This window comes from Balaenoptera ricei, chromosome 1, assembly GCF_028023285.1.
Source record: "Balaenoptera ricei isolate mBalRic1 chromosome 1, mBalRic1.hap2, whole genome shotgun sequence".
Taxonomy (NCBI): domain Eukaryota; kingdom Metazoa; phylum Chordata; class Mammalia; order Artiodactyla; family Balaenopteridae; genus Balaenoptera; species Balaenoptera ricei.
The window spans coordinates 14,125,570-14,267,997 of NC_082639.1; the positions used below are offsets into that span (position 1 = coordinate 14,125,570).

At 51.9% G+C, this 142,428-nt stretch overlaps 1 protein-coding gene across 1 annotated transcript; it reads left to right on the forward strand.

Annotated features, from left to right (window-relative positions):
- Positions 1 to 241: 241 nt before the first annotated feature.
- On the forward strand, positions 242 to 98,650 carry PAX7 (paired box 7). Its single transcript, XM_059895226.1, has 9 exons — positions 242 to 400; positions 2,922 to 3,157; positions 3,728 to 3,857; positions 4,881 to 5,009; positions 52,639 to 52,838; positions 60,106 to 60,271; positions 61,719 to 61,921; positions 90,831 to 91,077; positions 98,211 to 98,650. The coding sequence occupies exons 1-9, from the start codon at positions 316 to 318 to the stop codon at positions 98,324 to 98,326; spliced, it is 1,512 nt and encodes a 503-aa protein (XP_059751209.1). The 5' UTR covers positions 242 to 315; the 3' UTR covers positions 98,327 to 98,650.
- Positions 98,651 to 142,428: the final 43,778 nt, after the last annotated feature.

The window sequence follows — 142,428 nt, forward strand, 5'->3', positions numbered from 1 at the left end:
AACTTCTGGCCCAGCGGAGCGGGCAGAGGAGGCCTTGGGGTTGGTGTGTTTGTTTGTTTGAACTTCGTTGTCGCCACCTTCCCTCCCCCCCCCACCCCCCCCAACCTCCGCCCCTACCTCACCCCCCTCCCCAGCTTCTGGACGCGAGCGACCGCAGCCGGGGGTGGGGGGATGGGGGTAGGGAGTGTTTGCGGAGGGGAGGGGGAAGAGGTTTAAAAAAAAAAAGAAGGAAAGAAAGAGATCGCAGCAGGGGTAAAGGGAGCGGACGGGAAGCGATTTTCGCCGACTCTGGATTCGTCCCCGGCGTGCGCAAGAATGGCGGCCCTTCCCGGCACTGTACCGAGGATGATGCGGCCGGCTCCCGGGCAGAACTATCCCCGCACGGGATTTCCTCTGGAAGGTAAGAGCGTCTGGACTTGCCTCGCTTCCCTCCTCCGCCAGGACCTCGAGGTCCTTGGAGAGGTGGCGATCTTCACGGGGTGGTGGCGGCGCCAGCGGCAGCAGGGGAGTCCCCTTCCCTTCTGGATCCAAGTCCGGGCGCCGGACCCAGGAAGTTTCTGGGACCGACACTTGTCCGTTTTCGCGTGGGTTTCACCCACCGGCGGCCTCAGCTTCACAGGTCCAGGATTCTGGCCTTTACCCGCGGGGCTGAACTCCTAGTAGATTTCGGCTCCTAGTCAATTTCAAGTCCTAGTGAGTTTCAACTCTGTCCACTATTTTTGGATACTTTCCACCTAATACTTTCTCGGCTCTCTGCGTTCGCCAGCTACGTGCTTTCTACTCTTGTTTTGAATTGTTCTTTTCACCTCTGGGATGGTCTTCCAGCCCCTTCTATTTCGAAATACCAACAATGTGTGATATTTTATGCCTAAACTAGGACTCTGCTTTTGGGTCTGGAAACAAACTAATTTGAAACAATAAATAGTAACGATTTTCCCCCAAAAGTTTCCACTCGGGCTTCCGAACTCTGGAAATCTCTCGGGGGAGACCTCAAGACGGCGAAAGGGCAGGGAAATGTCCAGACGAGGGAAAAGTGTTAGTTTTGTAGTGTGTCCTCCCTAAATATCCAGCATCCGGGGTGAGCAGAAGGGACAGGTGGTGAACCGGCTCCGGGCTCTAGCAAGGGCTGGGAGCGCACCTTTCCTGCGTTTTTGTTTTGTTTTCTTTGTAAACTAATAGAAGGCCTTCAACCTGTCAACTGAGGGATCACTTGGCTTCTGGGGGTAGGTAGCCCAGGATGTCAGAAGTGGTTAGAGAGAGGTGCGACTTTTATTTTTTAATTACTCTTCTTATAATTATATGAGCCCCTTGTGCGTGAAGAAGGAGAGAGAAGGCAAGGAGGGGATGGATGGACAGGCAGCCTGAGATCTGGGGAGGGGGGGGTCCCTACAGCAGCTAAACGGCGCGGGTCCCTGAATTAGATAGAGGCGAGGAGAGTGGCTCCGTGATCAAGTGCGCGCGAGCAACCCCGCAGGCGGGAGAGCGCACAAGCCCGGGGATTTGCCGTAGCACTCTCCTGTAGCGAATGCAAGTAAAACAGGCGGCCGAAGACGCGCAGCGGATTAGGACAATATTTGCCCAACATGACGGAGAATACTGAGGAGAGCCGAGTGCCGGTCGCTAAAGAGGCTCTTGAATATAAAGTTGTGCGCTGGAGAGCTCTCCAGCGCTAATGGCATATCCCGCCACGGAGACCGAGTGACTCTGACTTGGCGACGCACGATTTCTGATTAAATCCGAGGGTGGCTTCAGACACCTACTTTTACGAAGAGGGGTGTGGGGACCGGCAGAGCCAGGGAGGAGGCGGTAGGAACAGCTCAGCAACGGAGCCTCTTCTCGCCTCCTCCCTTCCAATTATACTGTCAGCTCCCTCCACTCGGGCGGCTGTGAAATCGTTCTAATCTGCCAGATCTCCGCAGCCGCCGAGTCCCCAAATTGGGGGGATCGAGGCCGGATTAGTGCACCGGGTGTCCTCCAACCTCCTGGGAGGAAACTGTGGACTTTGCATTAAAGCTTCCCAGGCGTTCTCCCCTCGCTAGCACACATCAGGCGAGTCTGTCTTCCTGGTTCCCAAAGTCACCCACACCCAGGGACTCTGGCCCATCTGTGCACCAGCCTCTCTGAACCTGCAGGGACAGTTCATGGGTTTTTGAGGCCAAATGAGTATTTGATTAGAAGCTTGCCGACAATGGGGCATGTCCCCAAATCATCCCAAAACGAAATTCGAACTCTGAGAGGGGTTGGAAGGAAGGAGAGTCCTTCAAGGGACAGCCAGGTGCCCCCAGAAGTAGCAGCCAACGGCATTCTGTTGCTGGTCCCTCTGCTGTGCCTTGGCTGTTCAGTTATGGGTAGGACAATTCTGCTGCCCAAGCCAGGGCTGTAACTACTAGTAATCAACCAACCCCTTCTGGGCCCCAATAAAATGGATCAGACTTGACCACTTAGAGCATGGAACTGACCAGATGGGCCACATCTCACCCATTATCGGCTTCTATAAAAGGCAAGTGGACCTGCCGCCCAAGCTGTGAACCATTGGTCCCAGAGTCCCCAGGCTCCGCCAGTCTCCAGGCTCTGCCCTCTCACCTCTGTCTCTCTCCCTCTCCTTCTCAGAGGCATTCAGATCCCCCAGGTGTGTCCACATTCCCCATAGTGTGGCAGGACTGGGGACACACAGCATCTGTGGGGACTCTTGCAGCCAACCCTGACCCCTCTCTCCATCTCTGCCAGACCTTCCCTTGGCTTCATGACAGTTTTTTTCCTGACCTCTGAACTGCCACAGCTTCAAATGTGGGGAACTGAGATCTGCTTTCAGGGGTCTTGGGGCTCAAACAAAACTGGAGTCAAAAGGGCTATACTCAGTGTCTCCTCCCCATCCTCACCCTGTGCCTCTCTTTTTCCTCATCTCCCCCTTCCTTCTCCAGTGTCCACCCCACTTGGCCAAGGCCGGGTCAATCAGCTTGGTGGGGTCTTCATCAACGGGCGACCCCTTCCTAACCACATCCGCCACAAGATAGTAGAGATGGCCCACCATGGCATCCGGCCCTGTGTCATCTCCCGCCAGCTGCGCGTCTCCCATGGCTGCGTCTCCAAGATTCTCTGCCGCTACCAGGAGACCGGGTCCATCCGGCCTGGGGCCATTGGCGGCAGCAAACCCAGAGTGAGTGTCTTTGCTGCAGAGCTGGCAGCCAGCTTTCCCGTGGTTGGGGTATCCTGGCTGTAGCCCCTCTCTCTACCCTGTGTCATCCAGTAGCACCGGGGAGGGGGTCTATATGCTTCCTATGGGAAGGACAGTGGAAGAGGGTCCCCACCCCCAGACATCCTCCATTATTTGAATTTCTCAGGGATGGGGATAACTGATGTCCAGATTGCCTGAGAGGCCAATGAGTCATTCCTGTGCTGTCCCTACATCTGCCCAGACCCCCTATCACCATCCCGGACCAGGGGAAATCTTTCCCCAGTCTTGCCTGGAATAGTGAGGGGGGACCCCAGTCCTAATTAGGTTTCTATTTTATTACCTATCACTACCCTATTCCACATGCCCCAATCCCGGCCGCCTTCCTGGGAGCCAGTAACAGGTTTCTTGAAAGGATAAAGCCAATCTCAGAATGGAGGCATGGTGACCAGAGCCACCAGCCTGGCCTGGGGCTCTTGGGAGGTTGATATTAAAAGTATCTCCCTCCCCCTACCCCATCTTTCCACTCCTACTCTCCCACCTCCACCTCTGAAGCAGGTGGCGACTCCGGATGTGGAGAAAAAGATAGAGGAGTACAAGAGGGAAAACCCAGGCATGTTCAGCTGGGAGATCCGAGACCGGCTGCTGAAGGACGGGCACTGTGACCGCAGCACTGTGCCCTCAGGTGAGAAGGCAGCTGAGCCAGCAGAACTTGCCCGCAGTCTGGCCAGGGCTCAGGTCGTGTGGGGCTGGAGGTGGGAGAGGAGGGGGGATGATGGATGACAGGGAACTCAGAGAAAAGTGAGAAGGAAAAGAACCAGAGCGCAAAGAGGGTGAGGGCACAGGAGGGAATCAGAACTGAAAGGAAGATGGGAAGAGGGAAGAAGGAAAGAAAAGAAGTTAGGAAAGGAGGAGAGAGGAGGAGAAGGAAGAAAGAGAGGGAGAAGGACAGGAGGGAGGAAGGAAGGGAGGAAGGGAGAGAGGAAGGAAGGAAGGGAGGGAGGGAGGGAAGGGGGAGGGAAATGGGGAAAAAATTATCCTATAAAGTTGGGTGGTAAGGGAAGCTCCCTTGGCGCCTTCTCAGAGAAGTGGCCTAGAGAGATGAGTCTGTCCTAGGAGGGTAGATTGGAGGGTAGATTGTGATCTCCCTGGATCTCTTTCTCCAAGTCACCATTTCTATTCTGTTGCTGCCACCAGCCACCAGTGGGTCCCAAATGTGGAGGCCCTGAATCTTGCTGCCTGTGTGGGAGAAAGTGGCCCCAGGTGTCTGTGTGTGTACCTGAGCATTCAAGTGTGCAGGGCTGGGATGCACGCCTGAGTGTGGGGACTACAGCATCGGGGGCTGGAGGGCCTCCAGGGAGGTCCTGGGGAGGTGGGTGTGGGTGTGAGTGCATCTAGGGTACGTGACAGTGGAAAGCACAAGTGTGTGCAAGGATGTGATAGGAATGCACTAGGTGGGCTCCTCTGCCACCGCCTTGCCACCGTGTGAGTGCCCCAGGTGTGAGTCTCTACGTGAGTGACTGTACTTGTGCCTCCCAGTAGGTGTAAATGTTCAACGGCGGGAGGGGGGGGGAATGGGTGCAAATCCTCCTGAGTGTATTTAGGGGGAAAATGGGCTCCGCTACTTCTCCCAGGGCCCCAGGCGGCCCCGCTCCGCGGCCCCAACGACTTATACTCGCTCTTTTGCCTTTGAATTTCTGAGGTTTAGTGAGTTCGATTAGCCGCGTGCTCAGAATCAAGTTCGGGAAGAAGGAGGAGGACGACGAAGCGGACAAGAAGGAGGACGACGGCGAGAAGAAAGCCAAGCACAGCATCGACGGCATCTTGGGCGACAAAGGTAGGGAGCCGTCCTGGGGCCGGCGACGCCCGAGCCCGCGTCGCCCCGCTCACCAGGGTGCGGGCCAGTGGTGGCGCCTCCGCCACCCGGGCTGGCGGCCAGATCTTTAGCGGGAGGGATCGCAGCCCCCGGAGCAGCCGGGAGCCTCTCGGTGTGTGTGGAGAGCGCCCCCTCGGTGCGCCCCCAGGCCGGCTTGGGTGCGGAGCCCGCGACTCAGTTGCGCGGCGGAGCGGGGTCCAGGCGACCTCTGCGTCCCCGGGGAACCCGGCGGCGGGTCAGGGCTCCGGGCGCCGCAGACTGCGCACTCCGGCGAAGACTCCGGGTCGTGTGTCCTCCGGGGCTGGCGTTTTGGCTGCTAGTGCCGGTGTCGGTGTCGATCTATTATTTATAGGAAACTTGGGCAAGGGGGCGGGGGGCGAGCAAAGAGGAGCCGGCCCCGCGGCTCCCTAAATGAATTTGTTAAGCAGACCCGCACACGCTCTCTAAACGGTCCCTTGAAACCCCGCCTGACAGTTGACTGACCGCTGCAATCAATAAAAATTAGCGAGGGCCGCGTGGGCCGCTGCCTAATTCTCCGTCCTGTGATGACAGGGCTGAACCGAGACAGCGCGGAGGTAGCGGGGGAGAGGGCAGAAGGGTGCACTTTTTTGGTGCTTTCGTCTTGGGCACGCGCAGGCGGGGCCCGGAGTTGAGGCCGAGTTCTCAGATGCCCAGGGTCGGAGGATCCCAGTACGGGAGAGAGATTCAGGCTCCACATGCCCTCTTCCCGCTTTTAGCGTGGTTGCCGAGCGGGTCTGGAGTCTGAGCCCCGCTTTTTCTGGAGATGAACTAGGGAAGGCATTTATCTTTCAAGCGCCTGCGCGCCCAGGAAAGGGGACTGTGCTTTTGTTTATTGACGGGGTAAGTTTCAAGAGAAGGGAAAGTCCTTCCTCATTACCACTCCCCTCGCAGGTCTCTTTGAGACTTGGTAAGTGTGCTTCAAGGGGGGACGTGGGTAAAGAAAGAAAAACGGAAGACCCAAAGTCACATAGACTGACGGGAAGAGAAGCTAAGCCTCCAAATACACGCGCAGGGAGGCAGCAGGCAGACAGGAAAGGCAGTGGCCACTATAACCTGAAAAAAAAAATGGTGGATTTGGAAAAGGTGGGGGAGTGTTCCGAACCCTGAAACTTGTAAAAGAGCACAGTTTTCTTTGAGTTTCCTTCCAGGGGTTTCTCCTCTCCTCGCCTCCCTGGAACTCCTAGCCTAGGTCTCCCTCCAGCTTTCAGTAGTCTCTCCCAACCTTGAAGATGAACTTCACAGACAAAGCCCGCTTCCAAAGACAACTCCCAGCGAGGCCCAGCCCTCGCAGGCCTGGTCTGAGGGGGAAGGATGGTGGGGGGGTACGGGCAGCCCGGTGTGGGAGCAGTCTGGAGCTGGGGAAGAAGCGGGCTATTGACATTCAGGGCCCCAAGTGGAGCCCAGTCCCACCGGGGACAAAAGGGCAGGGAAGAAAGTGAGCAAGCTGTGCCTGGCACCCCGCTGTGCGGGCCTGCCGGAGGGCCTCGGGGCTGCAGCGGGAGGCGGCCTGGGGCTTCCAAGTAAGCCCCTGGCTCGGCTGAGGCAGCCTAGAGCCCGGGGATCCCTGGCAGGGTGGGGGGGATACCCACTCCTTATTTCAGTTCAGATTGGAAAGGGACTTAGTTGAACTTCTTTTTCTTGGGTGGGGGGGGGAGAGAACTTGAATAATCTTTCCCTGTGAAATACAGCGCAGCAGACACAGCTTCTGAGAGGTACCCCAGGAGAAGCGAAGGAAGTTTGGTTTTATTTGGAGAGACTGTGTGTGTGTGTGTGTGTGTGTGTGTGTGTGTGTGGCAGGGGTATGTCCAATTCAGTCTGTAAGGAAGCACAATAGATAAATTTCTTCTGAGGAAGAAGGAAAGGGAAGGGAAGAGAAGGGAAGGGATGGGAAGGGAAGTAAAGGAAAGGAAAAGGGTAGCAAGTTCGGTTTGGAAAACCCTTTGGCTCAAAGGAATCCAGGGGTTTCCGGTGCTGATCTGGGCTTATAAAACCAGCAGAAAGGCAACTTCGCTGGATAGAGGTTTTCCCTGCAGTAGAACCAGGAACTTCCAAGTCTCCAAGGGTTTAACGAGGAGGCTGGAGGTTCCAGATGGGAAGGCTGAAAGTACTGGCGCTGAGTCTGGAGAGGAGTTGCAGAAATGAAATGAAAGCGGTGGGCCTGATGTCCAGAAAGCCCCGTGGTTTTTGAGTGACAGTGGGCATGTTGGGCCCTGTAACTGGGAGCTGGATGGCAGTGTAAGCGCATGTCTCTCGGTGTGGCGGTTTGCCCACGGGCCTTTGGATCGGAGCCGTGGATTCTGTGTGGATATGCAGTATGATTGTAGATGGGTGTGATGGGCACTATGACAAGGGGGGATGAGAGAGGGTTGTCTTTCCATCTGTGGGCAAATGGTATCAGCTCCGGATTTGAGTACCTTGGCCAGTGGCTGGCATCTCGGTGAACCACCCAGCTGGAAACGCTCATCTCTCTCCCAGGCCCTGGATGTCAGTTTCACGGCCAAGTTAAAGGTGAAAAGACCTCCCAACCTCCACCCGAGTGGGCCAGATGGGGAGAGGCAGAGATACCCTTGGGCAGAGCAGGGGGAGGGGTGCACACCCACAAACTTTGTTTTGGCTTCTTGCTCCTGACAAATGCCTTCTCCGGGGGTTGCCTCTCTCAAGGCGGGGAGCCGCCGAAGAAGGGGTTTAAGAGCTCTCCTCTTTAAGCGCTAAAGAGAGATCCCTCCCTGAGTCCGTTTTTTCCTATCGTCCGCTTGGCATTTAATAATGTTAAGACTTATTAGAGCTGGTAATGAAAACTGGGACTGCTGAATAGGAAACTGTGTTGGAGAGGGGTGTAATAGCTTCCAGGCATGGTAAGAAACTATTTATCCGCAATCAGTCCTCACTCTCAGAGTTTGAAGCACAAACGTTAAGTTGAAGGGTTTTAAAGCAGATTAAATTGAGCTTTTATTTCTGTGCACTTTCATCTCTGAGCAGCTCACTCCTGCTCCCCTTGGGCTGATATTCATGAGGCTGTTCATATTTTTTTTTTTTTTTTTTTTGCTCTTATCCTTGTTAAGACTGAGTTATTAGGATTGTTGGTTGTGAGAATTCTCAGACCGCTTTGGATAGGGGCTCCGGCCATGCTCTGCACACCTGGAAAGGTTCCTTGCCCTCATCCACTTGGACTCTCTCCTCCTCACCCCTTCTCGGAGGATCAGGGGAGAGATAGGCAGGGACTCGACTGGTAAAGGATTTGAGGAGGGATGGGGAAAGAAAAAGATCTTCCCAACCTGAGTCCAGGGAGACTCTTGTGGGAAATTTGATAGGGGTTTGGAAAGAGTCAAACCATTCCTCCGTGGGAGCTGAGGGAGTGAGTGTGAAGAAATAAGCAATAATTTAGAAAAGCAGCAACAACAGTAAAAGAGTAAGAGCATCAATGCCTCTTGCATCTGACAAGGCTCCAGTTTAGGCTGAAACTGACCAGATCAGACCACGTTGGTCTCTAGGGTAGAAGCCCAGCCAGGTCACAATTAATATGAAATAAGGTGGAAATTCACAAGATGAAAAAGAAGAGTGTGCATTTTCGGGAGGGGTGGAGTGGCGACGTCAAAGTCCATCCGGGAATATGCTGACTTCCCGCTCTGAAAGACCATCTGAGGTGGAGGCCAAGGGTGTGCGTGCGTGAAAGGCAGATTTGTATTTCTTTGCATTTTCCCTTAATTTGTTTTTAAAGCAGCAAACTTACAGGTGTGGAGTGAGAAATGACGGAGAAGGATCGGATAGGAGGGGAGAGCCCGAAGTGTCGGTTTTAGACACTTGTAAAAGGAGGTGGGAAACAATTTAATTTGGCAGAGCTGCGATAGCTGCTAATGCGGTTTTCGGTCGTTTGCTACACTGGAGGAAGCTGTTTTGATTGTGTGTACAAGGACCTGCCAAATTTAATTAGGCTCCGGGGGAGCGAATGAATGGGGGAAGGGGGGCACGGCTCCCCTCAGCCCACACCGTTTTTTCGGTTTCACACCTGGAAGGGGCATTGTTTACTGGCTGGGCGAGAACGGGAGAGGGGAGGGGAGGGGCCTCCAGGGAGAGGGGCCTTGGAAGAGGGAGCGAGGGAGGGGTCGAAGATAGTCCATTTATCAAGAAACAATCTGCATTGATTTATACCAACAAGTTCCCTCCTCTGTAAATGTGTGTTTACAGAAAGGTAATTGACACTCCACCAAATCAAAGGATTACCCCGGGTTGGCAATCTAATCAAACAGAGTCCAGGCGGGATTTGAGGCTGTTCAGAGTGGGATCAGCTTCGCATAATGGGGGCTCGGAGGAAGATGGGAGGGTGTCAGGCAATTCCCCGGCTTTAGGCAGAGCTCGGCGGTGGATATTCAGTGAGACCAGAGGGGGAGAGGGAGGGGGTGAGGGCTCCGCCGCGCCGGGGTGGTGGGGGGATGGGGTGAGCGCAGAGGAGGGGTGCGGGGGTCTGAGGCAGATATCCCGGGGGAGGGGGCTCCGGGCGAGGGGGCGAACCCACACTGGGCTGACAAGACTCCCCCTTTCTTTCCTCCATCCCCCCAACCGAAGAAGAGAGAGAGGGTGGAGGGAGCTGGGACTAACGAAGAACAACAATGAGATAAGTATTACAAAGGCGAACACTGGCGCGCGCGCGCTCGCAGCCCCAGAACCCGCGGTAAATAAACAAAGTCGGCAAACTGTTAGCCAGATAAACTCGTGCCTAAATCGAGTGTGACGGGCAAGGAGAGAAGAGACAGAAGGAGAGAAGGTTGGAGGGGGAATGAACGAACATAATCTAATAGAAGACATTTAGAAAACAAACTTTAAACAAGGGAGAACAGGCGAGCGGAGGGTAATTATCCGCCCCAGAGAGCGAGGGACGCCTTCGGAGGGCTGCGGGTGGGGTCTCGGAGACCGGAGCCGCGGAAGAGCTGCGCGTTAGGGAGGGGGGATGCCTTTGGGACTCCGCGGGGGACCAGGAGAGGGTGTCCGGGGCGCGCAAAGGAAGGACTCAGCTCCCAGATTGAGGTTCCCGCGCAGCCCCAGTCTCCCAAACGCATTTCTAAACAGGGTGGGGCCCCCCGCTGCGAGGGCACGCGGGTTCTCTGTTCACCTCCGGGCACGCACTGGCGCACACCGGCTGTTTCCAGGCGTCTAAAAGACTCGTGTGCACGGCACAGCCGTTAAAGGAATTAGATATTTACCAGTTTGAAATAAGCCTGGCTAAGAAGAGAGAAGAGAGAGGGACATTGAAAAGATGAGGCTGGGGGAAGACTTCAAACGAATTCATCATTTGGAATGGTGGAGGGGAGATTTACCAGACAGTATTGGGAAGTTATTTAGATATTAATAACACATTTTCCTGAGGCGCGACCACGGCAGCCATCTGCGCTGCTCTCCGAGCTATTTGGCTGGGTGAAATATGGGCGTCTCAAATGTTGGGAAGAGATAACGCAATCAGGCTAACCCTGGTCCTAAGACGGCATCGCAGCGTTAAACCCGGATTAACCTCCCCCCTCCTACCCCCGCGGCCCCCTCCCCTGTCACAGCTCTCCAAATTTTTCAGTGGAATTTACATGGAAGGATTTAAAAGCACATATAACAGTAGCCTTAAAGCAGTATGGTGATTATTTGGGCTTTTTTTTTTTTTTTTTTGAAGAATGTCTTTCTGAAAATGATAGTTGTCACACACTACATTTTATATAAATAATCTACACAAACATATATTTTTTTTAATATAGGGAAAGAGGACTGAGCAAATGAGATTTCCTTCTAGGTTGCTTCTTTGGAGTTTCTGTTTACCATCATCAGCAAAGTTGATGAGGCTTCATTCCTAATGGGCACCTAAGGATATAAATATGAAACGTCCAAGACCCCTGGCTCTGTCCTGGAAGCGCATAGTCTAAAGCCAGATAGAACTCACACCACATAATAGACAGTGCCAGGTGAAGGGGAGCCTTCCTGCTACCAAGAAGAACACAGAAGAGACACCCCAAAGGGGAGGTTCTCCAGGGGCTTTGGGGCCTTGAAGGCCATGACTAAGGGGGGCACATTCCAGGAATTCCAGAAAAATAGCTCGTCTCCCTCTCCCACTCCAGACTAATGAGGTAATTAGGAAACCCAGTTGGGGATGGGGATGAGAGGGAGTGGAAGGTTGGGACACCCACCCCCCCAGTTTTTGCTGTCGTTGGCCTTTCTTCTCCTTTCCCCCTTCCCCCAACTCTGGCTGAAAGAGGAAAGGTGGAAATGGGGTCAGCGCTTTCTGACCTGCTCTGGAGCGATTGGCCCCGGCTGGGGTCGGGCGGGGGAGGGAGGGAACTTGCCTTCCCAAATCGAATCAAGGCAGAACGGTGACCTAAGGGGGAAACTTCCCCATTAGTAGATAGATCTCTCCAGAACTTCAAACAAAGTGGGGGGAAGGGAGAGGCGAGGCAGGGAGGGAGTCTGGAGAGACCGCAGGGGGAACTAGGAGCAGGCAAAGGGGAGGGGCCTGAAGAAGGAAGAGAAGGGGTCGAGGGCAAAGGGGAGGTGAGGGCCAAAGGAAGGGGTATAGGGAAGGGGATGCCAAAGAGGGTGGGCTGCACTTGGAACTTCAGCCCCGGGGGAGAGGAAAAGCATCGCGAGCCGCAGCAGCCTCTAGAGGGATGAGGGGAAGTTGTGTGCACCCCAAGTCCCGCTCCAAAGAGGCCCCGAGGGCAGGCCAGGGCGCCTTGGGCCCTCGTGCCCAGCCCTCTATTCGGCAGCTGAGTGAGCGCGGGTTGCCAGGGGCCGGGGAGCCCTGCGAGCCTGCTGAGAATGAATTGGTTCGACTTTCTGAGACTGCGGGTCAGCTCGTGAACCTTTCCAAGATTCGGTTGCCCGGGCTCTGGAGGTGTGCTGGGCCCGAGCCCGGGTCGAGAGCAAGGGCAGGGATGGGCAGAGGCCTGGGAGACCCAGAACCACAGAGGAGGGACGAGAGGAGTCAGAAAGGAGGAGGAGAGCTTCAGGAGAGAGAGAGCGCGCGTGCACGAGAAAATTCAGAGAAAGACCCAGTGCGGGACGGGAGAACCTTGCCTAGAGCGTTTGAGGACGCTGAGAAACGCGCGGGGGCCGAGGGAGGCGCAGAGCAGCAGGAAGAAAGACAAAGAGACGCAGAGGCATCGAAAGGCTGGCCTGGGACGGGGAGATCAGGAGAGACCTCGGGACCTAGAGACGGCCCGCGGGAGAGCGCGGGCGGAGAGGGCGAGCGCGCAGAGCCGGGTGGCGGCGGGAGGCGGGCGAGCCGCTGTCGTCCTTTTGATCCTCCGCTGCTTCCCCTTATCAGAAGCGCTTTCGGTGACACCGTCACAAAGGCAGTTCATCATATTACAGCGCGGCCGGACGGCTCGCTGCGATCCCGCCGCTTAATTAGAGGAGAGCCAGTCGGGCCGGCGGGACGGGCGGGAGGCCGACCCCGAGGCGGGGGCCCCGGGTCCGCGCTCCGACCGGGGTGCTGGAAAGGGGCCGGCCCGTGAGCCTGGCCCCGTCGGGACTAGCGGCGAGAGGGGCGGGGAACCCTTATTCAGAGCGCCGCTAAATAAATATCCTAGTCCGGGGTTCACTGCCCGGAGAGTGAGGCTCACCGCCTTCCGGCTTTTAGCAGCCGCCCCTTCTAAGTTCCCAGTTTGGGGAAGGGGTGGCGCGCAGGCCACCGTCGCCACTCCCCAGCTTCGGGACGCTGCAGACTGGAGGGTAAGAGTGAGGTTACAACACTGGAGGAGCTGAGGGCTTCATGCTGCTCTTGATCCAGTTCCCGGCTGAGTGTTCGATCCCTGCCTCTGATGGCCTGCTCTCCCGATCTCCAGCTGAGCCCAACAGGACGAATCCGGGAGGGGCGAAGTGCACTGCGCTGGGCCCAGGAAGTATACCATCCGTCCTGTCCCCAACTCTCTTAGCCCCTCTGGGTCTCAGTTTCCTTCCATGAAAAACCAGAAAATTGCACTAAGACAAAGATTCTTATCCTTTTGGGGGAACCTGGACCCCTTTGAGAATGGGATAAAACCTAAGAAATTGGCTATTCACAGAGGTTCATACAGGAGGAATTTTACAGACCGTACAAAGGGGTGTGTGGGCTTCTAGAGGCCACACCCCGTTAAGAACTTCACGTATACATGTTTTCTGGTTACTCTGGTATCCTTGAGGGAGCGTCCAAGTCCAGGAGCAGGAACCCAAGCCCAGGAGGGGGAGATGGATGGTGGATGGGGTGGGGTGGGATGGGGGAAGAGGTGAGGCTGAGAGCCTGATCTCTGTCTGGCCCTTGCTGCTTCCTTCTCTTTCCAAGACAGAGACAGTGAATCCCACCCTCCCATCCCCATTTGGTTGTTGGAGGGGTCCTTTATGAGGTTGCTATATGCAGAGATAAGCACAAATGCTGTGCTCCCCTTTTGTATGTCTGAAAGAAAGAGATGGAGAGAGAAAAGAAAAGGAAAAAGAAGAAGAAGAAGAAAAAAAAGACATTTTCTCAGGGGGTCAGTTTATTCATTCATCCTATAAAAATATTGTTGAGCACCTACTATGTGCCGGGCATTGTGTTAAGTGCCCAGGAATACCTGAGACATCAAGAAGGTGCCTGCCTTCGTGGAGTTCTGAGCCAGGTGGTGGAGACAGAAAATAAACAGGCTGTGCTTCAGGGCATGTGTTTGTGTGAGTGTTGACCCTTTATGTCTCCCTGTGCGCCTGCCTCCTTGCCAGACTACCTGTGTGTGTCTGGGTGTTTGTGAATTGGGGGAGGAGAAAATGAAGTGTCCGAGTGTGTGTGTTTGGGTAACTCTCCGGGTGAGCACAACAGCAGGATGTGTTTGGGGGCCCTTGCCGAGTTTGGCAGGCAGCCTCCAACCTGATCTCGGGAATCTCAGGCGTCCACCAGGGCCTCGAAGCGCCGCGGGTTCCAGCGGGAGGAGGAGGGAAGAGCAGCCCGGCCGCGGGGCTCCGGAGCCTCTGGCCTTCACTGCGCTCTTTGTCTGACCAAAGATCAAAGAGGCCCCGGGATCGGACAGAAAAGGGGGTGGGGCGTCCGCACGAGAAGTAGCTTGGAGAACCGCCCCCTGAACTTTTCTGGGGTCCTTTCCGTGGGACCCAGACCCGACAGAGCCCCAGACGAGAGGGCGGCCACCTTTCCTCGGGCCCCTCTCCACGGTCGCGCGGGGTGACAGGTGAAGAAGATGTTATTATGGCTTCGAGTTCGAATTCAGACCGCGGGTTTCTAGGTGACCGAGGAAGGTGAAGAGAGGGCAACATTCCGCCGAGGTTTTGTGGGGTGGACATGTGTTTGCCTGGTGTGTTGTTTATACTTTTGCGTGGAGATGGGATCAAACCTTCCTGTTCCCTGGAAACTTGTCCAGGAAGTCCGCACCGAATTTATCTGGGCTGTGTAGACAAGAGCATCAGATTGAAGCTCGAGTTTCTCTGTAGAGCGACAACTTTGGGGTTGGGAGGGGTCGGGGGAGTCTTAAGGAACCTTCTGGAACTCTCTCATTCCCAGTGAAAGGCTGCAGAAGCGCCTCTATCTCCCGGAGCTCTCTTGTATCCCGGAGTTGTAACCACGGATACAACTGACAACGCTGGTCCAGCCGCAGGGCCAGAACCTGACCCCCGAATTTGCACTAAGTCCCACCCCTGCCCCGCCCCACCCCGCCCTTGCGATCCTCATCTTTACAGTTTATCTCCACGTCTGGACTTCTTGAGCTCGGATCCACCCTTCGGAGGGTTAAAAAGTACGACAGAAAAAAAGAAATTGCAATGTACGCGTGTGGGAGAAGGGGCGCAGCTAGGAAAAACCCTCTTCTGCTGCTGCTTGTTGCCCCACACACACCCCCTCTGTACCCCTTCCTCTCCAGCTGCCTGCAAATGCCAAAATTCAGAATCTCTGCCCTCTCCCTCCCATCTTTGGCGGTGGGAGAAGATTCTGAATTATTGCGCCGGCATTTCTGGGATTTACTGGAGGTGTTGAGAGTGAACCCTAAGAAAAGAGGCTCTGGGACTTTCTTTAATAAGTGGGGCTAAACTTCCCTCCCTCAGGGGGTCGAATCGTGTTCGGGTTGGGACGTTCCTTTCGATGGCCTGTACAGGCAGGCGACAAAAAGAGGTTTAGCTGGTGCACTCCGAGCTGTGCGCCGTGGGCGATTAACGCGATCAATGCCCCTTGGCGTCTCCCCCCAAAAAAAACCAAAAACAAAAAACAAAACCCCCTTTCCCCTTCTGGCTGCGTGGTGGGTTTGAATCCCGGGAGCCCATCTTCTAGTGTGGAGCCTTGCATCAGTGCCGGAGCCTCAGTTTCCCGATCTGATTAGTGGGGATAAGAGCCTCTCCCCACCTCCCAGGGCGGGAGGAAATCAGGGCCTGGAGAAGCTCTTTGGAAACTGGTCAGCGGGTCCGAGGAGGGGGGAGAGGGAAGCTCCGAGAGTTTCTCCTCCACCGGGGCCGCCCCCTCCTCTCAACGCCCTCCCGGCACTGTCCCCGCTCGCGCCTCAATGGACACTTTAGAAATACAAACAACTTTAGAAATAAAGTAACCAAACCCCCGAAAGGGGCTTTGAAGGGGCGAATGCCTGGTGGCGCTTTACTATGGTGTGGGCCGAGGCCCCGGCCTAATCCCGCTTTCATTTTCACCGACGGCCGCGGGGGAAGCGCTCCCGGCCTCCCGGCCCCTCAGGAGGCTGATTAGGCCACAAAGAGACCCCATTATCCCGAGAAGAAAACCGGGGGGCGGCGCGGGGCGGGGGAGCGGGGGGAGCGGCCCGCCCGCGCCCGGGCTATTGACTTAGTGGATGAAGTCAAGAGCGGGCACGCTGGGAGCCCGGGAGGGGGAGGGGGAGGGGACAGGGACGGGGAGGGGGTGGGGTGGGGGCCGGCCCCGCGCGGGAAGAGGCGGGGAGACCGAACAAAACAGGACGCACAAAACCCCACAACAAAACCGAGCCCCGGGCCAGGGGAAGCCAGACCCCGGTGGGCTGCTGAGCCTCTGCTGCGTCAGCTGCCCCCGGCGGCCCCCGGAGATGGGAGTGTCGCAAAAGAGCCTGGAGTCGCTGGCTTTCTTGGGAGGGGGTGGTGGAGGAAGCGAGAAAGGTGTCTGTCGCAAAGTGCTGCGTGGCTAGGGCACGCGCCTCTGGCTCTCAGGCCTTGCTTTCCTCCTCCTGAACCCGTGGAGTTGGGTCCAGAGACCTCCAAAAGTCACCCCCAGCTGCGTCCACCTGCGGGCCTGTGATCAGTGAGATTTGGTGGGCAGAGGCCACCCCTGTGAGATGCTCTAGAGGTGGTACCTGAGTGGGAGGTGGGAAGGGGGAAGAATGAAGGAGAAGGGGAAGTTCTGGAGCCTGAAAGATCTGGGTAACTTTGAGTGAGGTCCCCTGAGAGCCTCAGTGTTCCCATCTGCAAAACTGTCCCATGGATGACAACTTCACAGTGCATTGGGAAGGGTCAACAATATAATTACATAAAACACAGGACCGATTGGGAGACTGAATAAATATTCCTCCGCAATCCCTTCCACCTCCTCTTCTCCAAGGCCTCTTTCAATCTAGAACCCACCCCACTATGGCTTCAGAAATAATAGGGGCTGGAAATCTATAAGTGATCACCATATCTGGACTGGGGTGGGGCAGGGGGGCGTGAGGGCAGGTGCTCAGCCGGTGCCAATGAATAGTGTTCTTCCTTAACGAAAAGAAATCAGCGGGCCCTGTGGGCAGCTCCTCATTCAACAGAGGCCAAGGGAAGAAGGCAGAAACAGAGCCCAACAGACTTGTTAGGTGTGTGGAGGTGTGGAGGGACTTTCCTCACCTAATGAGTTCTGCCCCACCCTCACTCCCAGATAAAGGCTGGGCAGCTTTGGCAGGTAGGGTGGGAAGGTGGGCACCATGTGCTTATTGAGGACATGGTGGAAGCATCCTCCAGGTGTAAAGGAGGCAGGTGTGGGTATGTGACACAGGCCCCCAATCACATCCCGTCCCCAATCATAGTCGCCCCTTTCCCAAATAGGCTAGGTCCAGGCCCTGACCCAAATGACTTGGAAACGCTTTGAAGGCTGTTCATCCGTTCATCTCACAAGTATTTATGAAACCCTTCTTTCTGTGAGCTCTTCTGGGGATGATACCACCAGAGCCTCAGTGTGGATTCCTCAAGGCTGAGTGAAGGAGTTAGGACTTATTCTAAGGGCAGTGAGGAGCCAAGGCAGGGAAGCGATGGACTGAGCAGAGAATGTACTGGAAGGTGTGGAGAGACCAGCTAGAAGGTTAATGAGAGAGAGAGAGAGATACAGAGGGGATGGAGAGCAGAGGATGAGTGGAGAGATTTTAGAAGAGGGCGGGCAGCCCCAGCCTGAGATGGAGAGGAAGGGAGAGAAGCAGCTGTTTCCAGATTTTTCCACCTGATGCCCAGGTGTACTGAGCCCGTGGCTGGCTAGGTCAATTAAAGGGATCTTGGGATTCCTCTCTACGCTGAGATCCCAAAGGGTAAGACAGAGTTGTATAGGCCTTAGAGGTCATCGGGTCATTTTACAGATTGAAAAGCTGAGGTCCAGAGGGCGTGGCCTGAGTGAGCCCAAAGGAGGGAGAAGTAACCCCAGTCTGCTGGCAGTTGCACTGGTAAAGGAGAAAAATAAGCTGGTGGAAGTCTTGTTTCTAGGAATTCGAAGGCTTTGGGGTGAGGGCGAATACAACCCTTTCTCGTCTCTACAGTATGTCATTCTTTGTGTGTAATATGATACACGCTTTCAAGTCCCATTTCAGAGGGGAAAACTGAGGCACAGAGAAATTAGCCCAAGGAGGAAGGGAGAGGGGCGTTCTTCCCTAATAGGGTCTGCAGGACCCTGATGCCTTTACCCTAAGAAGCCTGAAGGGCACAGATCCAGCTGTGCTTCTTGCCCCATCTGAACAATGCAGCCCCCAGCACCCTCCCCATCCTTCAGGAACCCTAGATCCTCAGGCCCCAGGGAGACTATAACTTAAGTCAGTACCCCCCACTGCCACCCATGAGCACCCACTGGGATCTTGGGACTTGACAGATGCTGAAGATTTGGTCCTCTGAGGGTCTCTTCATCTTCCTGAGAAGAGTCCTTGTAGCAGCAAGAGAAAATAAAGCCCCAAGGAAAAGTAACCACAGTGTCTTGACTAGGGTTAGAATTCAGATCCTCCCATGAAGAGGCCCTGGCTTCAACACAACTGCTGTGTAACTCTGGACACAATTTCTCTGGTCTTTGCTCTGTTGTCTGAACAACGGCAAGATGCAATCAGCCTAGTGGTTTTCAAACTGTGTTCCATGGAGCCTTGGGGTTCCAAACAAGAGCTTCAGAGGTGATGTGGCCCGTGAGGATCCTTCAGGCTCTGATGCTCTGGGCATGACTGCGTTGGAGGGGAAGAAGTCAAAATCAGCGTTGTTTCCCATTGATAGAGGAAACTCTGCTGAGACGGGGCTTTGTCCTAGGGAGGAGCTGAGACTACTATCCTCAACTACTCTGGAGGGGAGGAGGGACCAGCTCTGTTTATGCCTGGAATCAGAGCCCCGGGGCTGTGGTTATTGGTCTTCAGAGATAAGCTGATATTGCTTATCTGGTGACAAATGGTTCCCCTCCTCTTCCATTCCCCTGATTAGAGAACTTTCTCTCCTGGCTGGGAGGTCTCTCTGGGAGAACAGGCAGAGCTGAGCTGGTCTCCAGACAGTGGGCTTTACCTCTTGAGTCCCTGACCAACTTGCTGCTGGGCCAGGGGGAGGCAGTTGCCCTCTCTGCGCTTGATTGGGGTACTGGTGGTGTGGCTGGGTTGCGGCAGCATCTTGGCTTGGTCCTGGAAGGAGGATTCAATGCAGGGTGGGGGAGATGGAAAGACCTGTGAGCCAGGACGGCAGAAGGGTGTGCCCCAGAGTCACCCAGGTGTTTTTGCCAAGCCTACGCACCTGGGCACTTTCTTGATTTGGGACATCTGAGGGAAGTGGCTTTTGGGTAAGCTGCCCAGGTCACTCTGATGGCCACCCCACCTGAGAGCCACTGTCTAGTGCAACGCCCTGTTTATAGATGGAGAAATTGAGGCCCAGAGAAGGGAAGAGACTTGTTCCTTGTTGCACAGCAAATCGAGAACAGGGTCAGAACAGGGACCCAATCTCCACACTGTTAGACCAGGCACCATGAATGGAACATCTTCCAAAGTCTCTGGGTCCCTCACCTTTTATTAGTGTCACCTGTCCCTATTGAGGGTGTAATCTGCCAGGGCACCATGCTAGGAACCATGGGGCTGACAGGGAAGGCCCCCTGCCTGTCCTGCGGTCCCCAACTCCTGCCCACACCATAGGGATGGCCTTCAGAACGCACTTTCATCTCAGCTCTGGGCCCTCAGCCCTTACATCCAAAGGCAGCCGCTGCTGGGCCACAAAAGGAACACTGGACATGGAATCAGTGAGACCCAGGTGCTGCCTCCCTGCTGTGTCCCCTGAGCAAGTTACTTCACATCTTTGAGCCTTAGTTTTCCCATCCATCCAATGGACATTAAAAATTACAGAAGGAGCAAAGGAGTTAAAACACAGAAAAGATGGCTGGCACATAGGGAGAATGTGATTAACATGAGATAAAAGACCTGAAAGTAATTTGTGTGCCATAGGGGATCCATAAAGTTTGCTGAGAGTTTCCCAAGCCAAACACACATTGTTTTATCAGGGGCTCTAAAATATATTTGCATATATTTTTTCATATGAATTTGAAAGATACATTATAAAAGTAATATATACTTGTAAAATTTCAAATCAGAAAAAAAGTATATAAAATAAAAACTGAGAATCCTCTCCTTCCCCAGAGATAATCTTGTTGAAATTGGGGGTATAGTTGTCTCATATATATATCTAGATTATATCAGTATCCATCTCTCCATCCATCTAGATACAGATATATATTTAAAGGAAAGTGGCGTCATGTCAACTTAACCCAGGCACTATAGAGGCTTCAGGGGTGACCATGGAGCCCCAGAATTGAATTCTCAGTCGTGGGTATGTGTATGTATGTATGCATTTCCCTAGGGAGGAGTCCTTAGTTTTCCTGGATCTCCTAGGGCTCAGGGTCCTCAAAAAGTTAAGCATCCCGAGTTAGGAGATTTGCAGGTGTCTGTCCTCTCTGAGATGGGGCAGGCAGAAGTCCCCCCTCCCCCTAGGCCCCTCAGTGCCTCCCCCGCCTCCCCTTCATGCACCTGCCTGGGCTTCCGGCCTCCTCTGCTTCAAAGCGGCAGGCTGGGCTTTACCTGACTCACCTCGGAGAAAGGCAGCCTGGCTTGAAAGGGGGAAGTGGCATTTCAGGCACTTAATTAGACCCAGGACAAGAATGGAGGCTGGCTCTCAGGTCAGGCCAAGGGGGATTGTTGGGGGGATTAACACCCAGGTAAACCCATCAAGGCTCACCGGCCCCTTGGCAGCAGGCAGCAGAAAAGCTGGGCCAGCAGCCTGGAATCACATTCCCCGGGGGGGGGGCAGGGAGGAGAAGGAGGGCCCCTCCACCAGCAACCTCCACCATCCTCCTTCCCGTCCCCCACCACCAGAGCCCCAGGAGGGTGGAGCTGGAACTACCACTTTATTCCCACAGTGATGTACTGAGCACCCACTATGTGCCAGGCATTGCTCCATGGGCTGGGAGAACAGCCTGGAACGCACAAGGCCCTGGTCTCCCGGGGCTGGCACCTGGGGGAAGGGAGGCAATGAACATGTCCTCAAGTAAGGAAATACTTTCAGAAGGTGGACAAGGGTTTGAAGAAGATAAAGCAGAGTGCTAATAGAAAGTGGCTGACCAGGGAAGTGATGGTAGGTGGGTTATCAGGGAGGCCTGCCTGGAGGAGGTGATATTTGACCTGAGACCTGGATGGCAGGAAAGAGGCAGCCATTTATTGAGTATCTACTTAGGAGAATAGCCCACCGAGAGCTGACTGTGGGTCAGGTATTGGGTTAAGCCCTTTACAGGAATGAATGCATGAAATCCTCCCAAGAGCACCTTGAAGGAGGGATTATTAAGATGCTCATTTATAGATACAGAAATTGAGGCACAAGGAGGTGCTCAGCTCTTTGGGCACAAACAGGCAGGGATGTCTCATTGGAAGATTGGATGCCTGTGCTCTCAGCCCGTCCACCTCTTGACACTGTGTCAGGTGTCTCATCTCACCTAACCCCCAGCCCTGCCCCGTGGGTATTTGTTATCCCAATTTTGCAGTTGAAAGCAGAGCTCAGAGAGGTTTGCTCAATTCCCTAGAGCCACAAAGCCAGCAAATGGCAGACACAGAAATAGAATCCGGGCACCACAAACTCTTCCTGCCATGATGCACCAACTTTTCGCAGGCATCTGACTTTGGAATGCCCTCCACTGACTCACAGGGTCCTGTGTCCCTGGGGAGTGGCTTCCCCTGTCTCTAGAGCAAAGGGCTTGTCATTAACAGAAGATTCAGCAAGAAGAGGGCTTGATGATTTTTTTTAATGGGGTACCGTGCCCACATTTCTGATTTGCATTTGGGATTATGAACTGAGAAATCCCCAGTGGCCTTGGGAGTGTGTTGGAAGGTAGATGTTGGGATTGCTGTTAAGGGAGTGTTTTTTTCTTGTGTGTATTTTGTACTGTGTACACTGTGTACTGTGTACAGTGTACTGTGTTTACATGGTTGCTGATGGATCGTATTTTGGGAGTCATGGCAGAGGTAGAGTGGGTCCTGGTTAGATTGGGTGGGGGGCTTTGTCTTGGGTTACTGGTATGTGTGCGTATGTCCTTGTGATATGAAGTGTAAGGACCGAGTGCGAACGTGTTCAGGGCTGTGTGGTTGTGTAGATATGGGTGTGCGTCTGCTGGCGCTGTGAGGTGGATGGCCCTGGGTGTTTATGTACTCGTGGGGCTACATCATTTCCACCGTGTGCGGGCGCAGGTCAGTGCGTTTCTCTGTGGTCTAAATGCACTTGCCCCCATTTTACAGACAGCAACCGAGGCTTAGGGAGCCCAAGTCATCTGCCTGAAGTCACCTAGCTAGTAAGTGGCTGAGCCAGGAAGGAAAACCAGGGCCGCCTTGAGTTCCAGCCTCTTTCCTCTGCTCCCCAGGAAGGGTTTAAGTGACAACATAAAGGTTCACATGCCAGCGAGCCTAGATGCTGCCTTCTATCCCGGGGCCTGGCGGATGGACGTGTGTGTGGTCACATGCGTGTCCCCCTCCTCACTCTGGCGTCTCAGCCTCTGCCCATTCTCTGGGCCCCCAGCCCAGCCCTGTTGCACGCAGGGCCTTTCTTTCCTGAGACTGCAAAAACGCCAAAGATTAACACCCGCAGCTGGCTGTAGCACTGAACAATGGCAAGACCTAGGAAGTGAAGAAATCACCAGAGAGGCACCACTGCCGCTGTCCAGAGAGGCGGTTCACAGCGTCTGCCCACTTGACATGGAGTGACCCATCCCCCCCTCCCCTCCCTCCTCTCCCCGCTCCCCTCCCCCCCACTCCCCCACCCCCCCACCCGGCCCAACGCCATGCTCCCAGCTGGAAAGGGAAAACAGTCTGTAAAGAAATTCTCACTGGAAAGAACACTTCTCACAAGTTCACCGACTTAGACCAGAGATTAGGGGAAAGTTAAAGAAGGGGAGGGGCATCTCCTCCCAGAGGGAAATATCCAATAAATAATCACATGTGGGAGAGAGGGAGAGAGAGAGAGAGCTGGGTGAGGGCGGGGCGGGGTGGGTCTGGAATCCCAGCTGGATGCTGTGACCCAGCCTGGGATGTGTCAGCTCCAACTCTGTTCTCCTTAACGGACGACAAAACACAGTATAATAAAGCAAAACCAACGCACAGGGATGCAAAGCCTTTCTCCTTCCTGAATCTCCACTCACCCACTTCTTCTTGGCGAGCAATGAGGGTGACAGATGCCCCCTGAGAATTTCAGGGGCTACTGGGGCTAGTGGAGGGGGGGAAAAAAACCATTGGATGGGCTGGAAGTTAGCATGTACTAATTTGCAAGGCTGTGATAATTCGAGATGAACAGATCATGGTCATTTCTAGCTGGGAGGCAGCTCTGGAAAACAAACTCGGGATGGTGGAGGACGTACTGTGTGTTGGGGGCAATAGCCCCCTTTAGGCCCACAACGCTGAGAACATCACAGGCTTTATTAAACCCATTTTACGGATGAGGGAACTGAGGGTCAGAGAGGTGAAGTCACTTGCCCAAGATCAGATCTAGAAAAAGAGGTAGAAGGAGTTTGGATGCCAGCCTCTCTGGCTTTGGGTCCAGGACTCAGGTCAGCGACCCCTGTGGCTCAGGAGGGGCCAATCAAAGGGAGAATTAATCTTGCTTTGCACGTGACTATCATGACACAGTGACATCAGAAGCACATATGTATTCCTTTCCTTTTGGCATAATTATAATTTAATTTTAACTCTGCTGTTTCATCTGCAGCTGGTCAGGTTTGTGCAAGCTCCTTCCCAATTCATCTCCGCACCACAAAAAAAGAAACAATACTATTTTAAAGGACGACGAAAGTCCCTTCTAGCAGCCAGAAGCCGGTCTCCCTGGATTCCGGTTTGCACGGTCAGACACAAGGGCTGCGCCCTGTCCCAGCCCATGACTGGGAAGCTTAGAAATGCAGGTGGTGCGTCCCCTCCTCAGATGAAGCCACTTAATTACCACGCAATCAATATGCAAACAAGTGCCAAACTGGGTTTGAATCACATTTCTCATTGGGGACGCAGTGCGGGAGGAGAGTCCAGCAGAAGGGGGGCCCACCGGGGTGGGCTGGCAGGGAGGGGGGCTGCGGGATGAAGACAGGGGCTTTGACTGGGACCCAGGCACCCGTGGACCGCTCCGAGGCCCCCGGAGCCCCCAGTGTCTGGCATGGGGCCCTGCTCCCATTGAGGGGGCCGGGGTCCATGGCTCAAGGCTGCAGTCGGCGGGAGGGTTTCCAGGCCTGTCAGCTGAAGTCTGGCGGCCTCCACTAATTCATTTGACTCGGAAATCTCAGTTTGACCAGGTCCCCCCTCCCCTCTTTAAAACAAACTCATTAAACTTGTCAACACTCATTAGGCCTGTAAAACATTGAACTAGAGCCACTGGGGAGACTTGGAGGGTTTGTGTGTATGTGTGTGTGTGTGTGTGTGTGTGTGTGTGTGTGTGTATGTGTGTGTCTGGGAGCCTGCACTGCAAAGCTGAACCAGGACCTGGGAGACCCACTTCCAGGCTTGTTGGGGTGGAAGTCAGATTCGTTTGTTCATCTGCTTCCCTGCTCCTGCGTTTGCCTTTCATCGAAAGCAGAGCAGCGTAGGGACCAAGGCGGAGCCCCAGAGTCAGAACAGACTTGAGTTCGAATCTGCCTTTGCCCATCTGGCTGTCTGACAGTTCCTTCTCCTCTGTGCCTCAGTCACCCCATCTGTATTATGGGTGTTATCATAATAGGACCCATATCACTGGGCTCTTGGGAAAACAGTGTCCATAAAGTCTTATGACAATGTCCGGCACATTTTAAAAGCACGACTTCTGTGGCTATTACGACTTAATAATACCTTAAAATGTAAGAGGCAGCTTAGTTTAGAACTTGAAAACATGGATTTGATAAGACTTGAGTTTGGACCTCAGCTTCCTGTTATGGGACTCAGGATCAGGGATCATTTCTCTGAGCCTTGGTTTCCCCAAGTAAATGAGAAAAAGTGAGGAAAAAAATGTGTGTTAGAAAATAGGATAGTGGTGAGAAGTGAGTTAACACATATAGAGTCAAAACTAGTACAGTGTCTGGCACGGTAGGAATATTAGGAATATCCTTTCTTCCTTGCCCACCCCCAATTCAACCCACTCCCCCCACCTCACCATGCAGCGTGGAATGGGGGGGGATTTCTAGGTCTTACTCCTTTGGGGAGGAGCATGGGGGGTACTTCCTACAACCTAAAGCAGAGCTTTTTAGGGGGCTGGGGCTGGGGATTGAAACCGCAGGAGGAAAAACTGCTTAGAGGAGAAAAAGCTGCCCACCCACCTCACCCCGCCACCCCCTTGACTGAAAAAACACCACCTCCAGTTTTTAAAAACTGCCTGATGGGCAGGAAACCAAGTGACCCCAGATCTAACACAGAACCTGGACGGAAGGCTCCTGCCTGCTGCCCTTCTAAGCCACACTTTCCTTATAAGAAATTTCTTCTCTCACCCCGACGCCCTACCAGCAACGAACTCAGCCTTTCTTGCCTCCACCAAGGGGACCCAGGGCCAGCGGCCCAGAGACACTCAGATGGAGGCGGACCTGGGGCCCCATGAATAGCGGTTTTGTCTGGGCTCCCATCTAGGATTTGTGGCTGTAGTTGTGATGTGTTCTTTTTCCCTTTAAAGTGGGGTGTCTGCGGGCTTTCTCCTTTTCTCTCTCTTTCCCATTTCCCTTCTTATTGAGAATGCCTCCTTAAAAAAAAAAAAAAAAAAGCCACGCCAGCCTTCTGCTATTTTTCTTCTCTCTCTGAAAATGAGAACATCAGCTATTGAAGCGGATTGATGAACTCTTCCCAAAAGTTTATTAAGAGAAGGTTAGACAAAGGCCCCAAGGCCTGCGGGCAACTGAGCAGTCAGTATATATACTGGGCCCTTTTGTCCCCCCAGGGCCGACGCATGAATACCCCTCAATGGCCCTCTTTAGAGTGACAAGATCAAGCCAGACAACGGCTTGTTAAAAGGAACTGTTTCTCTTTCCCCGGCCCAGAGCTCCGTCCCCGCTTCTCCTGCATTAATGTACATCTGCAGCAGGAGAAATAATCGGCTGGAATTCTGTCGGTTTTGTGTGGGTTTTTCTTTTTTCCTAAGTACACCCTTTCTCCTCCTCTTCCCTGCCCCCACCTGCCCCTCCTCCCCCAACCTTCCAGCCCCTCCCCCCAGCCATATGTTGCCCAGCACAGCCTGCTGGAGTCTTCGAGGGACCCCAGGGTGGGTGTTTCTGGAGAAGAGCGAGAGACCGGGGTCTCTTCCTGTCTGTCCCCATCATCCTAACCACTTTTATTGAGCACTTACTATGTCCCGGTGGCTGGAGGGGGGATGGATGTGTGCCATCACTCAGGTGGGCTTTAATGTCGATGATGGTGTTATTTCCCCCAAGTTGTGGACGGGAAAGTGAGGCAAGAGAGAAGGAAGAATCCAGCTGGGATGCACTCCAGGCCTGACTGATGCTTAGGGCCTTGCCCTGTTTTTCAGGGGCTGCATTCAGGACAGGGGTTGAAGCCCAAAGCAAATCTTAGTCCCAGTGAGACGGCAGCGGGCTTGTGAAAAGGAGGCTATAGCTCAGCTCAGAGAGAATCCGTGTGTTTTGAGAGGGCAGTTGTCTGGAAGAGGCCCGAGCCCCAGGACACAGGGCTGTGGGAGAAGACCTGGCGGGGGTGCTGGGCTGGAAGTGGCCTCGGGAGAATCCTTTCCTGATTATCACTCAGATAAGCCACTGTAAGGGAAAAATTCCAGATTCCCTCTAACTAGGTTGGGGAGTGTGTATGTGTGTATGTGCTTGTGTATGGGTCTGGCTGTGTGTGCGTGTGTGTATATATGCGGGTACACGTGTGCAGTAGTGTGTGCGGCCTTGTGCGTATGTGTGTGTGTGTATGTATGCGGGTACACGTGTGCAGTAGTGTGTGCGGCCTTGTGCGTATGTGTGTGTGCGTGTGTGTATGTATGCGGGTACACGTGTGCAGTAGTGTGTGCGGCCTTGTGCGTATGTGTGTGTGCGTGTGTGTATGTATGCGGGTACACGTGTGCAGTAGTGTGTGTGCCCTTGTGCGTATGTGTGTGTGCGTGTGTATGTGTGTGTGTCCCGCAGACTCACTGTCCTAGTGGGTTTCGTTCCATGCTTCTGTCTCCTGTGCCAGGTTAGAACTTTCTTGGACGACAAGGACTGGTTAACTGTGTGTTATTCTGTTTTGATCCCGTCTGGTCGGTACGATGCTGTAGACAGAGTAAGTGCTTAATACATGCTTCCTAAATCTGGAACTTTCCTGAGACACGGGAGCAGTCGGAGGGGAAAGGGGCAGCCAGGCCTCTGCTGAGGGTGAGGCCAGCCCCTCCCTCTCCTCCCCCTCCTCTTCTCCTCCTCCCTCTCTCCGCATCCCACACCTGTCTTAATTTGGGTACTGAGAGGCCTGAAAAGGGAGCATCCCTTATGATCATAGGCCAGAGAATTGGACCTGGATTATTTGCCTTTTCCTTCTGAACAGCTTCCCTTGTAGCAATGCCAGCGAGGGTGTTTGCAGTCATCTTCCCCGGTGGTGTTTCCCTGGAGAAAGGGATAGACAGGGGAAGGCAAGGGGGCTTAGGCAAGTAGCAGGTGGAAGGAAAACACTGTTGCCTGGGAGCTCGGAGCCTGGCCTCTGCATCAGGCCTTCCCTCCCTGGTGGGGCGACAGACTGCCCTGGCTTGCCTGGGACTGTCCTGGTTTTAGCACTGAGAGTCCCATATTCCCAGGAAACCCTCAGTCCTAGGCACATTGGGACAGCTGCTCACCCTACTCCCTGGGGTGCAGGGGACAAGTCTCTTTGGCCTTGAGGCTCAGATATGTCACCATCAAGTAGGGTTATCTCAGCCTCATCCCAGCTTTGAGAAGGGGCTGGGTGGGAAGAGAAGAGGGACCGCAAAGGGACTTGGACAAGCATGGAGAGCTGTGTGCTCGTGAGGCTGTATCTAGAGGGTGCTTCCTGGGCCTGAGCCCTTGTGCTGGGTGGCTGAGGGGGGTCCTAGGTGCGTGGAAGTGGAGCTTGGGGCTAGAGCCTGTGGGGGAGCCCCTTCCCGGGGAGGGGCCCCCCGGGTGGGCCTGACTCCCATTTGGTGATTTGGCCCTTAGCTTTAGACTGCGTTCCAGCCCGGGCTCTGCCACTTGCCACCTGGGTGGTTTCAGCCGATTCATCCCCTGGCCTGTGAAAGGGAGGTGAGAACCCCTCAAATCCCAATCTGCTCAGAACAAAGCAGGCCTCCAACGAATGTTAACTCCTCCCTTCACTTCTGCTCTGCTCGTCCCCCCAGACCCCTTATTTTTTTCTGGCTTAAGGACAGAATTAGAGGGAAGAAAACGGGAAATCCAGATGCCGAATCTATCCAGAGACCAAAGCGGGGTGGGGTTGAGTGAGGCATAGCGGGGGTGGGGTGGGGAAGTGGTTGAAGTATCATCACATTTAAGAAATCTGCCTCTCCTCCCTTCCCCGCCCCCCAAGATAAGAGTCACTATTTCATGGATGGTTCAAGTCAAACTTCCACCAAAGAAGGGCCATGACCCCCTGACCCCTGTAACCTGTATTTAGCACGTTCAAAAGTCCCTACTAGCCCCAGAGAGCTGACCTGGGCTGGGACCCAGGCAACGGGGCAGGCAGGGCTATAAACAAGCACGGCTCCTTGGGCTCAGGAATCCTGAGTGAAAAAACAGAAGGGAGCTCAGAGGTGGGGCGGGACCCAGGCTGTGAGCACGTGGCCGAGGAGAGGGTGTGTGGGGATGGAGAGGGTGAGGGTGGAGGGGTGGGAGGATAATCGGGAGGTGGAGAGAGTTAGGGAAGAAGCAGTGGGCAGCCAAATCCCCAAATGAGAAGGTATTTCTTCTCTCTGACCCTCAGTTTTCTCACCTGTAAAATGGAGCTAAAAATATTGTCCTCATAGGGTTTTTGTAAGGATTCGGTGAAATAGTGTGGGTGAAAGGAGCTTGCATGAGCCTGGAACACAATAGGGGCTCAAGAGTGCTAGAAGGGAAAGATGAAAAGAAAAATGTGATAAAGCAGGAGCACAGAATGGGGGTGGGGGATGATTGAGGATTGAAATTGTTGACACTCGGTTGTCAGTCCATCAATTAGTCTTTGTTGAGCTCTGACTAAATGCCAGGCGCTGGGCTGAAGCAGGGAACAACATGGGAACATCCGTGCCCTCAGGGGCCCCTTGTTTGGCGTGGGGGACAGACAGACATACAAATATGCCCCCCCCCCCCACATTCAGTGTGAGAGGTGCTTGGGGTGGGGCACAGGGGCCGTGAGAGATTCAGGCTTTGAGTTTCATGAGGTGGAAATGAACTTATTGGCAAAGCAGAAATAGAGTCACGGATGTAGAGAACAAACTTACGGTTACCAAGGGGGGAAGGGGGGAGGGACAAATTGGGAGATTGGGATTGACATATATACAATACTGTGATAAAATAGATAACTAATGAGAACCTGCTGTTTAGCACAGGGAACCCTACTCAATGATCTATGGTGACCTAAATGGGAAGGAAATCTTAAAAAGAGGGGATATATGTATACATATAACTGATTCACTTTGCTGTACAGCAAAAACTAATGCAACATTGTAAAGCAACTATACTCCAATAAAAATTAATTTTAAAAAACGGTAGAATAAGAAAACAAAAGGTGGAAATGAATTTGTTTTTATTTTTTCACATTTCCTGTGCATCTTTCCGAAACTTTCTGAGCCTCAGTCTTCTCATCTGTAAAACAGGGTGAATGACACCCAAAGTACAGTGTTGGAAAAAGCCAAGTGCCTGGTGCCAGGCCTGCACACAGTGGGTCCTCAGGGTGCAGGTGCAGAGGTGGGCCTGGAGCCCAAGCTGCCTTCCAGCTGCACACAGGAGCCAGGGCTCCCGCTCCCGTGGCCGGGCCAGCCTTTGAAGCTCAGTGCAGCTCCTTATTACCGCAATTAATTACCCAGGACAATGGGGCTCAGCCCTGCCCTCTGCCCGCGCCTTCCAGTAGCAGGGGGTAGGCGGAGGGCTCCGGGAGGGGGTGTTAAGCGGCTGCCTGTTTGTTTATGGGCACAGGAAGCTTTATTGGTTTTACACTCCAGCCTGTTTTGAAATCAAAGGACGTTTCCAGGGAGGGGGTAGAAACCAGCCTCCCGGAGCCCAGAGAGTGGTGTTATTTATTTTTTGGTCCCCGGTGGAGTACAGCCTGGTCTCGGCCTGCACCGATGTCCTCAGAGGCTGCTCTGGGGCTGGACAACAGGGGTGGGTGCTTTGCCAGGGACAGGTTGGGCACTCAAGGGCCAGGGGGGCAGCCTTTCTTCCATGAGCTGCTGGCAGGCTGGGGAGGACGCTGAGTCAGGCGTGGGGGGGCAGGAGCCTTGGCTTCCCAGAGCCTGAAGTAAGCACTTCTGAATCGTGTGACCGGGGCCCTGGCCAAGTCATTCATTCTCTCTGAGCTTCAGTGATCTTGTCCTCAAAGCAGACCTAAATATGATGACCCCGCCCCAGCACCCTTGTAGGATGCGCTAAGTGATGCTCAGTGACGTGAAAAAATTAGGTAATCTTTATGAAGTCGTGGAGTTTATAGTGACTTCTTTGTTCTTTCTTTAGTTCATTCATTCATTCACTTATTCTCTTGCCCTGTAAGAGAGGCTACAGCTGCAAAATACACTTCGTTTATTTCGACGAAGTGGGCAGTATGCACTGTTCTAGGCTTAAACAGTTTGGGTGTCAAGACAATGTCAAACATCATTTTCTGGAGACTGGTACAAGAAGCTGCTTCCTCTGTGATACCTCACGAGCCATGGGCTTTGTCAGTTGTTTTGTCACTGTTGATCTGACAAGTGAGAACTGATGTGCTTTTGGCCCTGTGCCTGTCATTCTCACCTGTTAACTCCAGGAGCCATTGCGGCCCCTATTTTACAGATGGTTAAGACTGAGGACCAGAGAAGTAGACTGTTCCTTCAAGCCCCTTGCTAGAATGTAGCTGAGCTGGAATTTGAATTTGGGTTTTCTGATTCTAAGTCCTCTGGAATATTCTGGGGTGTGCGGAGGAGTTGGTCCCATCCTAAAACACAACTGTCGAGTTCAGAGGACAGACTCCAGATAAGAATTGCCTGGCCCCATGGCGAAAGATAAGGAGTGCTGACATTCTCCCGACAGGCCAGGAACTGTTACGAGACTTTAACATGGCCTTGAAGTTAAGGCCGGCTGGTACCAGCCCATCCAAGATGGCTCACTAATACCACAGCCTTCCCTTCTCCCTCTTATTAAGAGAGAGCAGAGAGAAAAAAAGATGTCAACCCACATCTCATCCATTGGCATTAAGAACGTGGGATCCTGGGGCCACAATTCCTTTTCCCATCTAGGATCGTGAAACTCACAGCTCCCCCAGATCCTTGCACTAAGACTGCGATTTGGAGCTGAAAGAAGCTTCTCCTGCATCAGATCCATCTCATATATCAGCTCTGGAAACATCTAGTCTGACCCTCTCACTTTCACAGATGGAGGGGCAAAGGCCCCAGAAACTTTAAGTGACTTGCCCAAGGTCACACAGCTAATTAGTGGCAGCACCGGGACCTAGTCCATCTTCCTGGAAAGATGATCTCATTCCTCTGAGGCAGTGGTGACCTCTCTCCTGGCCCCCACACGGCCTATAGCCACATCTGGGTTTTTCCTTCCCAACCGTTGAGAGTATTCCAGACCCGCAGGAGGGCAGGAGGCATAACAAATGGGGAGCTAGTGACCTGGAAAAGGGAAGACAAAGCCTGTGTGGGGGAGGGTGGGGGAGAGGAGCTGCCCCCAGGGCTGAGGGTGAGGAAGCCATGCTGGGAGTCCACTTACGAAGTTATCACAGCCCTCTCCTTTGGCCATCACTTTACAGTTTACAAAGCCCTTCCAAGGCTGTGATCTTTACAGCCCTCTATGAAGTAGCCTTGTCACCCTGTTTTACCTATGGGGAAATTGAGGCCCAAAGGGTGACATCAGTAGCTCAGAACCACACAGTAAGTGATGGAGTGTCAGTCCAGGGCTGGGGGGGCATGGAGCCTTGGGATCATCTAGCTCTCTGCCCCCATTTTACAGATGAGAAAGGCAAGGCCCAGAGGAGGGGAGGCCAGGAGCTCACTATTCTAGGACCTGCTCCCCTAGACACATACTGTTCCCCTAGACATATGACAGGTGAACCCCAAATCCTGTGGGGAACCAGGACAATGCATTTTATTACCTTCCCCAGGAACCATGCCAGCTTCCTGATGAGGCCCAGCCTGATATACCATCCTTTACTTCCAGTGATTCTAAACATGGCAGTGTAAGGTGGTGGCTAAGCTCCCAGGCTCCAGAGTCAGCTAGACCCCGAATTCCAATCCTGACTGTGCCGTGCTGTGTGTCCTTGGGGAAGCGACCTCATCTCTCTGAACCTTAATTCCCTCACTGTGGAGTTTCATTACAGATCATGGCTCAGTGGTTTACATGATGTGATGCACGCACACAGCTCAGCAGAGAGCCTCGACACACCTCTTGATAAACGTGGCCGCTGATTATTTTTACTTTCAGGACAGACTGAGAGGGGTTGAGATTGGCCCAGCTCTCGGCCCCAGTGGCCTTGACAACACACCTGTGGTACATGCCCTTCCCAGGTCTCCAGCCAACACAGAAGGCCAAGGGACCAGGTGTCTTGTGCCTGGAGCTAGACAGATGCAGGCACGTGCAGGCGCGGGGTTGGGGTGGGGAACGCCGCAGAACTGGTGAAGTTTCCTGCACCTCCTTCATCCAGACACTGTGCTAATTCGACTCATTCTGTTTCAAAATAATCATTTAATCTGCAGCTCCAAACCTCGGGCCTGTCCCCAGCCCCTCCCCACACAGTGGTCTGGTTTCAGCCCAGGGGGACCCTGAGCGCGCTGGCCTGTGGGGACCTCATGCGCCCCCCGGAAAAGATGTTGGGTGTGGGGAGGTGTACTCTCCGCCTCCAGCCCCAGAAGGGCTAAGGGCACAGGTGAACACCCCTGCAAGTGCCGCATTCCCTCTAATAGCTGCCCAGTAAGATGCTCCAGGGTGCGCCGGGGCTTGCAGCCTGCCTGCCCATCTTGGCTCCCAATCAGAGTCAACTCCATGGCAGCCGGTGACTGTGGGCAAGGCTTTGGGGTGGAGGAAGGGGTTGGTGGGGCCCTGAGGTGACTCTGGGAGGCATCCAGCCAATCTCGGAGCTCGGATAGCTCCCCATTCATTCCCTGGCAAAGTCCTCGGAGTTCAGCCCTTTGCCCAGGTGGTGCATGGCAGCATTCCACCTGAAGACAGGCTTTGAAAGTCAATTATCTGAAACCGAGGAAGCCAAGGCCTCACGGGCCTCTCAGAGCAAACAAGCTTTTGGCAAGTTCAGAGAAAAGGAGACAGGATTGAATTTCCCCTCCGACTCACCTGGGGGACAATTCAGACTGCTTGGTGGTGGGAGTACCTGGGAGCCTGGCTCCAGTGGTAGGCTTAGGGGCCAGGGGTGCCTTGGGGTCATCCAGAAAAGCCCCCGAGACATCCTACAGCTTCCCCGTAACAGCTGGTTCTAGGGCTTGGGACTGCTAAGGTTGGGCCAGTTCTTCCTTTGGTCTGACTTTATTCCCTCCTGCTGCAGATCAGAGCTAGATGCGTGTGCTGTCAGGCAAGCTGTTTTACCTCCCTGTGCCTGTTTCCCATCTGTAAAATGGAGGAGAATAATAATACCCACTCTGAGGTTCTTGGTCAAGTGCAAAGTCCTACGGAAAGGGAAGGGCTAGGGAGAAGTTTGTTCTGTGGCTGGGCTTCATCTACATCCTTCAGAGACTTGCAGGGGAAGGAAGGATGCTTGGGACTACACACACCCCTGACTTTGCAGCAGCCCAATAAAGGGAAGTCCTTCTCCCAAGAAGCCTAGATCCTCACACAGTAACGGAGCACAAGGAGGACAAATTCCGCACCCACCTGCCTCCTATATGCTGGGGCTCAGAGAAGCTAAGTACCAGCCCGAGCTGGTACCAATCCGAGCTCACCCAGGATTCAGACTCCCAGTTCTCGGTCTCCAAAGCCATATCTTGCTGGCAGCCTCTAGTTCCACCTGGGGAACAAAAGAACGATGCTCTGATCCGCAGCCTGGCTGACAGCACTCAGCTCCTGGCACTTGGCCTCACTCTCCTTCCCCCTTCCCCCTCCCAGTCCTGGAGCGCCCTCAGACCGGGGGCGGCAGCCATGGCATTGCTTCCGGGGTTTGCAGGGGAGGGCCAGGAGGAATTCAGGGCATCGTTAGAACGCAGAGCCTGCATCCCGAGTCAGTGGCCCCAGGACTTAACTAAAACAATGGCCATACTGGCAGCACCCTCTCCAGAGCCCTGTCCAGGAGGCCTGCTGTCGACCACCCCTCCTCCCGTTGCTGACATACCCTGAGAGTGTCTGCGGGTCTCTGGGACTAGAGGGGGGCCTGACACCAGTCCCGGCTCTCCTACTGACTTGCTGTGTGACCTCAGGCAAGTCACACCCCGTCTCTGGTCTCAGTTTTTTCAACTGTAAGTTGAGTCCCAATGAGTTGGGACTCAATGATCTCTCAGGTTGCTCCTAGCTTGAACCAACGGACTCTCTTGAAACAAAAAGGAGATTTCAAACATTTAGAGAGCAAGTTCATCTGGGGAAGCCTCCCCTTCCCAAACAGGGAGGTCGGTGCCTGCACCAGACCTGAGATCAACTCACGTTCTGCCTCTCTGAGCCTTGGTTTCTTCACCTGTAAATGGAATAATAATCATTGCAACATGTTGCCGTAGTTAAGTGAGTTCACTAATCTGCAAAAAGGCTTTGAACAGCGCCTGGCGCGTGGAAAGCGCTTCCTGGGAGCGGTAATGACCACTGGGAATGGTTTCTCTGCATTCCAGAGCCCTCCTCTGTAAAGTGGGGGTAACGGTGCCTACCTGGTGGGGATAGTGCCAGGATTAAATGAGATAATAAGTGCCTGGACCTCGGTGCCTGGCACATGGTCCCAGTTATTGGAAAACGAATTATGTGTGCGGGCGCAGCTGAGTCATTCTCCCATTTCCAGCCCCCATAACGGGAGCAGGGGCGGTAGGAGCTGGGAAGTGGGGGGACATAGGGGGTGTAGCCCTGCTCAGGGTGGCAGAGACACCCCGTCCCACATGTCCTGAGTGCCCGGGCCCCGGGGACCTGCTGTGCTCCGCCACCCTCTTAGCCCACGTGGGGCCGTGGTCACGCCAGCCGCGCCCTCAGCGCAGCCCTAGCCCGGGCCTCTTTCTGCAGCCAGCTCCCCGATCCCACCCTCTTGCTTCCCCTTGGGCCAGAGCTCTCAAACCCTAATTTATGAAACCTGTCCACTCAGAGCCCAGATCTGCAGTCCCCCGGGGGCGTCCATCAATCCGTAGGTCTGTCCGTCCGTCACACGTCATTGCTGGTCTGGCTCCAGTGCCTGAAGAGTGGGTGCCCAGCAGGCGGTGTGGGCTGCAGACTGTACAGATGACAGCCCACGCCTGTGTGACACCATCCACCTGGCTCCTGGTCCCATCAGGCTCCACTTAAAGGGATGTACCCTTAAATGTGGAGGGCGAAGGCAGAGCCGGGGATGCTTTCAGAAATGGAAATGGGACCCATTTGTTTATAATTTACTCTCTGACACTTAACGGGAACCCGATGGGACCAATAAAGGCCCTGCCCTCACCCAACTCCCACCTCAAAAGTGCTGGAGCCGGTCCAGTTCTCTGGAGGCAAAAGTATCTCAAAGTGGAGCTAGCGGATTTGCTCTCCCCGCCCCGCCCCTCCCCCTGCCTGCCCGCCTGCCCGCTCTCTCAACTTTTGAAAGATTCTTCACTGTTCCCAAGATCAGTGGGGCTGCCAGCCTTTCCAAGCTGTGGGGCAGGAAGGCAGGGCGCCTTGCTTTCGAGGTAGAGAAGGGCCAAGGAGGGATTTGGGAATGGACTAGCATATTCTGGGCACAAGATAGGGCAAGAGAGGGGGCCAGTGATGGAGGAGAAATCCAGTTTTCAATTTTCCTCGAGAGAAAAACGAGTGCACGAGAGACAGAATAATTTTCCAGTGTGCAGGCCCTAAGTAAAACCTCCTTGAGACATTGTGAGTTATTAAAGAGGAGGAAAGAAAAGAAATTGTAAAATCAGTTTGCCTTCAGCAGAACGGTACAATGCACTCTTATTTCCAGGGGAATCTAATTAGAGGGCAGGCGGCCCAGCCTGTGGGGGGAATGAAAGCTGGAGGCTGGGTCTGGGAGGCCCCATGGGCTGTGTGGGAGGAGGGCTGTGAGGGTAAAAGTTGGGGTTTGGGGGGTGCATTTCCCTTCCCAGCATCACGGGAGGCTCGGCTTGCTTGGATTCGAATCTTGCATCTTGGCTCTGACGTATGTCTTTGAGTTAGAGGCTTGATATGATCATCTGTTTCTTCATTTAAAAATGGGAATGAAAGGACTTCCCTGGTGGTCCAGTGGTTAAAACTCTGCGTTTCCACTGCAGAGGTGATGGGTTCGATCCCTGGTTGGCGAACAGGGATCCCGCATGCTGCATGGTGCGGTTAAAAAAAAAAGGGAATGATAAAATTCATTATTGCTGTAGTTGTCAGGATGAAATGAGGGCATGTATGATCTGAGCTGGACCCACACTGGGCCCTCTGGGTTTTTATATTTCTGTCCTTCCTCATCCACCGCCTTAACCGTCTCCACGCCTCTGTCACTGACACCTTCCGAATCTCCAGGCACCTTGATCATCCCCTTGACTTTCAGAATCTCCCTCCACCATCTCCCTCTCTTTCACCACTGACCCTCTGAATCTAGCCTCCAGGTCCCCTAGACTCCCGGTATCACACGTCTAGCTCAGCCTCTGAGGTCGCCAAGCCATCCCCGCCGCCTTCACCTCCTCCCTCGACCTCTTGAAGGATACTTCAGATTCTTTTAGTGTAAGATCAACTTTTTTGTTCAGAAATATATAACAGAAAGTATAAGTCCCATGAATTGTAAGCACACGTGCACACACCCAGCGGGACCATGGCTACAGTAGATGTGGGTCCTTCCACGTGTATTTCACAGTGCACAGGATCCAGACCTTCCCATGATGTTCATCCACTTATCGAGGACTGCATCCCTTCCCACCAATGCCACCCCATGCCAGAGAGCACTGGTCTTTTCAGCAACTCTATCAGGGTGATTTGGAGCAAACACAGTATGGCATTGCAGGGAGAGGGGAAGAAAGCAAAGGAGTGTAGAGAAAGAGGCATTGGATTGTGAATGTTCTATAGTTTCCAAGGCCTTGTCACTGCCCTCACTTAGTGAAAGGCAGATGGAGGGGCAAAGGGGTCTGACCATAGGTTCAGACTCCTGATGGACCTGGGTTCAAGTCCTGATACAGCCACATAGAGCTGTGTGACCTTGGATAAATCATTGCCCCTCCTCTGAGCCTCATTCTTAGAACTAGTTCAATATCAGTGCCTGCCAGCTCTGAGTGTTGTGGGATGCGGCCAGTTATGCGTGCCAAGCATAGCACCTGGCACCAGTAAGAGCATCACAAATGCCTGTTATCACTGTTTTATCCCCATGGAGTTTTATCCCCACTTGTTCCCCAGAACTGGGAAGCCCAGTCCCTCAGCATCTCGAAGCATGATTTTGCCCTCTGAGAACCACTATGTTTTCAGATTCCATCCCCTCCCTGCTGGTTTAACGTAACTAACCTATAGCTGGCCGCATTTGGGGAAAATAACATTATTTATTCTATCAAGATTCAGCAAACTGGGCCCAGAGCAATAATTGCCCCAGGGTGCGAGTGACAGATTTTATTTTTATTGATCAAAAAAAGTTTTTTATCGAAAACACATCGAACTAGAAAAGGCGTAAGCAGCAGGATCAAATTGGATTTTAACTCCTTTAAAAACGGGCTCCTCCGACAACCCACTTCCAGAGATGTCTGATGCTTTGCAGGGAGGTGCTTGCAGTCCAGGGTACCTGAGGGGTTCCTGGGCAGCAGAGGCTGTTTTGCGACCATCGTTCAGACACCACATTAGCATTTGGGCCGCCTCTGAGTGGACCAAACATCTGGATGAGGATGAGGGGATTCAGTGGAGTACCTGTGTGCTGGCTTACAGAGCGTCAATCCTCCAGACCTCTTGGAACTGTTCAGCTGGCTAGCTGGGGCTTTCAGCGTGGTGCCAGGTGTCTGGCGATGCATAAATACATTTCTAATGAGATCATTGTGCAGGATGATTCTACTTGCCAATAAGCACGTTGGCCTGAAGAGCAAACGTTCGTCAGCATCTGTCGGAACGTTACAAGTTATTGCAGAGATCTCAGCATATGGGGGCGGGGGGCAGTGCATTCATTCCATAAATGTGCATTTATTCACTCATTCATTCATTCATTCAGCAAATCTGTGTTGAGCTCTTCCCATGGGCCAGGCCCTCTTCTGGGCAGTGTGAATAAAGCATTAAACAGAACAGATAAAGGTCCTCGTTTTTCTGGAGCGGAAACATCGTCTTTTCAAATAACTCAAGCTGGGGGGCTGGAAGATGGGTCAGGGAGGAGGCATGTGTCAGGCGTGATCCCTGGCTTCAGCCTTTTGAAGTCACTGTTTTGATGCTGTGGCAGCTGTTTCCCCTGTTAATACCAGTGCACATCTGATTGCTGATCGTGGAGGGAGAGATGGTGGGAGAAGGAAGAGGACTTAGGACAGAAGCCAGGGTAGATAGAGTGGAAAGAGGTGGGTCCAGAGACTGGGGCAGGGCAGGGACAGGCTGGGCCCTGGTCAGGGTTCCAGACATCCAGGTGGTCCTGAGTCTGATGACCCAGCCACCATGGCAAGCTGCAGGAGCAAGGACAGCAGAGAAGAAAGTTCACCTGCCAAACTGGCCCCCCTCTGGGTCCCCCTGGGTGAGTGTCTTCTCCCCCATCATTGTGAAAAAGATCTAGGGTTTTGGTGCGGTGAAGGGCTGTGGGCTTGGCACTCTCAGCCCCTCTACCTCCGTTCTGATAATAGCAAGAAAAGTTGTATGCTTTTCCCTTTCCCTGGAGCAGCGTGGTTTTTGTTTGTTAGCTGTTGCTACTCTTCTTTGAATTTCTATGGAACAGTGGTTCTCAAAGCCCCTAGCAGCAGAGGCGGTATCACTGGGGTACTTGTTGGAAATGCAACTTATTAGGCTCCACCTACTGAATCAGAAACTCCCCCCTGGGCGGGGGCCAGCAATCTGTGTTTCCACAAGCCCTCCCAGGGATTCTGATGCCCTAAGAACCACTCCTGTAGGAGGTGCTGGGGAGGCAGCTTGATTGACTTAAAATGCATTCGCTGGCTTTGGCCTGGAACCCACCTCAGCTGAAGGAAGGCTTTGCCACTTGGCATCCGACAGGTCTCCACACCTTTCTGAGCATTTACCAAAGAGCACTGGCCCTAAGAGATGCTTGTGAGGGTTTCATGAAAGGACACAATGCGTGTTGAGTTCCTGGCGCCTAGCAGACCCTAAATAGACTGTAAACCCCCCTCCCCCTTTCTATTACTGCATCACTTGACAGAAACAAACAATTAAAAGAAGATGAAAGTGTTTAACAGGACAAGTGCTGATCACCTTTGAAAAATCAACCTCACCAACTCCAACAGCAACAGAATCACAGCATCTTAGAATTTCAGAACCATACTGTGTTAGAGCCAAAAGGGGATGATTTAGTCCTGCCCGTCTTTTCACAGGTGAAGAAACAGAGGTTCACAGAGGCTGTGTACTTGGCCCAGGTGACACAGCACACCAGAGCCGTCCCTCTTCTCTCTCCACCCCCTTCCGATCACACAGCCTGCCTCCTTCCCCCTTCTGTCCTGCCTGCTCACTTATTTTGCAGGAGGAGCCCCAAATGAGTCCCTACCTGCCTTTTGCGAATATCTTTTCAAACTGGACATCTTGTCCTTTTTATCCTCTGCTCTATCACTCATAGCTGGCTCAGAACCTACACCTATGTGTTGAGTGGATGAATTAATATCTGGGGGCAGGAGCCTGGACAGGAGGAGAAGTCATCGGGCCCTGGGAACCCCCTGCCCTTGATGGGTGCAGGCGATGGCCTGCCGTGGACCCACCAGCATCCCAGCACTGGGACCTGGCTCCGAGCTGGCGTCTGCTTCAAGACCAAGTTTTCCAGGGCTGGGGCGTCCCCCTGACATAATACGTAACAGTAATTAAGAAATAAGCCGCCTTGCCCAGCTTCACAGTGATCATTTGGCTAAGTAACTACCATGGTCCAGTGCCTCAAAAATCACCATTAGAGTACGCTCCTTATGGCCATAAAATTTCTCGTTTTCTGCCTTTCATCAGCCTCCCCCTGCAATCTTCGCCTTGCTTTATTTATACATTCGTCCTCAAACAATGGCAATAAACTCTTTCCCAGAGTGTTGCAAATCAGAAATTTGTCCACATTTTTCCACCACCTTCCACTGTGGACCTGCTCTGCCTGGGAACGGCCCAGCCAGGCCAGCTGGAGAGGCTGGGTTGCCGTAGATTGATGGGGGCACGACAGGATGGGGTTGCTGGGGAGCGAGGGTGGGGAGCGGGCAGCAGGAGAATGCACCATGAAAGGCCGGGCTGCCCAGCGACCAGCCGTAGACACAAGGGGCCCACGACTGGCTGGGGAGAGGGGAGGGGAGGGGGGAGGGGCAGGGAGGGGAGGGGGAGGGGCAGGGAGGGGAGGGGGAGGGGGAGGGAGGGGAGGGGAGGGGGGAGGGGCAGGGAGGGGAGGGGGGAGGGGCAGGGAGGGGAAAAACCTTCCCCCACCGCCTTCCCCTAAGAGAGGAAGAAGGGCTGGGGACTACTGGCAAGCAGGGTTGGCCCTGGGCAGAATACGAGGGTCATGAAATCCATCCTCCTTCACCCCCACAGGAATCAGATGATCTTGGGGTGTCTTGTAGCCCACACTGCACTCCCAGCTTAGAATCCCAATCCCTTCTGGAGCTCCTCACTAGCCCCATCCATCATCACTCTTTCATCCAGCAACAGACATTTATCCAAAGCCCTACGTATGCCAGTGACTATACAGGGTTCTGGAGTGGGAAGTAATGAATAAATCAGATACAGCCCAGGCCCCCTTCTCAGGGTCATTCTTAGAGACCCAGGAGGACCTCTGGTTTTCAGGGATGGGGAAAAGGGGGCCCAGAGAGGGGCTTAGACTTGCCAAAGTCACACAGCAAGTTGGAGACAAAGTCAGGAACAAACTTCAGGGTTCCAGTCTGGAATCCCTTAGTCTTTCCAAGCAGCCCACAGGCTCCCTGGAGACCCTCCTCTGGCCGGGGTGCCAGCTGCCTGTAGCAGGCCTGGGGGTGTCACATCTGCAGTGACTATCTGTATTTTAATCTGGAGTTCCCGGAGGCAGCAATAGGTGGAGAGGTAACTCAAGTTGAAGGCTTGGGTGTTGGTCTACAGAGGGGAAGTCTGTTCTGTTAGGTGGGCTTCCCAGGTAAAGCTTTCTGTTCCTAAGGAGGAAGGCTGGCCTCCATTAAGCGACATTAAAGGTCTGACTTGTTTTTCCAGTGATCCTGCTTCACTTTCAAGCCCACGCTCACAGCACTGCCCACCTGTATGCGTGGTTCTCTTCGAAGGCGTCAGGGTTCTGAGAAATCCGCTCGTCTCCGTGGTGGGGCACAGTAACTGCTATGGCTTTTGTCCGTGTGGGTCTGTGGGGCACCCGGTAGGTGCACCTTGGTATGCAATGTGATGTTAGGTTTCAGGGTTTTCTGGGAGGCCCATTTAAAGAAAGATGGAGGTGGGGCTGGATGGAAGTTGGATGGCTAGAAATGGCTCCCGAGGGAAAAGGAATCAGCCCAGAGTCCCGAGAGAGAACCTATGACTTCTTTGAGGAAGCTTGAGTCATTTCTCCTTGTTGTGTTTGGGAGGGCAAGGTCCGTGGTTTCTTCCTTTAACTGACAAGCTGCAGTTCCCATGGGAGACTGTTATTAAGAACATTCTAGAATGATAGGAACTCAGAGCTATGCCCAGTCACCCCACCCTGGGGTAATGCCCAGTTATAACAGAAGAAATATAGTTTCCAACTTTAAGAAGCTGCCAGTCTTATTGTGAAGGCGAAGCCTCTACTCCAGTGTCCCCAACTTGATGGGGGAGACCTAGTTCCCATCCTCGAGAAGTTCAAATAAACCTTTTGTGAACTGGATGATAAGGTAAACAGAACACAAGCCTTAAAACACTGGGACTTCCCTGGTGGTCCAGTGGTTAAGACTCCACGCTTCCAATTCAGGGGGCACGGGTTCAATCCCTGGTCGGGGAACTAAGAGCCTGCATGCCGTGAGGTGTGGCAAAAAACTAAAAACAAACAAACAAACAAAAAAACCCACAAACTTAATTGTCAGCCCCCAGCAGGAGTCGAGGCCATGTGCTGAGAGGGTGGCACAGAGGGCAAATGCCACAGGGATTCCAGGAGAGCGCTCAAGGTGTGGCAGTCATGGAGGGCTTCCTGGACTAGGTGGACTTCAAGTCCAGACTTGAAGGATGGGGGAAGTGAGACAGTAGGAAGTAGTGTGAGGGCACCATCCCAGGCCACCGCAGGGTACAAAGGCCTGGTAGAGACCTTCAGGGAAGGCACATTTGGGGCAGGGCAGGGAGGACCCTGAATGCCAGGCTCACAGGGGTCACCTTGATGGTGAAGACAGGGACTCAAGGGCAAGCTGCCCGGGTTTAATTGTCAGTCTGCCACTAAGTTAGTCCCTCTGAGCCTCAGTTTCCTCATCTGTAACATGGGGCTCATAGTAACACTCACCTCTTAGAGTTATCATGGGACCACATGACTTAACCATGGGAAAGGCACATAGCTCAAAACACATCAGCAGCTCTTTTTATGTTTCTTCTCCTGTGGCCTTCCTGCCCAGTCCTGCTGTAGGAGACTTTGTGCGGTCGCATAGCCCAGTCTTCGGGGTTCAGTGAGCCCCAGGTTTAAGCCCTTCCTCAGAGCTGAGCCTGGAGGCAGGAGGGTTGATGGATGGAGCCGGGGTCCTGAAACCATTTTCCATCCCACCTCCTGTGACGACTTTCCAGTGGCTGCAGCCTTCCAGGCTCCAGCTTTGAGGAGGGGGAGTGGGGGTCGGGAGGTGGAGGAAGGAGGGTCTGGGCAGGCTTGACTTCCCAGGCATGTGGTCCTTTCACAGGGCTTTGTGGGGCTCTGACGGGTAACCAGGCTGCCTCTTCCTTGCCGCCACGCAGGGCGGCTTCGTCTGGCCACTGGGGCCCCAGCTGCTGTCATTTCTCCTTCACTGATTTGGAGACCTCACCCCAGGCCTCTCCCAGCCCAGCTTTCTGAGTGCCTGCCTTGGCCCCTTCGTGCCTGCCAGCATTGGTGCCCCAGCTGGATGGCTTACTTGAGACCCTTGCACCTCTCCTCTCCATGGGCACCACTTGCTCCTGGGATGACTCCCCCTGGGGATGGGATGCGGGGGTCTGTGGGTGTGGCTGGGTTTGTGCAAAGCCTCCACCGTAGGAGAATAAGGAAGGAATGACAAAGGGGTATTCATTCATTTGTTCATGCATTCCTTGCCTTCGTGTTTTGTGCCAGGCAAATGTGCTTGCTCCAGAGGTAGATGAAGTTCTCATTGTATTCGGGCATCAATCATAATCGCAATAATAATAACAACTAACATACGTTGAGCACTTACTGTATACGTGGCAGTGTTGTAAGCCTTGTCTTGCAGTAGTTCATTTAATTTTCATGTATGACGACTCTGTGAGGTCAGCACTGTGTGATTTTCCTCCTTTTACAGATGAGGAAATTGTGGCCCAGAGGAGCGAAGTGACTTTCCTGAGTGAGTAGGGCAGCAGGCTGTGATCACTGCATCAGAGGCGCCCCTTGGTGATTTCTCGAGGTTTCCATCTGTGCAGCTACACCAACACCCTGAGGGGCAGGTGGATTGCAATTCTTACTCCCCGTGGGTGGATGGGGAAATGGAGATGCCATGAGGACGAGAGACACGTTCAAGGTCACACAGCAGGTCGGGGACTGAGCCCAGAGTGCCGGCTCCCCGCCTGCCAGGCTTCTGCCTGAATGAGAAGAGAGATGGGGTCTGCTCAGCCAGGGCTGGGGGGGCCATCACCCCCACTCTTGGAGCTCAGCCTCCGGACATAGTTTTCTCTCTTCCTTTCCTCCTTGACTCCCATCACTGCCCCCATTTTAGAAAGGATGAGAATGAAGCTTGGAATTCAATCACACGTTCAGCATCTATAGCGGTAGAGGGCAGATCCAGAATTCAAACTCAGGTGCTTCTGATCTCACAGCTTCTGTTCTGCCCACCTCTTCCCAGTGTCTGCCGGTGACAGGCTCGGCCACGCTCTGTTGGCACGCCCCCTTTCAGGAGCTGACAGAGCAGGCTCTGCTGTCTACCCAGTACTAATCACCACTCTTCAGCTTCACCCTCTTGCCCTAAGCAGGCGAACATTAGTTTTGAACTCTCTGTCCCCAGGAAGTCTTCCCTGACTGAGTGCTGGCTCAGACAGTTCCAGCCCTCTACCAACCCACTCTTCTCTCCCACACGTGACTTGGGCTTGGTTCACAGTTTGGTGCAGACAGAGCTCTGGATCCATCGTGAGAAAACATGACTCTGAATTCTGGAGATGCAACTACACAGTACCATTTCAAACAGTACTACTTCCTTCTTCCTAGATATTCGCCTTCCTGGCAGGAATGTATAAAGAGTGCCCTCTAGTGCCTGAGGACAGGACCATACTGTGAGCATAGAAGCCACAGTCAGAGAATACCCCATGTGGGCCTCGTATTTTGTCATGCAAATCAGCTACCAAAGGTTCAGAGTTTTAAAAAAAAGGCAGCCTGCTGGGGTGTGATGGGGACTTCCGGGAGAAGGAAAAGTTTTCTCACGTTTAGGTTATGAACAAAGTGAGAGTTCCACCAAGGCGTCCTAAAGACGCTCTCCTCCCTTCCGTCTCCTCCTGGAGTTGGCAGAGTGAAGTTGGGTCTCCGTCAGTCGCTGAGAAATAACGTAGGATTTGGAGTCAGACAGAACCTATTTGGACCCCTACCTCACCAATGCCTCCCGACCCCTCGGGAGGCCTCTTGGAGGGCAGGACTGAAATGAATCCACAGGGACAGTTTGGCTGAGCCCCAGCCGTGAGGGCACAGAGGTGGGCACCCCAGACCCAGATGGAGAGGGTGCCGTCCTCCAGAAGGCTTCCTGGAGGAATGGTCCCAAACTGAGTGGGAAAATGACGAGGTTTGATGGAAGCTCACACTTGCTGAGCACTCGCTTGTCCCTGGCACTCTTTCCTGGCCTTAATATACTCACTCATTTACTCATTCCTTCCGTTATTCAACAAATATTTGGGTGTCCACTTTATGCCAAGCACTGGAGATTCAGCAGTGAACAAAGGAGACAAAAACGCCCAGCTGCTTGGAGCTTGCACTCTAGTGAGGGCCAGGATGATGCGGGGTGGGGGGGCGCGGGGAATAAAATGGAATATTTAGCATATCTGACTGCTATGTGCTGTGGAAAAACCGCAAAGCAAGGAAAGTGGTTCTTGGGGGGAGGGGATTCCCATCATTATCCATATTTTACATGTGTGGAATCTACAGAATCCAGGCAAACTGTGTCAGGAGCCTATGCTTTTTTTTTTTTTTTTTGTCGCGCCGCTCGGCTTGCAGGATCTTAGTTCCGGAACCAGTATCGAACCGCGCCCGCTGCAGTGGAAGCACAGAGTCTTAACCACTGGACCGCCAGGGAAGTCCCAGCAGGGCTTTTCAATGCCCTGCTCCAGCCAGCAGCAAACTGCTGGCCAAGAGGGGAATGGGAAGGGTGTTCCAGGCGGAGGGCACAGCCTGTGCAAAGGCCCACGATTGCTGGGGCCGGAGACAACTGCTGGAGTCCAGGGAGAGATGGACAGATTCTGGGGCAGGGCCAGGGTGGAGTGGCGGGGTGGGTTCGCAGCGAACCCGGATGCTGAATCACCTGCTTTTGGTGCTGGGCTGATTGCCTGTGAGGCGTGATGGGAGAGCAAAGGGGTTATTAAGGACTCCTAAGGTCTGTGACCTGGGTGCCTGGGTGGTGGTGCTGAGATGGGTACCCAAGAGAAGTTTGGGCAGAGAAGGTGAACGGGAGGGGTCGCTTCCAGGGAGGTGTAACTAGGGGTCTGATTCCCTCCTCTGCATCCAGCCCCTTCACCCAGGCCTTGTGTGGCGTCTGGTCCGGCTCCTGCCGACCCCACTGCGCTGCACACACCACACGCTGGTTACAGATGAACAGTTCCTGTGGAGGGGCTGGGAGGGCGCCTGCCATGGCCCCTGCTCGCTGGACCCCCAGCTGAGCTGTAAATGACTTTTCCATTTTCCAAGACCTGCGCCCAGGCCTGTTTGGTATTCAGGGACACCCAGCCCACACTCGCTGGCTCTCGGCTCTGCCCGAATTACTTGATTAAAACGCATATCAACTATTATGTGATTCATTTCTCTGCTGCGGCTGTGAGCCGGCCTATGTTAAACTGTAATAAAGGCTGGGCTGGGAGGCTGCGGGGACGGGGTAGCTCAGGAGCGGGGTGGGAGGGCGTCTCTGAGTTGGGGGGCTGAGATAAGGACCCCAAACCTCAGGACCACTGCTGGCTTCCACGGATCTTCCATGACAAGGACTTGGTTTGGAGATGGCTCAGCTCCCTCCCGCCTTCTGAGAGAGAGGTGGGTAGGTCCAGAAATTGTGACCATCTCATTTCCATGCTTTTCTTTGGCAAAAGGGAGGACAGAGAAAGTTTGGGAGGGTGGGATGGAGAAGAAGCCACCTGGGTTTTCATGATCAGAAATGGAATTCTCCATCACCTGGGAATTATAGCAAAGTTGGCTTTCACTGGGCTGGGAGTCCCAAGTCCTGGGTTTTCTTCGCGGCCTCACTGGCCTGAGACTTCACTGACCATCTGTAAAATGGGGCTAATCCTGCCTGCTTGACCATCCATTGGGAGAGATTAGTGTTGGAGCTGTGAAAGGGCCTATAAACTGTAGAGTGCATGCACAAGTATAGGGTCGTGACTACTGCAGTGTGTCAGAGTTTGAAAGGAACTTTCTGAGCATTCTGCCAAGCTCTATTCATTTAAGGAGGCTTTATTAGGCCCCTGCTGTGTGCCAGGCACAGTCTCTGCTGGACTCAAGGATCTCCCTGTCCAGTGGGACCAAGAGACCAGAAACAGGCCAGTTTGATGTCTCCTGATGAGCTCTGAGAGCTCCTAGGATGAGAAGTGAAACCAGCCTGGCCTGGATGGACCCAGGACACCCAGCAGCTGGGTTCTGCAGGATGAACAGGAGTGCACCGATGAAAGGGTGAGGCATTCCGAGCAGAGGAGGCTGGAGTTCAAAGGCAGGGATGTGTGAGACAGCCCAGCTGGGTCATTTAGGACGCTGAGAGCTGGACAGGGAGTGGTGGGGTGAGTCTGGACGTGTGGGCAAGGCCAGTAATGGTGGGGCCTCGCTGGTGTAACTGAGGCCTCCCATGTCAGTGGCTGTGCAATTCAGCACGCTTCAAAGGAGGGGGCAGAGGCTGGGGTAGAGCACAGGAGAGGTGCCCTCCAGCGATCTTCTCTCCACTTCCATCAACCTGGCCTGAGCTGGGCTCTGACCTGACCAGACCTGGTCCTGTCCGCCCTAAAGCTCTGACAAGCCAGGCAGCTCTTGTCACCCTCTCATCCCTTCTTCTATCCTCAGGCTGCTCTCAATTCACGGAGCTGTCTTCCTCTTTTATGCCTGTCCTGGCCCCAGTTCATCTGGAAGTGGTGTTTCCTCCATCAGGCTGGGAAATTCCTAGCACAGGGGTGAGGCCTCCTCCATCAGATCGGAAGCTTCCTAAGCCAGAGGCTGTTTTTCCCCCCGTAAGATTGGGAGGGCCCCAAGGGAGGGGCTGTTTCTTCCTTGCTCTGTATTGGACTCCTCACATCCCTAAGCAAGACAGGATCTGGGAACCCAGAGAGAGGGTCCCTCATCATATTCCTCTCCTGGGGCTATCCAGACCAGCTCCAGGCTCTGTCCCACCCCCACTGGGACCTTTCTCTCCAGAGCTGCTTCAGAGCAGGAAGGCAGGGGCTGCAGATGGCCAGGAGGCTGCTCCCCCACTGGTCACCCCAAATCCAGCCTCTGTTGAATGGATGTGAGCCCATGTCCCCCTCCCTATGTGTCCCCCACCCTGTGCCAGCTGCCCAGGCTTCACCAAGAGGCAACCAGCTTTCAATGCATGGAGGACTCAGCCCCAGCCAGCAGGGCCTCTCTGTGGCCAAGTCCACCTAATCCTATTAATTCAACTCGGAGGCTAAAGGGTTCCCAGGGGTGGGGAGGGGGAGAGGCAGCACAGGGGAAACCGAAGTGAAGGTGATGTGGTGGCATCAGGGCTCTTTGTGTCCCTTCTCCCAGTCCAGTGGGACCAAGAGACCCATAAACAGGCAAGTTTGATGTCTCCTGATGAGCTTTTTTTTTTAAAGAGCTCCTGACTTATTTATTTATTTATTTGTTTGTTTATTTATTTATTTTTGGGGCTGTGTTGGGTCTTCATTTCTATGCGAGGGCTTTCTTTAGTTGTGGCAAGCGGGGGCCACTCTTCATCGCGGTGTGCGGGCCTTCCACTGTCACGGCCTCTCTTGTTGCGGGGCACAGGCTCCAGACGTGCAGGCTCAGTAGTTGTGGCTCATGGGCCTAGTTGCTCCGCGGCATGTGGGATCTTCCCAGACCAGGACTCGAACCCGTGTCCCCTGCATTGGCAGGCAGATTCTCAACCACTGCGCCACCAGGGAAGCCCTCCTGATGAGCTTTGAGAGCTCCAAGGATGAGCAGTGAAACCAGCCTGGCCTGTATGGGCCCAGGAAGGCTTCCTGGGGGAGGACACCCACCGTCTGGGTTCTGCTGGATGAGCAGGAGTGCGTCGATGCCCCTTTTTTCTGTTATTATCATCATTATCCTCATCAATAATAATAATAATCCTTCATGTGCCCTTTACATGTTCCAAATTACTCCCATAGTCTTCATTTCATTCTGTTCTCAGAGCAGTCCAGTGAGGCATGCAGGGTTGTATCATTATCCTCATTTTTACCTCTGAGACAATGGAGGTCCAGAGAGAGGATGCAACTTGTCCAAGGCCACACAGCAAGGGTGGAGACAGAGCTCAGAATCCAGGTGTCAGGCCTCCCAGAAGAGGACTCTTGACTAGACCAGAGCTGCCCCAGAGGGCCCCCGAAACTCCCTCTCAATCTGTCCTTCCTCCCCATCCCTCTCCAGGAATGAGCATGGGCTTATTGGCTGTGTGGCCTCTCTCAAGTTACTGAACCTTTCTGAGCTTTGTTTCCCTATTTGTACAAGAACCAATAGTGCCAGCTTCATAGACCTGCCATGAGGATGGCACACCAAAGAATGGCTCCAACCTAGCATGGGGGGGTCTCTTCCCCTGGGATGGGCCAGGATGGAGGTGGGAGATCTTTTCCAGGGGCCTGAAGTCACAGACTGTAGTCCAGCTCTCTTGAGATCTCTCTGGATCTCCCAGCTACTGGGACACGGCCCTGCTCTCCCCACTCAGCATCCAGAAGGTTGTTATGGCAACCACCATCATCCTAGTGGATCGTTCCAGATCTTTTCAATCAACAGAGACTTGTGGGCCCTGCTCTGCCTTTTCTAGTCTGGGTTTCCATCTGGGTGTCTCTCTGGGCTCGAGGAGATCCCAGATCCGTGCTCAATAAGGGGCAGGAGGGACAGGGAGATGAGGAAGAAATAAACACAGAATTCCATGAGGCACCTAGAAAGCCAGAAGTACTTTGGATGGCAAGAGCATCCGATGCACATGGGGCCTGAGTGGACACTGAGGCTGGGCAAGGTCTAGTAACAGAAGCACCTTGAACTTATCTCCAGTCAGTCATTTGCTACCTGTACTCATGATTTTGATTACAGTCCTTCAGCCTATTCTATTATTTCCCTAATATTTTACTTGGTACAAAAGTATCTTTAAAAACTGAATTCAAGGAAACGAATTCTCTGGTAAATGAAATACGCCTATCACGTTCTATAAACAGACGGGAACCATAAAAACAAATATCCTAAAAACAAACAATGTCATTAAATTCTACCTGGAGACTAGTGCATGCAGAAAGATCTTGAGGCCTGTCCTCTCCTTGCTAAAAAGAGAGACCAGCGGTGCTAAAGACACGCTGTCCTGTGGGGTAGCCAACAGCCCCGTGCGGCTATGTAAATTTGCAGGAAAGTGAAATAAAGTGAAAAACTCGGATCTTCAGTTGCACTAGACACATTTCAAGTGCTCGGTACTACACGTGGCTGATACTACCATATTGAACTGCACAGACCTAGAACATTTCCATCATCACAGAAAGTTCTATTGGACGGCACTGCTCTAAACTGAGCTGAGACTTAATCAGGCGGGGGTTTCTCCCAGGACAGGGCTGTGCCTTCTCCAGCAGGCTGGGGCTCTCCACCTCCTCCCCAGTCTGACCTCACAGCTCTGAGTACGATCTCTACCCATAGGTTTTGCCCCCAACAGCCCTGCTTCCCATCTCAGCTCCTGTCCGAGCCCAAGGGTCCCCACTGGAGGACAGAGCCCGGTGTCCCATTCCCCATCTACAGGCTGGCCTCCCTTCCTGCCTGCCAATCTCAGCTTCCTCCTTCTGAGGCCCCAAGGGCTCTCTCCTTGTCAACGTCAGAAAAATCGAAGTTATGCAGTGAGTTTCAGGAAGTGAATCCTTGGGATTAGTTGTATTTGGCTCTGAGCCCCGGACGTGCTGGGGAAAGCACCCCGGCATGCCAGCTGTGACCGTTCTGGCCTCCTCTTAGTGACAAGGAGCTGGGCAGCTGGGAAAGGGCAGGGGGGTGGCTGGATCCGACCCCAGGTCTCTGCCTTTAGGGGTGAGGCAGGCAGCGATGAAGGCAGGTTTCCTTATCATTGGTTTCCTTGTTATGTGGCGTCACAATCAGCAACCAGTGAAAAGCAGGGATGACCTCCCAATGGACGTGTTAGCAGGATCTGGGGCAGAGGAGCATTGCCCAAGACTGGATGATCTGCCAGCTGTGGATGCAGCCCCATGATAGCATCACGCATCATGCCCTTTGATACGCCAGGCCTTTGCACATGCTCTTCCCCCCGCCTGGAATGCCTTTCCCTTCACCTCCACTTGACATCTAAGAGGTTGCATTAGGTGTTTTGTTGTTCTCAGGGATGGGGGACAGTTGTCCCTTGTGGGAGGAGCCTAGACCTATTTGTATAACCAACATTTGTAGCCACTGGGTAAGAACAGGATGGGGGACAGGAGAGCAGGGTCTGAGTGTGGGTGTGGACACTTGCTGAGGGACTTTGGGTGTGTGATGTTACTTCTCTGTGACTCAGTTTCTCCCATCTGTAGTGTGAGCACATGATCTCTGAGGCTCTTCCAGCTTGACTCAGGTGAGCTTCCAGAACACAGCTTACATAGTCTGTGCATGACACATAGCAGGTGCTCTGTCAATGCTCTGGGGAATGAATGAATGACAAAACATAGATGTGCTTCCAGAAATACCAAAGATGGAGATGGAAAGGGAGGGGAGAGAGAAATGAAACAAGAAAAGGGAGAAAGCAGGAGTGGGGAAGAGGAAGATCATCTCTGCCCGCTTTCTCTTTTCCCTTCCTTGGTTTCCTCTTCTCACCAGGCTCCTCCTCCATGCTCTCTACAGTTCCCCCAGGGCTCCTGAGGGTGCAGCTTCAGAGCCCTGGCTAGGGAGCTCCTTGCTGGCATTCCTTCTGCTGGATCAGGGATGGGCAAGAGGCCCAAGCTTGATGGGGGTGGAGAGTCAGTTCAGCCCCCAGGGTGTCCTCAGCCCTGACTGCTGAGGAGCTTGATCAAGCCCTTCTTGCAGCCTCCATCGCCTGGACCTGGGACAGAAGTAAATTCCTGTCCTGACAGCCCATCCAGGGCCAGACTCCTGGGCTCTCTCTGTACAGGAAGCAAAGGCCTTCACCTACCCCTAGGCTCCAGGGTGGAAATTAATGGGGATGATGTGGTGGGAGTCATGGCCATGGCCCAGGTCATCAGGTGAGGTCTCCTCCAGCCTGTAAGATCACTCAGTGATCCTCGAACACCCCAGGAAGGGCCTGGGTGTGGAAGTCACATCGTCCAAACCCTTCATACTGTAAATGGGGAAACTGAGACCCAAGGAGGGAAGGTAGCCCTCCTAGGGTCACTGTTCAGGGCATTTGGGAGAGAACCAAGCCTGGAATCTAAGCTTCCTGACTGCCAGCCCCGGGCACAAGCATTTGCTCCCTTCCTCCATCCTTTCCTTTCTTCCTGCTTCTTCCTTTCGTTAGTTTTTGCAATATTTTCCAAAAATGCAATAGTGTCATTGTTTAAATGATCATCATTTAAGAAATACTAAACCATAAATAAGTTTTAAAAAGAAAACAAAAATTCTGTCACCCTGAAGGTTAACATTTGTTAGTCTTTGGGGTGTAGTGTTCCATAATGTATTATGCATGCTTTTTCCAAAAGTGGGATTCATCTCCACACCCTGGTTTGTACCTTGCCTTCTTCTTAAAGTCAGGTTTATTGAGGTGCAGTGAATATTCGGTAAAATTCTCCCCTTTTTGGAGAATATAGTTCTAGGAATTTTGACAAGTGTGTTTCATCACGAAACCATCCCCTGAGTGCTATGTCATGGACATCCTTCCGTGTCAGTAGAAATAACCTAAATGCCCAACTACAGGGGTTATTTTTTTAAAGGAATGTCTGGGCCATAAGGTATTTAACCAGTCCCCTAAGGCTGGGCAGAGAGGTTGCTTCCCAGCCTTCATGCTGATAAAGGGTGCCAGGGGGAACATCCTTCCTATGCTCAGGAGGGACCTGAGCCTCAGTGCCGTGGTGGCCTGAAGGTGTGCACAAAGCACCCCTCCATCTCACTGGGCTCCCACCCTCTTCCTCCCTCTCACCTGGTTGTAGGCAACCGTCTGGATGAGGGCTCGGACGTGGAGTCAGAACCCGACCTCCCTCTGAAACGTAAGCAGCGCCGCAGTCGGACCACGTTCACAGCCGAACAGCTGGAGGAGCTGGAGAAGGCCTTCGAGAGGACTCACTACCCGGACATCTACACCCGGGAGGAGCTGGCGCAGAGGACCAAGCTGACGGAGGCACGAGTGCAGGTGAGGGGGCGCCTGGGGGTTTGTGCTGTGGGCATCACCTGGAGACCAGGATTGGGAAGGTGGGAGTGGCCAGGGTCAGAGGGCTTAGTGGGCACCCCCCAGGGTGGGGATGGAGGTTCTGCAGCAAGTGATCCAGGAACCGTGTAGACAAGTATTGCCCTGGCACTTGGTACAGAGTAAATGGGCAGCGAATGTGGACTGACTAACTAATCCCTAGACAGTCCCAGGGAAGCCAGGAGCGGCAGTGAGGACTTGGATTGCCTCCATCCTCCTGCCGACAAGAACTTCAGGGTGGCGGGGAAAGGGGGGAAGGAGGGATGGAGGGAGAGACAGAAAGGGAGAGTAGAAAACGGTGAGGGAGGGAGGAAGGAAGGACATTGGTTCAGCCACAAGAGAGGGAGCTCAGGGAGTAGAAAAATCTTCAAATCTCTGAGGAGGGGAGGAAGTAATCAGGACAAAAATTCTGGAACAGACATAGCTTCCTAAGATGGGTAATGAGTTTCCTGTTATGGGAAGCATGCAGGCCGACTGGGAGCATGTTCCTGGTGAGTTAGAAGCATGCGGGGGAGGGTGGGCAGACCTAGAACACGCCCTCCACACCCTCAGAGTGCATGGCTCCTAATCGGTGGGCCTGGGGGAAGGGAAGGCATGCAAAGAGCAGAGTCTGTCTGGGGTTCAAGGCCTGCAGTGGGGTGGGGGGACCTGCCTCCGCTCCCCAAGCTGAGCTCTCAGATTCGAGGTCTACAGTTCTCTAAGTCAGTCTCTAGGGGCCCGGCTGGGACAGGCTCAGGCTGGGTGGGTCGGGGAGGGTGCAGAGGAGGAAGAGAGGGGTCTGATGAACAGCTCCTGTGGGAGCCCATTCTTGGCCTGGCTTCTCCGTGAATGGGGGAGGCGGGTCTACAGAGGTCCCGCCCCCAACTGCTCACTGGGGGCGCTTCTATCTTATCCAAGGGGGACCAGCCTTTGTTGGGCACCTACCTTATGCCAGCTGCAGTGCTGGGGGCTACTCCCACGTGACCTGGTGGAAGCACAGACCACCGTCTCAGGTCGGGATGGCCACTCCCCAAGCCGCAGGCACAGAAACTGAGGCTCAGAGAAGCGACATGGGGGGGATACAGAGCTCAGCAGAGGCTGAGCTGGGCCTGGAATTCAAGCCTGATGGATGCCAAGCTCAGGTTCTAGCCATCCAGAAGAAAGAAATGGACTCAGAGCCTGGGACTTGAAAGCAATGCAAACTGGCATTTAAGCAATCCGGGGACCAGCGTACCTCCCTCTGCCCTCCCCACCCCCATCCTGGAGTGGGGGACCCTTGGCTGCCACTGAGGGAGAGCCTGAGGGGAAGCGGGCAGGCGGCAGCAGCCAGCTCATCTCATTCCTTCCCCTCCTCTCCCGGGTGATACCCGAGCCTGCCCCGAAGCCCCCAGCCTCCCTCCCCCGCCTCTGATCTTCCTGCAGCTGTTCTCCTGGGCACATTCCTGGGTACTTTCTCATTCCCACGTCTGGTGGCCACGGCTGCTTCCCACCACCTGGAAGCCTGAGCACTCCTTGTAAAATTTCCTGGCTGTCAGGGCGGTGCTTTTATTGGCCCAGGGGACTCAGAAACAGGTGTCACTCAAGGTCCAAGGATGGAGGGGGGCCTGGGAACAGGGGGGGCAGCCAGAGCCCAGGCAAACCCGCGGTGGGGGGACCAAGGCCGCCGTCCTCCACGTGGTGACTACTCTATCAGCCTCTGAGCTCCCCCAGGGCGGGGCGGGGTCTCCCCCCTCAGGCTCTGAGCTCCCCCAGGGCCGGGGCGGGGTCTTCCCCCTCAGACTCTGAGCTCCCCCAGGGTGGGGCGGGGTCTCCCCACAACCCTTAGCCTGAGAACTTGGCCTGATCCCAGCAGAGGAGGGATCAATACATGTTGAGTTTTTTAAAAATGAACAAAGGCAGACCCAAAAATCAAGACAGGAATAACAGAATATTTGTCCCAGAGAAGAGAAGGCTTGGAGGACACAGCTGCTCTGAGAGGCCCCTCGGAGTGGGGGGGAGACCAGGGCTGATAGGACAATGTCCTCAATCCCATATAAAGACCTGCAGGGACAGAAACACAAGATTGGGAGCCACAGGCCGGGTTCCCATCGGTTTCTGCCTCTGATCAGCTGTGTCACCTTCAATAGGTCAGCTTCCTTTCCTGAGACTTAGTCTCCCATCTATAAATAAAGGAATCAAACTAAATGAGCACTACGGCTCCTTAAAGTTCTAGGATCTTGACTTATTGACGATCACAGCTGTCTTGGGAGGTGATGAGATCCCTGTAACCGGAAGTATTCAAGGAAAAGTGCAATGTCCAGTGGATCGGAGACCCTGGTGAGAGGGTTCCTGCTGTGGACAAGGGGGCAGGGACCTTGAAGCCCTCTGAGCACTGCTTTGGTTTTAGGGCTGTATACTTTTAAGGTCTTGGCGGCTGATTCTAAGAGTCTATGATTTGGGGATTTTGCAGTCCTATGCCATCAGATTTCAATGGTGCTGGGAGACGGTGGGATACTGGAATGGTTCAGAGTGGTCTCAGAGCCAGAGGCCCATGTGTGAATTCCAGCTCCATCACTTACTCCCTCGGTCCTCAGTTCCCTCATCTGCAAAATGGAGATGACACAAACAGGGTCCACTTTGTTCTGAGGATAAAATGATTGCATGTAAACACACAGCCACAGAGTAAGGAAGTGCTTGGCACACAGAAGTGCCCTGAGTAGGGGCCATTATTATTAAACTCCACCTATTCTTAGTGGTTCCAATTCTGGCCACCCTTGAAACTCTAGGTTCATTCATCTGGCAGTCATATTGGGTACCTACTATGTGCCAGACACTATTCTAGGCACAGGGGATTCAGCCAGACAAGAAATCCCTGTTGTCATGGGGCTGATGTCCAAATAAGCAAGGAAGCAGGTAAATATAGGTCAGACGAGGTTCTATCAGTCAAGTGTGTCACCCCCTCTGCCTCCCTTCCAGCCCTGCTCCCAAGCAGAGGGTCGGGAGCCTCCTTCTGAAGCCTGCAGGGCATTATATGGTGTTATATGGTACCCCGATGGCTGGTGGAGACGCCCCATCTCAGCCCGCAGAAAGCCCAACCACCATGAAGGGTAGGAAAGGGGCGTGAGGCAGGAGGACGCATGCCTAGGGACCAATGACTCCTTTCCCTGGACGAATCTTCATTTCTAAACAACTGGGGTCCCGAAGCCAACCTTGCATACATCTTCCTTGCAGGTAAACAAATCTGTTTCGTCCTGAGCTCCAAGATCCCTGAGCCTGTGCGTTTCTTCTAGAAACAGAGGCTGCAGGTCTGATAGGTCCCGAGGCCACCCCAGGTGTCTCCCACAACTGCCTATGAAAACATCTCATCCTTCAGATGACCAGCACTGAGAGACCAGGGCTGTGTGCAACTCTTTACATATGGCCCCAATTCAGAACCCTGCTATTTGCTTGGGGGTGAGCTGGGCGCATTCTGAACAGAATTCCATTTTGGAGGCGCTAGAGGGACTGGCTAAGTAATAACTTACGCCAAATCTTTTCATTACACTAGATGGCATTTTTGATGCGTTTCTATGTGCCAGGCACGATGCTCAGCACCCTACATACATCATCTTCATCATCCTCACTGTAATCCTAGGAGGTAGGGACGATTAGTCTCTCCATTTCGTAGGTGAGAAACCTGAGATTTCACTAAGAGAAGCAACTTCCTAAAGACACACATAATAAGTGACTGTCCTGGGACCCGAGCCCAAGTCTGTCCGTCGTGTTCTTTTCCTCGGTGCTACATTGAAAGAAGGGCCAGATGAAATGTTCAACTCGGTAAACTGATGCTTCCTACAGTGTCCTGCTACCAGGGCTGGGTGTTGAGGGAAGGACCAAAAGTAAATAATAAAATGCAGCCTCTACTTTTAAAGAACTCAACCCTGATCAGGGATTCTGGGTGGGACACTGGGGCCACCACTGTCCCTCCTGGAGCCTCCATTTCCCCATACGTAAATAGGAAGCTTGCAGTACATACTGGCTAAGAGCCTTTCCAGCTCAGCCATCGGAGGCTTTCCAGCAGAATAAGAGTTGTAGATGCTGTTCTAAGTAAACACTTTGCCTGTGTTAACTCCTTTGAGGTCCAGAACCACCAAGAAGGTAGGTGGTTATTAGCAACAAAGAAAGTGAGGCCCAGAGGAATAACGGAATTTGCCCATCTTAGCTAGGAGTCAGAGGCAGGATTCAAAGCCAGGCAGTTGGACTCCGGATCCCTGCTCTTAACCATCATGTCACATCTTGTGAGGACGGAGGTGCCTGCTGTGGTGGAGGCAGCCCTGGGGAGACAGGACAGTGAGGAAGAAGAGGGGAGAGGAAAAAAAAGCATAAGACGTGTCCTCTCCTCCAGGAAGTCCTCCTGGATGCTGAGAGGAGTTGGAAACCCCTCCTCAGACCTCCTTATAGCACCTTGCATGCCACCCCATCTGAGCTGACTGCACCAGAAAGCAGCTGTCCTTTGACTTAATCTGTCGTGTGCCCAGGCCAAGGGCAGCTTGAGGGCTGGGACTGTGTCCCGCTCACCTTCTATCCTTACTGTCCTGCTTGACACAGAGTGGAGTCCCAGGAACAGTTTGAGATGGGAAGGAGGAAAGTAAGGAGGGCGGGAAGGAGGAGGGAAAGGAAGGGAAAGGGGGAGAACGCTTCCAACTTGTTTGAGTCCTCTTTGAGGAACAGATGACCCATGCCGAAGAAACAGCTGCATGCAGCAAAACTAGAGCACGGTGTCCCAAACTTAAGTCTTTCTCTGACCATCTTCAGGATTTTGGCCACATTTGCATATTATCTGTATTGTCATTTACTTTTTTTTTTTTTTTAAATATTTATTTATTTATTTATTTATTTTTGCTGTGTTGGGTCTTCACCTCTGTGCAAGGGCTTTCTCCAGTTGCGGCAAGCAGGGGCCACTCTTCATCGCGGTGCGCGGGCCTCTCACCATCGTGGCCTCTCTTGTTGTGGAGCACAGGCTCCAGACGCGCAGGCTCAGTAGTTGTGGCTCACGGGCCTAGTTATTCCGCGGCATGTGGGATCTTCCCAGACCAGGGCTCAAACCCATGTCCCCTGCATTGGCAGGCAGATTCTCAACCACTGCGCCACCAGGGAAGCCCTGTCATTTACTTTTTAAAATAAGATCAGTGTATTTTAAAATAAACACGCACATCACTCTCATAAAAAGGCAGGCAACTGGAAGCACTCACACAAGGGAAAACAAGACAACATGGGAAAGTCCTGCCGGAAAACATCACCTTCCAGGGCTTCCTCTCTGTGCTTTAAACAGGGAGATTGGCAAGTGTTAGGAAGGCACGAAGGACGCTGAGCGCCAAGCTGAGACTTTCTCTTCCACACACCCCAGGCCCAGAAGAGATGGGAGTGGTTCAGGGTTATTTAACAGCTGTGTCACTCGCCTTTGGGGATGTCTCTCCACCTCGGAGTGTAGGAGCCCCACCCTTTGGGAAATGCTGACTTAAAACAAAGCTGTTCCCCACACCCTCCCTCTGAAGCAGGGAGCAGGTAACACTGCCCATTCCTCGCCAGTTCAGAGGCAGCCTCAGTCGGACTGGCAGGCACCCATCCCACGCAGGACGCCCCTGGGGAAGCCCTCGCTGCCTTGGGGAGGTGGGGAAAAGCCAGGACCTTCATTTTATTTGGGAGCCAGTTTTTGATCTTGATTTGGCTGCCGTATCTCCTTTTTCTGTGAATCCTTAACGGGTAAGGGCCAGCTGCTCTGTTCAGCCAGCTTGGTAAGCTGAACACTCTTTCTCCCCTCGGAGAAACGACAACCGATACCAGGGGCCATAAACACCCCTCCATCCCTGCTGAGACTGCCCTCGGGTCAGCAGACATCGTCCAGAGGTTTGGGCGTCTTAAGTGAGCCATGCCAGGGAATCCATGTCTTCACCCACCGTGGGGGGGGGGGTACTCCCCACTGAGCCTTGTGGCCAAGCACCAGCAAAGGCACACCAGAGCCATCTCCGCCTTCCACTGTTCATTTGTTTGTTCGTTCATTCATTCATTCAATAAGTATTCCTATAGAGCTGTGAGCTGTGGGCCAGGAATTCTTGGCCTCTGCCTGTGAGGCTTAGGGCCTGAAGGGGAAACAAAGAAACAGATAAAGACAATAATTGTTTGTATGAGGCATCTCACAGCTGGAGGCCTCCTGAGAGAAGGGGATGGGGACCTGCCTAGACTTACTTTTGAGGCAGGGGATTCCTCATTGGAGCAGGGGGGAGGCATTTCTACTGAGCCCTGCAGGCCAAGGAGCCAGCCCTGGAAGAGTGTTTAGGTTGGAGGGAACAGCATGTGCAAAGTCCAGAGGTGGAGAAGCATTCTCTCACAGCAGCCCCGTTTTGCACACTCATTCTTGTATTAATATTTCTCTGGCTTGTCCCAGGGAATTTGCTGCAAATCCAGACAAGAAGGTTCTAGGAAGTCAGACTGATTGAAGTTTGAACCTCACATCTATTACAGACTAGCGGTGTGGCCTTGGGCAAGTGATTTGACCTCTTTGAGCCTCAGTTTCCCCTCCTGTAAATGGGACTAGGAGGGCAGGCCTCGTGGGTCTAGGTATGGACAGACGTACGAAGAGCTAGCACAGGTCTCGGAGGAAAGGGAGACTTAAAGATGTTAGGTTATCTTCCCACTGGTGCTTAATCGATCCCTGTGTCTGTGGAAGGTGGGCTTTCCTAATCAAGGGGGCCCATGAAGCGAAAGCCAAGCAGGGCCTCAGGCTCCGGACAAAGAACTAGCTTTCACATCTGAGTGTGGCAGGTGGGTCTCAATTCAGGTGGGTTCCGGATATGTGGCCTCCACCTTGGGGGCTTCCTGGAGGAGGTGAGGAGTGAGCATGTGTACGAACAAGGATGGTCATACATCTTTGGGGGCAGGAGCCGCTGCAGGGAAAGAGCACTGAACTGAGAGTCACTCAGACCTGGCTGTGCCTCTCCGATCCACCCTGTCACGTGGACAAGTCCCCCACTCTCTCTGGGTCTCAGTTTGCTCATCTGTAAAATGGGGATCATGATAATGACCTCCTCACTGGGCGGTCGGGAGGACAGAATGGGATTGTACCTATGAAATCACTTTGCAAACTTCCGAGTTGCAGGGAGGTGGGGACCTCCTCCCACGGAAGAGGATGCTGGCTGGATGGAGGGTATAGCCGTGCCTCAGCTCCCTGCCAGGAGCCAAGCTGAGGGCTCTCCATGCTCCGCTCTCCATCCTCCAGGTCTGGTTCAGTAACCGCCGTGCCCGCTGGCGTAAACAGGCAGGAGCCAACCAGCTGGCAGCATTCAACCACCTTCTGCCAGGCGGCTTCCCGCCCACCGGCATGCCCACGCTGCCCCCCTACCAGCTGCCAGACTCCACCTACCCCACCACCACCATCTCCCAAGGTGAGTGCTCGGCCCCATCCTGGCATCTCAGCCACACCTTTCCATTCCCCTCCACCCCCACCCACTCCTTCCTTCCTTAACAAAGAAGGAATAAAAGGGTGTTTGGTTTCTTTTTTTTTTTTTTTTTTTTAATGGCTGTGTTGGGTCTTCATTTCTGTGCGAGGGCTTTCTCTAGTTGAGACGAGCGGGGGCCACTCTTCATCACAGTGCGCAGGCCTCTCACTATCGCGGCCTCTCTTGTTGCGGAGCACAGGCTCCAGATGCGCAGGCTCAGTAATTGTGGCTCATGGGCCCAGTTGCTCCGCGGCATGTGGGATCTTCCCAGACCAGGGCTCGAACCCGTGTCCCCTGCATTGGCAGGCAGATTCTCAACCACTGCGCCACCAGGGAAGCCCCTGGTTTCTTTTTAATGGCTGTTTGTCTGCTTTCATGTGGACAGACTATTAAGACAAAAGAGTTGGGGTCCTGCCCTTGAACCACTTGGCTCTGCATCCAGGTGAAGATAAACAAGGTCGCCTCCATGCACACGTTTAGAACAGAGCTTCTCAAACTGTAAAGTCACATGCATCTCCTGGGTGTTATTAAAATGCAGAAGAGATGATGGTGGGCAGAGAAGAGTAACTCCCCTCCCTCCCTGGTTCCTGGCCCCCAGTCTGCCCTCCCCTTCCCGCCCTCCGCCCCCAGCACACATTAAGAATCCTGTTACTTGACTTCTGCCTCATGGAGTCCCGTGGCCTCCTCTTAAAGGACTGGCAGGCTAGAGTTCTAGAAGCTGAAGAGAGGCCTCCCTGTGATTTTTGAAGAGAAATTGAACTGTTGGCAATGGTCATGGTCCCATCTGCTGGAAGGCTACGTGGAGGGGCCGTGACAGAGAGGAAGAGCAGCCCAGCAGCTAGGAACAGAATGGCAGTTCAAACTCTGACCCCCCCACTCACTAGCCTTGTCACCTTGCACAAGGGCCCTGAGCCCACTGAGCCTTAGTTTCTTCATCTGTAAAATGGGAATCACTCTTGCTTCATACCCTCAGACACTATTTGTAAAAGCACCTGGTGAGTGGTCGGCGCTCACAAAGTGCTGTCGGGACAGGCCTGGGCAGATTGACACAGTCCTCAATGAGATCTGACTTTCAGTCCAGATAATGTTTATTGAGCACCTACTATGTGCCAACCACTGAGAACAAGGCCAGCACGTAGTAGGTGCCTAGAGGTTGTCTGGAATGTTGATTGGCGGTCAGTCAAGACTTGCCAGTCTGTAGTGTCCTGCCCAGAAGCCAGTCGTCCCATCCCAAGTAGCAAGAGAAGGTGATCTCCTCCCCCCTCCATCCAATGGGCGGAGGCTGGGAGAAGGAGAAGGCTCAGGTCTTGCCTTCCAAACAGGAAGTACTTGCCCTCCCTCGCCCTCTGGGGTGAGGCCACTTGCTCAGGCCCTCTCCTGGATCTCTCCACAGATGGAGGCAGCACCGTGCACCGGCCCCAGCCCCTCCCGCCGTCCACCATGCACCAGGGGGGCCTGGCTGCGGCCGCTGCAGCCGCGGACACCAGCTCTGCTTATGGAGCTCGCCACAGCTTCTCCAGCTACTCCGAGAGCTTCATGAACCCGGCAGCGCCCTCCAACCACATGAACCCTGTCAGCAATGGCCTGTCTCCTCAGGTAGGTGTCCCCGCCCCCTGCCCAGGGTCCCATCACCAGATGATCGCCAGCCCAGCCAGCGAGGGCTCTGGGGGACACAGGCTGACTCTCCCTTGGGGAAGAATGGCTGTTGGACACCTTGAGAGATTTTAAGTGGGAGGCGGGGATGCTCCTTCCACCTTCACTTGTCACTATTCCGTGACCCCTTCACCCTGGGTTTATCTTCTTCAAGCCACAGACCTGGGTGACCCAGCGGGCAGATGCAGAGAAAAGGTTTCCATCACAGGTTTCCATATTTCTCACCACCCAGAGCTTATTAAACTGGCCCATCACCCACCTCATGGCTGTTCAGTCCATAAAAGTCAGGCATTTTCAGCACATTGATGGAAGCCTTGCACCATTTCCTATGGGATGCTCACTGGTTGGGCTTTGTTCTAGAATCGGGAGTCTTTCCTGGATTCCATCCTGGGCTCCATCTCCCACCTTGGTCACTAGGAGTGACCAATGAGTGAAAGGAAGGACCATGTACTACTGGTGGAGAGAACTGTGGCAATGGGTGGGGAGGGGAGGGATGGTTCTAGCCTGGGAACTCTACTCTCATTGGGTCTTGGAACTCTGTTTACTCACCTGTGATTGGTTGCTGGTTAAGTCACTCATTGCCTGATGGTGCTATTAGAAGTGGTGGGACCATCTTTAGATGAAGCCAGAAAGACAAGGCTGAGGCTGATGTGGTTATTGGTGGGTTTGGGGAATAGGATTCAGTGATGCTCCAAATCCTAATAAATTGGAAGAACTGCTGAGTTCATTTTTGTCGCTATAACAGGCTCTCAAATATCCGTGGGGGAAAGAATTGAATCCAAGTCTCATTTTACCTTGCCTCCCATTTTCTGAGACACCTCTGTCACGTCTGTGGTGAGAACACATAGGATGCAAACTTATCTGAACAGCTGTAACGTGGTAGAAAAGGTGAGGCTTGGAGGGGGTTTAAATCCCAGCTCCACCGCTCAGGGCGTTAGGCTAGTAAGCATCTTTGAGCCTTAGTTTATCCCCCATTAAACAAAAGAGTAATTAAACAGAGAGCTGCTAACCTCCTAAGAGGGGTGTTCTCTGCATTCAATGTGCTAACAGGTCAAAGCACTTAGCACAGAGCCTGGCACAGAATAGGGGCCAAATAAACATTAGCTCTCTCCCCCTTCCCCACCCCCCACCCCGCCATTGCCAGGACAATACAGTTAGTATGAGAAATGTGTTACCTAAAGAAAAGGACCAAAGAGAAGGTCAGCTACATCCCCCCAGGCCACTTCCACCCAACTACCTGTTTTTGTAAGTAAAGTTTTATTGGAACACAGCCATGTCCATTCATTTACCTATTTATTTATGGCTGCCTTTGTGCTACAACAGCAGAGTTGAGTAGTTTCAAAAGAGATCACATGGCCTGTAAAGCCTAAAACATTTACTATCTGGCACTTATAGAAAAAAATGGCTACCGTTGGTCTAAAATGTTCCCCCAAATGTTAATTTTCTGCATGTTTGGGGGTCATTCCTATTTGCCTCAACTAATGTGTGTCGTTGAGGACTAATTGTATTTCAGTTCCATCATTTACTTATGGGTAAGACCCCTTTCCCTCTCTACACCCCAGTTTTCTCATCCGTGAAATGGGATGACGTTAGCCCCTACCTCATAGGGTTGCTGAGGATTGAGTGAGATGACCGAGGTAAAGCACTTAGGCCAGGTCCAGTGCAGAGTTGAATGCCCAGTGAATGGAAGCCGCTGAAGGCAGAGCTCCCAGTGGTAAAGCAGCAAGTCCTCATGGGCCCCACATTGTGAGGGTGATGCAGCCTGTAGACCAGAATGTTTTTCCGGTAGAACCTAATTGGCCTCTTTGGGGTTCAAGGCCACCACCTCCATCTCATTAGTGCCGAGGACTAACCTTCCAGAGCCAGGTTTAGACATGACAGGATCCAGAGCTGGCTGGGTAAGGATGGCTGCAGAGACCCACAGTGTCCACACTCGAGAATGTGGTCCAGGCCTGGCCTTATGGTACAAAACAAACTGGAGGAAATCTGAAGAGGGGTGCTGAGATCAAGTGGGCCCTCCAGGTCACTTTGCAGAGAGAGGGCCAGGACACGTTGGCTGGGCCGGGCCTGAGAGTCCAGGGCACCTGGCTCCCTGACCACTGCTCTTCCGTGTCCACCCATCTCCATGCGGGCTGAGGTTTATCCCCAGAGCAGCACTTCTGTCACAAGACAGAGGAGAAGCCAGCAAATCAAGGGGCCCCTGGCTTCTGGAGCATGGTTCAGCGATGGTATTAAAGAGACGATGTTCCACGCACTGTCTGAGCCCAGAATTGAACCTCAGGGAGGGAAGGAGAAGAAGGAAGAGAGCCTGCCACACTACCGTGAGCAGCCAGGCCAAACCCGACCTTTTCCCCACTTGAGTTGGACCCTCACCCCTCCTCTGAGAGACCCTCAAGGTTTCTGCCCCATTCCTCAGGGCAGAGAGGCTGTGCGGGGCGTGACGGATTGCGCAAACTTCGGAGACCCATCGGGAGGTTCCCACCAAAGATGTGAAGACACATGGAGGGTCTAACGGGGGCCGAGGGGACCAGGAGGTGAACAGCTGCTGGAGGGCAGGGAGAGGGCTGCGTGCAGGGCGGACATGAGGGCAGGGTCAGGCTGTGTGTGCTTCTGTGTGTGTGAACCTCCGGGTTAGGCTACAAACACTTCCTGAAGGAAGGGGGCAGCGAGGGGGTGTTTAGGGTCTTATACAGAAGTCCCTGGCATTTCTGAGCTCTGATTCTCTGTACTCCCTCCCCCATCTGACAGGCCAGTTACACCTGGTCAGCAATCTCTGTGGTCTTGGGGGTCGTGCGGGTTCTCCACCAAGAGAGGTTCATTACCATGTCTGTCTTCCCAGCAGGAGGGGTTTCTCCGTAGCTCACCTGGGCAACAGGGGGAGGATGGGCCCCACTTGGGCTGCGGGGCCAGCATACCCCTCCCTCCTCCAGGATCGCAGGTCCACGGTCGCCCAGGTAGCCTCGGCCCTTGTTCTTACAGAAGCCCAAGGGGATGCAGTCGGGGACCCAGCTGGGACTCTGCTGAGCATCTGCTTGTCACACCGGCCGGCTTGCCGCTGCCTGGAGAGGACCTGCCTCCTCCCCGCGGGTTGACCCGGGTCCTGGCCTCAGACCCAGCCTGGGAAGTGGGTGCTTCCAAGCCTCAGAGCCTCCCCGGAGAGTCTTCCCAGCAGAATCTCACAGAAAAGCCATTTACTCATCTCAGCTCTGGGCCTGTCCTCTGGCTCTAATATAACACATAGTTATGGAGTGCCGGCTATGGGCCAGGCACTGTTCTCGGCACTTGGGATAAGTCAGTGAACATAGGGATGAAGGTCTCTGCTCTAGTGGAGCTGGCAGTGTAACAGGACAGACAGACAGTAAACATCATAAAACAGCAAGGCATGCAACATGTTTAATAACAACGTGGATGAGGACTGCTAAACTTTCTGAACCCCTGTGATGTTCTGACCCTGTTCTCAGTGTTTCCTATATACTAATCTACTTGAGCGTCAAAGCCTGGGTTCAACCTTCGTTTCCAGAGCCTGAGATTTTACCCACTCACACTGCCCTCCTGCCTCTCAGAAACGCCCACACATGCTCTCTTTTTGAGAGACTGGCTGGCGGCGAGGAGAAATCATCTCAGGAAGCCAGTCCCCCCAGCTCAGTGGAAGGGAAAGCTCCTTCAGCCCATGTCATGGATGAGAACACTGAGGCCTAACTCAGGTTAGGGGCCAACAGGCAGAGCTGAGTCATATGAGAGGCTTAGATGACCTTGAGCCTTGGTTCCCTCGGGGCCCAGGCCCTCACCCACCCCTAGAACCCAGCCTGGTAGGATTAGGGACTCAGCACGTGGACGGCCCTGGCTTTGCTTGGAAACAACTCTTAGAAACCAGCTCAGGACAGCTTAGGACAAAAGGACCCTTTTGTGACATCACTTCGAGTGATCCGATTCCTGCAGGTGGATCAGTTCATACCAGCCCACGTGTAGGAATCACAAGCAGGGCACAATTTTAAGGGCGGTGGGCAGAGATAGAAAGGGGACACTCAGGTCCTTAGAGATTCCCCGGTCTGATGGGGGAGACACAGCCCCCAACCTGAGGAGCTCTCAGTCTGAGATGAGGGACATGACTCTGTCCTCAGGAACCCATATTCTGATGGAAGAGAAACCCCTTATCCTTAGATGCCCCAGTCTGATGGTGGAGGCACAGCCCTGTCTTGGAGAGTTCCCAATGTGATGGGGGAGACAGGCCACGGAGGCCATTCATAGCTTCAGCACTGACCAGTCAAAGCTCCCAAGCAAAGCATCAGGAGCAAGGTTCTGCTGTTTCCAGGGTCATTTGAGCTGAAGGCCACAGGCAGGCTGCCCTGTGCTGGGGTCTTCTCCGGGGCCTGTGCAGATGTGTTCCCAGGGGCAGCCCAAAGCCGGAGCTGCCTTCTCCCCCAGGCTTTCTTAGATGCAGACTATCAGAGTTGGCAGTGGAAACTGAGGCCCAGAGAGGGGGAGAAAATTGCCCAGATCACACTGTCAGGTTAGCAGCTGAGCTGGGACCCGCACCCAGGACTCCAGATGCCTCACCCACAGCTCCTGTCACTGCTTCATGGGAAGGGGGCGTTTCTCTCCTGCCACCACCCCTCCTCTTGCTTCCTCATGATGTCCCTTGCGCATCGTCCCCTTTGTTCCTCTCTGGAGCTTAACGTGGAGGAACCTGTAAAGGGATTTACATATTTATAATTTCCCCCATGTGGAATTAATGAAAGATATTCTCTAAGTGTGAAGCTAATCACACGGCCGTGATCACAGTACACCAAGCCTCGTCCTTTCCCTCCTGTAATAGTTACAGTGACGGCTTACGTAGAATGAACGCTTACCGTGGGCCAGCCATGCATGGGCTAAATGTTATACCAGCTTTCACTCAGCCAGTCTTGGCGGTGACCTTGTGATCTTGGTTTACAGATGAGGAAATGGATTTGTCCAGGGTCATCCATCCATCCGCCCATCTAACAAATATTAATTAAGCCCCTACCACATGCCAGGCCCCGTGGTAGGGTCTGGAAAGTGGCAAAGCTAGGATTCAAATGGTCTGGCTCCAGAGCCCACTATGCTGTTCTCTTGTATCTGCCCCGTAAGATTGGTCCTGTGGTCCATATGGGGAAACTGAGGTCTGAGGCCACAGTGGCAGTTGATGGCATGGTCAGGTTCATGGTCTACACCTTTAAAAGTCAAGCTTCCCCTTCCTCCCTAGACCAGTAGGAATAAAGCTCAAGGCTTTTCAGTTCTTTATGAATGGGGTCTCCAGAATGCCTCTCCATGGTAGAGTCCCACCACTGCCCTCCTGGCATCCTTTGAGGCCTCCAGGGGAGCCAATCCAGCCAGGAAAGACACTCCATCAGCTGACCACCTATGGGATGCCACATCCCCTGTCAGCACTTTGCTTCTGTGAAGTTACTCTGGCCCCACAGAACTTGGGAAGAGAGGCTCAGAGAGGTTAAGTAACTTGCTGAAGGCCACAGAGCAGGTGAGTGGTGGCGATGCAATTCTAAGGCAGACGTGCCTGACCCACGCACTTCACCTTCACATCACCCTCAGCGGGATAAGATCGAGAAACCCCTCGCGCTGGGGAACTGAGCCAGGGCCCTTCACGCAGCGGCCACTGGAAACTCCCTTTGCCTTTTTCTCTCCTCACTTCCTCTGTGTGTTTTTCTTCCCTTTATTGGTGACACTGCGTTTATAATAAGCATTTAAAATGAGTCTTGCTGGACCAGGGACAGGGAAGGAGGAGGGCGTAAGAGATTTGTCGGCAGGAAGACGGGGAGGGGGATCGTGGGGTGTTAAATAGCCCAGAATTTTTTAAAAACTGATGCAAATCACTGGTAGGAGAGAAAATTATGTGCAATTACGTCCTGATATTGGAAGGTTTTGCCTAGCCCAGGCAACAAGATCTCATTAACAAGCAGAAAATAAGATTGAAATGGTGTGTAAAAGAGCTGAAAAATGAATTTGAATGCTGCGTTTGTCCACAATTACCCCCTCCTTCACACATATTTTATTGCAATTTTTTTATTATTCTTAATCTCTCCATTCCTCAAAGCAGATTGGGGACATCCTGGCATTACTGGGGCGTCGGGAGGAGGTGTGGAGGATTTCCTGCTCCCCTGAAAGGAGACCCTTCTCTCACACATTTTCCAAGGTTGGGTTTTGGAAGGATCAGAATTCATTTCTCCGGCTTAGCGGGTTGTAGGAACATGAGGCTTTAACCCCAGCCGAGTGAGCGCGCCTCTGGGCCCCGCGCAGCCCTTCCTTTTCCTCCCTTCCCAGCGGCCCCTTTGCCTCCAGTTTCCTTCCCTTCGCCTTCTCAGGGTCTCTTCCAGGCTCATCCTTTCCCGGAAAGTCTCTCCTGGGAAGCCTGGGGCAAGAGAAACTGCCTGGCCTCTGCCAACAAGCAGCCCTGAGTTGGAGTTCTGGTTCTGCCACTATCTAAGTTGCTGTGTGGCCCTGGGGCAGCTTGCCTAACCTCTCTGGGCTTCCTTTTCCCCATCTGTAAAAGGGAGTGATAATCCCTACCTCTCAGGGGGTGCTGTGAGGACTAAGGGAGATTTGAGTACAGTGCCTGGCACATAGTAGGTGCTTAATAAATTCTCCACCCACCTCCCCCATCTGTGCCCTGGCCTCCCAACTCTGTTTTGCTGCCACCTCATTTCTTCTATCTCTTTCCCCCTTTCCTTCCCACCTGGAAAATGCCTGAGTTGGTTTCCAGTCTTGGGAAGAGAGGTTGACAGGGTGCAGGTAGCATCCCTCTCTGCGGAAAGCACAGGAAAGGCCATCTTCCTCCCTCTGCCCTCAGGTCCCGGGGAAAGATGAGCTGGGATGGAAGGAGTGACCAGTTCCAGTTGGAAGGTCAGGCTCTGACGCTGGTTTTTCCCAGGATTAGGGGAAAGCTAACTGAATCACCTCACCCACCTACCCATTGCTCATGGTGACCAGTGGTGATGGTGTGGGGTCAGAGGTCAGCCTGTGGAAAGGACCAAGAACCTGTGGCCAGATTTTCTTGGACTTGAAGCCAAATGCCCTTTTGCAGTATCTGCCCTCCCTGACTGGCTTTCACTGCACCAGTAACAGCCCAGCTCCCAGACCTCCCCCACATCAACCAGCCACATCTGCCAGCCTGAGTCACAGCCCTGATCAGGGTACCAACTGGAGGTCATGAGGAGCGTCCACTCACCTCATCAGGCCTCCGCACACCCCCAGTGCCCCTTCCCCATAACTCCCGGCCAGGCCCACCCCAGGACGAGGATGAGCTACAGGCTCAGACAATCAGCCATGGGGTCCCAGGCATCCTCAGTCCCTCCAGCCCCTGGGCGGACAGACCTGCCAAGACCCTGCTCTCATATCCAGCTCTGCCTTTGTCCATGGTTAACCTACCTCAGTGGGAAAAGCTGAGTTATTTCCCCGCTGGCGGCTGGCCAAACAAAGCCACCTGCTCACATCAATCAGAGGCCCAGCTCCAGCCCACAGGGAGAGGCCTGGGCAGAGCCTCGTCTCCTGTGAAAACAGACTCGTGTTTATGTCTCTGCCTTTCTCACCCCTTTTTCCTGGGTGGAGGGGACTGAGGGGGTGGTGGACAGAAAGATGAGACCGGGATCAGGAACTTTCCAGAATACTGGTGATGGAGGCGGGTCATGCCTATGGGAAGGCCCTGCTAGGAATTGGGGGGCCTGGCTTATTGCCTGGCTTCTGGGTGACTTTGGGGTCTTTTTTTTCTTTTAAAGATTTTTTTGATGTGGACCATTTTTAAAGTCTTTATTGAATTTATTTCAGTATTGCTTCTGCTTTTTATGTTTTGGTTTTTTGGCCCCAAGGCATGTGGGGTCTTAGCTCCCCAACCAGGGATCGAACCTGCACCCCCTGCATTGGAAGGAGAAGTCTTAACTACTGGACCGCCAGAGAAGTCCCCAACTTTGGGGTCTTTTTACCATTGAGGGCAACCCTGGCTTTTTCTCCTTAGAGGACTGAGCGGGATTCTGGGAAGACGGCATTTTGAGCCCATCTCCCTGAGTCTGGACAAGGGCTGTGGATTGAGGGCTGCCCTCAAGGGATGCTCTGGGCCTCTCTTTGTCCACTACTGATACACCTATAGCAATGAAGACCGTATACCTTGAGAAGATGTGGGCAGGAGCTGACCTCTGCCCCTCGCCATGGGCAGAGTAAGGCCTGGCATAAACACGTGGGAAAGAGGAGACCTAGATGTTTCCACGCACCATTTGATGTCAGGGACCAAGGTCTTCAGTAGGACCACAGGCGAGGCAGTGGTACTCTGTGCATGGTGATTCATTCTAATGACACACAGAACTCAGTGTCTGGCCCATAGTAGGCCTCCAGCAAGTGTTGGTGAACCCCCAGGAGTATTGCAGGCTTGACTACACACAGCTGTGGTCCGTACCCAAGAGATTTTTGAGGCAGCTGATCAGTTAGTTTGAATGTTAGTATGTTCAATTGCCTTCAAATTCATTTGTCTAGCTCCTGTTATTAACACAATGTATAGGGAGGCGTAAAAAAAGAAATAACACATGGCTGTCTCTGCTCTTACCAAGTATGTTTTAGGGGAGACAGTACTACCCCCGCTCACCACCAAAGAGCAATGAGAGAATCAGTTATTGACAGTTTAGAGGGCTTTCTGGTCAGACAGGATAGGGAGAGCAGAGGAGTTTGGGAAAGGGAGGGCATGTCAAAGAAGGCTTCCTGGAGGAGGAGTCTCAAAGGGCAAGGTAGCATTTGCTCAGGGGAAAATAAGGGAAGGGGTAAGAGGTTGGTGCAGACTGGACAGCAGCAAATACTATGGCAAATGCTAAAACAGTGTCTAATTCAGATACATCATGGGCTGAGTGAAATGATCATACAGACCAGGTTTTGGATCCCAGGTCTTCTATACTTACTTGCTATGTGACCACAGGCAAGTTACATGAGCTCTCTGAGCCTCAGTTTCTTCATCTGGAAGATGGGGCCAATACTGGTCACCTTGTAGGATTTTGAGAAATAAATGAGACTATTCATGTGAAATACCTAAAACTATGCCTGGCATAGAGGAAGAGCTTAATAAGTGACAGTTTTTCCCTCTTTGCTTCTCCCTGCCCTAATTAGAAATTGGGGGCGAGGGGAGGGAGGACAGACGAATTGGGAGTTTGGGATTAGCAGATACAAACTATTATATATAGGATGCATAAACAACATGGTCCTACTGTAGAGCACAGGGAACTACATTATATCCTGTAATAAACCATAATGGAAAAGGAAAAAATTGAATTAGCCATTCTTTTCTGGGACTGGAGGTCCAGCTCAGCCCAGGCCAGGCCTGGTTACTGACTGGAAAGTCAGGCGATCTGAGTTCCCTCCAGACTTTGCTTCTAACGCACTGTGTGACCTTGGTAGATGCCTCTCCACTCTGGGCCTCAGTTTCCCTAGCGGTGCAATGAAAGTGAGAGACCAACTTCTAGAAAGGAAGTCCGTGATCAGTGGTGATGGTGTGGGGTCAGGGGTCAGCCTGTGGAAAGGCTCAGAGTCCGTGATTCCCATGGGTTCTTTGTATGAGCACATGAGTCACAGCCTCTAGGTCTCCGGGTGGGGGCCAGCCTTCCTCTCCACCCTGCGCCTCCTCTCCACCCTCCTGGGGCCCCAGCCTGGGCCTGGTGAGCTTCCCAACAGGCTGGGGGTTTAGCCAACCAGACCTGCCTGGCTTGGTGGGAAAGAATGCAAATAGCGGATTTGTCCTTCTTTCTGATTAGCACGGGGCTGGGGGCTCTGAACGAGACAGTCCCGGCAGATAGAGGGGAAGAAAATGAGAGAGATTAGCATTTAATACAGCAGGCAGACTCAGAACTGCTCAGGTCCGTCCCTGGGGTCCCCAGCAGGAGGGAGGCCTCTGGGATGGCAGGGCAGCCGGACCTGGGAGGCCAGGCATGTACCCAGACAGGAGAGGCGGGGTGACTTTGAGGGTCCCCAGAGGGCCATACTGTCCCCTGCCTCCAGGCCTTTGCACCTGCTGGTCCCTCTGCCTGGGTCTCCTCCACCATCCTGTCATCACGTCAGACTCACTCTTACTTACTTTTAAAGACTTGGTCCCTTCCAGGAAGCCTTCCTGCACCCCCTTATGCTGGGTTAGTTGTGCTTTCCCTGTGCATTTATCACATTTTATCAGTATATTAAAAGTACCTGTATTGCTAGACAAATATTAAGTAATAATAATAATGGTTCAATTTTTTGAGCCCTTATACCACAGGCCAGGTGCTGTGCTAAACCCGTTATATGGATTATTCCATTTAATCTTCATAACATCTCCTTTGGAAGGGGAAGGCCTGGAATTATTTCTGTCTTGCAAATGAGGTGGTGGACAGTGGCACCGTGCAGTTTAAACAATTTGTCCAAGGTCAGGAACTAGCAAGTGTCAGGGCCTGGACTTGAACTCAGACTGCCTGGCCCCAGTGACCACGCTCTTAGCCAGTACATGTCACAAAAATGGTCTGTTTCCCACTCGCTGGTGAGATCTTTGAGGGCCCCAAATTCTTTGATCTCGGCTATTCCCAGTGCCCTAAGAGGCAGGAGAGGAGAGGTCAGGATACCAGCTCTGGAATCCCTGGGCCTGTGCCCAATCCCCAGGACCGTCACTTTCTAGCTGGGTGCTTCCAAACAGGTTCTTCTCTGCCTCAGTTTCCCCCTCTGTAAAGTGGGGCTAATAAATAGTTCCCATCTCATAGAACCAGCCTGAGGAATAAGCGTGCTGATAGATGCAGAGCAGGTTGGCATCTGGCACAATGCCGGGGAGCTGTTTGCAGATGGGGGCTCCCAAGGCCACACAGTGAGCTGGTGCAGGGCCAGGCCCCCAACTAACTCTTCTCAGCACCTTTGAGTTCCCCTGCTCCTTCCTGCCTCCCTGTCTACCCTCCTGCCCTGCCCCAGCCTCAGCCCCAGGGCTCCCCCCTCTCTCCAGACCCTCCCACCAGTCCCTTCTCTCTGCTGGCCCTCGCCCCAGCTGGGAACATTTCTCCAACACCTTCAAGGGTTTGGGACAGCTATTCCGAGCTGCCCCTGGGAGTTCTGCTGTGGGGTTGGGGCTGATGGGGAGGAAACAGGCAGAGGAGGCTCCCCTCCTGGGGCTCCTGGGAGTATCCGAGACCTGGGCTAGTGTCCCCCAGGTATCGCGAGCGACCTTTGCAAGGTCAGGCCTGAGTGCCACCCCAGCTCCTGTGGGGTAATTCGGCCAGCCACCACCACTCTCTGCTTCCCTTTCCTTCTCAGTGACGAGGGCCAGCACTTTCTTTGGAGGGAGGACCGTCTCCACCCCAAGCCCTGCGCAGGCAGGCTGCCCCGCCCCCCCCCCTCCTCCAGCCAGTCTCCTCTCCATGTGCCCTCCCTCAGCCCAGAACGCGCTCTTGGGCCCAGCTGATGGGAAATTAACCGCTGCTTTCTTTTCTGCACTGATTTTCTTCTGCTTCCTTGTTCTCTCCTTTTCCCGTTTCCTCCCCCCAATCCCCAGCTCTCCTGCTCCTTTTCCCCTTTTAGCCCCATCTGCATCCGACCCTCTTTTGCTCCATCCTTCCTTCTCTCAAATCCAGTCCCCCTCCCCCACTCTCCTCCTCCTAATCTCTCTCATTCTTCTCCCGCAAACACCTCTTCTTTCTCCCTCTCCAGCCCCTCCCTGCCCCTCACCCTCTGCCCCCTCCCGCCAGCCCCTCCCGTTCTGTCTTCCCTCTTCTCCCCTTCTCTCCTCTCCAGCCCGCTGATGGTGGGCTCCAGGCAGGGACTGGGCGAGGTTCCGGGCCCGGCCGACCCGGGTCGGGGCGGGGGCGTCGAGGTGGGGGGATCGGGCCGGATCCGCGCGGCCGCCCCCTCCCCGCGCTCCGCCGCCTCCACCGCCGCCGCCGCGCGCCTTTGATCCATGGCCCGAGGCCGCCTGACAGTGGAAAATGCGGGGAGACAAAACCACTCAGTCAAAGTGATTCCCAACAACTGTCTCCCCGAGATAAGGACGCGCTCGGGCTCGGCGGCCTGCTTAATTCCTGCGGCCCGGGCCTGAGATCGGGGAGCAGCAGCGAGCCTGGCCGCCGCCCGGAACGCCGGGCCCGGCGCGGGGCGTGCGGTTGCGGGTTCTGCCTCCGCTGGCCCAGCCGACACGCGCACGGTGGTGGCCGGTGGCCGGTGGCCGAGGGCCGGGGGAGCGAGTGCGCTCCGCAGACAGGCACTTCCTTGCTTGGTAGCGCCCCCAGTGAGGGCTTCCTCCCTCATTGCCATCCTCCATTCAGTCGCTCCTCTTAGCCAATGGTGCACTTGCTGGGATGTTCTCACCCTCCCTTCTCATCACTCAGCCAAGCCGTCTTCACTTCCTCTGAGAAGCTTCCCGTTCTCCAGTCTGGGTGGCCGCACTCCTTCCCAGGGTAGCAGTTTTGCCTCTGAATTCTAACTTTCTGGATACTGCTCTCTCCCCCTAAAGCAAGAACCAGGCTTTTCTGGGGGCGCGTGGCCCCAGCACAGAGCCTGGCTCATAGTAGGGGTCTGATAAACAGCGGTGGGCCCGCATTGGACACAGCATCCATCGTATGCCCAGCCCCACGGTCCCTGCCTTCAAAGACCTTCCAGTTAGTTTGGCAAAAGAAAGCAAGGAAACCAGGAGCCAGAAGCCTCCAGAGAAGAGGGGATGCCCCAGACAAGAGGGTGTGGGGAGATAGGGACGTATCTGTGGCCCCTGCACCCACCTGACAAGAGAAATATGTTTCTCGGGGATGCCAGGCTAGACTGGACTGGACTGACCACCTGGAGGTCCATCTTTGCTTTCCCACCACCTTCCTTGGCAAGCTGGGGTCTACCTTGGAGGTTCAGGAGGTGACAAGAGGTCAGATGATGTAAAGGGAGAGCGAAAGGGAACCTTCACAATCCCAGCCTAAAGCCCCAGGGCGCTGTCTGTTTGGGACAGAGAGAGCCAGCATGATCCGGGTGATGGCAGGGGCCAGAGGTCATGGGGAGACAGAATCCCCATCTCTGGGGGTGCAGGCAGGATCTGGTTTTGTCAAGACTGTTGGAGAGTGGGTTCTTAGAAGGGTAGGGGATTCAGTTAGAGTCAGTGGTTCCCAAAGCTGTGCATCAGAATGATCTGGAATGCCTGTTAAAAATCGAAATTCCCAGGCTCCACCCTGATGGGTCAATACAGTAGCTCTGCTGTGGGAGCAGGGGAATCTATATTTTAAAGAAGGCACCATCCAAGGCAGCTGGTGTGAGGTCTGGCACATCCAAGGCACCGGATTAGCGAGCCTTCACCTTGTCAACATCGCATCAGCACCTTGACCCTCAACCCCCTTTCTTTAGGAAGTGACTCAGGGGCAGGGCTGTTTGAATTGAACTGAGACCCCTCTCCAGCAGTCTCCGGGCTGGAAGGCTCCCTTGAAGTAGTTAACCCACTGCCTCCTCTAATAATAGAGACACCTGCGGTAGCCCTCCACACTTCTCACTGCCTAGAAGGACTCAGGGATTAGCAGGGCTTTCCCGCGGGCACGGTGGGTGTGGCAATGGCCGGATCCTTCCAGAGGGTCGGTGGACAGCATTTACAGTCATCTCTGCCTCTGCTCCAAGTGGCACGGGCAATCCCTGCTTTGACACAAAGCCCTGGGAAACCTTTCCAAGGATCGAGCACCAGGCAAGGAGAGGGGAGACCCATCCCTGTCTGGCCCCTGTCCCTCCATCCTGCTCGTTTGTTGGGGGCCAGCAGAGAGCGTGGAGGCGCAGCATGCGGGCGACCCTCTTGCCAGACCGGGGTGTGACCTGTGGCATCGGAGGATTAAGGTCCCACGAGAGCCCTGGCAAGTGTCTTGCACAAAGGGGACGGTCCAGGCTGAAACTGAGACGTGATGCCTGAGGGCAGATGTTCCTGAGCCTCCCCCAGGGGCTGCCTTCCCTTCCCTATCACAGATAATGCCCCCCACCACCCCTAACTGCCCAGGCATCCTTCCCTGAGCCCCCTGGATGCTGACTCCCACCCTAGCCAACTCCAGTCTCCCTCTCTAGGCCTCTGGAGGAAGCGGCTGTCCCAGCTGGGGTCCCACCCTGCTCCCCCAAAGAAATGGGGTTACTTCTCTAGCACCTTTACTGTTCATAATAATTACAACAAATCCCTGATTTGTTCAGAACCAAAGGAGTCAACGATGTGCTTTTGCCCCCATTGACTATTTGGTCCTCACTGAGCCCTGAGGGCCTGGAATTGACAGAGGGGCAAAGCTCAAGGTCAGCAGCAAGGGACAATGTTGGAATCCAAAACCCAGGTCTGCCCAATGCCAGAGATTAAATTCTGTCCTCTGTGCCGGGCTACCAGAACAGAACCCTTGCCTCTCCAGGTCTGGTCTGCACTTGAACAAGCTCCCAGGGGATTCCCATGTTCAGGAAAGCTTGAGAAGCACTGGCTGAAATGACCTCGTTATGCCCTCCCAGCTCTCAGATGCCCCATAAGCTCCTTGAGTGACTCAGAATGGACCACCCTGGGCAGCAGAGGAAGGGGAAAGGAAGGGGCCTTGGAGGGAAGCTGCCGAAATCCCTCAGAGGAAGAAGCAGGGGAGCAGAGGAGGTCGGCTGAGGGTTCCTCCAGCCTGCAGTCCAGTGCTGGGCTGACAGCCAGCTGGACCAGGGTGCTGGCCTGGCCTCCCGGCCTAGTGGAAGAAGAGAGAAGAGACAGAGAGAAACAGAGAGACACCCAGAGGCCAAGAGACAGAAATGGGAAGAAAGACAGAGAGAAAGAAAAGGAGACAGAGCAACCCAGAGAGAGTGTGCAGACAGGGGCTGGGACAGGAAGGAAAAGGCAGAAACAGGGAGAGGCCGGGGTGGCGGCAGTGATGGAGTCAGAGACACAATTGGAGGGAGATGAACGCACAGAAATGGGACGGGGACGGGGAGCCGAGCCGGGAGGGAGGACCCCAAAGCTGGAGGAGGGGAGGTGCAGAGGGCTTGAGGGAGACACATACCCAGCTCTGCAGTCAGACTCAGGTTTGAATGCCAGCCCCACCACCTCCTAGCTGTGCGGCCTTGGGGAGGGAAGGAACTTTACCCTGGGATCCTGCCAAGGATCAGCGGGACATGGGAACCTGCCAGAGCACAGCTACTCTCCATGCTCCTTCTCTCCCCTGCGGTCCCGGTGTCCATGGCAGGGACCTTTTCTCAAGCCCAGGCCTGAACCCCAGATGCCCTGCTCCCAGCCCTGGCCTCCTGGTGTGGCAGTGGTTGGTCTCCAAGCCCCCAGAGCCCAGGGTGAAAAGTCTTGGCCTTTTGATGAGTGTTTCCCTTTAGTTCCAGATGCCACCCTGACAGGGGCTCCGCTGTGATTAATGTCCCCGCCCCCACGGCCTGGGACCTGCCCCTCTTCCCCAAGCCAGAGCTGGTGGGTGTGTGGGCAGCATAGGGACCGAACCTTCCAGAATCCCCTCCTGGTTTTCCCTCTTCCTTGACCCTTCCTCAAAGCCACCCTCAGAGGAGCCAGTTCAACTCAGATGAGCTGACTTTTCATCCAAGTCCCCGTTTTCTCATCTGTGTGATATTCATAATCCTGCAGCCATGGTTAGGAGGCTGTGTCAGCAAAGGGCCCTGAACCCCTCGGGGCAAAGCAGAGAGACCTCTGGGAGCCTGCTGGGAGGACCCTACAGCCCTGATAACAGAAGCACTAAAGGTGGACATAGGGCACAGAAGAACAACTTTGGCTCTGACAGTGACCCCGGGAGGTGAATTAGACAGTCATCAAACCATGTAGGGGGCATACAGGCTTCAGCCATTTGAAGGCTCTTATACATAGTGGCAGGGGAGGGGACCGTGGATCGTTGGGGGTACTGCCAGGTGGTTTTGGGGACTTCTGTCAGAGTTGGAGACCACGGTTGGAGATGCAGGTTGAGTTCAAATTGGTCGTGGTCGAATGGGAGAGCTTTAGATAATAACTCTCCAGTTGGGATGGGTGGTTACCAGCTGTGTGATCTTGAGCAAATGACTTGACCTCTCTGGGCCTCAGTGTCCTCATCTATAAAATGTGGATGACAGCAGTACCTGTTTCACAGGGTTGTTGTGAGGAGAGAAAATAGGTTAACACGGGAAATGCTTAGGACCCTGCTTGGCATGGAGTAAGCACTGAAGCCTGTTAGCTGGGATTACAGATGGTTGGTTACCTTTGGAAGTGCAGTCAGCACAGGGTCATGGAGTTGGATTGTACTGGGAGTTGGGAAACCGGCTGCATTGGGGTGCATGCGGTAGAGGATGGGGTGGGCACTCCATTCTGGTTCCTACCCCACCTTGCCCAACCCCCTTCTCAAATAACCCAGGGCATCGCCTTCCCAGCCCGCAGCACCAGCAGAAAGCTGCTGTCTCCTCCCGCATCTCTCCCAGCCTGGGGCCTGCAAAGAGACAGCATCTCTCCGTGACCGTCCCCAGACTCTTGTTGTTTGGTACATCAGAGCCGTGGGCACGTTTCTGCTAATTTTGTGGCTGCCTTTATCAAATGGGGATTCACAGGCGCTTTATCCTCGATAAGTGGATTAGTCGGTGAGCTCAACAAGATGGTGTGGGACGCAGGGGCTGCTCCGGAGAAGATATTTGTTTCGCAGAGAATGGAGCCTGCGTTGCCTTCCCTGGGCATGCGAGGCAGGCAGGGCGGTGAAGTAGCTGGAGAGCCGGCCCTCTGAGCTCCTTCTCCCCGGGCAGGGGAGCCCTAACTCTTGGGAACTCCCTACAGGGCAAGCAGGAAGTGGGAGGGAGGCTGGGTCCCCGGAGAACAGGGTCCCTCTGGGGAGGAGAGAGTGGAACCCCGAGTTCAATCCAGCTACCTGTCATCCCTGGGCTCATTTGGAGAGTGTCAACTCCCTGGGCGGCAGCTTCCTCCCTATCTCCTACCTTCTGATGCCTTTGTCTTCCCTCCTCCCCTTCCTCCTAGCCTTTTGCTTCCCTTTTGTTTCTTTTCTTTCCTCCCTCAAATACCTCCGAAGGCTTTTTGCTAAGTATTGTGAACCCAGACGTGGATGAGACGTGGTCCTTGCTTTTACAGACAAAAGAACAAAACCAAACCCAGAAGCCTCCGAACATGGCAGCAAGAGGCAACTCTGCTTGCACACTGGGCTTCTCAAAGTTCTCTCCAAAGTCCGAAGTGTGTTCCCCCAAGGCCCTGGGGGTGGGTTCTAACAGATTTTTATGTATTAGCTTTAAAATGCAGGCTCATTTTGCATGCTTTGCCACTGTGGGGCTATATTTGTTGACCATCACAATAAAATTAATTAGCATCAGGGCAAGTCGACACTCCAGGAAGTTGTGCCATGTTCTCTTGTGACTTGGCATGGTACGTGACGCCATGCAACATCATGGATGTTGAGACTGAGGGAGAGGCAAAGATGACTGGACGTGTGGAGTTTGGGTGACCAAGAGGCTGATGTAATCGTAGACAGATACAGGGAGTACAGGAGGAGGATTGGATCAGGGTAGATGTATGGAGGTCAAGGCCAGGGGGCTGCCCAGGAGAGAGCTCAGGGCAGAGATGTGGATTTCAGAGGCCTCTCTCTATAGAGACCCGGAGACGGAATAATATGCTCAGGGGGAGAGGAGAGAAAGAGGCTGGGAGGATGCTTGGTCCAGCTGTTCCTTTAGGCTGGATGAGAACACGGGGGGACCCACATGTTTTCTTTTCCCCCTCCATTTCTACTATGGGTGGCCGGGATCTTGAGGTCCCTGCTCTGTGCTGCAGCAAGAATCTGGTTGAGGGTGAGGGGGGGGAGCAGAGACTCTAAGAAGGAAAGAAAAGGATGGAGCAGAGCATCCCGGGTCCCCAGCTGGTCCTTAGCAGCGTCTGTCCTCGCCAAGCTGCCTCCAGCTGAGTGTGATTTTGCTATTTATTTACATGTAATTATTGCTATGAGGTGCAGATATTAACGCTGTCAAGAGCAATTTGCTCTGACATTTTTCACTCACTGAGTGCCCCCGCCACTCTCAATGGAGCCCAGGGCTCTCCCAGCCCGGGCTGCTGCTCTGCTCGCTCGGTGGCCGGGCCAGAACCACCCAGCCGGCAAGGAGTGGCGTCAGTGAGCTCACCCGGCTCCTCCACAAACTCATTAAACTTCGAAATTGAATTTGGTCCGGGAAAGGGCTGGCTGGGCCCTGCTCCACCCGGCCGAGGCTGGCTCAAGGCCTCCCTGCCCTGCCTTCCTCCAAGAAAACTGGGCAGGGGCTGGCGGCTGAGGCTGGCAGAGGGCAGCTGGTGAAGCCGGTGGAGGGTCATTGTCAGAGAGGTGGGAGAGGACGCAACCACCAAGGTGGCCACGGCATAAGGGTCAGGCATGGCGGCCGGAACCCTCTCGACCCCGTTACCTGCTCACCCTACAAGGAAACCAGGCAGCTCTAACTTCGGGGGACGTTATTGCAATTGACTGCTATACCCACCTAACAAAGACTTCCCTGTGGGGCCCGGCAAGCACCTTAGGCAGCCTGCAGGGGGTGGTACCATGCGTGTAGGAAAGGTGCCGAGCTGGCCCTGCAGTGGGTCCCGGAGATAGATGCTGGAAGGAGAATCGACTTTGGAGTTACACCTTCCAAGTTCAAGCCCCAGTCCACCACTTCCTGATTGTACAGACTTGGGTGAGGTTTTTTAGCTCCCCTGAGCCTCAGTTTCCTGATCTGTAACATGGAACAGCCAATACTCATATTTTATTGAACCTAAGATGATTTGATGGTGGCCCTTTCTTGATCTTCTCAGAAGACCTCAACAAAACCTTTGCACACAGCTGGTGTCACTGCTACCACAGCCGTAGCAAGGTGCTATGGATGGTGAAATGCATTCCAATTCTAGAAAGATGAAAATCCACATTGTTCTGATAGCTGTGGTAAGGAGTGAATGGCAGCGCTGCCCGCCCATAGTAGGTGCTTGGCACGTAGTAGGTGCTTAATTATGGAAGGCTATGATCGGGTTTCCTTGTGAGCCTCTTGATAACCAGGGGCTGTTTTATACAAGAGGACACTGAGGTTTGTTCCTTTTTTCACTCGTTCTTTCCACTTAAGGGACTTTGCTCCTTGGAGAGGACCAAGCAGGGCCTGAGCCGTCATGGCCGTGAGTCCCTAACGCGTTGTGATACGTGCCAGCTTGTCTGCCCAGGTACTAACGAGGCCTCCCTGCCACCACTCACTCCCTGCCATGGCCAATCTGCGTCCTCGTCTCTGGTAATTACCGAGGGGGAGCACTCCCACCACGCCAGGGGGCCCGAGAGCCCAGGCCACCGTGTCCCCCTCCTCCTCTCCCAACCTGGGCCCGGCCAAAGTCAAGGAGGCCCCCCTCCCTCCCCCTCTCAGCCCTCCCGGCTCCCCCTCCTCCCTTCAGCTCAGCCAATTAGGCCCCTGACACCTGGAGCCACTGACAAACTGTTTCTGTCACTTGCTCTCTGTCTTTCATTAGGGCCGCAGAGGAGGGGGAGCTGGAGGGGAGGGGGAGGAGATGGGATCTTTCATGCTTAGTAAGGCCAGATACATTAATTACAAAACGGCCATTTGCCGCGTGAAAGTGTGCTAATTAAATTTATGCAATCATTATCTTTAAATAGTCATATCTTTCCCGGCGATCGGCCCCTTCCTTCTCCAACCCCACCGCCGCTCTGAGAGCGGAGTTGCGCTAATCCCCATCCGCCATTATCAGGCCATCAGAAATGGTCTCTGAATCCCACCGCACCCCCATCAGCTCCAGCACCCGCCAGGGACCAGGAGCCCTTGGACCCATCCTGGCACAGACCCCTTCAGACTTGGGCCAACCCAGGATCCGCCTAGGGAGGGGGAAGCCAAAGTCAGCCCCCGCCCCACCAGTGTTTCTAGATGCTTCTAGATGTTTCCAGATATTTGGAGGTTGACATCTTGTAGACCAAACACTGGGAATTTGTGTGTGTGTGTGTGTGAGAGAGAGAGAGAGAGAGAGTCTCAGCTTCTTGGACAATGAGTGGGAAGTCATTTTGTGCATCCCCCCATTTTCGAAACAGCCTTTAGCTAAGCCGTCAAGGACCCCTTGGGTGAGGAGGGGGCTCTGAAACCCACTGAGCTGACGGGAGAGGAGGGACCTTCCATTTATTTTCATCCACCCAACTCTGTGCCAGGCCCTGTGCTGGGGATAAAAGATAAGTAAATTCATTCATTCATGGATTCACTCACTCAATAAATATTTGTTAGACATCTACTGTGTGATGGGCACAGGGAATAAATAGGACAGCAAATGTGCCTCTAGCAGCTCTTGGTCAAATCCAAGGTCAAGGTCAGTCTGTGCCCAGGGCAGAAAGGGGGACCACGGCAGGGCTGAAAGTTTTCTCTCAGTGATGCCCTTTTTTGGCTTCGTCTCTCAGAGCGTCTCCTTTCACACATCAGGAGGTTCTTACCACAGTCTTGGCTGAATCCTTCCTCTGCAGAAATTATTCTCCCTGCTTTCCTCTCCAATCAAACAGAGCCTGACTCCTGAGTCTTTTTGGGTCTGGTCTGTGGAACTCCCACGTGGAGGGAGGAGAGAAGCTGGTGGACTCTGGCGGTGGGGAGGGCCCTCTGGGCCAGAGATGACAGTCAGTGGCCAGCTGTTTCCCGAGCGCCCTCTGAGCTTCTGAGGTCCCCAAACCCCAGTGTGTGCCCTTGGTGAGATCAACTAGAGGGGCAGACTGGACATGTGCCCAGACATACGTGCTGTACCCATTAGCAACACTCACACATGAGAATCACAAACGATACTCACACACATGCACACACAATACTCTCACATGAACTCAGGAGCACACATACAGAACTCATACCTGCACACGTACTCTTGTGTACATGCGTGCACGTACGTGACACACATGTCCACACCATATTCACATACATGCACACACAGACTCACAAACACACATACAAAATTCAACTAAACATACACACAATACTTTCAAGTGCACCTGCATGCATACACACCCACACTAGTCTCACACATGCAATATCCCCCATATGCTCCCATATAATACACACACACACACAACACACATACACAGAGCTAAGAATGACCCAGAGCCACATATGGTAAGTGAAGACCACAGCCAGTGCAGGGCAAGAGTACTGGACTAAAAGTCAGGGGTCAAGGGTTCTTGCCCCAATGCTGCCACTCATCCCCTAGGTGATTCTGGGTGAGCCCCTCCTAAGCCTCAGTTTCCTCATCTGAGAAATGGGGTAACAGTGCTTCATAGAATGGTTCTGAGGCTTAAAGGGAGATGGCTTTGGAAACTGTAAGGTGCTGTGCTCATGCAAGAGAATGGCCTTCATGGAAGACTGGGTGGGGACAAGCGTGAGGGGATACAGGAGTCGGGGCTGGGGTTGGGGTCGGACAGGGGAGGGATGCTTGCATGGGCACCAGCTCTCCTGGTTGGCAGGGGGCTGCTGTGTGAGATGTGGCTGGTGGAAGGTGTGGTAGGCGAGGGCCACAAGCAGAAAGATGGAAGGTGAAGTGGGGGGCGGCGACAGGGAGACCTGCGGGAAATCTTGTTTGGATGCTCAGAGTCAGCACCCGAAGCCCATTACCGCTGTCCACAGGAGGCAGGGAGAGGGGAGGGGGCCCAGATCCTCTTAGCGGAGAATTGAGCATGAGAGAGGGGGAGCAGCGGTGGTGGGCGTCTCTCTGGGTGGGTGATTTCTCGCTTGCACTAATCCCAGCATGGAGCTGGGGACAGGCGGCGGGACGGGCGGGTGTGTGTTTGTGTGATGTGTGTCTGCGGTGTGCGGTGTGTGTAGGTCTGCTTGCCCGTGTGCATCTGTGAAGTGTGTGGATGGCGTAGGGGCGGGCAGTTGTTCGCGTGTCTCATTCTTTGTGTGTCCATGTTGGCTTGTCTGTATAATGCTGTGCTTATCCCGGTATGAGTGTCTGTGTGTATTCTGTGTGCATGCCCGTGATTTCACCCACACGGGTGTGGAGGTGTAGTCATATTGTGTGTGTAGCAACAATAGTGATGATCTGAGAGCAGTGGTTCTCAAAGTTGGCAGCATACTAGAATCATTGGAGGAATGAGCTTTTAAAAATCTCGATTACCAGACCCTCAGACCAACTAATCAGCAGCTCTAAGGGGTGGGGTCCTGGCATCAACATTTTAAAAGACTCTCCAGGTGATTGCACTGGGCAGTCAACATGGAGAAGCAGTCTCCCAGCAGACAAACCCCAGGGGAGCCGCCCTGTGCCTTCTCCCCAGCTCTTAGCCTGCCCTTACGGGGTTTATCTGGACACAGAGATGGACTTCGGACCCCAGACGCTGAGAGACCAGGGCAAGTCATGAGCTGGGCTTCCCCGGCTCATCCTCAGCCTGGGACAGTCTGTGGTCCAAAGAGACATATTTCATGTAATGCAGACGGAAATTGTGTTCCATTCCTGGCAAGCTGTGCCCTTACCTTCTCTCCCTGACAATGGGAACAGGCTGCCCCCAAACATGCCCCTCTCAGCTCGTGTGGAAGTCAGGGGGATGAGTTAGTAAGCGGGTGGACCAGGCAGGGCTGCAATCAGACCTGAGGCTTGGAGATCAAAGCGCTTAGTGTGCCAAGCCAGCCGGTCATTTTGGGGCCAAACCGGAGCCTGCCAGTAGGAGGGGTGGCCGTCGTGAGCCCCAGGACCGGCTACACTGCTGCTAGTTTGCGGGGACACTCTGCCCGAGTGCAAACCATTGCTCCTCTTTGAGCCTCGGTTTCCCCATCTCTGAAGATGTGCCAATCTCCGAGGTGCCTCCCAGCTTTCATGTGTGTATTTAGATGTGCTTACGTGCAGGTGTGTGCACAAAAGTGCATTGATGAGTTTAAGAAGGGTAGGTGGGCGTACATGAAGTTTATCATGACAGTTTATTGGAGTTTTGATGAAAAGCCATGTGGTGATCTGGAGAAGAGGTGTTTTGAGTTGTCTCACCTTCTGGGATGCAGCTGTGTGTCCCTGTGGAGGTGCAGCGTGGGCTGCTCTGTGCGGTGTGTGTGTTGTGCAGGTATGTGAATTCTGGGCCCCGCTAGTTCTCAGCTGGAGACTTCATAGATTCGCCACTCTCTACAAATGAGCACATTCAGGGACCCTTGGGGACCAAGACAAGCCATGACCTGGGCCTCCCCAGACCATCCCCCAGAGGGGTATGACCTGTCCGCATGACACACGCCTTGCTCCCTTTCCAGAGTGCAGGCAGAGTGATGCGCCATTCAGAAAGCACCCACTGTGTGCCTGGGCCCATGGGGGAGAAGAGATAGAAAAGACAGGGTCCCTGACAGGGAGGAGGTCCCTGACAAGGAGGAGGTCCCTGGGCCTGCCTTGTCTCAAGCTATGTCCCATCTAATCCAGGTGGAAGGTCGGGAGAGAGGAAGAGGAGGGGGAGAGCTTACATTTACCAAGAACAAATAACATGCCCGGCACTGCGTAAGCATCCTATGTGCATTTACTCATTTAATCCTTCCAATAACCCTATAGGTAGCTACAATTACTATCATTCCCATTATACAGATGAGAAAACTGAGGTCCAGAAGGTTAAAGAAATTGCCCAGGGTCACAGCTAGTTAGCGGCAGAGCATGGATGCTCATGCAGATATCCTGGCCCCCAATGCTGCAGGGAAGCCCCTCAGAGCACTCACTGGCCGAGTGCCTTCAGTGAAACCGCTGCCCCTCTGAGGCCTCAGGGTCCCCTTCTGGCATTGCAGAGGCGGGGCTCCCCACCTGCTGCCTGGTCGCTGGTCCCGTGGTCCTTGGCCTCATTCTAACCCCAGTCTCATCTCCAGGTCCACCGTCCTGACCTCACCAGTCTCGGCCCCTGCCCCTCCCTCCCCCCTCTGCATCCTGCCATGGGCCCACTCACCCACCCCGAACCTGGCCATGGAGCCCCGATGATGGTGATCACCCCTTCTAATTGCAGCCTCGCTCCCAAAGCCACTTTCGGTTATCACAGAGGGTGCAGATCTCACAGCTCAGCCTCCTCTGTCCCAGGCCCTCGGGGCCAGCTCAGGAACGGAGGGAATTAATTACATTTTTCCCAACCCCTTCTTTTAAAGTAGGGGAGCGCCAGCACGTCCCGGGGGAGGGGGCGGTGAGCAGAGGATGTGGAAGGGGGGCTGGTGCTTGGCTCCCGCGGCCCCCACCCCCCAAAACCTAGAAGCCTCTCCCCGGCGGCAGAAGGTGGCGGGGTGAGGCCGGCCCCTTATTGATTTAGTCTGGTGGAGGCTGGGACTGATTTAGAGCAGAGGGAAAGGAAGGGGCTTGGGGTGGGGGGGCATGGCGGGTAGAGGGGGAGAGGAAGGGATGGCTGTCACTCAGCCTGACAGACAGCCCAGAGATTTGCCTTCAGATAAAACCTTACAGATGTGGAGGTCGGTATTGATTTTGAGTTAGTAACGGTAACGTACCAAGAAGTAATACATTAGTGAAAGCAAGGTCACCGGGAAAAAAGTAAAACCCACCGGGGGAGAGGCCTTAGCATACTGGAGGGGGGTGGATTACCGCATCAGACCAGGACTTCCTCAAGTTCAAAAGTTTGCAGGCCCCAGACCTCGGCTGGGCCCCTAACTCTGGGCAAACGCTTCCTGCTTCCGCAGGCAAAGAGGGACTCCCGGGGGCCTATGGGCCAGCCACAGGCCGGCGAGGGCCACGTAGGCCTGCGGGGCTCTGTGCAGTGCGGTGGCCGAGGGCCTCTCTCTCTCGTGCTCTCCAACACAGCTTGCTGTGGGGAAGAAACACAGCTAGGGGTCAGGGAGACACGGGTTCAAATCCCAGCTCTGCCACGTACTGGCGGTGTGATCTCAGGCACTCCTTTTCACGTTCCTGTGCTTCGATTTCCCCATCTGCAGAACGGGGGTAATAGCCCATTTGCTGGAGAAGTCATTCAGTGCTCCCCTCTCCCACCTCTCTTTAGGAGGGTCCAATCCCATCGGCTTGGAAGTGGTCATGCCTTGAGACAGGGGTTGGATGCAAGGGAAGCCCTTTGATCCCCAGGCCTCCAGGCACTCTGGAAGAGAGCAGGCAGATGCTGCACGCCCCCCATTCACACCTATCCCAGATGTGGATTTGATTTGATGTTCCAGGGCAAATCGCATTGAACAAATCCCATTACAGGGAGAGCTCCCTGGGCCTGAGCTGGTTCTGAGCTGTCTGTTAATGACCCAGGGCCCAAGCCCCCCGAGCCACTGGGCACCACACGAGCTCCTTCTGACAAAGCATTCCAGGAAGTCTTGCAGCTCCGAGGATCTTCAGTCTTATCGTTGACCTTCTTGCTATGTCGCAAACCTGCTAGGCGTGTTCCAACCTCAGGGCCTTTGCACTTGCTGACTCTTCTGCCTGGAAAACTCTCTGCTCTGTCTTCCCTTGGCTGGTTCTTCTTGGCCTTGCTGAATCTCACCTCTCTGGGGAGGTCTTGCCTGACTACTCCACATACTCTAGTTTTCTTCCATAGCGTTTATCAGTATCATAAATTATATTATTTGTTGATTTATTTGTTGTCAACCTCCTTCACTCGACTGGCAGCTCCAGGAGGTCGTGGCGCTGCTACTGTTTATTACTGTATCTCAGTGCCTGGCTTAGTGTCTGGCACATATTAGGTGCTCAATAAGTATTTGCTAAGTGAATATGCATGAATTCAATAGGATTTTCTGAGCTTATAGGATGTAGCAGGTACAATGTAGGCACTGAGGCTGCAATGATGGATGAAACACAGTTCCATCCTGCCCTCAAAGAGCTCACAGCCCGGCCCTATCTCTAGCCTGGCACATAGTAGCAGTCTGTGAAACGTTTGATCAGTGAATAAGTGAATGAATGAAGGATGTCTTCCAGAAACACTGTATGGTTTGGGATAGCTGGGCCATAAAGTGCAAGGTAGGAATGGGTGGGAGGAGTTGGGACAGGCAGGTAGAGGTCCAGTCACAAGAAGCCTTTGCCCTGTTTATCTGGGAGGTATGAGGAGCCACGGATAATTCAAGCCATGTCGTCAGATTTGGTGGCGGTTGTCTGTAGGGCTCTGCTTTGCAGGATGAGTACTGGGTCTATGCACAGCTCCCAGCCCATCCCCCAAAGCACCCATCTCCTCTCCCTAACCACGCCCGCTTTGTCCCCTCCATCCCATCCTTTCTGGGGGTGGCATCTGGGTGCTGTGCAGGAGATAAGGATTAAACTGGGGTCTCACCAGAGCTGACAAACCCTCACAAGAGTCTCCCCAGCCCCACAATTGTCGTTTTGAAGGAAGAGAAATGGGGGCCTGTGTGTTTTCCCTGAGCCTCTAAGTTTATTCCTGGGGCCCAGGCCTCCTTGAAGGGAAGAGCAGGGTTAGTGTTTACATGGGGTAGGAATGAGATGATGGTGATTTTCTTAATTTAGATGGAAGGTGAGGTCTAGATTGGGAACCTGACAGGCAACCTGGAAGAGAATCTGGTCTCCTAACCCCAGGGCAGTGTGAGATTCCTGAGTACCGCACCCACCCCCTGCCAGGCCCACCAAACACACACACCAGCAAATTCCTCAGACCCAGGACCCCATCTCAACAGTCAGAGAGCAGCAAACCCAGCTCAGCGGTGTCAGACGTCCTCACACACCACCCCCTTCACCGGGTCCCTCTCGCCAGCACCCCAGCACCCCTGGGTGGGCCCTGCCGTGAGAGAGGCCTCGGAAGTGTGTTCAACAAAGAGTGAGTTTGGGAGAACTCAGCTCCCTAAAAACACCCAAACTAGTCCAGGTGTCTCCTCTCCCAGACCCATCCCCGTGTGTCTTTGCCATCTCACTGGGTTGACACCCCATGAAGTCCCACCTAAACCCCACCAGCTGTGGTGGAGACAAAGTCCAGCCCCGGCGGGCCTGGTGCCCTTGACATTGGCTCTGGGAGAGGGTGGAGAAAGAAAGGACAGAGGAGGGGTGACCCCCAGGGCTGAGGGGAGCGTTCTGGGTACATTGTGGGAAGAGTCAGGGGGAGGCTGTGCTCATGGCATTCCAGAGGAACCAGGCCCCCCAGGGGTGAGGGACCCCACCGCACACACCCACCAACAGCTGCCAGGGAACAAACATCTGGAGTGAGAACCTCTACCGTGGTTAAAACCCATCTTTGAGAGTCAGACTTGCCATTATCAGGGGAGTGGGGTCAGGCCTGGACTGCTCCCTGGCAGACCTGCTGTGAGATCTGGGGAAGCAACAGCCCTTCGTGGGCCTCAGTTTCTCCATCCGAGAAATGGGCCCCATGGCTCCACCCCACACCTCTCTGCAGGGCTCTGCACCGGGAGAGTCACACGAGTCTGTTGCTAAGAGGAGGGAAAGGTAAGGAGAAGGGGAAGAGGAGGATTAGAGGATCTGGGGCTGCTGATACCTGAGCACTTTCCACACACACAGCCCGTCTCAACCTCCCAGCCACACTCTAAGGATGCGGACGGTCACAGGGGTTACAGGTCACCCCTGGCGGCTGCACAGCCAGTAAATGGAGGAGCTCAGTGTCTGCCCCTGGCCTGAGGATTCCAGATCCATGCCCTCCACCCTGCCCATGCCTCATGCCTGTGGCAGGGATGGGTCAAAAATGGGAAGGTGAAAATTTTCACAAGTTGTCTAGTTGGCAAAAAGATCATTGCTCCAATGCCCAAAGCCTGCTTTCTCCCCAGGGGGCGGGGTGGGGACAACAGAGAGCACACCGTGTGCCCAGCATGGATTGCAGCGTGGCCCTTCAGCTCCGTGCTGAGCAGATTATCAGCAAGACTGACCACCCCTGGTCCTGGGGCCTCCCTCCCCATAAAGGGTGGCATTACCAGGAGGTCATCAGGGTCCCGGGCCCTGCAGGTCAGGTCCACAAGGGCTGCCTCTCTATCCCCCTCCCCCTCATCTCTCCTGGATTGACCAGGACACCCCACCTGCACCTCACCCCGCCTGCACCTGCTGCCTGCACCGCCTTTCCCGCTCTCTCTCCAGTAGCTGGGCCACCAGGATGCCTGGGTGCCCTCCTCTGGGCTCCCACAGTCCCCTCTGCTGCCTCTACCATGCCCATCATCACTCCGTATCCTGATGATCTGTTGCTAGTTGCCACCCCCACCAGACCCAGAGACTCCTCCGGTCAAGGTCAGGGACCATGGCTGTTCGTCCTCTGAAGTCCCAGGGCCCGGCCTGAGGCCTAGAGCCATAGTCATCATCAGTGCATGTTTGTTGAATGAATAAGTGAACACACCAATGAACCAACACCAGGTTTTTAAGCTGAGTTTCTAGAGACAAGCCTCACCCTGTCAGCTGGGGTTGCCAGCACCGATGGTGAGTTCCTGTTTGCTAAACCAGGCCAAGCAGGAATGGGGTGATGGTCACAGACATCCGGGAGCTGCCAGAATCGATGCTATTTGAAAGCATTGGCCATGTAGGGGCAGAAGCTCAAAGTCAAGAGCATAGTAGGCCTAGCACAGGATGGGGGGGGGTAAAGCTGGACAGATCCAGAGTCTTTAACCTTTGTGTTGGAAGATGGGGGCATCCCAGTCTGATGGGAGAGACATAATTAGCTGGTTCATTCATTCATTCATTCAGTCAGTCGTTCATGCATGTATACATTCATTCATTCAGCAGACAGAAATAAGGTGCCCCTCAGAGCCAGGCCCAGGAATAGAGAGGGGGACTATGCCTGCCCTGCCCCCAAAAGCTCTCCGTGGACGGAGGTTCCATGGGCCAGGACCTGACCAGGGAAACCGCTAACCATCTTACCCACAGAGGCAGGCCAGCCAGGTAAATGGAGGATCTCAAGTCTGCAGGGACCTCAAGGGAGCAACTCCAGCAAAGGCCTGTCCAAGGCCAGCCTGGCATCTGCCCTGCTCACCCTTGCGTCTGCCAGGTCCTTCCTCCGAGCCCCCAACGCCTGCCGCGGCGCCAGCACTGACGGTCTCTCCCCCGCAGGTGATGAGCATTCTGAGCAACCCCAGTGCGGTGCCACCGCAGCCCCAGGCCGACTTCTCCATCTCTCCGCTGCACGGCGGCCTGGACTCTGCCACCTCCATCGCGGCCAGCTGCGGCCAGCGGGCTGAGTCCATCAAGCCGGGAGACAGCCTGCCCACCTCCCAGTCCTACTGCCCGCCCACCTACAGCACCACCGGCTACAGCGTGGACCCCGTGGCTGGCTACCAGTACGGCCAGTATGGCCAGAGTGAGTGCCTGGCGCCCTGGGCGTCCCCCTCCCTCTCCCTGCCCTGCCTGCCTCCAAGGATCTCCCGCTTATTTGTAGAGAACAGCAAGGTGGTGCTGGGGTGCTGGTGCCCATTTCATAGGTGAGGAAACTGAGCTCCAAGAAGGCGGAACGGCTGTCCTAAGATGATGCTGAGACACTACTACTGTCTTAGAGCCGCGCCGCCCCATAGGAACATAATGCGAGCCACCAATGTCATTAAGATTCCCTAGTGGCCACATTTTACAAGTGGAATGATTTTTACTAACATTTTTTATGTAACCCAGTATATCCAAGAGATGATCATTTCGATGTGTAATCCGTACAAAATTAGTAATAAGGTTTTTTTTACATTCTTTTTTTCATACACTGTCTTTGAAATCCAGCCTATTTTCATTCAGATGCTGTTTTCATTGGAAATACTTGATCTGCATTTAAGTTGCATCAAATTTACAACTGAGGAAGTAGATTTACACACCCAAGTTGTTTCAAATATACTGAAAAGTTTCCCAACCACTAAATTAAAGCGAATTTCAGTTTTTAAATTTAAGTTGGATAAAATGAAATCAAAAGGTAACATTCAGTTCCCCGGTTGCCCCAGGCACATTTCGAGTGCTCTGAGAGCCACGTGTGCTGGTGGCGGCCGTGTCAGACAACGTGAGAAATCCTGCCCCTTTCTCCCCGCCCCACCCCTGCTATAGGGCAAAGCAGTATCTTGAGTTCTCTCCCCTGCCCCCATCCTCAGCCTTGGTTTCCCCAAACTGTGAGCTGGTCTCAAGTGCCCATCCCAGCTGCCATACCCTTGGCACCTGGCCTGGGGGCAGAGACTGCAGACCCTCAGACCAAAGGCTGCAAAAGGCAGGCTGGGCCACAGCCTCCAGCTGGACGGGGATGGACGGACGGACGGGGCAGCAGCAGGGCGGGTCAAGACAGCCCGGGGAGCCGAGGTCACAGGCTGCTCCTCCTGCCCCGCCCCCGGCAAAGGTGTCACCTGCTGGTGTCAAACCAGTCAGAAGGGCATGTGACAAGAGGGTGTGACCTTCCAGCCCCAGGGCTTCTCTGGGCTTCTCTGCCCTCACTGTAGCCCTGACCCGGCCCCACTGACCTCTGCTTCCTAAGCCCACACCCGCCCACCCCTCCTCACGCAGCCTTGGCCTCCACGGCTAAATGAGGGCCAGCTGTGCCGGCCTCCGCCTCCCAGCCGTGTTCGCAGCCCCTTCCCCGTACATGTGCGTGTTCGCATACGTGTATCTGGGCGAGTGCGAATACATGCGTCATGGATACCTTACAGTCTGTGTGTGTGTGGGGGGGGGGTTTCGGCATGCACGTGTAAGTGCACACATCTTGCGTGTAGGTATGTTTATATGTATATATGTGAATGTGTGAGTGGCACATGTGGGTGTATGTGTGTATGACACACATGTGTGAGTATAAATGAGCATATCGTGTGCACGTGATTGCATGTGGGTTTGTATGTGAACACTCCTGTACACATTTGGTCATGTGAGTATATGTGGCTACAACACATATGCACGTGTGTTGAAGTGTGTGTTCAGGTGTGTACATGTGGCTCAGTGTCTAGGTAGGTGCCTGTGTTTGACCTGCGTCGCTATGTGGAATGTATGACAAATATGTGTGCATGTGTGTAGGTGTGTAAGTGTACGAATATGTGTGGCAGTATGTACACGTGTGTTCAGCATGTACATACGCTGGAGTGTGTAAGTGTGTGTATTGGGGAGTCTGTGTGTGTGCAGAGTGTACATACGGGTGTGGGTCTCCTTGAGTGTGTGCCTAGGTGTGGCTGTGTGTACTGGTGCCCAGTTGTGCATCTGGGTGTGAACACATGATGCTGTCTGTGTGTATAACTGTGTCTGTGTGAATGTGTGTGCATGGGGTCATAGAACACACGTGTGCGTGTATATCTGAGAGCAGGGTGCCTGCATGTGCGCGGGAGTGTTTCCAGAGGGGCTAGGGTGACCCCCTGCCCCAGCCCGTGTTCCCGGGCACGGAGCGGGACACACATGCTCTTGATAAAGAGTTTAGAGCAGCTCCAGTGGCGGCGGCGGCGGCGGCGGCGGCAGCCCTGGCCTGGGGCAGGCGTTAGTCACACCCGGAGCCCTGTGCCCCACTCCAGGGGCGCCTGCCCAACTCGGAAATAAAATTAACCCCAAAGTCAGCACGGGGCCGCGAAGGAGGGGGGATCAAAAGGAAAAGGGACCAGGAGGCGAGAAAGGAGTTTTGTTCCCCTTTGCTGGGGAAAAGCTGGCCAGTGATTTCCTCCCCTGTCCCCACTCACCCTCCCACTCACCCCCCCATCCTCCCTCATCCCTCCTCCCTCCGGCTCCCCCTCCTCCCACTCACTCCCCCTCTAGCTCCACCCTTGCTCCCCTGGCTCCTCCAGGGTCGCTCAGAGCGCCTCCTGGGCCACCTTCTCTTGCCCTCCCAACTCAGACCCCATACCCCTCCGCCCACCCCACAGAGGCTCCAGGGGCAGGCTGGGAGGGGCCTGAGGGAGAGTCTTCCCCTCCACCACCACGGTGTGAGCAAGTCACCTACCTCTCTGAGCCTCAGTTTTGCCATCTGTGAAATGGGGGCCCAGGGATTAGACTCCATCGTCTTGATGTTTTCCCCTGGTGCCATCCCCCTCACCTTTGACATCCTGGGACAGCCCAGGGACACACGGTGTTCCCACTGACCCTGCCCCATGTTCATGGGTGGCCGAACCCACCTATGACTGGGCTCCCACAGCCTCATGTTCCAAGCTGTGCTGTGTATGCCCAGGGCCACCTGTCATCTTCTCACATCTGTCCCATGCATGAGGTTAGCCCACTGGGCACTGGACGAAATGCATGTTCCTCATTTCGTGTAATCCTCAAAAATCCCAGGTTATTTGCCCTCAGGTTACAGATGCAAAAGCTATGGCTCAGAGAGGCTAGGAACTTTCCCCAAGGTCACACAGAAAGTGAATGATGGACTCCAGGTCATCTAACTTCAAACCTAGTTCTCTTTGGGCCAAACCACAAACCTGTATAAGATCCTGCATAATGATGCACACCTTGGCCCACCTGGGTGTGGATTCATGTGCACACCTTCACATGCACCTATGCATGGACAGAGATTTATTTCTCTGTGTGTATTAACTAATGTGTGTCTCTACATAGCTTCAAGGTAGAACTATACAAGATGTATGTGTATAAAGAAAGGAGAAATGATGGTTTCTTGAGCATCTACTATGGGTCTGGCATTCCATCCTGACGGCCACCCTGCGCAGGGTGCAGGATTATTCCCATTGGGCAGATGAGGAAATGGGATCCCAGAGAGATGGGCTGCCTGAGATCACCCGGTGGTACGTATCGACGTGCACACGGCCACACATTTAACCATGGAAAGCATCACTTTCAGGTGTGCCTGGAGTCACGTGGGCCAAACTCTTAAGCAGCAGGGTCCACCCCCTCTTCCCGGGCCTCTCATCTTCCCAGGGACACCTTCACACCTTCCTTTCCTGCTCCCTGCCATCGTCCATCCATCCATCTCTCCCCGTCCCTAAAGGGGGTGGGGGCAGGGGGGCAGGGACGGGGCACATGGCAGATTAATATGGCCCTGGTGTTCCCAGAGGCCAGGGCCGTACTAATGATGGGGCTGATAGAACGCAGAAGTGTGAAAAGAATTTTAATAGATCTGACAAGTCTAATAAGAATTTGTGTCTAGAAGGGTCCTCCTCTGGGGCCGCGGGCTGACGAGACGCTGACGGCTGAGATTTGTTTACTGGTTGGCATTGCTGCCACCTCTCCTGCCAACTCCCGATTAATCTAATTTGAGACATTTAGAGCCCAGGCTCAGGCACGAGGCAAAGGAGGGGAGACGCAAAGAGACAGAAGGACAGGAAGGGCCATTGACAGAGGCCATAATGAGAAATGTCACAGCCCTGCCCCTCGCCGGACCCCGGCTTGACCCCAGGGAGAGGCAGGCTCTGTGGGACGACTGGTGCCCTTGAAGTAGGCTGGGTCGTAGGTAAATTTTGGCTTGGTGTTTCCTTGCTCATCTTGACAACAAGCACCTACTGTGCGCAGGGCCATGGCTGGTGACAGGGAGAGGCTAAAGAGGGAGAGACAGAGTGGCCAGAGGCACAAGCAGGACAAATTCAGGCTCCTCCAGCTCACATGCCGTGCGCGTGCCTCTGGGCCAGCCATCTTTCTGAGCCTCGGTTTCCATGTTTGTAAAATGGGAACAACTGTATCTAAAGCATGGGACTGTTGAAAGAATCAGATGAGATTTTGTCCACCTAGTACCTAGTGGTTCCCATCCATCATTGTTATTCAAAGCCAGACCTTTCTGCCCCACCTGCAGGAAGAGCTGTGCCCTTAGACAAGTCACTTACATTTCCTGAAGTAGAAAATGGGGCCACTGCAGGCTTTGGGGTGTAGAGTGTTTCATACACTCTGAAGTGCTGCACACGAGCAAGGGTGATGCTATAGGAGGCTGCTGGGTGGGGTTGGTGGGGGGTGATTAGCAGCTGGCATCAGACTGCCTGCATTTGAATTATGATTCCATAATTTAGGAGCCCTGGGATCTTTCAAGTTATTCAGTCTCTCAGGGCAGGGCCTCAGTTTTGTCATATGCAAAATGGGGATGATAATAATAATACCAGCCTCACAGAGTTGTTGTGAGAATTTTAAATGAGACGATGCACATAAAGTGCTTAAAACAGGACTGGCAGAGAGCCAGCTCCGGGGAAATGTTAGCTTCCCCTCCTCCCCTTCCTATTATCACCCTGACAATGAGGCCTCCTCCTGGGCAGGACCTGGAGCCCAGATGAAACTGGCTCCAAGTAGCTAAGATGGTGTGGCCACAGCTGCCGGGTCCCCCTGAGGCCAGAGATGGGAGATTTTCCCACCCTCACCCAGAGTAAGGGCCAGATCCAAGGCAGGGCAAGGCAGGCCACCACCACTCTGTCCTACCTGCTGGGAGCCTGGAGGCTGAATGACCTCAGAGGCAGCACCCAAGGGGCCCAATTCAGGCCTTAGAGCCTGGGAAGCTGAGGGGCACAGGGTCCAGACACTCCAGAAAGACCCCGGGGCTCTTGCACATCCTTTAGGAATCTAGGAGGCCATGCCCTGAGCCCTCTGTGCCTGGCATCTTAAAGCCCATTATCTCATTTGATTCTCATAAGAGCCCTTGAGGAGGCTGGAATTTGTTCTCCCCATTTTACAGACAAGGAAACAGGGCTGCAGAGGCAAAGTGATTTGCCCAAAGCCACATGAGCAGGAGGTAACTGGGCCTCTGAATTGCCCCATTCACTGTTCCTTTCCTTCTTGCCACCGTCAAAGGGCATGTCTGCTTACTAAGCCCCAATCCCAGGAGCCCACATCTATCCAACTCACTATGTGCCAGACACAGTGCTAGCTCACCACTTTATATACATTTTCTCATTTAATCACGATTACCCTTCAGCCTAGGTGCTATTATTATCTTCCAAGGAAACTGAGGCTTGGAAAGGTGAGATGGTATGCCCCAAATCACACACTGAGAGTTGACAGGAGTGGAGTTTGCATCTAGGTCATTTGAGCCCCTAGGCAATACAGCCTCCTGGAGCTCAATTATTTTTTAGAATTTTTTTTTTTTTTTGGCCATGCCGGGTGGCATGCGGGGTCTTAGTTCCCCAGCCAGGGATTGAACCTGAGCCCCATGCAGTGGAAGCGTGGAGTCTTAACCACTGGACCTCCAGGGAATCCCACTGGAGCTCAATTATTGATACAGCCCATCTCACCTCCCCCCCTTGCCCTCCAGCCATGCCCATCACCTCCTGGCTCTACCCACCCATCCTAGGCAGGAGCCCCCAACTTTGGGGAGACATGTAGAGTGTTACAGGGCCCCTCAGTGGGCAAGTGACAGAGAGGGTGTTGGGCCAGGCCTCGTGATTCCTACTGTAGTCCCCTCTCCATCTTCCTCTTACCTCTGGATCCAAGGGGTCCAGGGGGTTGGATTGACCACAGCCACAGATTCTGGTTTGGGAGGTGGCATCTCTGTGCCTTTCAAGACGCCTTGGTCACATTCCAGTCCAGTCATTTGGTCAGGGATGATTTCTGCTGCAGCCCCAGGCAGGCACAATTAGGACAGTCAAGACAGAACACACGTAGACATACCTGCACACACACACGCACTCACCCAGACACATGGACCTGGCTTAGGTAGAACTCACCTGTTCAGTTACCTATACATGCACAGGTGTTCCCACTGTTTTTCTACACATGCAGGTGCACACCACTCACCCACATCGGTGCACACGTACATGTGCAAGTATTGTTCGTGCCCATTACTACATCCCGGAGATTCTTGTTTCCACAGTTCACACACACGCAAGTACACACTCTCAGACTCTCATCCCTCTCCTCTGGGTGACCAGAAATGACAAGGCTGAAGGTCTCAACTCCCTGCATTACAGGCTCCTAGCTCCTCCTTCTGCGTGGACCCCTCAGCTCCCCAGCAAAATCTCCTTTGATTTTTGAGTACGAGGTCTTGCTTTGCCTCATCCATGAGCTGGGCTTAGGGTCCAAAAAAGGCAGAAGGACCTCGCCCTCATTACTACCTGGATGCCATGGGACTCACTGGATGTCCCCCAGAGCAGGGATAGGTAGAGACATGTTGGAAAGAGGAACTAATTGTTCACTAAACAATGTGATACCCTCTGTACTTCCCTACAGAATCCACGAAAGAGCTGGGTAAATAATGTGTTAAGTAAATATGTGCTGAATGATTGGAGAGGAAGTGAGAGAAAGAGCTTCATGAAGAAATGGATGGATGGATGGGTGGATGGATGGATGAACAGATGGATAGACAAAGAGTGGATGGACAAACTGATGAATGGATAAATGGATGGACAATGCATAGATGGATAAATATATGATTGGATGGATGGATGGATGGATGGAAGAAGAGATGGATAGATGGACAGAAGGATGGATGGATAAATTAATGAATAAATGGATGGATAGATGGATGGATAGATGGATATGTGGATGGATGGATGGATGGATGGGTGAATGGATGTGGGGCAGATTGAATAATAGGCCAAAAGAACCTCAATTTCTAGGAGTTTTATCTTTTTTTTTTTCCAGCTGCTGTTGATTACCTGGCCAAAAACGTGAGCCTCTCCACACAGCGTCGCATGAAGCTCGGGGAACACTCGGCTGTGTTGGGCCTCCTGCCCGTGGAAACTGGCCAGGCCTATTAGGGCCCCTGGGGCGACTCGCGCCAGCCCAAGTCCCAGCCTCACCCTTACTGATCCCTGAGCCTCCCAGCTGCCGTCCCTTCATCGCCCTGGGGTCCCAGGAGGCCAGGAAAGGAGCCCATTCCCTTCTCGTGGCCAGCGCTCTGGAGACGAGCAGCCTGTCCACCATTTGCCTGTGATTAGGGACCTGGAGTGAGCCCCTTGGAGTCTGCCCCCTCACTGTCCCCCCAGGAGGGTCTCTGGTCAGCCTGCAGTCTTCCCCCAGCCAAATCCTGTCGTGGCCTCTGTGCCATTCCAGGCACAGAGATCAAAGCTCACCCTGAACAGAATGCCTTGAGCGCCCAAAGGAGGATGGTGTCTGGGATGACGTCCTGGAGCCCTTTGGACCCAACTCCAGTTGGTCCCCTGGCCAGAGGAGGAGGTGGAGCTCACAGGGCCGCTCCTGGCTGGGAGTGCTGGGAGCCGGCCCTCCCGGGTGGGTCTCCGGCTCAGGGCCAGAACCGCAGCCATTCTTCCTCTGAACACTGGGACTTCAGCAGAAGGGGGGACCCTAGCCCTGGGGCATTTCCAGGGAATCACCCAGGAATTCTGAGGACTTCAGGACCCTCTCCACGCACCTCTGCTGGGTTGGGGGTGCATCTAGCCCAGGCAGGGGGACTGGGACCACCAGGGACAGGCTTAGCCAGGGGGTGGGGCCATGTGGATGGGGCTTGTCGGCAGTGGGCCAGCCCAGGGTACCAGGACCCAAGCCAGGCATCCGGAAGCAGCTTTGGGCTCTTAGACTGAAGCCCCAGTTCCAAATTTGCCCACCCCACTTAGGGCCTGGGGAGCCCACAGAACCTCCAGTTTTCTCATTCACTGAATCAGATGGCAGGGGGAAGGGATCAAGTCTTGAGGACGCATAAGTGAAGAGGCAGGCTCAGAAGGGGTTTCTGTAACTGGGGTCCCTCTGCTTGTGGGCGGCAAACCTTTGTTGCCAAAGGCTTCGGCTCTATGCCTCCAAGTCCACAGCCCGTGGAGCTTCGATTTCTCACAGAGCCTCCTTCAGAGACCCAGGCCTACCCCCACATGCCCTACCCTCTAGGAATGGGGCCTCCATCTGTCCGGGAGTCCCTTTAAGCTGCTGGGGGTGCAGAGAGCTTCCCTTGGAGCTCTGGAGGAGGGTTCTTGGATCATCAGGGACTGCTTGCCCCACAGACAAGACCACAGATTCTCCTTGGCATTTGGGGGGGGGCATGTCCCTGTCCCACCCAGAGGTGCATCTTTCAGTGTGGACACATTCTCAGCCAGGATGCCTCTGTCTTCTGATCCAGCACAGCTGGGTGCAGAGATGTGGCCAAACTTTGAGCCACCACCCCTGGGCAGAGGGAGACACCAAAGGTTCTGGAGAAAGGGGCAAAGTCACCTTCCTTGGCCACTCCAGTTGCTCTCCCAAGCTCCCCTCTCTTTACAAGTTGAGACCTTTGGGGAATGGTTCCAGCCCCTGACTGCAGCCTCCCTGGAACTTTTCACCACCTTCACCTGTTGAGCAAAATTGTATTCATCTTCTCCATCGCCATCATTATAATCTACACTTAGATCACCTGTATCAAGTGTTGCTGGGTCAAAGGCGCTTGAGATGGGAGACACAGCACTGAATCCACGAAGACCGGACCAAATTGCTTGGCCCTACCTGGGCACCTGAGGCCACCTCTTTGCTCAACCCATGCCTCTTGCCCTCAGCCAACAAGACACTCCCAGAGGGAAGGGCTGCTGCTTTGGGAATCAACCTGAGTTCCTCCCTACTGGGGAGCTGGGTTGGCAAGATACTAGGACACTTTCCTGCATGGACATCACCTCTGTGACAAATGGTCACCTGCTTCTCATCTTCAGACTCAGTAATATCAAGCCCGTCCTGGACCATGACCAAGGTGGCTTGTATCTCTGGTTTTGAGGAACCTATTATTAATTGGGGACGAACAGACTCTTTGGTAGCCGCGGACACCCAGACACGTGTGGCCCATCAAGTTCAGCCAAGGTTTCAGTGAGAGTATCCACGGCAGGAGACTTTGGGTTCTTCACGCTCTGGACAAAAAGGAAGGGCGTACTGTGTGTTGGTGACCCGGTCCATGCTTTTGTAGCTGTCACAGCCAGGAAGCAGTTCTTCCTTAAGAGCAACCACAATCTTCATCCACATTCCTTAAATGGTCAATCTTTCCCCCTGGAGGCCTGTCTCAGAAATCCTTTGAGCCTCCTTAGGTTACCCAGGAGCAGGGATCTCAGGCAGGTGACATCAAAACCACCCAGCCCTACCCCCAGGAAGTGACATTCCAATGCTAGGACCAACGACAAGTATCTGCCCCCCATGGCGAAATGGGAATAAACCAAATGATTTCTCATTACATCCACTGTCTCTGGAGTTCTCCCAAGCCACCATCTTGGTAGAAAATGGGTCTTATTCCCCCAGGGGCTCCACCCGCCTCAGAAAGAGACCCTGACCCTGACAGGTTTTCCTAAAACCCAGTGTATTAATGTGTCTAGCCAACTCAGTCTATAAAATTCAGTCTTGTGTTAGCAACTTGCAACTTCACCAGAAAGGTGATATTAGATGAGAGTTACAAGGCCTCAAACTCTTGAGGGTTGACCACAGGCTGAGGAAGAAGGCCTGAATCCCAGTGGCTTGGCCAGCCCGGACACAATCCCCATCCATCCCTGTAAATAGATTCCATAGCAAAATAAAAGATATTTCCCCCAACTTATCACAAGTAGCTGTTGGTCCTACCTATGGGGGCCCCTCCTCTGAACTCATTGTACATTAGTTGGAAATGTGGTGATGTGCTATTCGTTTATAGGAAGTTGACTTTATATATATATATATATATATATATATATATATATATATATATATATATATATATATATATACACACACTAAAAAAGGAACGAAACCCCCCACAGTGCGTGTCGTGCTAGTGCCAGGGACCATCTGTAGGGATATATCTGCATATCGTGTGCTTCAAATTATACATTCCAGGCTCTCTTGGGTTCTTTCATTTTTATTGCTTTGTTTTTCATTTGGTATTTCTCTCTTGCTATTGGGAAAAGAAAAAAAAAAAAGAAGTGATATGTAAGAACCAAGCTATGCTTTTATACTCTTACGTTTTCCTTGATTTACATTTGCCATTCTTTTGCCAGAGGAACATGAAGGAGAAGAGAGATAGAGGAATGAGAGAGAAGGAGAGAAGAATCAAGGGAGAGGTTTGCCCAGAAGAAAAACGAGAAGGTCAGATTTCCAATCTGACAATGGCTTGAGAAGATCGTGGGTCCCAGACATCGATCACTCCACCGAAATTCTATGCTGTTTGAGATGGAGCGGGTGAAGAATTCTGAGATTTGGATCCTGGGACTTGGGAAACTCCTTGATGGCCCCCAAAAAGACATGCTCCGGGGCCTCTCTCAGGTTGATATTCTCCTCAAGTTCCTGAATGTGCCCTTCACTATTGGATGCTTTTTGAGGTCGACAGATCTTCTCCCCTCCTTCAGAGGCACCAAACCAAGGCCAAATGGGGGTCCTTCAGCTGCCATCTTGAAATGCTCAGAGATATCTGTGTATCGAATGCTTTCTCTGCCAGCTCTAGCAAGGCCAATCCCCTACCTGGGAACTATGTGCATAGCACTCTAGATCATTCCTTCTTCCTAGTAACTGGTTGCTTCCGTGTTTGACTCACAGCCATTTTCCTCCATGTGGGAGTGAGTGTGTGTGCATGAGAGTGTGAGTGGGACGTCCGCGTGGGCGTGTGTGAGCGCAAGGGTGTGTGTTTAAATATAATCGCACCATAATTTATTCAGCTATATGAAGTAGTAGACTAGAAAGAGAAACTGGCATTCGCTTTAACTACCTGCTTGTAAGCGCTTCCTCTGTAACTCAGGCGTTAACTGTTACATATACATTAAAAAGAAATTAAAAGCGTCTCCAAGATTCCGTGTACTCAATTGATCATCATGGTGCGGCTGCCCTTAAAAGAGGCTGGGGGCGGTCAAGAGCTTTGACGTAATTTAGAGGGTGTGGAGGAGTAAGAACTGCATTTCTCTTGCGACCCACCAGGTCCCCCAGTGCTAAGCAGATGCTGGACACATAGCGAAAGCCTCATTTGATTTGATTAATGGATGCCATTCTCAAGTATCTCTCTGGGGAAGCCTCAGTTCTCTTCACCAGGACAAATTTTCCTGCCACTAAACTTAGAACCCTCTGTGGTCATGTCCCAGTATATAAAATTTGGAAGGTGGGAGAGAGCTCAGAAGCTTACCTGTTGCCTTAGAAACAGGGCCTGATGTGGAAATTCTGGGCAGGTGAATTATTGAGGGAAAGCCCTCAAGAGAAATCCATAAGGGAGTAAAGGAAGCAAGATAGGGCAGGGGAAGGAGCTGGCAAAGAGGAGGGTTTACTTGGAGTCTAGCCCCAACCTGATGCTGGAGGGAGCTCTGGAGTGTGAATCGTAGCATGGAGTTAGTCTCACCTTAAGACCAGGGGACTCTTGTTGCGCAATTCAGTCATTCATTGGCTGCTGGCTGTCCCTGGGGATGTGGATGGTGGGTAAAGGGCTTACGTGGTTAAGCACCTCTGGTTAAAGTGGCTCCTACGGGCTGAGGGCAGTTCTCCAGAGAAAAGGTGTGGAAGTGAGCCCTTAGCAACAACATTCACATCAGTTAGGGGACAGGTGCGCTGGCCCAGTAAAAGGGCCTCTGGGCAGGACCAGCACCATCTACTCCACATGTGTTCCCCCGGCTCTACACCAGGGCACCTGTGTCATTCCAGTGGGTAATCTGAACGGGGCAGCAGCGAGGTGGAGGAGTTTTGGGGAGAAAGTGTACATGAAAGATTGGTAAGGTGGGTGGGAAGGAAGGACCTGAGTCCATCCAATCCAGCCAAGTTCTCTTCCCAAGTTCAGACCAATGGGAAGGCTGCCAAGCCTGTGATGAGCTCTGTACCTATGGAATCCAGGCAGTTTATGTCAGAACCAGGGCTCCCAACTACGTTTCACCCCAGGTCTGTCTCCCTACCTACCACCCCAACCAAGCAATTGTCATTCAGTAAATCAGGAAGATATGGGGGAGAGTCAAGAACTAGTCAAGTTCTATCCTGACCTCTGCATATGACTCTCTGTGGGTCCTGAGACAATTTTCTTCCCTTCTCAGGCCTTATTTCAGTATACTTTTTTTTTTTTTAAATACTTTATTTATTTATTTATTTATTTATTTTATTTTTATTTATGGCTGTGTTGGGTCTCTTAGTTTTCGTGTGAGGGCTTTCTCTAGTTGCGGCAAGTGGGGGCCACTCTTCATCGTGGTGCGGAGGCCGCTCTTCATCACGGTGCGCGGGTCTTTCACTATCGCGGCCCCTCCCGTTGCGGGGCACAGGCTCCAGACGCACAGGCTCAGTAGTTGTGGCTCACGGGCCCAGTTGCTCCGCGGCATGTGGGATCTTCCCAGACCAGGGCTCGAACCCGTGTCCCCTGCATTAGCAGGCAGATTCTCAACCACTGCGCCACCAGGGAAGCCCCAGTATACTTTTTAAAAAGCAGGCTAGATGATATCTAAGGATCTTCCAGGTTACCATGACAATAAACTGAGCCAAAGGCTGGTCTTGAAGCAGCCCAGAGAGTGCCCAGGTGGCTTGGAGCTGCCCATCACCGGTGCTAGGGAAGCAACACAATGTGCTGAATGTAGGATGCCAAGTTGCTCCCGACACAGCCCTGCCCTTGGGGACCCCCAGAGAGTTCTCTGACCCCCTCTTAGAGAACTTTCCTATGGATCCCACTCAACAACCTTTGTTTATAACTCCAAGGAAAGCTGAGAAACATAGTCCCCTGCCCAGGCACACTACTATATCCAGAATAAAGTCAGGTTTCTGTACCTAAGATAAAAGAGAAGATGGATATTAATCAGATAAGTGTATCAGTCAGCTACTGCCACAGCAATGCTACATAACATAGCCATCTCTGTTCCTGGTCTCATTTGTCAGGCACACCTTATGGTGGGTGAGTTTCACTGCCTTTCCTTGAGAAAATTTACTAGTGAAGGAAAGAGGCTCCTGAGACAGGAGATAAATGGAGCCATTGAGATGGGGAGGGAAACAGAACAGAGACTGGGGCTTCTGAGTATAATCGTGTCTGTTACAAAGTTAAGTCTAGAATGTCTAGTCCTCCCAAGAATACAGCTTCCAGAACTCTGTCCTGTCCACTCCCCAGGCTGTCATTGACTTACTCTGAGCAGAGAATCACTCCTGCTCCTGATCATGTAAACAGCTATGGCAGGGAGCAGAGAGTCACTTCCCAGAGGCACCAGGGAGAGTGCGTTCAAGCCTCCAGTCACCTCCACTCTCGCCCCTGGAATGAATCAAATGTGATTTCTCAGGTAAAGCCCTGCCCTTGGTCCCAGGTGCCCTCTGTGGGACTGTAGGCAAGCCACTTCCCATGATCCTTTGAACAGAGATAAAGTCTGTCCCACTATGTCAGGTTGGAAGGCAGTAACCAACGACCCCAAATCTCGGTGGCTTAAATACCAAAGGTTTATTTATTTATTTATTTATTTATTTATTTATTTATTTATGGCTGTGTTGGGTCTTCGTTTCTGTGCGAGGGCTTTCTCTAGTTGCGGCAAGTGGGGGCCACTCTTCATCGCGGTGCGTGGGCCTCTCACCATCGTGGCCTCTCTTGTTGTGGAGCACAGGCTCCAGACGCGCAGGCTCAGTAGCTGTGGCTCACGGGCCTAGTTGCTCTGCGGCATGTGGGATCCTCCCAGACCAGGGCTCGAACCCGTGTCCCCTGCATTGGCAGGCAGATTCTCAACCACTGTGCCACCAGGGAAGCCCCAAAGGTTTACATTTTTTCTTGTTCATATTCATGTTCAAGACTCTGATGAGTCAGCCTGATAGGGAATGGGCATTATCTTGAGTGTTACTTGTCGCTGGTACCAGAAGGAAAGAGAGAGGTATTGAATCATGCTGTGCCTCCTAAAGCTTCCACCCGAGTGACACAGGACACTTCTGTTCACCCTCCATTGATGAAGCGAGTCCTATGGCCACGTGAACTTGAAAGGGAGCAGGGAAGCATGGTCCACCCTGAGCCTGGGAGGTGGGAAGCGGAACTATTGGAAGCAACCCTCAGGACCACCACCTCCACCTGCCACAGAGGGTTTACACTAGGATCAAATGAGGCTAAAGATGAGAAAGTGAAAGCAAATATTTCCTTAAGCACCTGCTCTGTGCTCTTCTCCTGGAAGGAGGGAGGGGCAGGGAGTGGCGCTAAAAGGACAGACATAGACAGCCTCTGCTCTGTGGGAATGGGCACACAGTCTACGAAGCTTCTGTGATGCGCCCAGGCACACAATTTTTTGTCATATCATCAGCATAGAAACCTTGTGAGGTGTGGATCTCACCCTTAATGTTTGGGGAAGAAACCAAGTGTCAGAAAGTTAAGATCACTTGCCCAAGTTCACACTGTTGGTTAGTGGAAGAAACCGAGCTCTCCAAAAGAAGGCTTCCATGTCACATTTCAAAATAATTTAAAATTAAAGTGCAAGAGAGAAAGAGCTGGGGTCTTGTCTGAGGGTGGATGCCCAGGGTCTCTACCCCACAGAAACCAGGGAAGGCTGCCTTCTACAATCTGGCTCAAACGGAGAGTCCTTTCAAGGTCAAAGAGCCCTGCAGGTCAGCCCCTCATCTGGTGATGAGACAGCACCCAGGCAACGCACAGATATCAGCAATGCAGTGGCCCCTCCCGGGATCCATATCATATTCATCCTCTGAAAATAGGGGCATGTTGGCTATGAGCTTTAGAGAGATAAGGCACTAACATTTATGGCGCCTACTATGTGCCAGGTGATCTTCATCTATTGTTCTAGGTAACCCTCCCAACATCCAGATGAGGTAGGCACTGTGGGTCCCACTATTCAGGTAAGGAAATGAATCCACAGAAGTGAAGTAACTGTCTCGAAGCCCCCCACCCAAGACGGGGAGGAGCAGAGATTCAAACCCAGACCTCGCTGGTCCAGTGCCCTGCCCATCATAGCAAGCTGCCTCCCCAGAATGGAAATATGACCTAGGAGGTCAATGCTTCTTGAAAAGAAGTGTATCAGCTAGCCATTGCCACAATAATGCTGCATAATGAACTGCCTTAAAATCCAGTGGCTTACAACAAGCATTCATTCTCACCTTCACCTGTTGGTAGGTTGACCATGGTCTGGCTAATTTTGGCTTGGATGGTGTGGTAGGCATAACTCTCTGTTCTCCACCAAGACTCCTGCCCCTTGTTGTACATGACCTATATAGTCCCCTGCCCTTGAATGTGGGTGGGATCTGTGAAGGTGATGAGATGGTCACTATCATGACATGGTTATGTTATCTGGCAAAGGTGATGGGATAGTCACTCATGTGGTTACACTACATTACATAAGACGCCATCACAGCAGACTGGAGTGAGGTTTTCCTACTGCCTTTAAAGAAATGAAATGCTATGTTATGAGAGGGCCATTGCTAGGATGTGAGGTTACCCTCTAGGAGCTGAGAGTGACCTTTGACTGACAGCCAACAAGAAAGTGGGGACTTCAGCCCTACACAAGGAACTGAATTCTGCCAATACCCTGAATGGGCTTGAAAACAGATTCTTTCCCATCAAGCCTTCAGATGAGATCACAGCCCCTGCCAACACCTTGACTTCAGCCTGGTGAGATCCTAAGCAGAGGACCCAGCTATACTGTGCCCAAATTTCTCACCTACAGAAACTGTGAGATAATAAATGAGTTGCCTTAAGCCATTAAGTTTGTAGTAATTTTTTATGCAACAACAGAAAAATAATACAGATGGGCAGCTGGGCTTCAGGCTCTAAGTCTGACAATAACTGTTCTGGGAGGACCAGAAAGAAGGCAGATACTGGGCCATGATTACAGATCACCAGAGTTCTAAGGGCATTGTGGGTGGGGGAGTCCCATTTCAAGCCCCACTTCAAGCTTCTTTCTTATCAGATCTACTAACAACCCATTGGCCACGGTAAGTTTCATGGGCAAGCCCAAAGTCAAGGGCTGGGGAGGTCCATTCCACACATCTTGAAGCACAGAAAGGGTATGGATGTCGAATTCTATCACAGGGGAGTTAAGAACTGGGACCCATTATACAAGAAATTTAGCAAAAAAACAATTGTCTGCTTGGTTCTACCTCCTCTACTTCCATGGGTACACAGGTGACCAATAAGCAGTTACCTCCATGTATTTGAAGTCCATGAAGCCCCCTTCCCCAGCCCTGCAAATTTATCTCTTGAAGAAAGCCTCAAAGAGAGGAAAGTAGGATCTAGGAGAAATTAGGGTGAGGATTAGGGGATCAGTATGAGGTCTGTGGGTCATCAGGAGCAGCTTTGGACGAGACTGGTGTCGGCACAAGCATCCCCAAGCAGAAGGACTTAGGTAAGTGGTGGGGTAGGGATGGCTGGATTCCTTGATTCTTTGGGCTGGGTCACACCTGTCTGACCTTATAGAACTTCCTCCTTTTGTGAAGCCAGGCTTGAGGCCAGCCCTTGAGCTACCCATGCCATAAGGATAAGCATGTCCTATGTGCCAGGGACTTTATATACATAATTTTTCTACATTCTTAAGAGGGCAGACTCTGAAGTCAGACATCCTATGTTCCCAACCTAATGTCACAACCAGCTAATCTTGGGCAAGTAGTCTAAACTTCTCTGAAGACTCAGTTTTCTTGTCATTTATAAAACTGGCATAATGATGATATCAACTCCCAAGGTAGTTACAAAGATTAAATGAGACAGAATAAAGAAATGTATTTAACTTCTTTAGCCCTGTGTTTCACAGACTTATGTGACCACAGAATCTTTTATTGTAGGAGTGCTTATTAACATTATGGGGAGGTTCCTGTAGCTTCCTAACAGCCAATGGAACATGGGAAACCTGGTAAGTTACCCAAGTACCAATGTCAATGAGAACTAAGAAACTTGCTAAAGAAAGGTTCTCCCTGGTATCTTCCTAAATAGGACAGTGTGATATAATAAATAACAACTCAAGAATAAACTCTTGAAATGCATTTAATGTAATGATTGATGTAGTTGGATTTAGGTCTGCCATTTCATTATTTTTCTGCTTGTAATCTCATTTTTAGTTTCTCTGTTCCTTTCTTCCTGCCTTATTTTGGATTTTTAAAATATATTTTAGTGTTTCATTCTCATTTATCTCTTAGCTTTTTGGCTCTCTCTCTTTTTTTTTAATGGCCTATCCCCACACATCGAAGTGTTTGTTCAAAAGGTTCATTTTATTTTATTATTTTTAAAAAATTTTTTGGCTGTGCTGTGCAGCATGTGGGATCCTAGCTCCCTGACCAAGGATCGAACCCTCGCCCCAGCATTGGAAGCACAGAGTCCCAACCACTGGACCACCAGGGAAGTCTCTCTATCTCTTTATATTAGTTCTTAGTGAATGGTCTAGGGATTATAATATACATACCTAACTTCTTCACAGTCTACTTAGCATTAATATTTTACAACTTCTTATAAAACATAGACGCCTACAACCCTTGATATTATAGTTGTATGTGTTACATGTACATACATGGAACCTTCCCAAATAATGTAATACTTTTTTTAAACAAGCATATATTTTAAAGAACTTAAGAGGAAAAAAATGGTCTGTTATATTTACCCAGATATCTACCATGTCTGCTGCTCTTCCTTTATTCCTGAAATTTCAAGTTTCCCTCTTATATCAGTTTCCTTCAGCCAGGGCTTCCTTTAGTCTTTCTTTTAGCGCATGTCTGCTGGTTAAGAATTCTCTTAGTTTTCCTTCATCTAATATTTTTAATTCATCTTCGTATCTGAAAGATATTTTTGCTAGATATAGAATTCTGGGTTGATGATTATTTTCTTTCTGTAAAGATGTTGTCTCAATGTCTTCTGGTCTCTATGGTTTCTGATGAAACATTCACAGTTCCTTGAACTGCTGTTCCCTTTTATGTAACATGTAGTTTTTCTATGACTGCTTTAATGACTTTTCTTTATCTTTTATTTGCAGAAGTTTGATTAGGTTGTATTTGGGCATGGTTTTCTTTGGGCTTATCCTCTTTGGGACCCACTAACCTCTTGAACCTGTAAATGTATGTTTTTCACTTAAGTTTGGGACATTTTCAGCCATTATATTTTATTTCATATTTTTCCTATTATCTCTTACTCCTCACATTCAGGGATTCCAATGATAGATATTAGATCTTTTCTTATAGTCCCACAGGTCTTTGAGGCTCTGTTAATTTTTAAAAATTTTTTTCTCTGCTCTTTGGATTAGATAATTTCTATTGATCTGTTCTCAACTTCAATGACTGTTTTCTCTGTTATCTTTATTCTGCTATTAAACTCACCCAGTGACTTTTAAATTTTTTTCTGATATTGTATTTTATAAAATTTCCATTTGGTTGTTTTTTGTAGTTTCTATTTCTCTGCTTAGAATTTCTATTGTACCTTTTCCTTTATTTCAAGAATGTTTACTTTACCTCATGAGGTATGATAATAAATAGAAAGTCTTCAATAATTCCAATATCTGGGTCATCTAGAAGTTAGCATTTGTTGTCTTTTCCCTTGAGAACTGGTTTAGATGTCAAGTAATTTTGAACTTTTTGAATATTACATTCTGAGTCTCTGGATCCTGTTAAAACTCCTCTGGAGAATAGGGGGTTTTGTTTGTTTGTTTGTTTTGTTGTTTTAATTTAGCAGACAATCAACCCATTTAAATTCAGATCTCAAGATCTGTCTTGTCTTCTGTGAATGGCGGTTTCAACCTCACTCCAGTGTTCAAAGCAAAGCCTTTGCTATGTTGTTTGGGTCTGCCCTATTCACGTGCCATTCAGGGGTTGGTCTGGGACTTGAATAGTGGTTATATCTTTTGTGCTGTTTCCCTGAAGGTGGGTGAAGTCACATGCAACTATGTGACATCATGGGAGGCTAAAACATTGAGAGAACCCTGTTTTTCTGGTCGGAAGGACCAGAAAAGGGTGTCCCTGGGAGTCAGAGGATATGGCAGAAATCTCCAAGAAGAGAGAAATGGGGACGGGGAAAACCTAATTCTGCGTGTGAACTGACGCAAGCACCTGTTCAGGCTGCGTGTGCATGGAACACAGATGAAAACACAAAGCAACATGAAAACACAAAACAACAAGGACCTACTGTATAGCACAGGGAACTATATTCAATATCTTGTAATAACTTATAATGGCCATTTAAAGGGCCAATACCAGACCCCACCCCAGCCAATTACATCAACATTGTGGTGGGGTGGGGTGGGTAATTTTCTAAATGTCCCAAACGATTCTGAGTTGCAATCAGCACTGAGACCCGCTGACTCTCTGGGAGGAGGCCTGAGGTCTACCCAACAGTGTATCTAGGCTCACGGGGTGCTGAAGGCAGGTGGGAAACCAGGGAAACATAAGACATAGGAACTTCATTGAAATCCATGCTGGCTGCCATGCGTGCTTGAAATGAAAGTCAAGAAAGGGGGGCAGTGCAATGCAAAGACCCCCAAAGAGACCAAGACACATAAGCCACGAAGTTGCACAAGTAATTTTATAAACTATGGTTTATAGTTCTATAATCTCCAATAGTTCTATAATCTCCAATAGTTCTATAATCTGCCATCAGATGTTAATTTTCATTGTCTTATTTTATCATTTTCTTCATCCATTAGCATCCTCCATGTTGAATGTACATCCTTAAACAGATTTTTGAAAAATAGCTTTGTGTGCGTTACGAATTTACGTAAATATCTTTGTGCTGTGGATTGTCTTCTGTTTCTTCCGTCCTCAGGTGACACTGAACTTCATCCACGTGATCGTGCTGGAGCATCGGCTCTGTGTGCTACGTAGCATTCCATCAGATGTTACCTCTCCAACCCCTGAGGGGTGCACGCCCGGGTGGCCTCCAGCTCCACACACCCCACATCTCCACAGACAGTGCTAAATGAACATCGCAGCACCAGCCCCCTTGCAGAGCTGGCGTAGCACCCAGCAGTGGGATTGTGAGGCCATCAGGCGCGGCTGGATAAGCCCAAGGCTGTCCAAGGGGGATCTCACTGCCATTTTCCACACTGGTGACTTTGTCCCAGGAGGACAGATTGGCCCATGAATCCCATCTCCAGAGCACGCGAAGTCCATTCACCCAGTGTCACATTCAGCTATAGTTCCTCCATGACAGGAGAACAAACACGGTGAAGTTAGGGGTCTAGGCCACAAGATCACCCTTGCTTTTGACTCTCACTCTTTTCAGACTTTGGGGGTCAAGACCATGCTTAGGTTCAATAATTTGCTGGAAGGACTCACAGAACTCGTTGAAAGTGGTTCCACCCACGATTATGGTTTAGGACAGCTCAAGGATGCAGATTAAAAACAGCCTAGAAAAGAGATGCTCGGACAGAATCCAGGAGGGCTCCAAACACAGAGCTTCTTGCCCTGTGGAGTCACAGATCATGTTAACTCCTTCCGGAAAATAGGTATGACGATACCTGTGCACACAGGCTATTGCCAACTGGGAAAGCTCACCTGAACCTTGCTGTGCAGAGTTTTTTTGGGGGAAGCCAAGGCTGACTGCCCACGTGGCTTACCTGCAGTCCCCGGACACTGGAGGTGGGGCTGATCCTTTGGACAGCCCCTGTTATATCTGCCAGGAGAGACATGGCTCTGTGCAGAGGCAGACAATCCCCAAAGGTTGGTGGCCCTACACAATAAAGGTTTGTTTTCTCCTTCGTGTTCCTACACCATTTGGAATGCATGGGCCCCCAGGTCACTGTAGCTGAGAAGGGAAGTGGGGCTGAGGCACAATGGCTCTTAATCGCCTCAGCCCAGAAGCTACCCATCGTCTCCTCTCCTGGAATTGGCCGCATGGCTCCAACTTACTGCTGTAAGGCAGTCTGGGAGATGTAGGGCCACCTGTGGGATATCTGTTGGGTGGAGGCCCTTCCCCAAGCAGCAGCCTTCTGAGCATGAGATGATCCCCATCCTTTCCCATCAACCCAGGGGAAGTAGATGGGCACTGATTGGGAAACAGTTCTCACGGAGTCAGTCCATCCACGCCCTGTAACCGGCCAGAATTCCTGGAGAGCTCCCAACATCCCGTGCCAACTCCTGAGAGCCTGAGAACATCGAAATAATTCAACCAGCGCAGACAGCTGATGATGAAGGAATGGGGCTGTCCCCCCAGGAGAACAGAGGGAGTGAGGGGAGAGGGCTGAATGGGCAGGAGCGGCCTTTCAACTGTGGCTTCGGCAAGGATCTTGCTGGCAGTTTGGCCATTAGGAATTCCAGATGAGGCTTTGTCACCGCTGAGGCCAAGAGGGGACTTGCATGGCCTCAGAGTCCTTCATGGGGATTAGGAGTTTTGTCCTCACCTAACTCTGTGGACAACTTGGGGTTAGAGTCTCTCCAGGGCCATCATAGGGCGTAGAGCTTCGCTGGTGACCAGGGCTGGAGGGGGACCAAGGATACTGCTAGGAGGAGTTCTGTGATGAGGCTGGGTCTCCCCATCCCCTTGCAGACACTGAGGTCCTTGCAGTGAAGAAAGACAAGCTGCTATGACCCCAGAGGAACCCTGCTCTCAGCCAGGTCCTTACTCTGTTCAGGAACTATCACATATACTCGGTATTATCTCATTCAATCCTAACAACAACCCTGCAAGCTACAAATTATTATCCTTTCACTTTGCAGATGAGGAAACTGAGGTGTAAAGAAGGAGAGAAAATTACCCAAGATCATACCAAAGGTAGTGAAGCTGGGATTTGAACCCAGACAAGGAATCAGTATCCACACTTCTAAACGCATTGTATGATGGGAAATTCTACAAGAGTAAAGATGTAGCCATCACCTGGCTTCAATACTTTTCAACTCACCACCAAGCTCATTTCATCTGTACACTCGCCCACTTCCCCTCCACATCCACACTTTGGAGCAAATCCCAGATCCCACCTCATCTTATCCTTAGACATTTCAGCAAGTGTCTCTGATAGATGAGGAAGAGCCCACATTCTTAACCACAGGGCCTGGCATGGAATGGGCATCAATAAATATTTGTTGAGTAAGTGAATGATATCTAAGGGTCCATCAAGCTGAAAATATGTCTGCAAGTCTCTAAAAGGCAGCCGGGAGAGGTGGGAAGATAATGGGCTTTACCATAAAGTTTGGGTTCAGACCCAGCTCTGTCCATTGCAATGGCTACGGGACACTGGGTGAGCTCATGGAAACCAAATGAACCTCAGCTTCCTCCTCGGAATCTGAGCATCATGACACCGTGACTTGCAAAGTTGCAAGGCATGAACGAGAACATGAATATGGGCACATGCCCAGCAGACAGCCTAGCTGAAGCAGGTGGTCTGCAGGAACAGAGGTCAGGTGACTCACCTAATTTCTCTGTGCCTGTCTCGTCATCTGTGAAATGGGATAATAAGAATACCCATTCCAAAGGGCTGCTGTGAGGATTGAGTTTGTCTATGCCTAGCACTTAGTAGGTGCTCAACATGAGCTATTAGGCGTTAGAAGCCTGATGCATGGAAAATAACCATTTAGGATAATGGTTATCTTCCTGTAAGATAGAACAGATAGGGACCAGGCTATGCTTAGGATTAGTGATTCTCAACCAGGGGCAATTTGGGTCCCCCCGGGAGGCGTTTGGCAGCCTGGAGATCATTTTGGTTGCCACAGTTGGGTGAGTGGCCTGCTATTGGCATCTAGTGAGTGGAGACCAGGGAGGCTACTAAGCCTCCTACAATGCACAGAACAGCCCCTGCAGCAAAGAATTATCTGACCCAAATGTCAATAGTGCCAAAGTTGAGAAATTCAGGATTAGAGGAGGATCAGGAGGGGGTTAGCTCCATCACACAGAGGCTGGGAGACTGAGACTTCAGTCATCCCACACTGTGTCCAGACTCACTAAATTAACGGAATTTTTCCATCTTTACCAGACAGAGTACCAGTTGATCTGGTTCTTTCCGGAAGGCAGATGGATGGGGCTACGTGTCCGTTTTCAGTCGGGTACACTGTGGCTTATAAAGTATCTTCTCCACGCTTGTGCAGCTGGTCTGGGAGTGGCTAGGTCCTGGAGGATGGAGGCTGCTGCAGAATGAGGGGCCCCAGCTCCCAGTCGGAAGGAAGGGGGAGGAGACGTTCCATTAGCAGCTGTATGTGTCTCTGGTCCCAACCTGGAGACCAGGAGAGGGGTCTGGGGTGGGAGGCACAATCAGAGCAGAAGCACGGTGAAAATTGTACGTGGGCTTTGGAACCAGATGGACCTGTGTTCAAATCCTAACCCTCTCAGTTACCATTGGGTGACCTTGACATGGGACTTAACCCCTCCAAGATGATTTTTTTCCATCTATGAAATGGGTGTAGCAATACCTACTTCATAGGAGAATTTATTCCAACAAATATTAAAAGCAAAGGCCCAGAGAGGACAAGGGTGGTTGTCCAAAGTTCCAGAGTAACCAGAGCTTGAGTCCATGTCTTAAATCTCAGTCCAGGCCCTTCCCAAAACATTCATTCATTCATTCATTCATTTGTTCAGTCCGCCAATCGGGTGAAATGGGCTGGGACCAGATAATGGGAGGTCCTGTAGACTCTGGCAAAGAGTTTGGATTTTATTTTAATAAAATATGGAGCAGAGATTCAACAGGCCTGTTCAGCCACGCTAGAGCCGAGAATTCCCAGGTGGAGAAAACACCGCCTGACAAATCCTGTATCTGGAGGGGTGGGTGATGCTTCACGGGTGACTTTGGAAGTTTGGTTGGTATTGAAATTTGGCTGAGACCACTTAGGGAGTGAGGTAGAAAAGAAACGAAAAGAGAGCCAAGGACTGGGCTGCAGTTACTCCAGCCTTTAGAGTTCAAAAAAAAAAAAGAAGAAGAAGAATTCAGGGAAAGAATCAGTGAAGGAGCAGCTGGGGACAAGAGGACAAGCAGGGGAGGATGGAGCCAGAAGCCAAGAGGAGAGGCAGGGGATGGGCAACACACCGGCACATAGTAGGTCCTCAGTGAGATGACGTAAGCAAAGCCTCTAGAAGATTCTAGGCCGGCAGTAATTGGTAAATACCGTTATTAATGCTTAAATATGCTTGGAAGATTGCCAAGAAAGCGCCCCATCTGCAGACTCCTCGCCACTGCCCATCAGTCCACTATTAGCCCCTCTTCAACGATGCAGATGCTCCCCAGCCAGGCAGGCAGGCAGGCTTGAGGCCCCAGCCCTCCAGCCCCAGGATCCACTCTGGTTGAATCATTTCAACATCCTCGGACTCTCAGGAGTTGGCACAGAGCGTTGGGAGCCCTACAGGAATTCCGGATGTGTATGAGGCACGGATGGACTTGCCATGCGAACAGGTCCCACCACCCCAGCACCTGTTCACTTCCCCTGGGCCGATGGGAGAGTATGAGGGTCATCACATGTTCAGACGGCTGCTGCTTGGGGAAGGGCCTCCACCCAACAACTATTCTGTGTGGATCACAGAGGGATGGGTGAGTGGGGTGGGGCGATAAAACATACCAATGTCTAGGCCCCCCCTGGACCCATTAAATCAGAACCTCTGGGAATGAAGCTCAGGCATTGTTATTACTACTACTACTACTACTGCTGCTGCTATTATTATGATTTTTTCTTTTTAGCTCCCCAGTTGATTCTGTCACATGGCCAATATTGACAATCAATGGGGAAACTGAGACCCTGGAACTCTAACCCTAATTCTCTCCTACCCGAAATTCCCCCAGGCTACAAACAGAAGGATGGCATTCTCTTCCCTTCATAAATTAATGTCCAGGGAGGAAGTGTGTTGGGTGGTGAGAGTCCAAGTGGCTTCATTTGCTCAGGCTGCTGTGACAAATTACTATAAACTGGGGCTTTAACAATAGACATTTACTTGCATGCAGTTCTGAAAGTTGGGAGTCTGAGGTCAGGGTGCCAGTGTGGTCAGGTTCTGGTGAGGACTCTCTTCCTGGCTTGCAAAGGCTGCCTCCTCACTGTGTGCTCACATGGCCTGTCCCCTGTGCACTTGGAGCTCTGGTCTCTTCCTCTACTTATAAGGGCACTAATCCCATCATGGGGCCCCACCCTCATGACCTCATCTAACCCTAATTATCCAAAGACCCCATCTCCAAATACCATCACATTGGGAGTTAGGACTTCAGCATATGAATTTGGGGGGACACAAAAACGTTCAGTCCATAACTGAAGCATTGATGAAAAACCCATCTAGGTTACTTTTTAGCTGTGTGGTCTTGGGCAAGTCATCCCCAACCTGAGTCCTAGAAAAGGTAAATCCTTAAATAGCAATTGCATGACTCTTTACAGTTGACAAGGCATTTTGACACACACCATTACCTTGAATTCTCCCCCATAATCCTGTGAGGAAGAGGGAAATTATTAGTTCCATTTTCTGGTTGGGGAAACAAGGCTCAGAGACAAAGTCACTCACCAAAGGACACTCAGCTTGGGTTTGAGTGCAGGTGTCTTTCTCCTTTGCCAAAGGGAGCCTGAAATTAAGAGGAACCACATATAGTCTCCTCCAAGACAGCGCCTGGGACATAGAGATGCTTGGAAATTGTTGGATGAAGGAGGGAAGGAAGGAAGGAAGGGAAGGAGGGAGGAAAGAAGGGAAGGTGGGAGAGGAGGAGGGAGGGAGGGAGGGAGAATGCAAAGAAGGAGCTGGGCTAAAAGATGGGAGTAGGCGCTTCTAAACAGGGTCCTCCAATGACCAAGGAATATGCCCCAGTGAAAGGAGAGCAAGGAATTAACCATCTGGGCAGCTACTATATGCCCAGGAACATGCTAACCCTTTACACGTGGCATGGGGCCCTTGAAGTTGTACCTTTGCTAGAAGGGATCCATTTTACGAGGAAAATTAAGGCCCAGAGTAGGTGAATGGAAAAGAGCATCTAACTTCTGGTCCAGAGCCCCTTCTGACACTTCCGTTTTTTATTTTAAATGCTATAGAATATTTTTTTTTTTTTTGTAACTCTGGGTAAAATTCCTCTGAAAAAACAAGGCCCCAGTTCTGGTTTTGGCCCCAAAGAGAAATTCTGTGTCTATAAGGCAGATGGTAAACTGTTGGTAACTATTGTATAAATACTGGTTGATTGATTTTCTTCCTGACACCCAAACTTCCTTAAATCTCCCACCCTGTAGTAACTGCTACCAAGAATTGATGCTTCTGAGATCCCAGACACTGGACTGAGCACTTTACCTATGCTATTTCAAGGGTTGGCAAACTTTTCCTATAAAGGGCCAACAGTAAATATTTTAGCCTTTGCAGGCCATGTGGGCTTTGTCGCAACTACTCAATCTGATAAAGGGTGACAGCAGCCATATATAAACCCAGGAGCATGTCCGTGTTCCAGTCAAACTTTATTTATAGACACAAATTTGAATCTATATAATCTTATGTCACAATATGTTGTTCTGTTTTTGATTTATTTTTCAACCATTAAAAAATTCAGAAACCATTGTAAGCTGGCAGGCTGTGTAGACAAGTGATGGACAGATTTGGTCCACCGGCCATCGTTTGTTGGTGACAACCAGATGAAGTAGATTTCGTTTTTATTCCATTTTAAAGATAAGGAAACTGAGTTTCAGAGAGGTTAAAGAATTTGTGTCAGATCACACAGCTTGCTATTGACAAAAACAATCAGGCAAAGACAACCAGACTCTTAACCACCCTGCTGCCATGTGAGCACAGACACTTCACTTGGGGGAAGTCAAGCTTCCGATTTTACAGACGGGGAAACTAAGGCCCAGAGTGGGGATCAAGGCTGCAACCTGCTCAGGGGTGCAAAGTAAGGTGGAGAGAGAGCCCTGCCCGGCCCCCTGACTCAGTCCCGGGCTTGTTCCTCCACATTGTGTAGCTTCCTCATTTATTCCAACTAATTATCATTTGTTAAGCAGATCTGGAAATGCTGACATGAGAGTCGTAGGTGGGGGGCGGGCGGGAGGAGGCAGAAGTGAGATGGGCAAGAGGAGCTATGGCATCCACACGTATCCACACACATCCACACGCACGCACACACATCCACATGCACGCACACACAACGGCTTCCATTTCCTGAGATGTCCACCTGCTTTTATGAATATAAGTGGATTTGTAACAAGCATTGCAGCTGCATATAAGGCATTCAGACATGGAGACAATTTTACTAGATAATAGACTATCATGCAGGATACAATTTAAATTAAAAAATGCAATTTTCACCTTGAAATGAACAAATGATTACAATTTCTATACAAATTAAGGCATTCAGCCTCTCTTTCAGTAGTGGCACCAGCCCATGAAATATGACATAATTACCATGAAATACATTTTCAAATATTTTGATTTTTGTCCGCCGCTTTTTAAAAAACATAGGCCGCCTTCTAGGTCTCCGAGTGTGTGTTGGCATTTCCCACCTTCTGGGAAAAACACATTAAAAAGAAAAGCCAAAGTCCCCGAAGATGAAGTTGGCCTCCCTCGCTGCCCCCCCATCTCCCATCTCCTCACCCCTCAGAGTTCCCTGCCCTCCCCCTCCCCCTGCCTTGGCTCAGAGATAAAATTGAAAAAAGGCAGACGGAGGAGAGGGGACGCAGGCGACCCGCTCCAAAGCCTGAGATTTATCTAAATTGCTACGCTTATCTGAAGAATCGCATCTGTTGGTTATCTCAACGCCAGCCACTCCGACCCTCCATCCCTCTCTTCTCTGGAAATCGCTTCCCCAGCCCCCCGCTCTCCCCTACCAATGCACCCGCCTCCACAACCTCCAGTCTTATTTTTTAATTATTTTTCCATCCTCTTGTCTCTTTATGGCTGAAGACGAAAGGACGAGCAACCGCTGCCTGTGGCTTGCTCCAGCCCCCATAGGTTAGATAAAGAACTTTGGGGTTCAGCAGGAGTGGAGGAGGGAGGCAGCCAGTGGGTCTTACTTCCTGGGTGTGGCTCTCTGTTCAATGCCCAAGCTGGGTAACTTTGATGAAGGTCATTCCTACATTAATCCGTCTTTTCCCTGTGTCTGTAAGCCTGCCATCTTGAACAACCCATCCCTTTGGTCTGAGCTTTGGGTGGATGGACCTCTTGGACCATTAGGTCTGCATCCAAATCACCTAAGAGCAGACCTCCAACCTTTCACCTGGTTCTCGGTCTTGGTTCTGAGCCTCCTGCCCTGACCCATGGTCTGCTGTGGGGGCCTCAGCACCCCCAAACCCCCCGCCGCTGCCCTCAAGACTTGGTTCCTATCAGTTGTGTGTTCTCACTTCACTCTCTCTGCCAGCTGCGTCCTGCCTTTCCCTCCTTGATGGTAATTCTGGCTCAGCAGCAGTCCATCCTGGGCTAGTCAAGAGCCTGGCCCGAGTGTCCTCCATTCAGCATGGTCATCCTCCTACCTTCTCTTTGAGACGTAAAAGGAGCCTGAGGAGAAACACAGATGATAAGATGCAGGGCTTAGAGCCGCTGGCTTTTTCTTAGCATGTTTGCTTTTGTTTTCCAAGCACTTTCGCTTGCTTCAGCTCCATCCCATCTTGCAACTGCCCTGCGTGGAGGACGTCACCCACAAAGAACACACATAGTGCGTTACTGAGGAAGTAACCAGGTATTCTAGACCCATGCAGGAAATTGCCAAAGCAATTCCATACCCATTGCCATGTCTCCCAGCTGCTTGTCTGGAAGCTACTTCATGGAACTTTGTGAACTTGGACCATATCCTCTTCCTCTGACTCCATCCTACCTTATGCTCCACCCACTAACCTGCCTTCTGACCCCAGGGCCAGATGAAAACTGGGTCATACTCCAGCTCAGAAAGCAAAATGGGCTGTCCTAGTGGAAACGGAATGGGTTTTAGGGTCAAGCATTCAGAGTTTCAGAATCTAACCTCCATCTGTTTCTTGCTCTCTGACCTTGGCCAAATAAATTGGTTTCTGTGCCTCTGTTTTTCTCACCTAGAAGATGGAGGTAATGATACTTCTACATGGAGGCTGTGAGAACTAACTTTGAGAGCATGCGGCAGGCTTTCAGCAGGTGTGAACTTCCTGCCCTCATGCAGTGGCTCCCAGCTTGCTAAGGGATTTTGAGATATTAAAAAAAAATCTTTCCAGTTCATCAAGAAACCCCAAGCCCCATAATGTTTATCACTTAGAAACATGTTGGTATTTGGGAGTGAGTCAAGTTACTATGCGCGAAGCAGACACCAGCATATTGAAAGATGAATGTGTGAACGTCCAGGGAGGGGTGGTAGGAACTGAGGGGAAGCAGGAAGGAAAGATTATTATTTTATATTATTACAAATTATCGCTATAAATAGAATAATGTTTATTAAGTATCTGCTCTCTGTTACAGGCACTGCACAAGGGTCATTTTCTCTGCACAAAAATATTATGAGGCTACTTTTAGCCGCATTTAACAAAATGGAAAAACTGAGTCACAGAGAGGTTATGTTACTTGCCCAAGATCACACAGCTAGGAAGTGGCAGAACTGGAGACCTGGCTCTTAAAAACTGCCATATTCAAGTGTTCTAGGTAGACCAGATGACTGTATTTTCCCAACTATTTATTTTTCTCAGTAAAAAGATATGACCAAATATCCTTTTTTTTTTTTTTTTTTGATTCCATATATATGTGTTAGCATACGGTATTTGTTTTTCTCTTTCTGACTTACTTCACTCTGTATGACAGACTCTAGGTCCATCCATCTCACTACAAATAACTCAATTTCGTTTCTTTTTATGGCTGAGTAATATTCCATTGTATATATGTGCCACATCTTCTTTATCCATTCATCTGTCAGTGGACACTTAGGTTGCTTCCATGTCCTGGCTATTGTAAATAGAGCTGCAATGAACATTGTGGTTGTCCCAGGAAACAAAGGTATGTCAACAGCTAGTGGGTTGAGAATGACATGTGCACAATTAGCTTTATTCCAAGACAGAATTCACTGATGCCAAGTATAGGAGGCAGTGTTACCAAGCACCCCCGTGGCACTCTGGTCAGACCATGACCCAGGGAGCAGCTGAGGCAGTAGGTGTGGGAGGATAGGGGATGCATAGTTAGGAGGAGGTCAGATTCCACTTGTGGTTCTGCACAGCCTCCCATGTGGCTTGACCAGATCACTGGGTATCTCTAGGCCTCTTCATCTTCATCTGTAGAATGAAGGTCTGATCTGAAATCAATGGTCTGCTCATATTTCCACAGTGCTCCCAAGGTACAGAAGAGGGACCATGGGTGCTGTGCCCAGGGCATTTGGAGAAGGCAAATAACTCCAAACAGCCCACCCCAAACCAACATTAGTTTAAATGGTCACATTTTTTAATCTTAAAAATGCATTCTAGGGACTTCTCTGATGGTGCAGTGGATAAGACTCCACACTGCCAATGCAGGGGGCCCGGGTTCAATCCCTGGTCAGGGAACTAGATCCCACATGCATGCTGCAGCTAAGATTTCGCATGCCACTACTAAGGAGCCCGAGTGCCGCAACTAAGGAGCCGGTGAGCCGCAACTAAGACCCAGTGCAACCAAATAAATAAATAATTTTTAAAATGCATTCTAATTTTGCATTCTGTTCCCACGTGCATGCTGTAATATAAAAATGGTGCCAGCTCACTTCTGAATTTTCCCCCTCACAATTCTGTCTATAATTACTACTACCAAGCCCCCAAAAAGTTATACTGCCTTTTTGCTATGGCTTTGCCTATCTACAGATTCAGCAAAAGACCAGATCCTCTTCAATAAGCCCTTCCAAAGCCAAAGTTCTTCTAGTATAACGTTCTATCGGTTATTATAATATCCACACATTGAGTCATTTTAACATCCTAACATTATGACATTGTCACCCTTGATTATAACATTATTCTAACATGCAGGCGCTGCCTCGTTCAGACATTCAATCTGTCTGGTCTCCACTGAAGCCCTCTAACCCTCAATTCTCCTGTATCTGATTCTGTCATGGACAAGGTGGTGGCCAGACCCTCGGTGGGAAGGTGCAAACAAGCCCCATGAACAAGCCCTGGAGAACCTTCTGGTAGGTACCCAGGCAATATCAGCCTCTCCCCTCCCTCTTCCGCCACACAAGTGGAACAGAGTTAAGGCAATTGGTCATCCTGAATATGGAGCAAGATGACTATCTTGTAAGTTGTTTGAAACCCTCTTATGCAATGTAATAGCAGGTTAACAATTGTTATTCTAGCTAACATTCGCTGGATGCTTACTAAGTCCATGCGGTACATCATTTAATCCTCACAGCCACCTTACAGGTATCATTATTGTTCCCAGTTCACAGGTAAGAAAATAGATACTCAGAGAAGTTCAATGACTTGCCCAAGTACCACACCCATGACTGTCTGACCTCAGCTCATGTCTCTGTTGACGCAATGAGTATAGATGGAACTGTGGGGAATGAGGAATCAAATCCAGAGCCTGACACAACATTAAATAAATATGTATTGAGTAAACGAATGAGTGAATGTACGGTCCTCTTAGAACTATAGCGACCTTGAGAAATCACCAACCAATATTCAGATGAGTGGAGGATTAACTCTAGTTTAAAGATAACAGATGCTCAGAGTGGCTAAGCTTTTTTGCAAGATCACACAGCTACAAGTGACAGGGATGGGGTGGTAGGTGGGAATGGTTGGAACACAGGTCTGCTGCACGTGGCAGAATTTTCTGTCCTTAGCTGCTTTGACAGTTGGGCAGGGCCGTCATGGATGCCTTAGAAAGTCGTTTGCACCAGGTTCTAATGGTTTTGGATTCAGGGACTTCGGAGATGCTTTTGGGGAAACAAATGTGAAATTTATGCCACTCAGGTCAGAGCCCTGTCTGTTATGGAAGCAGGAATTGCTAAGCCACATATTAAAATGAAACTGATTGGGGATCATGGGGGCAGGGAGAATCAAGATCCTTAAACTCCTTCATAATCATTGGCCAAGGGATTCCACCCCTAGGAATCCAAGCCTCAGAGAAAAGAAACTGTGATGGGGGCAAAGCTCTTTTAAGTGAATGCTCAGGAAACTGAAATAAAATGAGAACAACCCAAAGGTCCAACAATAGGAAGATAGTAATGGGAAATATGGTATTTCCACTCAATAAGCTATTCTGTAGCCATTACAATGGACATTTACGACATTCTTAACCACACGGGGAAAGGTGATGCTCCAACAATGACCCAAATAATTTAGAGTAGAAAACTGGCGTTCTGATATGATCTCGAGTATGTTGAAGTGCGTAGAAGGTAGACCGGAAGGGACAGTATGAAAGTGTTCATGGAAACTGCCATCGAGGACGGGATTATGGGGATTCGCTTTTTACTCTCCAAAAGACGCTCTATTACTCTGATAACTAGAAATTCATAAAACAAAAGACAGACAAAGAGTAAGTGAGAGAAAGAGGAAAAAAAAATGCCCTCTTCTTGGTTATCACCTCTTGTTAATGACTACTCTCCAAGGAAAGCAGAAGTTGCCTTTACATGGGAAAGGAAAATGGAGCAAAGGAATTTAACAAAATCCAAAAAGCTTCAAGCCTAAATGTGTCCAGTGACTAAGAAAAAAAAAAGGCTGTGAGGATGCAAAGGAAAGCTCTCAGCCCTTTGTCTCCCAATGCACAAGGAGGACTCCTGGGTTCATCTGGTGGCCTCTGCTCCTCTTCCCATTCTCACATGAAAGGGGCGGAGTGTGGATGGCCTCCCAGGGCCCTTGTTGCCCAGATGCACCAAGGCCACCTCCCATGAGCCATCAGCATGGCTTCTTCCAAACAGAGGATTCCATAGTACTCAGCTGCAAAAAAGAACGAAATAATGCCATTTGCAGCAGCATGGATGGACCTAGAGATTATCACACTGAGTGAAGTAAGTCAGACAGAGAAAGACAAATACCATGTGATATGACTTATACTTGGAATCTAAAATATGACGCAAATGAACTTATTTACAAAACAGAAACAGACTCACAGACATAGAAAACAAATTTATGGTTACCAAAGGGGCAAAGAGGTGGAGGAGGGATAAATTAGAAGTTTGGGATTAGCAGATACACACAAGTATATATAAAATATTAAATAGATAAACAACAATGTCCTACTGTATAGCACAGAGAACTATATTCGATATCTTATAATAAACCACAATGGAAAAGAATATGAAAAAAGAATATATGTGTGTGTGTGTGTGTGTGTGTGTGTGTGTGTGTGTATAACTGAATCACTTTGCTGTACACCAGAAACTAACAGAACATTGTAAATCAACTACATTTCAATTAAAAAAATAGTAATAGGGCTTCCCTGGTGGCGCAGTGGTTGAGAATCTGCCTGCTGATGCAGGGGACACGGGTTCGAGCCCTGGTCTGGGAAGATCCCACATGCCGCGGAGCAACTAGGCCCGTGAGCCACAATTACTGAAACTGCGCATCTGGAGCCTGTGCTCCGCAACAAGAGAGGCCGTGATAGTGAGAGGCCCGTGCACCGCGATGAAGAGTGGCCCCCGCTTGCCGCAACTGGAGAAAGCCCTCGCACAGAAACGAAGACCCAACACAGCTATAAATAAATAAATAAATAAATAAATAAATAAATAAATAAATAAATAAATTTTTTTAAAAAATAGTAATAAACAGAGGGTTCCAGTTTCAACAGGACACTCATGTCACAGGATGCACAGTCCTCACCCCCTGGCTGAGCAATTGGGACTGAACAATAGTACTTATTTACTTGTCAAAGCAGCCCCCATTTATCGAGCACCTTATGTGTAAGAACTAAGACCCCGACACGCATGACCTTGCTTAATCCTCACTACTCACAAAGCAGGTGCAGAGATTGTACCCTTTGCAGATCTGCACGGAGGTTCCATTTCAGCTGCTCACTCAAGGGCCAGTGGCAGAACTGGGACCCAAACCCTGGTTTCTTGACCTTTACCACCAGGCTCGACTCACTAGGCAGGAGCCTGGTAAACATCAGCTGGACCACTGCATGTAAGAAAGCATTTGTCTCTCTCTGCTGCCATAAGGAAATATGTGGATGCCCTTTAGTTATTAATCACGGAAAGGTCGCCAAGAGATCCAGTTAGGTTAAAAAAATGCAGAACTGCGTGTATAGTATATCACCATTTGTATGTGTATGAAAGAGGAAAAATAGAACATGTATACGTGTGCTTGCTTGAACATATATAAAAACTCTGGCAGCTACATAAGAAGCTTGTTACATGGGTTGTCGTGTAGAAAGGGGGACAGGGAGAGATGCCTTTGTCCTTTCGAATTTTGAATCATGTGGATGTATGAGTCAATAGCTAAAAATTGTGACACTTAAGGAAAACAAAGAACACATTGGTCTTGAAAGCACAGATATGCTGTCATCACCGACCACGTGCTCATCAGAACAGTCTCTGAACCATCTCTTCTGAGAAGCTTTGGGGTTTCACAGGATTAGCCTTGCATTTCCTCGCTGTCATTGCTTGAAAAGCTTATTTGGACCATTGGGCAGTTCTTTAAGGGAGCCTAAGTTAGTGAGAGCCCCAGGATTCCAAGGGCAGGGAATGTATTGGATGGTCAAGGTTTGACCTAGAGAAGCTAAGAAAAAAGAGACACACATCACACACACAAAAAGAGAGAGAGAGACATGCACACACCCTCCAAAAGCTCAAGAACACTGGACCAAAAAAAAAGACCATTAAAGAGGATTTTATTCATTCAACAAATATTACATGAGCTCTTACTATATCCCAGAGCTGTGTTGGGCACTGGGGTGTAGCAGGGACAACATGGTCACAGTTCCTGACCTCAGAGGGCTTATGTTCTAGTAAGTGGAGACAGACAGTAAGCAACTGAACAAATAAAGATTGAAAATAATAATTGCAGGTGTACTCAGCATGGTGAAAGAGCAGAGGATGACAGACTGAATTAGATGCCTCCGAGGATGCTATATTTACTGGTACCTGAATGATCCAGAGAAGGCAGCGACCCAGAAGCTGGGGAAGGGCATTCCGGGCAGAAGGAACAGCAAGTGCAAATGCCCTGTGGCAGAAAAGGCTTGGAATGTCCAGTTTGACTCTAGAGCAGAGTGAGGCAAGGGTTCCATGTCAGCCTTTTACAGGAGGAGGAGAACTATTTAATTTGTTTTTAAGACACAGATAACAGTTCAATTTTTTCTCTCTGTAATAGTTCAAACAAGACAAGGTGACAGAGACCCCTTCACCCACCATTGAAATTAGTCTCCCTCTCCAAGTCCATGTCTGTTGTCACTTTGGTGTTCACTCTTCCAGATTCCTTTCTAGGCATTCAATATATACACAGATATGCAGTTTGGGGTGGGTGATTACATGGGATCATATTGTTCGTTATTTTTCCGCCAGTTTCACTTGCTATATCTTGAAGATCTTTCTTTGTCAGTCCCTATAACTCTAACTCATCTTTTTAAATTCACTCCTAATTTTTACTCCATAAACATTTATTAAACACCCACTAAAAGCCAGACAGAATACAGAGATAAATAAGACGCAGACTCTGCTTTCAAGGAACTTACATGGTAGGAGAAAAGCCAAACATCAAATTAGGCATTTAAGCACCCGCGAACTGAGGGCTTGGAGGAAAGGATCAGAGTGTATGTTGATAGGGGCGAGGTGTGGGGTGAGGTGGGGCAGGCAGCTAAGCCAATCAGGCTGTGAATGCAGAAGCATCAGTCACAGGAACAGGAAGGGTGGGCAAGCAGGAGTATTCCAGGTGAAGAGTAAGAAACACTCCAGACAGAGATCACAGCGTATACAAAGGGAGGCATGGAAAAGAATGGCAGGTTCAGGGAGTCACAGTAGCCCAGTCTGGCTGGTAGACCTGGTACATGGAGGGAAGGAGAAGCAGGTAAGCCTGGGGTGGGGTGTGGACAGGACCCAGGGAACCATAATTTCTAGCACGTATGCGGTACATGCTACATGATAGGTGTTGTCCTAAGCTTTACCCATATTATCATTTTTAATTCTTGCAACCATCCTAGAAATAGGTATTCTTATCTCTGCTTAAATATGAGAAAATGAGACACAGAGAGGTTAAGAAACGAATCTGAGGACACACTGCTAGTATGCTAAGGAGTCAGGGTTCAAACCCAGGCTGTGAGTGCTTTAAATCACTTCATTTCACTAGGTCACAGTGATGGGGCAGGGGGACAGGGTGAGTGGTCTGTTCATGGCTGCCAGGCATTTGTCCACGTATAAAGAGGTAGGCTGGCAGCGGACCCATCTCAGAGACTGGAGTACATGTGCAGCGGGGGATGCGCTGGGGGAGGGGCAGGGCATCTGCCTGCAGGGACCTCACAGGTGTGTGGCAAAAAGCCGCTGATTCCGGACCAGAGAAGAGCACAGCTGGTAACGCTGGAGACCCTGAGAAGTAGGGGAAGTTCCCTGTGGTCTGTTGGGGAAGGGGTGGGCTTGTTAAAGGATGCCTCAGAGGGACTGCGGACAAGAAGGGCCTGGGGCGAGGAAGAGGAGGAGGAGGATGTGGATCTGTGGTTCTCCTGCTTGAGTTCCCAACAAGCATCATCAGGAGAGCTTGTTAAAACACAGACTGCTGGGCCCTACCTCCAGAGGTGGAGATTCAGCGGGTCTAGGATGGTGCTGGAAAATTTGCATTTCTAACCAGTTCCCAGCCGCTGCCAACAACTTTGAGCATCCCTGATCCAGGTAAGGATGGAGGAGAGCAGGCTCATAAAGGCCCTGATTCGGTGCCTGACCCCTGTGATGCCTCAGGTCGTGGTAACTACTCTTATTATATTTCCAAGGAAGAATTTGTGGCACAAAAGGGTTGAATGACTTGCTGAGACCCCAACCTCGACCCAAAGCTTGGTCTCCCACTCTGTCCCCCCCGGCGTCTTCCATAGGGAGCCTGGAAAGGCCAGGAGGTCCCTCCGGGGCCTGTCCTCCTGGCCCGTCACCTGGCCCTCAATCCCTCCTCTGCTGAGCGGGGGTGGCTGTAAGAGTCTGGGGAAGGTGGTCAGGCCCAGGGGTGCCCCAGGGGTGCCTCAGGGGTGGCCCTCATTTGGGGGTCGGGCAACAGTGGGCACAGAAATGTGGAAGAGAGAAAATGATGGAGGGCATCCCGAGTATCATTCAACAGATATTCATGGAGCATCAACTGTGTTTCGAAGATGTTTGGAAAAGGACTTATGTTTCAGATGGGGAAACTGAGGCCTTCAGGGGAAGGGACTCACCTGGGGGTGGACCTCGGACTGGAACCCGGGTCTTCCTGACCTGGATTCCCCATTAGATGAGGGGCTCCCCGAGCTAGTCTAGGCCTCTGAGGCAGACTCCAGGAGATGGCTGGCCCCTCCTTCTGCCACATGTGTGCTGGCCAGAGACCCTGGAAGGCGAGAGGGGAGCACCTGCCATTTGCTGAACCCCTGCTCTGTGCCAGTTCTCCCTGAAACACTGAAAGGCAAGGAAAGAAGTTCCAAGTGATAAGGTGACTTCCCCAAGACTGTTTGGTGAGTACCTACTATGTACCAGGCTCCTGCACCAAATCCGCCCTTCACCTATGCAGAACAATGCTGTGAGGTCAGAGCTGGTCAAACAGGTGAGGCAGATGAGGCACAGAGAGGTCTACAACCCACTCAAGGTCACACAGCACTTCCACCCTCAGCTGGGGACATGAGGATGCTTTCTGGACGAGGGTGGAACTGTGTAGACCGAGGGTGCCTGGGTTGGGGTGTATGTTTATCCCTCCACTGACCCTGGGCCCTGGGCCTCATACCCGGTTTCTGTCCTCTATCCCAGCAGCTGTGCCTGCCCCCACTGGCCCCCCGACTGTCACAGATTATCCCAGGGACCCTGGGGACAGGGGAAGGAACATCTGGATCCTGTTACAAGGCCTGGCTGGGGGTCCAGGGTCGGGGTGCTAAGGCAGCAGAGCACAGGGCCTAAATGAGTTTCAGAGCCCCAGCAGGGCCCTAGTGTGGGCTGGCGAGGGGCCGAGGGGCTGCCAGCCCAGGCTGAGCAGGAAGGTGGGATCAGAGCCTGCCAGAGGAGCCTTCCTGAGCCGCCGGGGCCAGGCAGGAGGTAGGATTATGGAATTAGTTCAGGAGGCAGCTCCGGGCAGGGGTTGGTGAAGGCGGCCCCAGGCGGTAGCCCAGCCAGGCTTCATCCCCAGCTCCCCAGGGAACACTGGGCACTGGGGCCTCAGCAGGAATATGGTTTGGTTTAGGAGCCAGACCCGCGGAACAGGTCAAATCAAACTCAGCTTGAAATTCCAGGCTGGTCACGGCAGCTCAGGTGAGGGCTGTGTGCCAAAGTCAACAGCGAGGCCGGGAGAGGTTGCACAGGGCACGGGTGGCAGTCCTCACCAGACAGCATCCGAGGGGCTTCACTGCTGTTCAGGCTGCTCTTCGGCACGCCCTGCTGTGTGCCGGGGAATCAGGAGAGAGGGGTGGTGGGGGGGTGGGGATCATGAGAAGGTGTCCCACGGTGACAATTTTCAAAGTCCTTACTGTGCTTTTAGAACATTCGGTTGTCATGGAAACTCCACAAAACGGGCACGGTGGACATCCACTTGACGGATGAGAAAACAGAGGCTCAGGGAGGTCAGGTGAAGGGACCGCTTACTGCAGGAGGTGAAACTCAAGCTGGAAGGGGGAATGCATTCCAGGAGGAGGATACAGCAAGAGGAAAGCCAACGAACGAGGCAGGACCGGCCACATGTGGGATGGGTGACTGTGGGGAGTGAAGAGTTTGCCTGGGGCCCTGTGAGGGAAGTTGAGGACTGTGAAGGGCTGTGAATGCCAGAGTAAGTGCTTTGGTCTTTGTCTTGGACGCAATAGGGAGCCACTGAAGATTCCTGGGCTTGGCATTGCCATGATCAGAGAGGTGTTCTCAGAAGACTCATCAGGGCAACTCCCACAAAATGGGTTAAAGAGTGAACACAGCAAGGCAGGCAAGCAAGGGCTGTGTAGGCAGGGTCCTGAATGAACGGGCCACAGGACAGAGACATCCCAGGAGAAGGAAATAAAATAATCCTTATAATTATAGCTTGACGTTTACTGAGAACTTCCAAGTGCCGACCCCTGTTTTGAGCACAGGCAATATCCACACAGGAAGCAGCATTATTGCGCCCATTTTATAAATGAAGAAACTGAGTATCAGAGGGGCCGTTGGCCAGAAGGTCACAAAGCTAGTCAGTGGCTGAGCTGGGGCTGGGATCGAGGCCTTCTCCCTCCGCCCAGGGTATAGTTTCCCCAGATCACACTGCCTCCCCACAAGTGCATGGTGGAGATGGCAAAGCCGGGGTGGTGAGGCTTAGGTCAAGGGCTCCGACACCATAAGGAGCAGGCCTGGATACCAAGGCTCTGACACTCGGTTTCCTGCCTTTCTGAGCCTCCCTGGGCCGAGTCTGCCCACCAGACACTCAGCCCTAAGGCATGCCCCTGAAAGTTATGGCACAAAGTCTGAGCAAGACAAACCTCAGACCATGGGCAAGTGCGTACAGATGATGGCAAGGGGGTGGCATTTATTCTCCCTCTGTCCTTTAATCTGGGAAGACTTCTTAGCCGGGGCGGAAGTTCAGGGGCAGAAGGCAGAGATGGGAAGATGGAAGAAAGGTGAGGTAAGAGGTCATGATAGGTGATCACCATGACGAGACCATGGTGGAGCCCTAACCAGAGTGCCTCCCCTGCACCCCCTCAAGCTTTTTCTAGAAAAACCTAACACTCCTTGAGCATCACGGGCACCGTTCTAAAAATGTTCCATGTATTGGCACATTGATCCCCCCAGCATCCCTACGAGGTGGTGCTGTATCATACCCATTTTACAGATGAGGAAGCTGAGGCACAGAGAGGGAAAGTGGCTTGCTCAAGATCACAGAGCACTAAGTAGCAGATCCAAGGTTCCAACCCAGGTCTGTCTGACTGCAGGGCCCACACACCTAACACTGTAACACTGCCTCCCAGGCCCTGGTCCATTAGAGACTTCACACCAACACAGCTCAGATTTAGGAGTGGAATCATAGAGAGTTTCTCAGCGTTCAGTGGATCCAGAAAGACGGGTTGGCTGGCTTTGCAGAGAGGGTCCTCATAATGCTATCTGCCTTTTTATAATGTCATATCAGAAGAGCAGAATAGTCTTGTAGTTAAGAACCTGCATGCAGAATCCAAACAGTTTGGGTTCAGATCCTACCTCTGCCATTTACTGCTGTGTGTCCTTGGGCAAGTTGCCTAAGTTTCTCATGCACCCCATTTCCTCTGTTTCCTTACACAAGGAAATGGGGTGCATGATAATACCTACTTGCCTCTCAGAAGAGTTAAGTTGTTAAGTAATGTTTTTAATGTGTTTGTAATTTTGCCTGGCAGAAAACAAGCCCTCAATAGATGGATGTCCTGGCCTGGGTCCCAGCATCAGAGTGACCTTCACATTATCAGATCCCTGTGGCTCTGGGGGCGGGTGCCTCCCGCCTGAGGAGGGACCATCAGAGAGCTGAGACCCAGGCCATCACAAAGGCATTGTCATCTCAGCGTCTGAAATTTCCCTCCACACCCTCACAGCCAGGAGCTGTGCTTGCCTGCTCCGTCTCCACCCTCCACAGTGTCCAAGTCACCCAGGTCTGACCACACCTGAAAGTCCCAGGGAGCCTCAGCTGCGAGGCCACACACTCACCTGGAGGCCTGCCACCATGGAGGTCTTTCCTCCTGGAGCCAATGGAGTCCAGAGCCCAGCCTTGGGGTGACCACGACTGGGACGCAACCTGGTTAGTTGTTCTGCGGCTGGAGGCTGATCACCTACTGTGTGGTGGGCACTGTCCTTGGTCCTGAAGATCCAGTTGAGAACAAAGTCCCTGCTCATACAGGGCTCACATCCCCATGGGACAGTAAACAAATACAATGTGAGATGTAAGAGAGCATGTGAGGACCTGACGGGGTGCAGTGAAGAAAACAGGGTGGGCCAAAGAGGGAAGGAGGGAGGAGGGAGTTTTTTGGAAAAGAAGGTTGTAGACATCTCGGAAAACAATTTTAAAAAACTAACCCTCTGTTCTTCCTTGAAGCATTTGCTCGGTTAAGTGATAAAACTACACAGATTTACGATGAATACAGAAACCAAATTCTTGGTAGGGAACATTTTATAAAACCAAGAATCACTTGATAAAATGTCCTTTCCTGGGAACCTCCCTAAATGATGGCCAGCTGGGGAGGAGCTGGGCTCTGCTTTGGCCTGCCTTGCTAAGCCCAAGATGAAGCCCCCCACCCTTCTAAGCCTCAGTTTCTTTAGCTATAAAAAGGGGTCACAACCTCACAACCCCACCTGGTAGAACAGCTGGCCAGGCTCAACAAGGGGGTCTCTAGAAAGCCTTCAGACAGTTCGCCCCTCGCCAGGCAGGCACTGTGCACTAAGCAGCATTGTTGAGTGCCTGCTGCATGCACTGCGTGGTGCTCTCAACCGAGTCAGGATCTGGTGGTGCCTTCCTTGCCCGGCTCTGCCACCCTCCTCCACGTCCTGGGATTCGGTGGTGCCAAACTCTCAGCTAGGGCTCAGCCCCTCGGCCGGCCTGGCTGGGCCTCCCCAGGCAGGAACGGGCACACGGCTCCTTTAAGGCAGGCCCCAGCTGGGCTGCTTGGATATTGGAACAGGAGGAGATTAGGTGGCAGAGGCTCCGGGCCCAGGCCAGATGCGCCTGAGTGGGGCCTCGTTATGTATTCATGAGCTGTGAGGAAAAGAAATAAAAGGATTCATTATCACCCAAACTGTTACTAATGACATGTACCTGGAGCCCCAGCACCTCTGGAAATCTAATGCGACACACTCGGAGAGCAAATGTATTCCCGGGCTCTGCGCGTGGCCAGTGGAAAATGTCTCCTCCCCGCCCTTCCTCATTGCCATTCACTGGGGTGACATTTACAATTCTTCTGCCATTATGTCCGACCAGGGCCTCTGAGCCTCTGTCACGACCCGCACATTAGCTGAAAATTGGAAATTCCACAGTGTGGCCGTGGCCGTGGCTATGGTGGGCTAGGACGCAGCGGGCCGTGGGAACCAGAGGCACACTGAACTGAGTGAGGGGGTACCGAGGGGCAGGGGCTTGGGGACAAGAGGATGGATAGTGCTGCCGGCCTTCGGGGTCCTGCTGGCCCTGATCCATCCCCAACCGGGTCACCCACAACACCAAGCCCAGCCCTGGGGTACCAAATCCCCTTGGGCAGCCAGGAAGGCGACCCCACCCCTTTTACATATATGCCTTTGCACTCCCTCCCACCCCCATCCTGCTGTGAGAGTCCTGCTGCCCCCTGCATAACCATCCCAATCCTTTGTTCCCTCAAAGCCTCAACAAAAACAGTTACAACAACCAGACAAGGAACATTAGTCCAGATCTTATTTTGCAAGATAAGGGTGTCCCGGGAGCATCGCATGGACACTGTCTCACCTGATCTTCACCACCATGCTCTGAGGTGGGTTCTCCTTTGATCCCCACTTTACAGATAAGAAAACCCAGGTTTGGAGAGGTGAGGGGACCTGCCCAAGGTTACACAGCTAGGAAGGAGCAGACCTGGGATTTGAACCGGGGCTAGGGTGCTTCTAGGAGTTGGGCCTTGCCTTGGCACCACGTGAAAACCCCAAGTTCAAAGCTCAGCTCCTCCAAGAAGCCTTCTCAGGCAGACCTCAGCCCACTGTGATGAGACTCCTGGGATGGGCCCCTCTAGGCTGCCTTGGATCAGCTGTCCCACGGCACAAACCATGGACTTCTGTTTAATGCACCTTCATGGGAAAGATGCAGCTGCCTGTCCTGACGGCTATGCCCCAAGGAGAAGGTGCCCCATCAGCTGTGTTTTCTGCATCCTTCTGCAGCGTTTAGCACCCTTTAGGTACACAGTTAAGTCTTGGCTTAACCGTCCCATAGGCTTCGGAGGCAGAGCTAGGATGGACTGGGAGAGCCAGAGAAGACTGGTTTGGGCCCTACCCAAGGAAGAGCTTTGAACAGGATTGATGGATAAAATACAGTATTTCAAATAAACAATGAATAACTTTTTAGTATAAATATGTCCCAAATATAGTTTATCTGAAATTCAAGTTGACTGGGTATCCTGTATTTTTATTTGCTAAATCTGGCAATCCTAGCTTTGAGATATCCCAAACTACCCCACAAGGGGTCTGGCTCACCTGGGGATATGAAGTCAGTGCTCCAAACCACTAATTCCCAAGCTCTTAGAAGTTTCAGCTAGAGAGTCTATTTCCCAGACCTCCTTGTGATGAGGTGTGGTCACATGAGTAAGTTCTGGTCAGTGGGATGTGAATAAAAGTGACATAGGACCCTTCTGGGTCACGCCTTAAAAGGAAACAATAGACACTTCTCTTGCCCTTTCCCACTTCCTGTTTGCTGGGTTGCAGATGAGATAGCAGGAGCTGCAGCAGCCATTATGGACCCAGAGGGAGAAGCCATATGCTAAGGATGACAGAGTTGCCCTAGCAGGGCTGAATCACTTATTTCTGGAGTATTACTCAAGGTGAAAAAAATTAAATAAACAAAAAACTTCTAAGTTGTTTAAGAAACTGTGTTGTTGGGTTTATTTTTTCTAGTAGCTTATACTAATATGTAATACTAAAATAGTCTCTCACCAAAATGTCAGTCCCCATGAAGAAGGGACTTAGACTTATTCACTGTTATAATACCAGTGTGTGTCACCAGTCAAGTCATCGATAAATATTTGTTGAACAAATAATGAATGAATGCCCTGGATGACCTCTAAGTGTATGTTAACAAACAGTTGATTAATCAATTAATTACAATCATTAACATTTAATGAAAGCTTACTAAATCATTTTATATATATCAACTCCTACGACCCTACCCTATGAGTAAGATTCCTATCCTATGAGGTAGGAACATTCGTATCCCCATTTCACAAATGAACAAACTGAGGCAACTTCTCCCAGTTCAGAGAGCAGATAGATGCTGGAGCCAGGGTGCAGGCTGTCTCTGGGGCCCTCTTGCTTAACTTCATTCTGACTCTTATTAGAGAAAAAATGAGTAAATGGGTGAGTGAAAGGGCAACTCTATAGCTTTATTTATACATTTATTCAACAAATATGTTCCAAGTATGCGCCAGGCACTATTCTAGAAGCTGGGAATTCAGCCATGAACAAGACAAACAAAAATCCACTCCTACAGTTCTAGTCAGAGAGACAGACAATAAACAAGATAAGTAAAACACATAGTGTTGCTGTAGGATTCCATTTATATGAAGCTCAAGAACAGGCAAAACTAATCTATGGTGATAGGAATCAGAACAATGGTTGCCTCTAGATGGAGGATTGGCTGGAAGGGGCACAAGGGAGCTTTCTGGGGTGATAGAAATGTTATATATCTTGACTGGGGAGGTGATAACATGATTGTATACATTTGTCAAAACTTTTCAAACCATGCATGTAAGATCTGCACATTTTACTGTATATAAATTAAGCCTCAATAAAAAATAAGTAAAATATATATGTATGGAAAAAATATATGGTATCAGATGGTTCTCAATGCTAAGAGGAAGCGAAAGAAGGAAATTGCAGTTGGGAGATTGGGATTTTACATAGGATGTCCGTGGAAGGAAGGAAGGAAAAAAGGAGGAAGGGAGGAATGAGGGAAGGAAGGGAAGGGAAGGAAGGGAGACGAAAAGAGAGAAGGATGGAGGGAGGGAGAAATGGGTGAATAAATTAATGAAGAAATGTGTGAATAAAAGCCATGTGTTGTCCAGAAAGGGGTATTCACAGCGGACCTTCAACCACCCAGCGCTTCAGAGCCTTGGGCAATCAAGCTCCTCCAACGTGGGAGGGGCAGGGGCAGTTACTACTTGAGAACAGCCTCTTGCATGGGCTTCTGACAAGGAGCAGCGTGAGGACAAATCCTAAGTCCCACGGTCTAGGAGATAGGCATCATGGGACAGACGCCCCAAGATAACTGCTCTGCTAATTAGGGGAAAAGATGCCCCCACCTGCTCACCCTGCTCCCCCAACCCCACTGTCTCCACAAACATCTCCTCCATCCACATCACCCTCCCCAACAACAATAAATAGCACTGGGACCACTGGAAATCCACATGGAAAAAACGTGATTCTTAAACCCTGCCTCACACCATATCCAGTCATTCTGGACAGACGGCAGGTCTAAGTGTGAAAGGTAAAATAATAAAACTTTTACAGGAAAAGGGAAAACCATCTCTGTGACCTGGAGGTAGGCATAATTTCTTCAACTGGTCACAGAAAGTACTAACCATGAAAGAAGACAATTATAAACTAGACTATATTAAAATCAAGAACTTCTGTTCATCAAATGACATCATTAAGAAGGTGAAAATGCAACTCACAGAGAGGGAGAAGGTATTTGCATACATATGACAAAAGACTCATGTCCAGAATAGTAAATTTTTTTTCTACCAATAAATAAGAAAGAGAGAAACCCATAGAAAAATGGTCAAGAGACTTGAACAGACACTTCACCAAAGAAAGTATCCATGTGACCTGACAATGGTAGTTGCTTTTTTCCCAGAAAGACTAAATTTAAATGTTATATTTTTCACTACTGAAGACTTTTTAAAAGTTCTCATTCATTTCTGATTCAAAGACAATTAGAATTAGCTTGCTAAGTGAAGTATAAGTGAAGTGTCCAAGCCCTCCTATAATTGCAGCCCACCCCGCGATAGAGTGTGTCACTGAAGCAAAACACATAAAATTAGCACTTGGGTCTGTGCTCACCCCGAACTTCATCATTGTTACCAAAGGCACATGCTAAGATGCAGGAAGAGGAATCCTAAGCTCTGACCTGCTTTAGCCCTTAGCCCAGTGCCTGTCAATCCACTCAGTGGAAAGACAATCCTGAGATACGTTGGGAGGCTAATACCCAGGAAAAATTCCCCCAACCTCTCCCATCACTGTGTGATCCAATCAAACTCTCTCTCTCTCTCTCTCTCTCTCTCTCTCTCTCTATTTCAGCAATGGCCACCAGGAAGTGTGTATTGTTTTTTTGAAAACAAATTTACGGTTACCAAAGGGGAAATGTGAGGGGGGAGGGATAAAATTAGGAGTTTGGGATTAATATATACGCACTACTGGGACTTCCCTAGTGGTCCAGTGGTGAAGAATCCACGCTTCCAATGCAAGGGGCATGGGTTTGATCCCTGGTCAGGGAACTAAGATCCCAAATGCTGTGTGGCAAAGCCAAAATATATATATATATATATATATATACACACACACACACACACATATACACACTACTATATATAAAATAGATAATCAACAAGGACTTAATGTATAGCATAGGGAACTCTACTCAGTATTCTGTAATAACCTATATGAAGAAAGAATCTGAAAAAGAATGGATATATGTATATGTATAACTGAATTGCTTTGCTGTACTCCTGAAACTAACACAACATTGTAAATCAACTATGCTCCAGTATAAAATAAAAATTAAATTAAAAAATATGAAAAGTGCTCAATGTCATTAAGGAAACGCAAATTAAAACTACATGGCAGAATGGGAGTGGGGAGGAGACACCAAGCTTTGTTGAGGATGTAGACCAACTGGGACGCTCTTACTCTGCTGTCAAGGGTGGAAATTGGTAAAACTACTTTGGAAAACCGTTAGGCAGTGTCCATGGAGCTGACCATATGCCTTCCCTAGGATCCAGCCTTTCTACTCCTCGATACCCATCCAACACGAGTGCTTACGGTCACCAAAAGCCTGTGTGCCCATGGCAATACTATTCATAGTAGCCCCAAACTGGAAACTATCCAAATGTCCATCAACAGTAGAACAGATAAATAAATTGAGGTCTATTCATGCAACGAGGTAGAATACTGCAGGGCCATGAGAATGAATGAACAGAGTATAGCTGCGGAAACCAGACAGAAAGGGTGTACACTGTGTGATTCCATTTCTATGAAAGTGGTTACCTTCGGGGGAGGGGGAGTGGTGACCGGCAGGGGCATGAGGGGGGCTTCTGGGAGCTGGTGGCGCTCTGTTCCTTGATCTGAGTGCTGGCTACACCGGTGTGTTTACCTGGAGAAAATCCTTCTAGCTGTATGCTTATGACTTGTGCTCTTTTCTGTGTTTATGTCTTATGTCAATAAAACAAAATTTATTTAACTTTAAAGTCACAATTTGGCCACTTACAGCCAGGCTCAGCTCACCAGCTCCTTGGCACCTTGAGGTGACATCTACTTTTCCAAACACTCTTAGTAGCTGAGTTTTTAGTGAGAACTGGCTGTCTTTGTAGTTAGGGGTATATTTTTCCAGGAATGGCTTTCTTTTTTTTTTTCTATGGTTTTTGAGAGAGAGAGAGAGCTGGAGGGCTGCATCAGAAATGTCTTGTGACATGGGGTCAGTGGGAAGCTGTGGACACTTCTGGCCAAGGAAGGGTATGTGGGGCTCTTGTTCCACATACCCCGCACTTTGGGAATCACTAATCTGAAGTTTTCCATCCAGTGTTACTTACCCTTCTGCCCTGAGAGCCCACCCCAGTACCTGGTATATAGAGGTGCTCAATAAGTGAAAAACTGCATATAAAAGTAAGTGAATGAGTTAAACAAAGTCTCCATCCGTAGCACCTCTGATGCTGGTTACACACCCCCAGAGAGAACTCATCCCCTCTGGAGGGAGCTTGACCACTGCAGAGCTCTGGTTGTCAGAAGGCTGCCCTGGGTTGAAGCCCTCACCTTTCTCCCCATCCTCCTCCCATTTCCCCAACCCCCCTAAAGCATAAACCTCCCCCAGGGACATGAGTCCCAGCCACCTCCCCACATACACCACCTGTCAGAACCAAGGAAGAGGAGGGCTTGCTCAGGCAGGTGGGTGGGAAAAGGAAGGCAGGGTGGTTCAGAGACCACGTTGTGTGTTCATTCACTCACTCATGTAGTCACTCATTCAGCAAACCTCCTCTGGGCTCCCATTCCTGGCTAGACGCTGAATGAGGCATTAAGAACAGAGACGAATAAGAAATCGATTTGCCCTCAAGGTGCTCAGAGTTCAGTAGGGATGAGGCCAGCAGGTAAAGATGCCTGTGTAGTGCCTGGCTGCACTGGGAGCCGGGTGGTTGAAGGGGAGGGGGGACCTGGAAATGACAGTCTAAGGGGGAGAGAGATTCATAAACAAATGATCCCATCCGCGCTGAGTCTTGCTGGAGTGGAGGTAATAATAATACTTCGAATAACAACAGCCGTGCTCTAAACGCTGTATATTTATTATCTCAACTCATCTTCCTGATAATACTATCATTACCTTCCATTTTACCAATGAGGAAGCTGAGAGATTAAGTCACTTTGCTCAGGGCAGACACAGCTAAGGAGTGATTCAAACCCTTAATTGTCTGGACTAAGAGCCTCGACGTCTCCATGTGAGTGGGGGAGTCTGGAAGCATGGAGGAAGGACATCGGCACAGATCATGGTGGAGTCTAGGGAAGGCTTCCTGCAGGAGGTGGCCCTTGATCTTGTTCTTAAAGATGTTGAGAGACTGATTATACAAATGCACAATGGCCACACCATACATAAAAATAGAACATTGACCCACAACCTGCCCAGGAAACCAACTCCTTATCTACAATAAACAGCCCAGGAAGTCAGCCTGCCATCAGTCAGCCTTGCAGGAAACCAGCCTGCCATCTTGAGTGACAATTCATGACACTAAACAAGAACTTTATAACAGTTGGCCCCAGATGGCCAGGACATGATTAATAACTGGCAGCTTCCCTCATTTTTGCCCTCACTTCCAACTTAGGAGCAACCAGAGAAAGCCAGACATGCTCCACTGACCATGACATAGGATGCCCTGCTTCTGGTTAGTTCATCTGCAGATTCCCTGTGCCAATGGCCTCCAATCAGGACACACCTGAAGACTTCGCTTTTTCCCGCTATAAAGTTTCCCCACTTCTCTGCCTGCCTTTGAGTCTCTGCCAAAACACAAGTGACAGTGGCTGACTCCTTGCTATAGCAAGCTCGGAATAAATAGCCTTTGTTTTTCTCCTTTGGTTGGACTTGCTTATTTCCACCATGTGCAGGAGTTTGCCGGGTGGCTCAGAGAGAAGTATGTGCAGAGGCATAGAGGCGTGAATCAGCCAGCCACAGGGGATGCAGAGATTAGAGATGAGGGTGGTGGGAAGGAGCCAAGAAAACTCCTACTCAGCTGACACTACCCAGTTCAAGAGCTGTCCTCTGCACACACAGAATAATGAATACTTCCGGGATCTACAGAAACCAAGTGGACCTGCTCAGCCAGTGCTCCCCTGAGAGCCCCAGAGGCAGCTCACATCACCAGGTGAGGGCGTGTGGGAGTGAGCAGCCCCACTGACCAGATGGGGATTCCAAGGCCCAAAGCCTTCTCTGCTCCAGGCTGCTCAGAGCCTGGGCCCAGCCCTGCACCCACAGCCCTGGTGCCCCTCTCCCCTCACGTGTCAGCCACATCTTCTCCACTTTCACTGCCCTTCCTGGGTGTACTAACAGGCACAGGCTGGCAGAACATTCTGATTTAATCAAGGCTGGAGACAGGATCCCCCCGCTGCCACTGCTTGTACTGCCCGAGGCCCAGGATGCTCAGATTAATTCACAGGATGTCACAGACACTGTTCTGCTGTGTTTGTCATCTTCCCCAGCCAGGTGTGAGGTTTCCCAAGGCCCTGGACGTGAGGTCTCGGTGTCTGTGCCCAGAGGCACCCCCGCCACCACCGCTGCCCTCACATAGACCTCCCCCAGCTCAAGTAGATGGGCTGCAAGTGAGACTTATTAAGCCAGAAGAGGGGCCTTGGGCAGGATGCTAATTCAAATGTCTGCATCTGGGATGGGCCGTGAGATGGAGAGAGAGAGAGAGACGCTGACCCGAGAGGCAGAAGATCTGAGTTGGAGCCTCAGCTCCAGCCCAGGGGAACGTTAAGCTCCCAACCACTGCCCCCACCAATCCCCGCCTCTTTTCTTCTTCATTTCAACAAATGTTGTCTGATCATGCACTGCAGGCCAAGGGCGGGGGATGCTCCAGTGAATAAGACATGGTTCCTACCTCCAGGTGGTCAAAGTTCTCTGGGCCTCAGTTTCCTCATCTGCAGAATGGGACACCCATACCTCCCTGGACCACTTCACAGGGCAATTGTGAGGATCCTGGGAAGTTGTTCATGTGGCCATGTTGAGGGAGCAGTGGAAAGAAGACCCAGCATGGAGTCAGGAGGTCTGAGTTCAAGTCCCAGGCAGCCACAGATAACTGACGAACTTTGGGCAAATCTCTGCCCCTTCCCAAGCCTGTCTGCTCAGCTGCAAAATGGGGAGAATACAGATCATCAAAATAAGAGTTATTTGCTATTATGACCCTGGTCTAAGCACTTTACAGGTATAAATTGATGGAAGTCCCACCACCTCCCATTTTACAAATGAAAGAAGCTGAGACGCAAGAGGTCAGATAGCATGCTCAAGGTCACACAGTGGCAGGTGCTGGAGCCAAGTACAAAGCCGCGGAGCCTGCTCTCTTCACCCCTCGTGCCCCACCACCTCTCACCTCCAGCCACATCTGAGGTCCATAAGAAATTGGCCCAAATGACCAGGCACCCCTACGCCTGCCACAAAGTTCATATAAAACAAGGCACCTGCAGTGCTCCTTTGAGGTCCTCAGCAACCAGGTCTGATTTCTTTCGTAAGTTTCTTGGTATGTGTTTTTACATTTGTTGGTTTGTTTGTTTTTTTAAATCAGACCAAGAACTCTTCTGGGATCAGGGCTGTGCCTCCCCCATTAGACAATTTTCCCAGGGCAGGTGCTGCATCTCTCCCATCAGATAGGGAGTCCCTTTAAACAGGGACTATTTCTCCCCATCATTCTGGGAGTTTCTGGGGTGAGGATAGGAGGAGAGCACTGGTTCTCACCCCAGTTTTGCACCTGACTGTCCTTAATTGCCCCAGTTTCTGAGGGCCAGTCATTCCTGGAGACATCTGGTCTACTTCCTCAGGGGCCCCACCTGCTGGGTGACCTTCTCCAGCCACCTTGAAGAAATTAAATACCCTTTCCTAAATTACTGCCAGAGTTGGGCAAATGTGAGAAGCCTGGAGCTGGGACATTGGCTGCTAAAGTGCTAAAGAGTTAATTCAGTTAGCCAGAGAGTGTGAAGCTGGGGCCTCCAGCCTGCCTGCAATCACAGCCCAGCAGACT

Excerpts from the sequence above, each read along its gene's own strand:
- PAX7 (XM_059895226.1), top strand. The coding sequence starts at position 316 with ATGGCGGCCCTTCCCGGCACTGTACCGAGGATGATGCGGCCGGCTCCC. Across the intron at positions 52,839-60,105 it reads TGACGGAGGCACGAGTGCAG|GTCTGGTTCAGTAACCGCCG; the intron begins GTGAGGGGGCGC and ends TCCATCCTCCAG. Across the intron at positions 91,078-98,210 it reads GTACGGCCAGTATGGCCAGA|CTGCTGTTGATTACCTGGCC; the intron begins GTGAGTGCCTGG and ends TTTTTTTTCCAG.